Genomic DNA, 144179 nt, shown 5'->3' with positions numbered 1-144179 from the left:
TTAATAACTGCCCAACAGGTGATTTGCCATGGTTAAATGACCTACACAAAGGCCCTGTCATGGCACTCTACCTGTACACACACAGTGGTGCTCAGTAAGCATGACGGTGATTGTTATCAAGTCCAAGCTCATACTGCTTGCCCTACAACAGGAAAATAAATCAAGATTCAAGTCACTGGGGCAAGGAATGGTGAATTTATTTGGAAAGCCAGCAGACCAAGAAGATGACGGACTCGTGTCCCAAAGAACCATCTTGACTAAGTTAGAATTCAGGTTTGTTTTATACTAAAAGGGGAGGGAGTAAAGTCAAACATTTCCTGGTTCTGGTCAGTCTCCAGAGGGGATGTGTTTCTTCTTTCCTGCAGTCATTCACAGGTGGACCTGGTTGGAATGTTTTCTGTGAGCTAAATAAAGATATTTTAGATTAACACGCATTACCTGGGAGGCAGGTTTCCCGGAGATGGGCCATTATGTGTAATTGAAGCTTATAGGCCACACCCCTTTAGTGATTAACTTGTGATAGAATACAATGATTCTTTTTAAAAAAAAATAAATTTATTTATTTATTTATTTAATATTTGGCTGTGCTGGGTCTTTGTTTCTGCATGCGGGCTTTCTCTAGTTGCAGCTAGCGGGGGGCTACTCTTTGTTGTGGTGCATGTGCTTCTCCTTGCGGTGGCTTCTCTTGTTGCGGAACACGGGCTCTAGGCGTGTGGGCTTCAGTAGTTGTGGCACGCAGGCTCAGTAGTTGCAGCTCGCGGGCTCTAGAGTGCAGGCTCAGTAGTTGTGGCACATGGGCTTAGTTGCTCCGCGGCATGTGGGATCTTCTCGGACCAGGGCTTGGACTCATGTCCCCTGCACTGGCAGGCGGATTTTTAACCACTGTGCCTCCAGGGAAGCCCCCGATTCTTCCCTATTACATGATGACTGGGAAACCTTGCATGCAAAGCCCTCACACTACTGCAGTCTGCACCATGGATGTGCAGGCAGCTTGAGATACAGATTCTCCAGTGGCCATGAACCCCTAAGCTTATATTGGCTGAAGCTTTCAACGTTGCTCTAGAAAGTGAAGCTTTCCAGGAAACACTGTTCAAAATCTACCTTCAAGGAAATGATCTGCAGGTGCAGCTGCTCTGTCCACGCATTAAGCTCATTGCTGGTAATGGCTGTGACAAGACCATCGTGCCAAACACAGTGACCTTAGAAAATGTAAGCTAATGGCAGTTTTATGTTTTATGGAAGCTTTTCCTGTCTATTCACTGCCAACAAGAGCCAATCCTGGCCTCTCTGGCCTGCATCTCAGCCTGGACATTTTAGGAAACTCAGCAGGAAATTACATCAGGGCAGATTAAAATGGCTCTTGGATATCCTGTGAAACTTAGGAGTAAAGTCATCCAACTAAAGCCTGTGGAAATATGATATGTATTAACACGCACAAGGACTTCCCTGGTGGTCCAGTGGTTAGGACTCCGTGCTGCCACTGTAGGGGCGCGGGTTCAATCCCTGGTCAGGGAACTAAGATCCCACATGCCACAGGCTGCGGCCAAAAAATAAATAAACATTTGGAAAAAAGAAAAACATGCACAGTGTTAATTGCCACCACTTACTCAGGCCCCGCTATGCGACACATGATGGTAGACACGTCCACACATCACTCCCGTAACAGCAATTTCCAGGATTTACTTAACCACCAAGGTGAGGAGTAGTCTCATCTCCTACAGCCCCTATGCTCTCCCATGTCACTTTGGCCTTACAATGACTAAAAGGCCATACATCATCGTGTTCTAGGTATACGAGGTCCACATTATACTCTCATAGTATCTGTACATCAAAGATCAAGAATGAGTGGATGGGATGGGCTTCCCTGGTGGCGCAGTGGTTGAGAATCCACCTGCCGATGCAGGGGACACGGGTTCGAGCCCCGGTCCGGGAAGATCCCACATGCCGCGGAGCAACAAAGCCCGTGCGCCACAACTACTGAACATTGTGCTCTAGAGCTCACGAGCCACGACTACTGAGCCCATGTGCTGCAACTACTGAAGCCCGTGTGCCTAGAGCCCGTGCTCTGCAACAAGAGAAGCCAGCGCAATAAGAAGCCTGTGCACCTCAACGAAGAGTAGCCCCGGCTCGCCACAACTAGAGAAAGCCCACGTGCAGCAACGAAGACCCAACGCAGCCATAAGTAAGTAAATAAATAAATAAATTTATTAAAAAAAAAAAAGAATGAGTAGATGGGGCTTCCCTGGTGACACAGTGGTTAAGAATCCACCTGCCAATGCAGGGGACACGGGTTTGATCCCTGGCCCAGGAAGATCCCAGAAACCAAGGAGCAACTAAGCCCATGCACCACAACTACTGACCCTGTACTCTAGAGCCCAAGAACCACAACTACTGAAGCCCGTGCACTCTAGTTCCCGTATACTGTAACTACTGAAGCCCGTGTGTCTAGAGCCCGTGCTCGCAACAAGAGAAGACACCGCAATGAGTAGGCCCCAGTCATCATGACTAGAGAAGGCCCGCGCGCAGCAACAAAGACTCAACGTAGCCAAAAATTAAAAAAAAATCTATTAAAAAAAAAAAAAGAATGAGTAGATGTGTCTAAGGCCAAGAGCCAGACAATTGTGCTGCGGAGGGAGTGTCATCTGAGTGCTGCCCATGGGCGCCTGCATTCTGTCTTTGCAGACCTGCTCTTTCAAAGGAGTGGGGCCTGTGGACTGGTGACCTGAGCAGATAGAGGGAAAGAAAGGTTCTCAGAAGGCGTGTCATCTTGCTGCTGTGCAAATGGGAAATTCAGAAAAAATGTTCCTGAATGTTCTGGGGGAAAAGACTTGTTTGGTTAACTTTAAGGCCCATGTTAACGTGCATGAATGTTTCATACCCAGGCATAAGAGAACTTAGTGTAAAAAAAGAGGGCAGGGCTTCCCTGGTGGCGCAGTGGTTGAGAGTCCGCCTGCCGATGCGGGGCACACGGGTTCGTGCCCCAGTCCGGGAAGATCCCACATGCCGCGGAGCAGCTGGGCCCGTGAGCCATGGCCGCTGAGCCTGCGCGTCCGGAGCCTGTGCTCCGCAACGGGAGAGGCCACAACAGTGAGAGGCCCGCGTACCGCAAAAAAAAAAAAGAGGGCAAATGAGGAGCTTAGCTTTTGTTTGTTTTGTTTTTTCTTGAAATGAGATGGTAACATCAAGGCACAATTATAGACTAATCACAAATTAATAAGAAAAAGATACACACACACACAACCCTCCCCCCCAAAATTGGCCATAATATGAATAGGCAATGAATAACATAAACAATGCAAATGGCTAATAAACATAAGTAAAAATGATTGATCCTCCTGGCAGTTAGGAAAATGTAAATTCGAATATTTTCCCACCGTCGACTGGTACAATGTAATACTACCGACACTTGCCAGCGTAAGGGAGTGTGGACAAGTGGGGAGTGGTGATGCAGCCCCGTGGGAAAGTGACTTGGCGGTGATCTCGGCGAGAGGGGGGGGTGGGTGGGAGGAAGGCCTCGGTCCTTGTCTTCTTTGAGGAAAGAATTCAGCCGAGAGACAGAGATTGTGAAACAGATCATAATCTGAGTACATGTGGAAGAGCACGACGGCGAACTCAAGAGTGAGTTGCACCCAGTAGGCGTGCTTAGATCTCTTACATGGGGGCAGTTTTCCTGGTTGTCTCTGGCCAATCTTCTTGCGTGTGCCCATATTTGGCCTGACTCAGGGTCCTTCCTGGCAGGTGCACGCATCTCTCAGCCACGATGGATTCCAGCACGAAGGTTTCTAGGGGTTGGCAGGACATATTATGGGCTGGTGGCTCCTCCCTCCTTTGGCCCCTCCCTAGACTAGAGGACATCCTCTGTGCATGTGTTGGGCTGGGAAATCCCCTTGACCACGAGAATGAGGAAAACGCGGTTGCTTTGTCTTCCACTCAGTCAGGGCCCAAGGCTCCTGCTAGTATCTTATCTTGAAGCGTCAGCAGGAGACTGGTTGCAGTCGCTCAGCCTGGGGCCCATCGATCTCCTACCTCAGCAGCACCTACCAAAATCCAACCTTAGTCCTGTTTTCATTAGGCTACAGACACTGTGATATATTTCTATACATACATGTATTTCTCTGTATGCATATATATTTGCATGCCACAGATTGGAAAAAAAAGACTAGAAGGATGTGTAGCAACTGTTAGCAGTTTCCTCCGCAGAACTACGTTTTGTCACCACTCCATTTCTAGGTGTCACGCACATGTGCACAAAAACGTGAATACAAGGTGGTGCAGCATTGTTGACGATGCAAAAAAAGAATTTTTTACCACCTAATTTCATCACCAGAGAAACTGAGTCCAGAGTGCACTATGGTGGATTCATATAAGGAAAACCACGTGGTTGGGAAAGAGAGCCTGGTGGAACTCCACACCAGCAAAGATTACTCTCTAAGAAACTGTGAAGGGAAAAAGCCAGCGACCTACTTGGTCTCATTTCATCACTGTCAAATCGCTGTGATGTGTCTCTGTACATGTTTATCTATCTGCATGTGACTCTATGGTAAAAAAGACAGGAGGGTTTTTCAGCCATCTTGGATGCTGTGGAGGCCTGCTGGGAACAGGACTTCTAAAACGACAAATATGTCTGGAAGGCTGTGGTCCAAGGCCATTTTTGCTGGCTATAAGCGGGGTCTACGGAACCAGAGGGAGCACACAGCTCTCCTGAAAATTGAAGGTGTATATGCTCGAGATGAAACTGAATTCTATCTAGGCAAGAGATGTGCTTACGTGTACAAAGCAAAGAACAATACAGTAACTCCTGGTGGAAAACCTAACAAAACCAGAGTAATCTGGGGAAAGATAACTCGTGCTCATGGAAACAGTGGCATGGTTCGTGCCAAATTCCGAAGCAACCTTCCTGCTAAGGCCATTGGACACAGAATCCGTGTGATGCTGTACCCTTCAAGGATTTAAACTTACTGAAAAGTAAATAAATAAAAGTGTGGATTTGTTCCCTTGAAAAAAAAAAAAAAAAAGACAGGAGGTATAGACACAACTGTTAACAGTGGTTCCCCTGGAGAGGAAAGGCAGATGTGGAAGGGCAGGGGGAGAAGTGAACGGGCTCTTGTTTTCTTTCCTTTCTGTGACTCTGCCCGTAAGCAGAGGGGACGAACGAACCAACGTGGATTTCTCACATCAGTGGGGGGGGGGCCCACTCTCACCAGACCTGCTAGCCAACGCCGCATTGAAAGTTTTTACCCCCTTAACAAGGATAAAGTATTACTACTATAAATTAACACGTCACAGTTTAATAAAATGTCTGGAATGGATGTTAATTTTTATTAAAATAAGGAAATAGAAATATTTCTAAAAGGAGAGAAGGAAATGCAAAGTTTGAATATTGGTCTTGTTAGCTGTAACCACACATAGCTGTATCTGTTAGAGAAAGGAAATGTAACCCAAGGGTTAGAAATGATCGAGTCCAAATATTTCATTTTACAGATAAGGAAATTGAGGCCCCAAAGGGTAAAGTGACATGTCCCTGCCACAACGGAGTTGCCAGTCCCATCAGAGCACCATCAAAGTCTCCAAACCGCCAGGCCAGCGCTATTCCAAGGTATGAGAAGCTGTCTTTCTGTGATTTGTTACATTGCAGGGGCCTTGCTGCATGTTGAGATTAGACCCTCCAGCAAGAGGCCCGGAGGGTAGGGAGGAAGGAGCCCTGGAGGGCGTGTGCCCCTCCCACGGTGTCCGGAAACTTTAGGTCCCTGGCGCCAGTGGACAGGGCGTTTGAGGTCATTCCTGTCCCCAAACCCTGGACACGATCCTAGGCCAACATGCTTAGGCCTTTGGAAAATGCTTCTGTGAAGAGGAGAGACCTAGGGGGACGGGAGTGAAGCACTGAATAAATTTAACAGGATTTAGGTCCTAATCTGTTATTCCCCAAGGCAGAATTTAACCACCTCTCCATGGCAAGAGACTGATCTCTTTTCTTCCTACACAATCACTTTCAAAAGCTGAAAATGAGAATAACAAACTTGTTTGAACCTTAAAAAAATATGTGAGCAAAATAGCTGTTTTAGGTGTACTTTTTAAAAATGACAGTTTTAAAGAGATCTAATTCATAGACCACAAAACTGACTTTTTTACAGGGTACGATTCCGTGCTTATTAGTGTATTCAGAATTGCACAACCATCACAATTTACTTTAGGATATTTTCATCACCCGAATGGAACCCCACACCCTTTCCAGCCACTTCCCATCCTTCCTCTCCCCAGGCCCTGGTAACCACTGAGTGCCTTCCTTTCTCTATGGATTTGTCTCTTCTGGACAGGACCCTTCAAATGAATGGAATTATACAGTCTGTGGTCTTTGTGATCAGCTTCTTTCACGTCACCTAATGTTTTCAAGGTCTCTCCATGTGTCAGTACTTCGTTCCTTCGATGGTTGAATACGAATCCATTATATGGATATACTGCATTCTGTTTATCCACTCATGAGTTGATGAACATTTGAATAATTTCCACTCTCCCCCCCCCTTTTTTTTAAAGGTAGAGATTTTTTAAAAAATTAATGAATTATATTTATGTTTGGCTGCATTGGGTCTTCGTTGCTGCGCGTGCACTTTCTCTAGTTGCAGCGATGGGGGGCTACTCTTCCTTGCGGTGCGCAGGTTTCTCATTGCGGTGGCTTCTCTTGTTATGGAGCACGAGGTCTAGGTGCACGGGCTTCACTAGTTGTGGCTCATGGGCTCAGCAGTTGTGGCTCTTGGGCTCTAGAGCGCAGGCATAGTAGTTGTGGCGCACGGGCTTAGTTGCTCCGCGGCCTGTGGGATCTTCCCGGACCAGGGCTTGAACCCGTGTCCCCTTCATTGGCAGGTGGATTCTTAACCACTGCACCACCAGGGAAGCCCTAATTTCCCCTTTTGGGCTATTATGAATAATGCTGCTGTGAACATTTGTGTACACGGATCTTTGTGGGCATGTGTTTTCATCCCACTTCACCTAGAGTGGAACTGCTGTTTCATACGGTAACCCTAGGTTTAGCATTTTGAGGAACTGCCAGACTGTTTTCCAGAATGGCTGCATCATTTTACATTCTCACCAACAATGTATGAGCCCTCAATTACTCCATATCCTCAACAATACTTGCTACTGTCCGTCTTTTTATTTATTTTTTAAACAGATTTTTTTTAATTAAAAAAAATTTTTGGCTGTGTTGGGTCTTTGTTGCTGCACGCAGGCTTTCCGTAGTTGCGGTGAGCAGGGGCTACTCTTTGTTAAGGTGCGCGGGCTTCCCACTGCAGTGGCTTCTCTTGTTGCGGAGCATGGGCTCTAGGAGCGCGGGCTTTAGCAGTTGCAGTGCGTGGATTCAGTAGTTGTGGTGCACGGGCTTAGTTGCTCCACGGCACGTGGGGTCTTCCCAGACCAGGGCTCGAACCCGTGTTCCCTGTACTGGCAGGCAGATTCTTAACCACTGCACCACCACGGAAGTCCCTATTGTCCGTCTTTTTATTTTCTTATTTATTTTTTATTTATTTATTTTTTTTGCGGTACGCGGGCCTCTCACCGTTGCGGCCTCTCCCGTTGCGGAGCATAGGCTCCGGACGCACAGCCTCAGTGGCCATGGCTCACGGGCCCAGCCGCTCCGCGGCATGTGGGATCCTCCTGGACCGGGGCACGAACCTGCATCCCCTGCATCGGCAGGCGGACTCTCAACCACTGCGCCACCAGGGAAGCCCTTGTCCGTCTTTTTAAATGACAGCCATCCTACAGGGCATGAAGTGGTATCTCATTGTGGTTTTGATTTGCATTCCCCTAATATCTTTTAATGTATATATTTTTGATTTGCAGATTTTTTTTTGGAGAAATGTCTGTACAAATCCTTTGCCCATGTTTTAATTGGGTTGTCTTTTTATTGAGTTGTAAGTATTCTTTATATATTCTGGATACAAGTCAGATAAGTGATTTGCAAATATTCTCTCCCAGTCTGTGGGCTGTAGATGCTCTTTTTGTAGCTGGAAACGGCACGGCGCCTCACTTTCCTTCACAAAATCATTTGGCAGTTAGCTGCAGTTTAGTACTTGAGAAATTATTCCTCTCAGCCTGAAGTGCTGGCAGAGCTACAGGTAGTGTTCAATTACTGATGGAAGAAACGCCTAAAGTCCTCAGTTTTGAGAAAGAAATGGGGCATGTGTGGAAGCGCCCTTGCATATTTGAAAGAATGCATTATTTCTTTTCTTCTTGTCCTTAAAGGAAACATAGGTCTCGGAAAAGCGAAACTATCAAGGGTAATCCTGGTAGGAGCCCCGTTTGGGGACTGGGGGTAAAATCTTTAATGCCCAGCCCACAAATTTGGCTTTTCTATCATGAGACTTATTCATTCGGCACGGAACAAGTTAATGAGAAATGGGCATTTTCCCAGCCATCTAACTGCCGTATACGTAACAGTACCCTGCCAGTAAGGGTTCTCTATCTCAAATGACAAAAATCCACCCAGGCTGCTTTGAGAAGGCGAAGAATTTGTGGAAAGACATGGACATCTTTGGGAAGAATCAACTGGGTTCCAAGGCCGTGCAAGGAGAACCACAGTCAAGACTATCTTCGCACAGGACCTGCAAGGACAGTAAGGCTGCCGCTGACCGGTACGAGACCCCAAAGCTCACCCAGGGACAGGGCTGTGGGCACTGGCGCCCCAGGAAAGGGGAAGCCTTTCAAAACCACTAGGGGTGAGGAGTTTCTGCTACTCCTGACCCTCTGTATCTTAGTGATGTATTCCAGGCCACGGATGACACTCCTAGAGCTTCCCGTATCCAGTCTTTCCCTCTCTGCCAGGGACAGCTGAAGTTATGCTCTCCTATTCCCTTGCCGTTAAGACAGGGCAATGGGCTGGGAGTCAAAGTGACAGGTGTCACTTCTGTTTTTGTTTGTGTTTTTCTTTTTTTTTTTTTTTTGCGTTACGCAGGCCTCTCACCGTTGTGGCCTCTCCCGTTGCGGAGCACAGGCTCCGGACGCGCAGGCTCAGCGGCCGTGGCTCACGGGCCCAGCCGCTCCGCGGCATGTGGGATCTTCCCGGACCGGGGCACGAACCCATGTCCCCTGCATCGGCAGGCGAACTCTCAACCACTGCGCCACCAGGGAAGCCATGTTTGTGTTTTTCTTTTCTCTTTTTTGGCCGTGCAGCGTGGCATGGGGGATCTTAGCTCCCTGACCAGGGATTGAACCCGCACCCCGTGCAGTGGAAGTGAAGCATCCTAATCACTGGACCGCCAGGGAATTCCCAACTTCTGGGCTAAAGCATTTTATTGCCTGTGTGAACCCCGCTCAGCTGGTTATTCCCTGGGGTGTTGACAGTGAGGGCCAGGTGTTCCCAGCCTTGCAGCTACAGGACAGTGACCCTATGTTGATCCGGGTCTCCAGGTGACAGCGTGGAGTGGAGCCCCGGACAACCAGCGTTGGGTGTGGAACGTAGACACAGAACACCGGCACCGCTGAGCCACTGAGATGACACAGCTGTTTGTTCCTGGGGGACAAAAAGCAGTCTAACCTCTGCTCACCACCTGAAAAATACATACAAACAAGTCAAAAGGCAGCAGGAGGGGAACTAGAAGGAAGTTTAACATTTTTCTCCTCATCTTTAAAAGACAGGAGTCAATGATCCTCCTTTGTTTATAATATTTATGAGACAGGCTTGGACCTGGGACCCTTTGCTGCAGTGCTTGCACCTGAACAGAAGGTCTCCTGGAGCAACAAAATACAAAGGAAATATAAGGGACTAAAAGTAAGTGCGTGCCTTCAAGTGCGGTTGGGGCAAATTCTGGACAAGATACAAACAGACCAGAAATCCCAACTGCCACTTCTGAGGACCCGGGAGCAAAAGCAGGGGGTCGGGAGCAAAAGCAGGGCACTGCACATGCCCGCTGCACACACCACCACCAAAGGGGTGGGCAAACCACCTAAGCTACCCCTCCCACCGACCCCTGGACCCACCCCTACCCTCACCCCATATAAGGAACAAGCTTGCCCCTGCAGAGTGAGTGAACAAGCAAGGGAACCTGTTGTTGGTTCTCGCTCCCGAGGCCTTGCCTGAATTCCTTGTCTGGCCTCTGATCAATTTCTATTGATTAATTAAGGAGGCCAAGAACCCTGGTCAGTAACATTTACATTTTATTTCAAATGATATTTCCCCCACTGTTTAATCATGGTTCTAAGTTTAACTTGATTCCATTTTCACCTTCAGTCCTTTTACCTTGACTCCTCTGCTGTTGAATTCTTTCATTTGAATCTTTCTTATTTAGCTAGATTTCATTTTGGGTAGCTTTTTCAGCAGTCCGTCTGTTCCTCTTGTATTTAAAGAGATATCTTCACGGTATATAAGATTCTTAGGTCAATCTTTCCCTTAGAATTTTGTAGGCATTGCTCTATAGTTTTCTGTTATTGCATTTGGCATGGAGAAGTCTAATGTTTGACCCCTTGAAGAAACTTGCTTTTTTTAGAAAAAAAAAAACAGCTTTATTGAGATATAAATACATACCATAAAATTCATCTGTTTAAAGTGTACAATTTGATGGATTTTAGTATATGTACAGTTTTGCAACAATCACCCTAGTCTAATTTTGTAAGATGCTCGTTGCTCAAAGAGAAACCTCCTCTCCCGTAGCGTCACCCATTCCCTCCTCTCTCCGGCCCCGGGCAACCATTGCTCTATGATGGATTTGCCTAATCTGGACATTTCATATGTATACGGACTCATGCAATATTTGGTCTTTTCTGTCTGGCTTCTTTCACTTAGCATAATGTTTTCGGTCAAATAATATTCCACTGTATGGATGACGGATGGACATATCACATTTTGTTTATCCATTCATCAGTTGATGGATATGTGGGTTGTTTCTACTTTTAGGCTATTATGAATACTGGTGTTATGAACATTCATATACAAGTTTTTGTGTGGACATATGTTTCAATTCTTTTGACTGTGTACCTAGAAGTGGAGTTGCTGGATCACATGATAATACTATGTTTAACATTTTGATACATTGCCAGAACATTTTCCATAGTGGCTGTACCATTTTACATTCCAAATATATGAGGGTTCCAGTTTCTCCCCATTGTGGACAAAACGTGTGATTGTCATCTTATTTATTATAGTAATCCTAAAGGGGGTGCATTTGTATCTTAATCTGGTGTTGATTTGCAAAACTAATGATGTTAGGTATTTTTTTCATGTGCTTACTGGCCATTTATGTATCTTCTTTGAATACATGTTTATTTAAATCCTTTGCCCATTTAAAAATTTGCGTTATTTATCTTATTATTGAGTTGTAAGAGTTCTTTAAATACTCTAGATACAAGTCGCGTAGCAGAGACAATATTTACAAACATATTCTCCCATTCTGAGGATTTCCTTTTCACTTTCTTGATGGTGTTACGTGAAGCACAAAAGTTTTAAATTTTGATAAAGTTCAAATATTTTTTTTTTCATTTATCACTTGTACAGTTGGTATTGTTTCTAAGCAGTTATTGCCTAACTCAGTGTGTTGCAGGAAGGGGGACCCCTCCAGGGCCTGAGAGTGGGCTCTTGTCTAATACTCGGAAATGAATTGTCCATGGAGACACACGTGCTGACACAGCAAGAGACTTTACTTGGAAGGAGGGCCCAGGTGGAGAGCAGCAGGGTGAGGGAACCCAGGAGAGCTGCTCTGCCACGTGGCTCGCAGTCTCGGGTTTTATGGTGATGGGGTTAGTTTCCGGGTTGTCCCTGGCCGAGCATCTTCCTTGGTCCACATTTGGTCTGACTCAGGGTCCTTCCTGGTGTCACGCACATCCCTCAGCCAAGGTGGATTCCAGTGAGAAGATTCTGGGAGGTTGGTAGGATGTATGGACTGGCGTCTCCTCTCTCTTTTGACATTTCCCGAATTCTTCCAGTTGGTGGTAGATTGTGAGTTCCATGTTCCTTACCAGGACCTCCTGTTGTAAGAGAACTCTTGCAGGTGGTTACTATCCGGGCTGGCCAGGATGGGCAGTTTTGGTTAGCGGTTCCCCTAACAACTGTACTATGTTTTCTTCTCAGACAAAGCAAGAGACTTCATTGGGAAGGGGCGCCTGGGCAGAGAGCAGCAGGGTAAGGGAACCCAGGAGGACTGCTCTGCCACGTGCTCTATACCTTAAGTTCTTACATATAGGTTTTGGAAGCATTTTGATCCAATTTTTGCATATAGTATGAGGTGAGGATCCCAAATCATTTTCTTGCATGTAGATACCCAGTTGGCCTAGTATCTTTTGTTGACAAGTCTATTCTTTCCCCATTGAATGGTCTTCAGTGGAGCCTTCCTCTTTATGTCTGGATGTCTGAAGAACTGTTTATCCTTAAAGTTCAGAAACTTAACCAGGAAGGGTTTTTATGGCAATTGCTCTATATCACTTTTTCCTTATGCCTGTTCCTTTGTTTTTTTTTTTTTTGAGGTACGCGGGCCTCTCACTGCTGCGGCCTCTCCCGTTGCGGAGCACAGGCTCCGGACGCGCAGGCTCAGCGGCCATGGCTCTCGGGCCCAGCCGCTCTGCGGCACATAGGATCCTCCCGGACCGGGGCACGAACCCGGGTACCCTGCATCGGCGGGCGGACTCTCAACCACTGCGCCACCAGGGAAGCCCATGACTGGTTTTTTGACGTGCAATAGATGTAGGTTCATTTCAGGGAAAACTATATTGTATACTGGGAGAGGGAAATTTAAAAAAGGAATTAACATCTCATACTAAAATTCAGTAAGATTTTTGGTCTTTAAATGAATAAAATTTAACGTTATTTATATTTTAAAAACAGTGGTGTGGTACAATACATTCAATGAAATGATTTCTGCCCTTCATCCCAATTATCTACCCCTCGTCACAGAGTAACGTCCAAAGCTATGATCACCATAAGTTAACACTGCTTTTTTGTCTAAGTGGTGGAACTTCAGGAGATTCACTAATTTCTTCTTTGTACCTCTCTGAGTAGATTAATATTTTTTAAATAACGGGGATATATAATTTTATATCAAAGTCATCATTACTTTAAAAAGTCACCACCTTCAGTTTTTCAAATACCTTTAAGCACATTTCAAAGTGATTTTATTCCTTAATATTGGAAGGGAACAGTTGACTGAAACCACCCGCCTTGGCCAGGCCCACTTGCCTGAGCTGTCTCACAACAGGAGGTCCCAGTAAGGAACATGGTGCTGCCACTGAAAACTAACCGGGAGAATCCGGGAGGGGCCGCAAGAGGGGGGAGACACCAGCCTCCAGAGCCCTTCTCGCTGGAATCCATTTCAGCTGAGAGATGCACATGCCACCAGGAAGGACCCCGAGTCAGACCAAATGTGGGCCAAGCAAGACGACTGGCCAGAGACCACCCGGAAACTATAAAACCTGAGACTTCGAGCCACGTGGCAGAGCAGTTCTCCCGGGTCCCCTCACCCTGCTGCTCTCCGCCCGGGGCCCCTTTCCAGTAAAGTCTCTTGCTCTGTCAGCATGTGTGTCTCCTCGGACAGTTCATTTCTGAGTGTTAGACAAGGGCCCATCCCGGGCCCTGGAAGGGGTCCCCTGTCCTGCAACAACATCACTGCAATGTTACACTTTACTAATTTCTTTTATTTTCTCCAGTTTTGTTGAAATATAGTTGACACATAACATTGTATTAGTTTCAGGTGTACAATATAATTATTTGATATATTGTATATAGTGCAAAGTGGTCACCGCAACAAGCCTAGTTAACTCGCGTCGCCATACATAGTTACATGTTTTTTCTTTGTGATGAGAATTTTAAAAATCTACTCTCTTAGCAACTTTCAGATACACTAAAGAGTATTGCTACCTATAGTCGCCATGCTGTACATTACGTCCCCATGACTTATTTATCTTAACTGGAAGTTTGTACCTTTTAACCCCCTTCACCCAATTCCCCCTCCCCCATCACTTTACTAATTTCTTACCTAGAGATTCTTCAACTCTGACCAAAGTAGCTAATATTCATCACTGTCTAAACATTGGCCCTTCGGAACTATCTTAAAGGCTCTGCACAGAATATTCCATTTCATCGTCTCGTCAACACCTCGGAAATAGAAATTATTATGATCTCAGTTTAACTGATGTGACAATTGAGGCTTAGAGATGTTAATTAGCTTTCCCAGGGGTAATTGAAGAAATGCAGGAAACAAAATCCTACTTGGTGCCTTTATTGCCCCCCACTTCCCTCTCCAAGTCCCTTGAAGAATTCCCGTGACTCTTTTCTAAAATAATTAATTAATTAATTTATTAATTTTTGGCTGTGTTGGGTCTTTGTTGCTGTGTGCGGGCTTTCTCTAGTTGTGGCGAGCGGGGGCTACTCTTTGTTGCTGTGTGCGGGCTTCTCATTGCGGTGGCTTCTCTTGTTGCGCAGCACGGGCTCTAGGTGCACGGGCTTCAGGAGTTGTGGCTCGCGGGCTCAGTTATTGTGGCTCGTGGGCTCTACAGCGCAGGCTCAGTAGTTGTGGCACATGGGCTTAGTTGCTCTGTGGCACGTGGGATCTTCCTGGACCGGGGATCAAACCTGTGTTCCGCGCATTGGTAGGCGGATTCTTAACTACTGCGCCACCAGGGAAATCCAGAATTCCCATGACTCTTACGGATAAGTGAAAATTATGTAGCAGGGCGTACAAGACCCTGAGCCATGGGCTCTGGCACATTTGTGGTTTTCTCTCTCGTTATTACTTCCCCTTGCATCCTGCCCTTCCGCTTTGCCATTTGTTGCTTTTTCCTTTTTCTGAAGACTATTTATCCTTTATGATTTATGGGATTTCTTCCCTACGTATTCTATGTCTAATCTACCAACTTTTTAACCTGCCCACATTCATTGGTTCAATGATGTCTCTCCCTCCAGACTATACGTTCCTGGAAGGCAGAGACTGTCTGATTCATCTTTCTGCCCCAATAGAGTCACTCAGGGCTTAATAAATATTTGTTCAATTCAATTTCAAGATCTAGTTCAATTGCTATCCTCATTCTGTCACTCCTATCCTGTGATGATTTCCTTCTCTAAACCCTGAAAGCACTTTTATTTTGTGTACCTGATTTACCGCTTAGCACATGCTGCTGTCTATTGCCGCGTTTCTTTTTGATGTAAACAGTCTGCAATAAAACAGCCAGAAAGTACAAACATGCTTTGCTCTATCCGTCCTCAGACTTAACCCTAGACCTTGTTCACATTAGAAACTCAAGACAAAAGAGAGCAGCATGTTTTCCAAAATGCAATTGTTACACACTTAAAAAATTAAAAAAAAAACAACTTGTGTTAGGTAAAAGTCTTGGATGGCCCCCAAGTTCCCTTCCCCTTGGCGTAAACGACCTTCTTCTTGCCTTGAGTGTGAGTGGGACTTGTGTATATGATGGGATCTTACGTTCATAATTTGATTTCATCATATGGCAAAACTGAAGGGATTTTGCTGATGTGATTAAGGTCCCTAATCAATCAACTTTAGGTTAATTAAAAGGGAGATCATCCTGGGTGTCCTGACCTAATCAGGGAGCCCTTTAAGAGAGGCTTAAGACACTCCTTTGGGCCTTGAAGAAGCAAGCCACCAGGAGTTCCACAGGAATGAATTCTGCCAAAAAGCATGTGAGCCTGGAAGAGGACTCAGATGAGATGCCAGCCCTGGATGATACCATAATTGTTGCCTTTCAGACCCTGATCAGGCTCCTGATTATGCGTCCTGAGCTCCCGAATCATGGAAACCATATGTATCAGGGTTCTCCAGAGAAACAGAACCAATAGGATATATAGATATATATACATAAGAGGAAATTTATTACAGCAATTTGCTCACATGGTTATGGAGGCTAAGTTTCCCACAATCTCCTGTGTGCAAACTGGAGAAACAAGAAAGCTGGTGGTATAATTCAGGTTGGTATAATAAGGAGGATATACTCATGACAATTCGAGTCCTCATTTCTGTAAGGGGTTGTGTGGCTGTAGATGGTATTTATACCTCCCTTCTTCTACTATCCATTCTGTATTCACTATGCCTTCAGCAAGCACCTCAGCTGGTCATAGTTCTTTACCTGGTAGGGTGACTCAAACCTTCATTCTTGAAGGGTCTGGGCCATAAGTAGTCCTGCCTGGATTGAGCTGCTGTGGTTTTCCATTGACCTTAATCACAGGGCATGGAAATACTAAGAGATGCCCTAAGGTATCTTCTGTATTCCAGATACACTCTTCTTTACCTCCATCGTGGAGTCCAATTTCCCCATGGTCATCTAGATCAATCACCAGAGAAACTCCCTCCCTTGCCTGTTGATTCAGAGGCATGAGGAATGCAAAGTGGCCTGGTGGCAGTCTTCACTTTCAGTTCAGTGGAATCGTTGTTGTGTCTCCTGGTGGAAGCATTCCTCCTGTTGGAAGCAAGACCTCTAAGCCAGCAGAACAAAGTCACAGGAATTGGAAGCAAAAATTTTGTTAGGGGGTCACTAAGGGTAACAGTGAGTGGTACCACTACCATTTCTACCCCTTGATTCCTAGACCTGTGAGTCCTGGCTATCAGAGAAACAGCACCATATATTGGACACTGATTCAGAGAATATACAGTCTTCTGGAGAACCTTGACCCAGCCCTGAAAGGTATTGCCACCTAGCTGGTGCTGTAACTGAGTCTTCAAAAGGCCATTCCAGATACAAGTAGAGATTATCATACTAAGCGAAATGTCAGAAAGAGAAAGACAAATACCACATGATATCACTTATATGTGGAATCTAAAATATGACACAAATGAACCCATCTATGAAACAGAAACAGAATCACAGACATAGAGAACAGATTTGTGGTTGCCAAGGTGGAGGGGTTTGGGGGAGGAATAAAGTGGGAGGTTGGGGTTAGCAGGTGTAAGGTTCTATATGTAGAATGGATAAAAAACAGGGTCCTATTGTATAGCACAGGGAACTATATTCAATATCCTATGATAAACCATACTGGAAAAGAATATTAAAAAAAGATGTATATATATGTATAACTGAATCATTTTGCTGTACAGTGTAATTAACACATTATAAATCAACTATACTTATTATTAAATCAAGTATACAACTATACTTATTATTATTAAAAAAATAATAATAATAAAAGAAAAGATAAAAAGGCCATTCCACCATTCTATCAAGTCCGCTGCTTCAGGCTAGTGGAAGGTATGGTAAGACCAGTGACTTCTGTGAGCATGGGCCCACTGCCACACTTATTTTGCCGTGAAGTGCATTCCTCGATCTGAAGCAATGCTGTGTAGAATACGATAACAGTGGATAAGGCATTCTGTAAGTCCACGGATGGTAGTTTTGGCAGAAGCATTGCAGGTAGGGAAGGCAAATCCATAGCCAGAGTGTCTATTACAGTAAGAACAAAATGTTGCCCTTCCCATGATGGAAGCAGTCCAATGTACTCAACCTGCCACCAGGTGGCTGGCAGATCACCCCAGGGGATGGTGTCACATGGGGGCTCAGTGTTGATCCCTGCTGCTGGTAGCAGAGCGAGGCTGGCCTCGATGAGTGGAAGCCCATGTGTAAGCTCCATCCCTGCCACCATGGCCACTTTGTTCATGAGCTCGCTGGGAGATGATAGAGGTGGCTGGGGAGAGGCTGACTGGTATCCATAGGACAGGTTATCCTATCCCCTTGATTATTCAAATCCTCCTCTGCTGTGGTCATCTTTTGGTGAACATTCACATAGGACACAAATATAGTCTTATCCAGAGAGGTCTATTCACATACATCTTCCCCAAGTTTCTTTGTCACCAAAGAAATTCATATTCCTTCCAAGTCCCTGACCATCCAACCAAAGCATTGGCCACAGCCATGAATGGGTATATGATCACATCTGGCCATTTATCCCGCCAAGAAAGTGAACAGCCAGGTGCACTGTCTGAAGTTCTGCTCGCTGGGAAGATTTACCATCACCACTGTCCTTCAGGGATGTCCCAGAAAGGGACTAGTGTGCAGCTAGTGTGTCCCAGAAAGGGACTAGTGTGCAGCTGTCCACTACGGTGCCTGCATATCACGTAGAACCATTTGTAAACCAGACCTGAGTCTTTTTTCCTCTGTCAACTGATTGTAGGAAACTCCTCATGAGGCCAAGAGTACAGGCTGGGAGAGAGAAGGCAATGTAAGAGGAATGGGGATCATTGGCATTTGGGCCACTTCTTCATGTAACTGACCTGTGCCCTCAGGACCTGCCCAGACTCAATCACATATATATTCCACCATCACGTGACGATGGAGCATTGCCATGCACACCCAACTTTATGGCTCGGTGGGTCAGATAACACTCAGTTCACGATGCGTAGCTCAGGTCGTACGGTAATCTGGTGGCCCACGGTCAAGCATACAGTCTCTACTAAGGCCCAGTAGCAGGCCAAGAGCTATTTCTCAAAAGGAGAGTAGTTATCCATGGAGGATGGCAGGGTCTCGCTCCAAAATCCTAAAGGCCCGTGACACGATTCACACACAGGAGCCTGCCAAAGGCTGCAGACAGCATCCTTATCCACCACCGACACTCGAGCACCACTGGATGTGGTGGATCATAGGGCCCATAGCAGAGCAGCTTGCACAGCAGCTGGACCTGGTGTAGAACCTCCTCTTGTTCTGGGCCCCAGTCGAAACCAGCAGCTTTGGGGTCACGCAGCAAATGGGCTGAAGTAACACCCTCAAATGAGGACTACGTTGCCTCCGACATACAGAGGCTCACTAGGCATTGCCTCTTTCTCGGTTATAGGAGAGGCCTTATCCTTCAACACAGAAGGCCTATCTCGACATGCTGCACACAACTGTGTGCAATGTCACTGAGGTAGGAGGCCCCTGAATTTTACTTGGCTTTCCTTCTCATCCTCTGACACGTGTCTTACCAATAAGTCTGAAGTAGTGCCTACTTCCTGCTTACAAGGTCTCATCAGCATAGGGTCACCAACGTGATGGACCAATGTGACATCCTGTGAAAGGGAAAGGTGATCCAGATCCCTGTGCACTAAACTGTAACGTAGCGTGGAGAGTTGATATACCCCTCCGGTAGGGCAGTGAAGGCTGCAAGCAAGCTGCTCTGGGAGCTTTATGGACAGGTGAGGAGGAAAAGGCCAGGTCAATAGCTGCATACCAGGAACCAGGGGACGTGTAAATTTGCTCAAGCCGTGCAACCACATCCACCACAGCAGCTTCAGTTGGAGTCACCACTTCGTTGTTCATGTTAGTCCACTCTCATTCTCCAAGATCCATCAGTCTGCACAGGCCACATAGGAGCTGAATGGGGATGTGATGGGAATCACAACCCCTTCAACTTTCAAGTCCTTGGTAGTGCTGCTAATCTCTGCAGTCCCTGCAGGAATGGGGTATTGCTTTGACTGATTATTTTCCTAGGAAGAGGCAGTTTTAATGACTTCCATTGGCCTTTCCCACTACAATAGCCCTCACTCTGAAGGTCAGGGAACCAATGTGGGGATTCTGCCAGCTGCTAAGTATGCCTATTCCAATTCTGCATTCTGGAACTGGGGAAATAACCACAGGATGGGCTTGGGGACCTACTGGGCCCACTGTGAGATGGACCTGAGCTAAAACTCCATTTCTGACCAGAACCCCATAAGCTCCTACTCTGACTGGAGGGCACCTGACATTTTTGGGTCTCTTGAAATCAATGCCTAGTCACAGCCAGTGTCCCTGAAAGGTCTGGTTATTCCCTGTTCCCCAGTGCATAGATATTCTGGTAAAAGTGGTAAAAGGCTGTAGGTCCCTTTGGGGAAGGCTGGGAGAAAGATTAACAGTATACATTTTTGGTAGTGTACTGGGGTCCTTCCTCAAGGGGACCCAGACTCTCCTTCATTCAAAAGGTTCTGGATCTGTCAACGGGCTCAAGTTTGGGAACTGAGGGGGTGTGACTCTCTAGTTTTATAATTTGAGCTAGACTTTTGTTCACTTGACCTAGAACTTTTCTGCGTATACAGATGAAGAATCTAGTAGGCTTCCTATCTATTTCATGTCTAGTAACCCCATGATTAACTAGCCAACACCATAGGTCTGAGTCCTACGGCAAGTCAAAATATTCAGATTGCTGCTTTGACTCTGCTGTCCGCTGCGGTAACTATGCCTGCCTGGCCTCTGGTGCTATGAAGCCAGAAAAGCACTCCTTTGGGCCTTGCAGAGGCAAGCCATCATGTGTTCAATAGGAAATTATGCTGAAAAACCACGTGAGACTGGAAGAGGACTCAGATGCTATCCCAGCCCTGGGGGATACCATGATTGCAGCCTCGTGAAACCCTGCCCAGGGCTGCAGCTATGCTCTGCTGGGTTCCTGAAGCATGGACACTGAAATAATAAATACTGTTGTTTTGTATTTGTGGTAACTTATTACATAGCATGGAAAACTATGAGAATATGGATAAATGTAATGAGAAGAAAAAGCAGGGATGATTCACACCCTGAATGCAATAATTGTAGCAACCTGATAGCCATAAATCCCTGAGAGTGCTTTAAAAATACCAATCACAGGAATTCTCTGGTGGTGCAGTGGTTAGGACTCTGCACTTTCACTGCTGAGAGTGCAGGTTCAGACCCTGGTCGGGGAACTAAGATCCCTCAAGCTTCAAGGCCAAAAAAAAAAAAAAAAAAGGTAAATAAAGTGAAATAAAATAAAAATACCAATCACATGCTATTAAAATGGTAGAAGTTAACTTATAAGTGAGCATTTTATTTTTTTTTTGCGGTACGTGGGCCTCTCACTGTTGTGAAGCACAGGCTCAGACACGCAGGCTCAGCGGCCATGGCTCACGGGCCCAGCCGCTCCGCGGCATGTGGGATCTTCCTGGACCGGGGCACGAACCCGTGTCCCCTGCATTGGCAGGCGGACTCTCAACCACTGCGCCACCAGGGAAGCCCATAAGTGAGCATTTTAAAACACTGGTATGCTAGTTTGAATGAAAAGATTATACACACTTTCTTTGTAAAGATTCCACTTCGTCTTTGTAAAACAAAAAGGTAAACTATATGTGAATCAAGAATTTTATTAAGAGAATTTTATTAAAGTCAGTCAAACTGACATTCAATTATAAAAGGTGTTGACAAACAATTACTGATACACCAGAACTGAAGGAATATTGTACCTTTGAGGCCTTCTTGAGGAACTCACTGGAGAACAAGTTTTAAACAACAAAATGGAGACTTTGACATAAGGACTGGTGGTAGGCACTAAATATATAGTTATTTCTAGAACTAATACTAATTGAAGATTACAGGGGAGAGTAGTGTGCTCCCTACTGTTGACGTGCTCTGATATTGTAGTATAGTATAACAATTTAAAAACTGAGGGAGGGACTTCCCTGGTGGTCCAGTGGTTAAGACTCCGTGCTTCCAATGCAGGGGGTGCGGGTTCGATCCCTGGTTGGGGAGCTAAGATCCCACATGCCACATAGCCAAAAAAATAAATTTTAAAAATAAAAAATAGAGCTTCCCTGGTGGCGCGGTGGTTGAGAGTCCGCCTGCCGGTGCAGGGGACACGGGTTCGCGCCCCGGTCCGGGAGGATCCCACATGCCGTGGAGCGGCTGGGCCCGTGAGCCATGGCCGCTGAGCCTGTGCGTCCGGAGCCTGTGCTCTGCAACGGGAGAGGTCACACCAGTGAGAGGCCCGCGTACCGCAAAAAAAAAAAAAAAAAAAAAAAAAAAAAAAAAAAAAGGGGAGGGCTTCCCTGGTGGCACAGTGGTTAAGAATCCACCTGCCAATGCAGGGGACACGGGTTGGAGCCCTGGCCCAGGAAGATCCCACACACCGCGGAGCAACTAAGCCCGTGTGCCACAGCTCTTGAGCCTGTGCTCTAGAGCCCGTGAGCCACAACTACTGAAGCCTGCATGCCACAACTACTGAAGCCTGTGTGCCTAGAGCCCGTGCTCCACAACAATAGAAGCCACTGCAGTGAGAAGCCTGCGTATTGCAATGAAGAGTAGCCCCCGCTCACCACAACTAGAGAAACCCTGCGCTCAGCAATGAAGACTCAATGCAGCCAAAAATAAATAAATAAAAAAATAAAATAAAATAATGAGGGGAGAGGCTTCAAGGAGGTGGAGCTTAATTTTTCATCACTTGAACACGGGCTATACTTAGTGACTTGCTTCCAAAGAGTAGTTTATGGAAAGGAGGTGCGGCGTAAGTTTACAGTTAATCACTACACTTAAATATGCATTTGTATATCTATTAAAAAGTCCTAGAAAGAATTACATACCCAATAGCAATAATCATGCCCCACTGCCTAGACTGTGATGTTTAAACACCACTTCCTAGTAATTGAAACCAGAGATTCTTAGAGAAATGACCAATTTGTGAAGCAGGAAATATACAAGATATGTTTAGAACATCTTGCCACACCAAAGAGCAACATCGTAACAAAAGGAATCAGGAGTAAACCTGAAGATGCTCCTACTGGCTGCTAACATTATAAAATTAGGCAGCAAGCAACTCCTGTTGAAAGAATACAACATCACACACAGTCCTACCAAAATAAAAAATCAAAAATGAACAGATCAAGACTCTGGATCCAGAGGACAGAGAATCATGTTTAACCATACTATTAAGTACAGTTGGCAAAAATCAGACTGTGGGGAAAGGACTGAGTTCCTTAACAAACAAATTCTAAGAAAAAAAGGACAGGAAGGCCACCTTTGATTAAAGATTTAAAAGGCATATCAACAATGGAATATTACTCAGCCATAAAAAGATATGGAGTTATTTGTAGTGAGGTGGATGGACCTAGAATCTGTCATAGAGTGAAGTAAGTCAGAAAGAGAAAACAAATACCATATGCTATCACATATATAAGGAATCTAAAACAAAACAAAAAAAGTTTCTGATAACCTAGGGGCAGGACAGGAATAAAGATGCAGATGTAGATAATGGACTTGAGGACGGGGCGGGGGGAAGGGTAAGCTGGGACGAAGTAAGAGAGTAGCACGGACATATATACACTACCAAATGTAAAATAGATAGCTAGTGGGAAGCAGCTGTATCGCATGGGGAGAGCAGCTTGGTACTCTGTGACCACCTAGAGGGGTGGGATAGGGAGGGTGGGAGGGAGACACAAGAGGGAGGGGATATGCGGATATATGTGTACATATAGCTGATTCACTTTGTTATACAGCAGAGACTAACACAACACTGCAAAGCGATTATACTCCAATAAAGTTGTTAAAAATAAATAAAAGGCATATCAAAGACAATAAGAAAACAGGCAAGATGAACTGTAATGTTTAGATAGACATAATTGGTTATTAAAATCATAGAGAAATGCAAAACTATGATTACAGTAAATGTCAAGATAGAGGAGTCCATTAATGCCAGAGTTGATTTAGTAAGATAAATCACATTTTGGGCCATAAAACATGTGTTAGCAAATTTAATAGAATAGAAATCATACGACGAATGTTTTCAGACCACAGTGAAATTAAACTAGAAACCAGTAACAGGAAGATAACTGGAAAATTCCAAAATATTTGGAAATTAAACAACATACTTCTAATTAACACATGGGCCAAAGAAGTTTCAAGAGAAATTAAATATTTTTTGAACTAAATGAAATTGAAAATACAAATTTTCAAAATTTGTAGGATGAAGTGAAAGCAGTTTTTTGTCTGTTTGTTTTGATGTGGACCATTAAAAATATATATAATATTTATATTTTTTTGGCTGCGCCAGGTCTTAGCTGCAGCACACAGGATCTTCATTGGTTGGGGAACTAGATCCCACATGCTGCAACTGGGAGTCTGCATGCTGCAACTAAGAAAACAGTGTTTAGAAGTAACTTTCTGGCTCTAAATACATAAATTAAAAAATGAAGAAAGATTGAAGATCAATAATCTAAGCTTCAGGCTTCCCTGGTGGCGCAGTGGTTGAGAGTCCGCCTGCTGATGCAGGGGACACGGGTTCGTGTCCCAGTCCGGGAAGATCCCACATGCTGTGGAGTGGATGGGCCCGTGAGCCATGGCTGCTGAGCCTGCGCGTCCAGAGCCTGTGCTCCGCAACGGGAGAGGCCATAACAGTGAGAGGTCTGCGTACCGCAAAAAAAAAAAAAAAAAAAAAAAAATTAAAAAAAATCTAAGCTTCCACTTTAGGGAACCAGAGAAAGAATGGCTATTTAAACCTAAAACAAGCATAGAAGTTATAAAAATCACAACAGAAATCAATGAAATTGAAAACAGGAAATCAACAGACAAAATCAACAAAACCCAAAAGTTGGTTCTTTACAACTATTGACAAAACTCTAGCTAGACTAACAAGGAAAAACAGAAGTCACAAATTACTACTACCAGACATTGAAGAGGGAACTTTACTATTGACATTACAGGAATAAAAAGAAGCATAGGGGAATACTAGAAACAACTGTATGCCAACAAATTAGATAACTTAGATGAAATGAACAAATTCTTAGAAAGACACAAACTACCAAACTGACTCATGAAGAAACAGAAAATCCAAATAGATCTATAAGAAATAAACAAATTGAATTAGCAATCAAAAAACTTCCCACAAAGAAAATCCCAGGACCAAGTGACTTCACTGGTGAATTCTAAAAAACGTTAAGGAAGAATTAATACAAACCCTTCACAAATTCTTCCAAAAGAAAGGACAGCAGGGAATATTTCCCATCTCATTCTGAGGCCTATATAACTCTAATAAAAAATAGACAAAGACATCACACACAAAAAGAAATGCACAGAATATCTTTAATGAATATATACTAAAAACCTTTAAAAAATTAGCAAATCAAGTCCATTAATAAAAAGGATTATACATCATGACCAAATGGGATATATCCAAAGAAACACAAAGTTGATTTAATACCTGAAAATCAATTAATGTAATACACTACACATCAATAGGATAAAGGACAAAAACCACATGATCATCTCAATAGATGTGGAAAAAGAATTTGACACAATGCAACACTGTTTCATGATTAAAAAACACTCAACAAAGTAGGAATAGAAGGGAACTTAATCTCGTAAAGGGCATCTATGAAAAACTCATATTTAACACCATACTTAATGGTGAAAGACTAAATGCTTTTCCCCTAAGATCAGGAACAAGACAAGGATGTTTTCTCACCACATATGTTCAATATTTACTGAAAGAGGGAAGGAAGGGAGGGAGGGAGGGAGGGAGGAAGGGAGGAAGGAAGGAAGGGAAGGAGGGAGGAATGAATAAAAGGTGTGGAAGGAAGGAATAAAAGATGTACAGACTGGAAAGAAAGAAGGAAAACTATCTCTCTTTGCATATGACAGGATCTTGATCTTGTATATATAAAATTCTAAGGAATACAGGAAAAAACTGTCAGAAGAAATAAACAAGTTTAGCAAGTTTGTGGGAACACACAAAATCCAAACTGTATATACATAACTTCAAACTGTACTGTAGTGACATCAGGAAAGATGGCAGAGTAGAAAGCTCCAGGAATCTATCCCTCCGCTGACCCAACCATCAGATTGCCAGGAACTGTCTGAAGCAACTACATGGTACAGCCAGTAGAGCAGAAGAATACTTGCACCATCCAAGAGACAGCTGGATGGAAGAGGCTGGTAAACTTTTGTCTATTTCGGCTTCAGTGAGATGGTGGCTGTTATTCCTTAGTCTTAAGCCCTGGAGCAGGCAGCTATGGAAACAGCAGCCTACACACACTCCTGATGTGGCTTGCTGGACCCAGAGTGGGTCATAAGGACTTTGTCCTCCAAAAGATGGGGTTGTGGGTTCTGATTTGATAAATGAGCAGCAGCCATGGAGGTGGGCCATTGTTTCAACCCATGGGCTAATGGGCCTCCCAGACATGAGTTTAAAGAGATAGGTTTTTTTCTCTCTTTTGAGAGCCATTTAAGGAAATCTCTGTCAGTACACTGGCTGACTGTAGAGACAACAGAAGAGAAACTTCAGTGAACATACACAACAAAGAATATATACTTTGCAAAAAATAGTACGGAAAAGCTACAGAAGGATGGCTCCAGACATCAACAAAGAAAACTCAGCAATCCCTGATGAGTGAAGTATTAGATTTCCAGAGAGTTACCACAACATGATGCCCAGAGCATCCACTTCTCAACAAAAAATACAAAACATAAAAAGAAATAGAGAAGTATGGTCCAGTCACAGGAAGTAAAGAGTCTAAGGAAACTATCCCTGGGGAAGGCCAGATACTAGAATTATTAGTCAAAGGTGTTACAGCGACTATTTTAAATGTTAATCAGCTAAAGGAAACCATAAACAAAGAACTAAAGGAAATTAGTAAGGTCACATCTGAACAAAATGAGAATATCAATAAAGGGATGGAAACTATAAAGGGCAATGAAAAAGAAATTCTGGAGCTGAAAAGTACAATAACTGAAATGAAAACCAGAGGGATTCAAAAGTAGATCAGAACAAGTAGAAGAAAGAATCAATGAATTTGAAGATTAGATATTAAGAAATTAACCAATCTGAGGATAAAAATAATGAGGAAAAAATAACGAAGAAAAGTGAACGGAGTCTAAGGGACCTGTGGGATACCATCAAGCAGAACAACATATACATTATAGGAATCCCAGAAAGAGAAGACAGAAAGGGGCAGAAGAAATACTTGAAGAAATAATGGCCAAAACTTCCCAAATCTGATGAAATATATGAATACACACCTCCAAGAAGCTCAACAAACCCCAAACAGGGTAAACTTAAAGAGATCCACATCTTTTCAAGGAACACATTATAGTCAAATTGCTAAAACTCAAAGACAAAGAGAGAATCTTGAAAGCAGCAAGACAGAAGTGACTCCTCACGTACAAAGGATCTTCAGTAGGGTTAACAGCAGATTTCTCATCTGAAGCCATGAAGATCAAAAGGCAATGGGATGACATTCTTAAAATACTGAAATAAAAAAGCTGTCACCTAAAAATTCTATATCTGGCAAAACTATCTTTCAAGAATGAAGAAGAAATTAAGACATTTCCAGATAAACAAAAGCTGAGGACGCTCATTACCAGTATATATGCCTTATAAGAAATCCTAAAATGGGGACTTCCCTGGTGGTCCAGTGGTTAAGACTCCACTATCCCAATGCAGGGGGCCCGGGTTTGATCCTTGGTGAGGGAACTAGATCCCACATGCTGCAATGAAAAGACGCGGTGCAGCCAAATAAATAAATAAATATTAAAAAAAAAAAAAGAAATCCTAAAATGAGTTATTCAGACTGAAATGAAAGAACACTAGACAGTAACTCAAAGACATAAGAAAATATTAAAAAACAGTAGTGAAGGTAACTTCATAGGTAAATAAAAAGCCAGTATTACTGTACTTTGGGTTTAGTTTATATTTATAATATCTCCCTTTTCTTCTACATACATACATATATATATATATATATATGTGAGTGTATGTATGTGTGTGTGTGTGTGTGTGTGTGTGTGTGTGTGTGTGTGTGTGTGTGGCTGTGTTGGGTCTTTGTTGCTGCGTGCAGACTTTCTCTAGTTGCAGTGAGCAGGGGCTACGCTTCACCGTGGTGTGTGGGCTTCTCCCTGAGGTGGCTCCTCTTATTGCGGCACGCAGGCTTCAGTAGTTGTGGCAAGCGGGCTCAGTAGTTGTGGCTCACAGGCTCTAGAGTGCAGGCTCAGTAGTTGGGGTTCACAGGCTCAGCTGTTCCTCGGCATGTGGGATCTTCCTGGACTAGTGATCGAACCTGTGTCCCTTGCACTGGCAGGCAGATTCTTAACCACTGCGCCACCAGGGAAGTCCCAATGTCTCCCTTTTCATATATGATTTAAAAGAAACATGCATAAAATAATTATAAATCTATGATAATGGGTATATAATGTATAAAAATGTAATCTGTGACAATAATAACATAAAGAGGGAGAGGCAATATACAGGAGCAAAGCGTTTGTATACTATTAGAACTATTATTCAAAGCATATTATCATAATTTTATGATGTTAATTGTAACCCCCGTGGTAACTCCCAAGAAAATAACTTTTAAAATATACAGAAAAAGAAAGAAGGGAATCAAAATGGTACACTGCAAAACTAACTTACTACAAAAATGGCAGTAATGGAGGAAATGAGGAATAAAAAACATGGAAGATACACAGAAAACAAATAGCTAAATGACAGAAGTAAACCCTTCTTTATCAGTAATCACATTAAATGTAAGTCCTTTGGACTGGACATTTGTGTCCTCCCAAAGTTCATCTGTTGAAATCCTAACCTCTAATGTATTAGGAGGCGGGGCTTTTGGGAGGTAGTTAGGTCATGAGGTGGAATCCTCATGAATGGGATCAGTGTCCTTATAAGATGAGACACGACAGAGCTTGCTTCCTCTCTGCTCTCCCCCATGTGAGGATACAACAAGAAGACACTCACTGCAAATCAGGAAGAGTGGTCTCACCAGTCATCAGGCATGCCGGCACCCTGATCTTGGACTTCCCAGCCTCCAGAACTGTGAGAAATAAGTTTGTTGTTTAAGCCACCCAGTCTATGGTATTCTGTTACAGCAGCATGAATTAGGATAACATGTAAGTGGTAAGGAGATTGAATTAGTAATGAAAAACCTCACAACAAAGCAAATCCCAGAACCAGATGGCTTCACTGGTGAATTATACCAAATGTTTAAAACAGAATCAATACCAATTATTCACAAATTCTTCCAACAAACTGAAGAAGAGGAAAACACTTTCTAACTCACTCTATGAAGTCAGAATTACTTTGATACCAAAACTACACAAAGGCACTACAAGAAAAGAAACAACAGATGAAAATCTTTATGAAGATAGATGCAAACACCCAACAGAATACTAGCAAGCCAAATTCAGCAGCATATGAAAAGGACCATCCCATGACCAAGTGGGATTTATTCCTGGAACGCAAGTATGGTTTGACATATTAAAATTAACCAATGTAGTAAATCACATTATTAGAAAGAAGGAATAAAACCACATGATCATTCCAATTGTTGCAGGAAAAGCATTTAATAAAACTCAATATAAAAACACTCAATAAACCAGGTATAGCAGGGAAATTCCTGAACACAATAAAAGTCATATGTGGAAAACCCACAGCTAACATCATACTCAATTGTGAAAGACTGAGAGCTCTTCCTCTAAGATCAGGAACAAGGCAACAGTGTCACCTTTCACCACTTCCATTCATCATAGTTCTGGAATTTCAAACCAGAGCAATTAGGCAAGAAAAACAAATAAAAGGCATCCAAATTGGAAAGGAAGAAGTAAGGTTCTCTCTGTATGCATATGTTATGATTTGACATGTAAAAAAACCTGATGATTCCACAAAAAACTGTTAGAGCTAATAAATTCAGCAAACCTGAAGGATACATACAAAATCAACACACAAAAATCAGTTGTATTTCTATATACTTGCAATGAACAAGACAAAAGCAAATTGTAAAAGCAATTCAATTCACAATAGCATCAAAAAGAATAACGTACTTCGCAATGTAAAATGATGCAGCCACTATGGAAAGTAGTTTGGTGGTTCCTCAGAAAGCTAAACACAGAATTATCATATGATTCAGAAATTGCACTCCTAGGTACATATCCAGAGGAACTGAAACCAGGCACTTGAACAGAGACTTATATGCCAATTTTCGTTATAGCATTATTTATAATAGGCAAAATTTATAAACAATCCAAGTGTTCACCAGTAGATAAATGGATAGAATAAAATGTGCTATGTACATATAACAGAATATTATTCAGACATAAAAAGGAAAGAAGTTCTGATGCCTGCTACAACCTGGATGAATCTTGAAAAGCTCATGTTGAGCAAAATAATGCAGACACAAAAGGACAAATATCGTATGATTCCATTTACACGAGGTACCTAAAAATAGGCAAATCCACAGAGACAGAAAATAGTTTCGAGAATACCAGTGGTTGGGGAAGGGGGAATGAGGAGTTACTGCTTAATGGTTACAAAGAGGTAATGAAAACATTTTGGAAATAGTTGTGGTAAAGTTTGCATAACATTGTGAATGTAATTAATGCCACTGAACTGTATAGTTAAAATGGCAAATTTTATGTTATGTATTTACTACAATTAAAAAGTTAATAATGTAATATATCAAAAACCAATGAATTATATACTTTAAATGGGTGAGCTGTATGGTATGTGAATTATATTTGTCAAGCTGTTTTAAAATAAATAAATAATAAGTACAATATTTAAAAAATCAATTGTATCTATATAGTAGCTATAAGCAAACAAAAAATGAAACCAAGAAAGCTGTTCCAACTACTCAGCCATAAAGAAGAATAAAATTTTGCCATTTGCAACAACATGGATGGACTTGGAAAGTATTATGCTTAGTGAAATAAGCCAGACAAAGACAAATACTGTATGATATCACTTACGTGTTAAATCTAAAAAATAAAACGAACTAGTGAATCTAGCAAAAAACGAAAAGAGACTCACAGACACAGAGAACAAACTAATGGTTACCAGTGGGGAGAGGGAAAAGGGGGGCAAGACAGGAGTAGGGGGTTAAGAGATAGAAACTATTATGTATAAAATAAATAAGCTACAAGGATATATTATACAACACAGTGAATATAGCCAATATTTTATAAGTGTATGAAGAATAGCCTTTAAAAATTGTAAACCATTATGCTGTACACCTGAATACTGTAAATCAATTATACCTCAATAAAAAATTATAAAATAAAAAAATAAAGCTAATCAAAGGGGCCTGCCACAAATATTTTTGCTACATAGACCAGACCGCAACATTTTTCCTACACTTACTAATGCCAGTAATTATGTGTCAATGGCAGGAAGCTGTAATGACATGAAGAATCTACTACAATAAGGATTATGTCTTATTGAAATCTGTAATAACCAAGGGGCACAGAAAAAAACTGTCTTCCTCTGGGCCTGACTGTATTTCTGCTTGAATGTGTTAAGTGAGTTGTATAATAAATTAACAATAGTTAATATTAAAAAAATAAAGTTATTCCATTTACAGTAGCATAAAAATAATAAAATTTAGGAGTGAGTTTGACAAATGAAAAACTTTTACTCTGAATATTATAGAACAATTGAAAGAATTTAAGTTAGAAGTAAATAAATTCTAAAATCAGTCCAGGTACACAGATCAGAAGACTTCATATTAAGGGGGGCAAATTTTTCCCAATTTATCTATAGATTCAACACAATACCTATAAAAATCCCAGATGACTTATTTGCAGAAATTGACAGGCTGTTCATAAACTCACCTGGAAATTCAAGGGGCCCAGGACAGCCAGAACAATATGGAAAAAGAGTTCCAAAATGTAGAACTCACAATTTCAAAACTTATGGCAAAGTTTTAGTAAACAAAACAGTGTGGTAGTGGCCTAAGGCTAGACCAAGGAATAGAACTGAGAATCCAGAAATAAGCCTTCACAGATACAACTCACTTATCTTTGACAGATGCCAGGACAATTCAATGGTGAAAGAATAGTCTTTTCAACAAATGGTGGTGGAAACACTGGCTAGGCATGTGCAAAAGAATGAAGTTGGATAAAAGTCCTAGAAGAGAACATAGGCAAAACATTCTCTGACATAAATCACAGCAATGTTTTCTTAGGTCAGTCTCCCAAGGTAATAGAAATAAAAGTAAAAATAAACAAATGAGACCTTACAAATCAAACTTACAAGCCTTTGTACAGCAAAGGAAACCATAAACAAAACAAAAAGACAACCTATGGACTAGGAGAAAATATTTGCAAACAATGTGACCAACAAGGGCTTAATTTCCAAAACATACAAACAGCTAATACAATTCAATAACAAAAAAAACAAATAACTCCATCAAAAAATGGGCAGAAGACCTAAATAGGCATTTCTCCAAAGAAGACATACAGATGGCCAACAGGCATATGAAAAGATGCTCAACATTGCTAATTATTAGATAAATGCATATCAAAACTACAATGAGGTATCAACTCACACTAGTAGGAATGGTCATCATTAAAAAGTTTACAAATAACAAATGCTGAACAGGGTGTGGAGGATGTGGGTGTGTACACTGCCAGTGGGAATGTAAATTAGTGCAGCCGCTATGGAAAACTGTATGGAAGTTCCTCAAAAAACTAAAAATAGAATTGCCATATGATCCTGCAATCCCACTGCTGGGTATATACCTGGAGAAAACTATAATTCAAAAGGATACATGCATCACAATGTTTACAGCAGCACTATTTACAAAAGCCAAGACATGGAAACAACCTAAATGTCCAGGAGCAGATGAATGGATAAAGAAAATGTGGTATATACCATAATTCCACAATGGAATATTACTCAGCCATTAAAAAAGAATGAAATAATGCCATTTGCAGCAACATGGATGGACCTAGAGATTTTCATACTAAGTGAAGTCAGACAGAGAAAGACAAATAGCATATGGTATCACTTTTATGTGGAATCTAAAATATGACACAAATGAACTTATCTACAAAAGAGAAACAGACTCAGACGAAGAGAACACACTTGTGGTTGTTGTGAAGGGGGAGGGATGGATTGGGAGTTTGGGATTAGCAGATGCAAACTATTATATATAGAATGGATAAACAACAAGGTCCTACTGTAGAGCACAGGGAACTATATTCAATATCCTATGGTAAACCATAATGGAAAAAAATCTGAAAAAGAATATATGTATGTATAATTGAATCTCTTTGCTCTACAGTAGAAATTAACATAACAGTGTAAATCAACTATACTTCAATTAAAAAAAAAGAATGAAGTTGGACTCCCTACATCACATCAGATGCAAAAATTAACTCAAAACAGATTAAACTCCTAAACAGGAGTAATGGTTATAGGGCGCAGGGCTTGTTTTGGGGGCAATGAAAATACCCTAAAATTGACTGTGGTGACGGATGCACAACTCTGTGAATATAGCAAAAGTCACTGAATTTCACACTTAAAGTAGGTGAATCGTATGTTATGCGAGTTATAGCTCAGTAAATATTTAAAAAAATGAGATGAAAGATTATCACTACTGTACCTACAGACATGGAAAGAATAATACAGGAACACTAGGAACAGCTCCATGCCCACAAATAACTTAGACAAAATGTTCCAATTCCTTGAAAGACAGAAACTACCAACACTGACACAAGGAGAGAGACAATCTGAATAGGCCTATGTCTATTTAAAGAATTGGATCAATAATTAATCATTTCCCAAAAAGAAAAGTACCAGGTCCAGATGTTTTTACTGCTGAATTTGACCAAACATTTGATGAAGAAATTGTACCAATTCTCTACAATCCCCTCCCAAAAAGAGAACAGAGAGAACATTCCCTAACTCATTCTATTACCAAGACACTGAAACCAGACTTAAGGCATGTACGAAAAAGAAAGCACAGACCAGTATCTCTCATGAACACAGATGCAACTAAGTGTTGGCAAACTGAATCTAACTATGTGTAAAAAGAATTATACACCATAATGAAGTGGGATTTATTTCAAGTGTGCTGGTTTGACTGGCTGGTTCAATAGTAAAAAAATTAATTAATGTAATCTATCATACCAACATGCTAAAGAAGGAAACTCGTATGATCATATTAGTGATGCAGAAGAGCATATGACAAAATCCACCATTCATTCTATGATTGAAAACTCTCAGCAAACTAGGAAGAGGGGAGAACTTCAACTTGATAACGAACATCTACAAAAAAACCCTGCCGCTAATGTCATACTTAATGACGAGAAACTGAACACTTTACCCTTATGACTGGGAACAAGGCAAGGATATTCCCTCTTACCACTCCTACTCAACACCTTACTGGAAGGCCTATCTAGTGCAATAGATAGGAAAAGGAAATAAACAGATTAATAAATAAACCTAAACAGATTGAGAAAGAAGAAATAAAACTGTATTTGTTCACAGATAGAATTACTGTTTACATAGAAAGTCCTGAAGAATCAACAAAAAAACTTCTGTGAATACAACAACATCACAGCACACAGGGTTAACAATATATAAATGTGGACTGCTTTCCCATATAACACCAGAAAACAATCAGAATTTGAAATAGAGAATTCCCTGGCGGTCCAGTGGTTAGGTCTCCAAGCTTTTACTGCTGAGGGCCCAGGTTCAATCCCTGGGGTTGGGAAACTAACGTGCCGCAAGCAATGCGGTGTGGCAAAAAAAAAAAAAAAAAAAAAAAAAAAACCGGTTAGAAAAAAAAAAAAAAAAAAAAAAAAAAAGTACCATTTACAATAGCACACACACAAAAATGAAATAATTAGGTATAAATCTAATGATGTACAGGCTCTACATGAGGAAAACTACAAGACTGATGAAAGAAATCAAAGATCTAAATAAAAGAGGAGACAGCCCATGTTCACAGACTGGAACACTCAACATTATTAAGATGTCAATTCCTTCCCAACTTGATCTTAGATTTATGTAATCCTAGTCAAAATTCCAGCAAGCTGTTTTATAGATATTAAGATTCTAAGATTTATATGAAAAGACAAAAGACCTAGAATAGCCAACACAATACTGAAGAACAAAGTTGGGGAACTCATACTCTCAACTTAAAAACTTACTGTAAAGCTACAGTAATCAAAACAGAGTGGTAAAAAAAACAAAAAAAACCCCCCCAAAAACAGAGTGGTACTGGCAAAAGAATAGGCAAGTAGATCAATGGGACAGAATACAGAGCTCAGAAATAGACTTCCACAAATACAGTCAACTGATCTCTGGCAAAGGAGCAAAGGCAATTTAATTAAGAATAGTCTTTTCAACAAATGATTATGGAACAATTGGACATCCATGTTCAAAAAAACCCCGAAAACCAAAACCCAAAAGACTTTACACAGACCTTACAACTTTCAAAATAATTATCTCAAAATTGATAATTATAGCCTAAAAGTAAAACACAAAACTATAAAACCACTATGACAAAACATAGGAGAAAACCTAGGTGACCTTGGGTTTGGTGATGAGTCTTTAGCTATTATCCAAAAGCACAATTCATGAAAGAAAAAACTGATGTTGTACTTTATTAAAATTAAAGCCTGCTCTTCAAAAGGTACCATTTATTAAGTAAATGGCAACATAAGCTACAGACAGGGAGAAAATATTTGCAAAACACACATCTGAAAGAGGACTGGTATCAAAAATATATAAGGAACTCTTAAAACTCAATCAGAAAACAAGCTAATTAAAATATGGGCAAAGATCTGAACAAATACTTCATCAAAAATGATATGAAGATGGCAAGTGAGCATTTGAAAAAATGCTCAACACCATATCGTTAGGGAACTGCAAATGAAAATAACGAGAAACCACTACACACCTGTTTGAATGGCTAAAATCTAAACACTGACAACACTAAATATTGACGAGGATGTGAAGCAACAGGAACCCTCACTCATTGCTGGTGGGACTGTAAAATGGTACAGCTGCTTTGGAATATAGTTTGGAAGTTTCTTACAAAACTAAACATGGTTTTACCTTATGACTCAGCAATCACACTCCTAGGTTTTTACTCGACTGATTTAAACCTGAGATTCCACACGAGAAGCTGCATTCAAATGTTCACAGCAGCTTTACTCGTAATAGTCAAGAGCTGGAAGCACCAAGATGTCCTTCAGTGGGGAAATGGGTAAACAGACTGTGGCATAGTCACAGGGCAGTAAAAAGAAACAACTTAGGATACATTTAACACATGGAAGAACCTCAAATTATGTTGAGCAAAAGAGCCAGACACAAATAAGTACATACTGTGTGATTCCATTCACACGAAATTCAAGAACAGACAAAACTAATGGGTGTGGGTGGGAGGACACAGGTGTACTTGACTACAAAGGAGCTCCTTCTGAGGTTACAGTAATGTCATGTATCTTTATCTGGATGTTAGCCATGGTTGTACATGTGTGTCAAAATGCACAAAACTGTAAATTTAAGATTTGGGTATTTTACTCTCTGTAATTACATCACAATAAAACTGATTATTTGGGAGGGAAAAGTCAAGATAGTGGTTATTTTAGGGAGAGGTAGAGCGCTGTGATTGGGATAGAGCATTCTGTGGCTAGCAAAGTTCTATTTCTTACTCTGGGGGACCATTTCAAAGTTGTTCTTCGTCTAAGAACTTATAAAGCTATACATTTGTTTCATGTACTTTTCTTTACCTGTGCTGTATTTTACTATAAAAAAGTACAAAAACTTAACATCCTTTCAAAGGTGTCCATTTCATCACAGGTTGGGCTGGCCTATATATAAATAACTTCTAAACTCTAAATAACTTCTAAACTCTAAAACTGTGTGATTCTATATTATTACTATGATAAAAATCAATGAAAATATTCTAAAGCATTTTCTATTTAATGATCTTTTGAAATACCTAGGTTTAAGAAAATAATATGAAAGATTTTCTAGACCAAGCAGATGGATTAAAACTTTTTCCCCAGGGACTTCCCTGGTGGTCCAGTGGCTAAGACTCCCCGCTCCCAATGCAGGGGGGCCTGGGTTCAATCCCTGGTCAGGGAACTAGATCCCCACGCTGCAACTAAGAGTTTGCATGCCGCAACTAAGACATGACTCAGCCAAATAAATAAATAAATATTAAAAAGAAAAACAAAACAGAAAAACTTTTTCCCCCAGATTTATGTTTAATTTTCTACTGTAAAGAACGGAAACCATATCAACGTCCTACCTCAAATATATTTCTAATTCTTTCTCATTTTTAAGTATGTGAATGATAGTTTTCTGGACCAAGAGCCACTGGGTGTCTGGACTTCTCAGCACTATCTCCTGGTCATAAATCCCTGGAAAGTACAACCAACATAAAATCACCGATTAAGGTGTGTACTGACATTTATCCATACAAAGGACAGAAACGTACAAAGTAGCTGTGTCTGTAATAACCAAAACCTAACAACCTGAATGTCTTTCTACAGGTGAATGCAGAAACAACTTGTGGAAGGAATATCCATATCCATACGATGGAATGCTTGCTACTCAGCAATAAAAGCAATGAACTATTGAAACAAGCCACATGAGCAAATCTCAGCATAAATTTCCATTATGCTGAGTAAGAGAAGCCAGACTCCCTCCCTCAAAAAAGAATATACTGTGTGATTTCGTTCAAATGAAATTCCAGAAAATGCAATCTGGAGTGACAGAAAGCAGATTAATCTTTGCCTGGAGATGGGGGGTGGTGAGGCAGGGAGGGGGGAGAGGCAAGAAATCACAAAGAGGCACAAGGAAAATCTGGGGTCTGATATCTTCACTCTCTTGATCGTAGTGATGTGAAGTTTCATGGGCATATATGTATGTAAGATCTTATCAGACTGTATACTTTAAGGTGCTTTGTTTTTAAATAATGCTGTACACACATATAATTCATCTCCCCCTCCACCCTCTTCTATCTTCTGATCACATTGTCCTCATAAGGCGAGGGAAAACAGAAAACACCACCGTTCTAACCTGCACTGACAGCAAAGTTTGTACTGACAATCTTCCTTTGACCAGGGTTATCGAAGTTTTGTTTAAACAGAGGTAACAATTCTTTGAGGCAGAACAGGTCTATAAAGCAGGATCCAAAGTACCTGGGTCCTGTCCTTCAGAGCCAGCACAACACATATACCTGGGCAATATGCACAGATGAGGAATGGAGGCAAGGAGCCCTGTGCTAGCACAGGCACTATACTGCACACAACACTAAACCGGCATCGTCTCGTACACAGTCAGTAATATCTTCAGGGTGAAACACTCTAGTGAAGCAGCCTTGACTGTTCCGAGGACCTCTTCAGCTTATGCTATGCAGGCCATGTGGCCTAACCGGGGCAAGGCTGGAAGCCTGCTTTGCTCCTCTCTTCCCCAATCCTACAACAGATGAGAGTTTACCATTCCAGTTCGATGAAGGCTGTCCCAGGAGGGCCATCTCTGGTCCCAAAGACTGGATCACTCGGCACAGACTCCTGTCTCAGATCTGTGCAGGTCAAGGCAAAAAGCAAGGCTGGGCTTCCCACTTGAGCTAGTTCACAGGAAGCAACCTTGTAAAGAAACTCCACTCTCCAGGAAGCTCTACCCCTAATTGTCCTATAACATGACCAATTTCTATCTGCAGTGGGATACAACGTAGTCTCGTATTTAAGATAACCAAAAGCCAACAGGCTTCACCATCTGTGACATCTTCAAGATACGAGGGTAAGTGGAACTCTATGTGGAACAACAAAACTTTAACAGAGTAGACTCAACAACGTGAGAGAAACTACAGTAGGGTAAACACTCGAGCGATGTGCAGTACAGCACTGATTAACTTATAAAAAGATGTAAACTGCTTCTGTACAAAAACCTCTTTGAGTCCTTTATTAACGTTTGGAGATGTGTGGTACATACAATCAACAGCATCACACCAGCTACAGAAGTACAGGTAACCAAGAATGTACTTCAGAACAAAGATCTCAGAGCAACTTACGGTGTTGCCTGCTCCGAACCTCCACAAAAACCCAACTCTGACACACGCAGGACAGACAATATAACAATTCCACTTTGAAATGGTTCTTTAAAAAAATGACAAGAATCGATAGTTCAAACCCTTTCAAGTGAGATGTGGCAGGTCTCTCGGTGCCATGGCACTGCTTTAGAAGGCCAGCGTGGGCATCTGAAGGTCAGAGTAAGGACCGACTGGGGTGAAGGGAAGAGGTTCGATTTTCAGCGTAGAGAGAGAACAGATGGTCTGAGTGGATACTTTCAGTCCAGGCTCAGTATGGGTCCTGCAGGAATCCAGCAGATAAATACAGTTTATCAACTGGAAGGCCGAAAAACGCCAGCCAGTCACTTGTGTCACTGATTCCAACTGGGAGACACTGATGCATCAGGAATCATGGACGACATGGTAAGTCTAAGAGGGAGACGCCTGAAAGAAAGACTGGAGTCCACTGTGTCAGATCAGCTCCGATCCTTCCGTGTCACTGGATGCTATGGGCCTGTCTGCTTTCGAGCGTGAGTTAAGGAACGCTGTCTTAATTTCAATGTTCTGCTTTGAAAATAACCAAAGCCCTCCCCCACCCCCAACACCATTCTTCATAAATTCTGTTTCCAAAGTCCTGATTCGGGGTCTAGACTTTTTCCTTTCGCTTCAATTTTGACACCTTCTTGACAGTCCCATTCTTATTTAGAAGCTTCAGGACACGATCTTTGTGATCTAAAACCTTAAGCATGGAGTCTCTGGCCTCACTGATTTGATCCATCACAAGTTTACACCTCTGCATATTCCCCTGAAACAAAAGACATCACATCGTCAGTAAGTAATCTTCGAAACAATGTGGCTTTTAAAGAACTCCTCACCTTTGGATTGAGCCATTTTGAGGCTTTCACACAGAAAAAATGTTTCAGTGTTTCTTGATAATGCAGCCTGAAGTAACAGGTTTTTACTAAAGACATCAGTGGACGAGAGAGGGAAAGGGAGAAGTAAGGAGAGGGAAAGGACTCCTTCAAACCTGTATTAGTTCATTTATTCGGTGTAAATCATCATCAGTTGCTGCTTTTTTCTTTGGGATGATCCCTTCTTGTAGGTTGGTGAGTCTTTCATAAACATCGTGTTCTAGATTTGTCTGCAACAAACAAGAGGGAGGGCGTCATGACCTCGGAGATACTTTTGTCAAACTCAGGCAAACAACCCACCCTGAATCACCTGTGTAAACTGGTATCGGATCTGTTTGGGTGATAAAATCATTTCTCCCAATGACTAAGATGCAGTAAAGAAAACTGATCAACAATTTACATTACAATTTGCCATAATTCAGAGTCCATCTTCCAGGATAACTTTTGTTTTTCAATTAGTTTATTTATTTTTGGCTGCATTGGGTCTTCGTTGCTGCACACGGGCTTTCTCTAGTTGCAGTGAGTGGGGGCTACTCTTTGCTGGGTGCGTGGGCTCTAGGCACTCAGGCTTCAGTAGTTGTGGCTCACTGGCTCTAGAGCGCAGGCTCAGGAGTTGTGGCGCACAGGCTGAGCTGCTCCGCGGCACGTGGGATCTTCCCGGCCCAGGGCTCGAACCCGTGTCCCCTGCACTGGCAGGCGGATTCCCACCCACTGCGCCACCGGGGGAGCCCCCAGGATAACTGATTTATTTATTTGTTTGTTTGTTTGGTCGCACCACACGGCATGTAGGATCTTAGCTCCTCGACCAGGGATCAAACCCGTGCCCCCTGCAGTGGAAGTGCAGAGTCTTAACCACTGGACCGCCAGGGAAGTCCAAGGATAACTTTTAAATTCTGCCAGAAATTCACAATCCCTCTGAAAAACAAGTCTGTAAGTTTCAGAGAAATATGCTTTTATGCTACATAAAAAAACTAGCCATGGCACTACTTTAAAAACAATACTCATAAAAGACAATGTTCTTCAGATCATTGCTACTCCAAAGATGGAAAGACTTTGTGAGGTTTTTTTTTTTATTTTTATATTTTGCGGTACGTGGGCCTCTCACTGTTGTGGCCTCTCCCGTTGCGGAGCACAGGCTCCGGACGCGCAGGCTCAGCGGCCATGGCTCACGGGCCCAGCCGCTCCGCGGCATGTGGGATCTTCCCGGACCGGGGCATGAACCCGTGTCCCCTGCATCGGCAGGCGGGCTCTCAACCACTGCGCCACCAGGGAAGCCCGAAGTTATTATTTTGATCACCTTCTCTTTACCTTGTTGAAGGAAGGATTCCCGCCTAGGGTTATGGAAAGGGCTGAACACCTAACACATTGGACAGAAGAGATCAACAGCAGTTTACTAGTCAGTATACTCACAGCCCAGGGGAAGAGGACACCGCACACCACGCACGGCCACATGGGGGCTGCACTCCATGACAAGCAGGGAACGGAGTGAAGGAGTAGGGGCTGTAGGAGGCAGGCACTGCAGTATCAAGAGGGAGCGGTGCCCCCTGGTGCTCCCGGGAGGATGTCACCGGCTTATCTGAGTATCGCAAGCTGGCAGAGAACTGAAGCCCACTATTCAGGAAGAAGTGGGAACTGTGCCTGGTCCCCACGACAAGGAGCAGTGTGAGGAGGAGGAGCTTACACAGCTGGGTCATCTGACGCCCCCTCTTTTTCAGATGTCACGGCAACAGGTAACACTGAACCTTAACTGTACATCTTACAAACTTAAGTTGTTCAGTATATTTCACTTATGAGGACCAAAACTAAGATATATTTAGATTACAATTACATCCATCCACAGAATAGGTAACAGTAATTATAATATCACACAGCACACATAAAAATTCTACCATGACCCACGTTAACTGGGAACGCTTCGGAATCACTCTAAAGAAAATGTTCTATGAACTCAGACGTCTCCAGCATCCATCCTTCTTTTCAGCAGGGTGTAACAACTGCTAGAGCGCCACCTACCAGCTGCAGCAACTGGGCAGCACAGAGGTGAACCTTCCAGCCTTGGGCACGACAGGATACTCCTTTCTGATTAGCTATTTCCTGCAGCATAGCTTTCTTCTCCTCTGGAACCATAAAAAAAAAAAAAAAAAAAGTATATTTCAATTTTTATAGAGCTAAAGTCATTTGTGTTCAAGCCACTACTTTATGAAGAACTTTACTTAAATATCTTTAAGTCACTGAAAATACAAGTCACAACATGAATAAAAGCTCTTTTTGTCCACACCAGAAGAATTCTTTAAAGACCTACTTGTGCTAATCTAGTGAGTTCAAAAGAGAGTAAGTTAGTACTCTAAACTCTTAAATGAAGGAAATGGTCTTTAGTGGGTTGGAGCCTTGCTCATGTGTGAAGCTTGCCAGCATGTGGAGAGTTTGGGCATGAAGCTTAGAAGCTCCGTGGTGTTATCTAGATCTTGGAGAAGTCACAGGGCTCCAACCTGAGTCACATTTAAATGTAGGTAGAAAAGTCCAGTAACCAGCACTGTAGTAAAATAAATAGGAATTGTATCATTTGGACTGGGGAAAGAAACTAGGATTGAGGGGTACCTGTCAAAGGTGAGTTTAGCTGTATCTGTGAAGTTTTAATATCACTGTTTAACTAGGACTTAAAATGTAATTACATAGTACATGGATAATTAAAAAACATTTTTTTAATTAAAAAACTTATTTTGTTATTTTAAAAATTAATCTTGAAAAAACCCTACCTATATGTTTGTCAAAACTGATACAGTATACAATGCCAAGACCAGACTGGACCGTAAATGATGAACTTTGGGTGATACTTGTATGTCAGTTTAGGTTCAGCAGATGCAACAAATGCACCACTTTGTGGTGGTGTTGACGGTAGGGGAGGCTGTGCATGTTTGGGAGGGGGTGGGGGTGGGACATGGAATATCTCTTTTGATATGGTTGTGAACCTAAAACTGACGAACTTTACTTCTCAGAGCAATTAAAAAAAACCTCTGTCTACTAGACAAATATTAGCATGAATGGGATGAAAGAATTTTAACCTTTTTGAGAGAACTGTAGATTCACATACAATTGTAAGGAATAATACAGGGAGATCCCGTGTACTTTTTTTTTTCACATCTTTATTGGATTATAATTGCTTTACAATGTTGTGGATCCTGTGTACTCTTTATCCACTTTCCCCCAGTGGTAAGATCTTGCAAAACTACAGTCAATATCACAACCATGACACTGACAGAGTCCACTGACCCTATTCAGATTTCACCAGTTTTAGATGGATGTGTATATTTCATCACGAGCATTAAAAAAAACTTTTTAGTTTCACAGAAGTTGCAAAGATAGTCTAGAGATATATCTGGTAAGGGACCTGTATCTAAAACATAGGAAGAATTCTTACCACTCAATGATAAAAAGACAAAACAATTAAAAAGGGCAAAGGATCCAAAAAGACATTTCTTCCAAAAAACATATACAAATGGCCAACATCACATGAAGATATTCAACATCATTAGGCATTAGGGAAATGTAAGTCAAAACCACAGTGAAGTACCACTTCCGACCCATTAGGATGCTGTAATAAAAAAAAGAGTAAGTGCTGGTGAGGATATGGAGAAATCCGAAGTATCCTCATGCCCTGCCGGTGGGAAAAAGGTATTTACTTTGGAAAACGGTCTGGGAGTTGCTAGAATGTTAACTATAGCTAGCAAATAACCCAGAAATTCTATTCCTACGTATATGTCCAAGAGAAATGAAAACAGATGTTCCCACAAAAATGTAGACACATGGGGCTTCCCTGGTGGTGCAGTGGTTAAGAATCCACCTGCCAATGCAGGGGACACAGGTTTGAGCCCTGGTCCGGGAAGATCCCACATGCTGCGAAGCAACTAAGCCTGTGCGCCACAACTGCTGAGCCTGCGCTCTAGAGCCCATGAGCCACAACCACTGAAGCCTGCACGCCTAGAGCCCGTGCTCCACAACGAGAGGAGCCACCACAATGAGAAGCCCGCGCATCGCAACAAAGAGTAGCCCCTGCTCGCTGCAACTAGAGGAAGCCCACGCGCAGCAATGAAGACCCCACGCAGCCAAAAATAAATAAAATAAATTTATAAAAACAATGCAGACACAAATGATCACAGCACCATTATTCATAACAATCAAAAAGTGGAAACAACCGAAATGCCCATCAAGTGATGAATGGATAAATAAAATGTGGTATATATCCATAAAATAGAAGATTATTCGGCAGGAAAATGGAATGAAGTACTCATACATGCTACATGGATGAACCTTGAAAACATTATACACTAAGTGGAATAAGCCTGTCACAGAAGACTGTATAATATATGATTCCGTTCATAGGAAATGTCCAGCACTGGAAATCTACAGAGATGGAAAGCAGATCAGAGGTTGCCTAGGGCTGGGGGTATAGGGAGGAGTGAAGATGGCAGGACTGGGGAGGATGGCTAAGGGTCGTGGAGTCTCTTATTGGGGTAATGAAAATGTTTTAAAACTCACCGTAGTGATGGACATGCAACTGTGAACATACTAAAAATCACTGAATTGTACATGTTAATAGATGAATTGTATGCTACATGTATTATAGTGCAATAAAGCTATTACTGGGGAAAAAAGACAGTAAAGAGAGGTCAGGTATTTCTCCTTCACCACTGTCTACATCTTAATAACTGTAGTACAGTATCGCACCCAGGAAACCGCCACTGATGTAAAGTGAGTATATGCCATTACATCATTTTACTGACGTGACTGCCACCGCAATCGAGATTCAGAACTATTGCATCACCACAGACATCTCTCCTGTGCCACACCTTTATGGTCACACCACCCCTGCCCCATGATTATCCCCCAAATCCACTCATTTGTTCTCTATCTCTATAATTTTGTCACTTAGAGATTGCTATATAGATAGAATCACGTGATATGTCTTCTTTTTTTTCTTTTTGGTATGTGTCCTCCTAAGATTAGCTGTTTCCACTAAGCATAAGCACAATGCCCCTGAGATCCATCTAGGCTATTACATGATCAATAGTTCTTTCCTTTCCATTCCTGAGTAGTATTCAATGGCACTATAGTTTGTTTAACCGTTTGATGTCATTTGTGTTGTTTCCAGATTTTGGCTATTACCAAAAAGTTGCTATGAACACCTGTGTACGGATTTTTGTGTGAACACAGGTTTTCATTTTTCTGGGATAAACGCCCAGGAGTGCAACTGTTGGGTCATATGGTAAGTGTATGTTTGGTTTTTATAAAACTGTTAAACTTTTTTTTTTCCAGAGTAGCTCAGCAATGTGTAAGAGACAACTGACTTGTGACATGACAGTGTTCTTCTAAGCTGCTTCCCCAGTGAAACTGGGGAAAATTTTTAAATAACACTTTAAACCTCTGGGGAAGGTCCTAAGGGCAAAGAGCAAAGCAGAAACATCTACTCAAGCAAATCTACGAAAATGTGGAAAGAACAGGAAGTCTGTGGTATTTAAACCAAGACCGCTCCCTCTCTCCTCCCTCCAGTTGAGAGGCGGTGACTCCATCTCAGATTGCTGCATCCCAGCCCACAGAGCCCCCTCTCCGCCCGCCGCTAGGGAGATGGCTGTCCTCCAAGGAGAAGCGAGACATTTCTCATCCTGCTCCATGCTCCCTGCTGCTGAGGCCAAGTCCCGGGCGAGTCGAACTGACGTGGGGGCTCCCTTCTTTTGCTCAACCCCACTTGTGGGATGGAGACTGTACCTTAGGCAAGGCGTGCTGAGAACACTGGGGCCCCAGGAGCCCTTCTCCTGGCTTGTTAAATGGTGGCGTCACATTAGGAGAGGCAAACCAAGCGGACATACCCCAGGCTACTCACTCCTCTTCCCCTACCCTGAGTGCTCACCTCCTAGAGCAAGGTGTTACTCGGAGAAAAGGCTGTCACTGTCCCACTCCCACCTCCAGAGCCCTAGGCTCAGAGATTCTGCCTGGAGGGAGAAACAGGCCATAGCACAGGAAGCTTCCAATCTCTTCCCAAAGGAGGTGGCTCCATTTTCAACAGAGTACGCAAGTTCATGTGCTCCCCAAAGCAGCGGAGAGTGCAGTCAAAGTGGGAGGAAACGGACAGACCCAGTGAAAGGCGCGGCCTAGGCTGTGGGCTGACCAGTTTTCAGGAGAGAACAAAGAGTAAGACAGCTGGCAGGAGCTCTCCTGGGGGCAGAACAAACATCAAACACTGACCTCAAAACCATTCTGGCAAGGAGCTACAATACGACTGGATTAGTTTGCAGAGGAATTTGTGTTTAAGGTCAAATTCCAGTACTGTGTTCTAGGAAATCAAATGGCAAGCAAGTAGTGGCGTTTATCAGCTGGATGTAGTCAGGGAAACAGTGGGGGAGAACCGTACTAATGCCACTGTCTTCCCAGGTGACTGTGGGCACCCAAAGCTGTGCCTCCCCAAGGAGTAATGTCAGAGGCTTATTAACACTTGGTGGTGTTGGCGGGGTGCAGGTGATTAGACTTCACTAAAAGAATCCAGCCAGTCGCTAAACAGATAAACAAGCAAACAGCAAATAACTATAGTGGGTCTTGGAAGAGATGGGGAGATCAGTGCCAGGAGTTACTACAATATAGTATCTAAAATGTCCAGTTTCTAACAAAAATTATGAGGCATGCAAAGAAACAGGAAAGTATGACCCATACACAGGGAAAAAGAAACAGGCACCAGAAACTGCTTGAGAGAGTGACCAGATGTCAGATTTATCAGAAAAAGATTTCAAAGTAGCTGTTATGAATAAATTCACAGAATGAAAAGCATGAGTGAAGAAGTAAAAGAAGGTATGATGATCATGTCACATTAAATAGAGAAAATCAGTAGAGAGATAGAAATTACTTTTTAAGAAAAGAACCAAATGGAAATTCTGGAGTTAAAAAGTACAGTAAACAAAATGTTAAAAATCTACTAGAGGGGCTCAACAGTAGATCTGAACTGGTACAAGAGAATTAGTAGAGTTGAAGACAGACCAACAGCACTGAAGAACTGAAGGGAGAAAGAAATGAAGAATGAACAGGGCCTCAAAGAAACATGAAACACCATTAAGAGCACCAAAACATGTATAAAGGAGTACCAAAAGGAAAAGAGAGAAAGGAGGAGAAATATTCAAAGAAAAAATGGCTGAAGACTTCTCACATTTACTGAAAACCAATAAACTATATATCCAGGAAGCTCAAGGAACCCTAAGTATGATAAATGCAAAGATACAAATAGACATATTATAGTATTATAAAAATGTTGAAAGTCAAAGTTGAGAAAATCTTCAAAGGAGCAAGACAAAACATGATGCATCATTTACAAGATAACCCCAATAAAATCAACAGCTGACTTCTCTAGAGAAACAATGGAGGCTAGAAAGCAGTGGGATAACATTCAAAATGCTCAAAGGAATGTATGAGAGATCTAGTTTCTCTACATCCCCACTTGGCATTATCAGTATTTTTAACTTCAGTTATTTTGGCTGTGCTGCGTGGCTTGTGGGATCTTAGTTCCCTGACCAGGGATTGAACCCTGGTCCCCGGCAGTGAAAGCGCCAAGCCCTAACCACTGGACTGCCAGGGAATTCCCTAATTTCAGTTATTTTGGTAGGCATCTCAATTTAAGTTCCTCTAATGGCTAGGGATAAACGCTTTTTAAAAATTAAATTTTACTGCTTTCTGTTCCAGAATCCAGTCAAGATACCACAGTACATTTACTTGTCGTGTCTCCTGAGACTCCTTCTGGCTTGATGGCTTCTCAGACTTCCCTTGCTTCTGATGACGTTGACAGTTTTAAAGAGTACTCGTTAACTATTTTGTAGGATGACCTTCCAGTTAGATTTGTCTGATGTTTTTGTTAGGATTAGATAGTAGTTATAGATTTTTGAGAGGAGACATAGAGAAGTACCATTGTCATCACTGCCTGAGAAGGGTACGTATTATTACATGATTCATTACTATTGAAATTGACTTTGATCACCTGGCTGAGGTGATGTTTGTCACATGTCTCCACTGTAAAGAGAGAGAGACACCCTCTTCCACACTGCACACTTTGGAACAACGTCTCTACAGAGCCCACACTTAAGGACTAGGATTTATACTCCCTTGGACATCTTCTCAGGTGCTTGCCATCCATGTATCTTCTTTGGTGAAATGTTTCTTTATGCCTTTGTCCATTTTCTAACTGGATTATTGTTTTTATTTACTGTTAAGTACTGAGAGTTCCTAATATATAATCCTAGACATGAGCCCTTTATTAGAGATGTAGTTTGCTAATATTCCCTCCCAGGCTATAGCTTGTCTTTTCATCCTCCTAATAGGGTCTTTCACAGATAAAAAAAAGGTTTTATGAAGTCCAATTTATTGTTTTTCTTTTAGAGATGGTGTTTTTGGTGTTATGTCTAAGAATTGTTCACCACGCCCTAGGTTTTGAAGACCTTCTCCTAGGTTTTTTTCCTAAAAGTTTTATAGTTTTACATTTAAATCTATTATCCATTTTGAGTTAATTTTTGCATGAAGTGTGAGGATTAGGTTGAGGTCCCCCCTGCCCCCACCAAACATATGGATGTCCAGCATTATCTGTTAAAGAGACTCTCCTTCCTCCACTGAATTCCTTTTGCACTTTGGTCAAAAATCAGTTGGCCATATTTGTGTGAGTCTATTTCTGCATTTTTTTATTCCATTCCTGTCATCAATACGTCTATCCTTCTGCAAACACCATGCTGTTTTGAGTACTGAAGCTAAAGAAGATTTGGTAAGAAGATTTCTGTTGTTTTTCAAGATTATTTTACCTATTCTAGTCCCTGTGCCTCTCCACATAATGTTTAGAACAAGCTTTACTAAGTTTACAAAAACCTCTGTGATTTTGGTAGAAATTGCAGTAAATGTATTGGTCAATCTAGGGAGAAATGACATCTTTGAGTTTTTCTAATCATGAGTGCTGTATGTCTCTTCATTTAGATCTTCTTTCATCAGCATTTTTCAGCTTTCAGCAAACACGTCCTGTACATGTTTTGCTAGATTTGTACCTGAGTATATCACTTTGGGGGGAATAATTGTAAATGGCATTACGCTTTCAATATGTTTCCACAACATTCCAGGTATCTAAAATTATAATTGATTTTTTTCATGTTGATATTGTAGCCTGTGACCTTGCTGAACTTATTTACTAGTTTCAGGGTTTTTTTTGAGATTTTCTATGTAGACAATGACGTCATTTGCAAATAGTTTTATTTATTCCTTTCCAACCTGTATAGGCTTCTATCTCTTTTTTCCTTACTTTATGGTGTGGCTAGAACTTCCAGTTCTATCCTAAGTTAAGAGTGGTGACAGAAGACAGTCTTATCCTTTTGCTAATCTCAGGTAGAAAGCATTCAGTCTTTAGCATTAAGTATAATGTTAGCTCTAGTTTTTTTGTAGACTTTTTATCAAGTTGAGGAAGTCTTCCTCCTTCTCTATTTTTGAGTTTTTATCATGAAAACGTTTTGAATTTTGTCAAACAAATTTTCTGCATTAATTTATATGATCGTGTGATTTTTCTTTAGCTTCTGTGGTGGGTTGAACTGTGTCCCTCCAAAAGATGTTTAAGTTCTAACCCTTGGTACTTGTGAATGTGATCTTATTTGGAAGAGGGTCTTTGCAGATGTAATCAAGTTAAGAAGTCATACTGAATTAGGGTGGTCCTAAATCCAAAGAGTCAAGAAACACAGAGAGGAATGCTCTGTTGGAGATGGGGGCAGAAACTGGAGTAATGCAGTAGCAGGCCGAAGAATAACTAGGGTAGCTGGCAACCATCAGAAGCTAAAAAGAGGCAAGGAAGGATTCTTTTCTACAGCCTTCAGAGAGGGCATGATCCGGCTGATACCTTGATTTTGGACTTCTGGCCTCCAGAACTATGAGAGAATATATTTGTTATTTTAGGCTATCCACCTTGTAGTACTTTGTTATGGCAGCCCTAGGAAATTAATATAGCCTGTTAAAAACAGTGAATGACACTGGTTTTCAAATGCTGAACTAACCTTGCAGAGCTGTAACAAATCCTACTTGATCAAGGTGTAAAATTCTACTTAGATATTGCTGGATTGAATTTGCTAACATTTTGTTAAGAATTTTTACAACTATATTCATTAAGGAATATTGATACGTAGTTTTCTATATTTGTACTCTGTCTTGTTTCTGTAACAGGAAAATATTGGCTCCATAAAATGAAGTGTTCCCTCCTATATTTGAAAGAGATTGTGGGAAATTGGTGTTGATTCTTCTTTAAACGTTTGGTAGGGCTTCCCTGGTGGCGCAGTGGTTGAGAGTCCGCCTGCCGATGCAGAGGACACAGGTTCGTGCCCCAGTCCAGGAAGATCCCACATGCCGCAGAGCGGCTAGGCCCATGAGCCATGGCCGATGAGCCTGCGCGTCCAGAGCCTGTGCTCCGCAACAGGAGAGGCCACAACAGTGAGAGGCCTGCGTACCGCAAAAAAAACAACAACAAAAAACGTTTGGTAGAATTTCCCAGTAAAAGTATCTGAGCCTATAGAGTCCTCTTTGGAAGCTTTTAAATTATGGATTCAACTTATTTAATGGTTATAAGACTATTCAGATTGCCTGTTTCTGACTGAGTTTTGCTAGTATGTGGCTTTTAAGGAATTGGTCTACTTCATCTAAGCAGCTGACTTTATGGGCATAAAGTTGTTTGTAGTATTTCCTTATGCTTTTAACGGCTGCACAGTCTTAGTAATATCCTGTTTCCTTCTTTTTAAAAAATTTTTATTTCATATTGGAGTACAGTTGACCAACAACGTTGTGTTGGTTTCGGGAGTACAGGAATGTGATTCAGTTATACATACACATGTATCTATTCTTTTTCAAATTCTTTTCCCATTTAGGTTATTACAGCATACTGAGCAGACTTGCCTGTGCTACACAGTAGGTACTTGTTGGTTATCTATTTTAAATACAGCAGTCTGTACATGTCAATTCCAAACTCCCAATCTATCCCTCCCCACCACTCTTCCCTCCTGGTAACAATAAGTTCGTTCTCTAAGTCTTTGAGTCTGTTTCTGTTTTGTAAAGAAGTTCATTCGTATGTTTCCCCCCCCCCACATATAAGCGAAATCATACGATATTTGTCTTTTTCTGTATGATATACTTCACTTAGTATGATAATCTCCACCCATGTTGCTGCAAATGGCATTATTTCATTCTGTGTAATGGCTGGGTAATATTCTATTGTATATATGTACCACACCTTCTTAATCCATTCCTCTGTTGATGGGCACTATGGTTGCTTCCATGTCTTGGCTATTGTAAATACTGCTACAATGAACATCAGGGTGCATGTATCCTTTCGAACCATGTTTTTCTCCAATATATACCCAGGAGTGGGACTGCTAGATCATATGGTACTTCTATTTTCAGTTGTTTAAGGAACCTCCATGCTGTTCTCCGTAGTGGCTGTACTAATTTACATTCCCACTAATAGTGTAGGAAGATTCCCTTTTCTCCACACCCTTTCCAGCATTTATTGTTTGTAGATTTTTTGACAATAGCCATTCTGACTGGTGTGAGGTGGTATCTCATTGTAGTTTTGATATGCATTCCTCTAATAATTAGTGAGGTTGAACATCTTTTCATGTGCCTCTTGACCATCTGTATGTCTTCTTTGGAGAAATGTCTATTTAGGTCTTCCGCCCATTTTTTGATTGGGTTGTTTGTTTTGATGACACTGAGCTAGCTGCATGAGCTGTTGGTAAATTTTGGAGACTAATCCCTAGTGAGCTGCATCACTTGCAAATATTTTCTTCCATTCTGTGGGTTGTCTTCTTGTTTTGTTTATGGTCTCCTTTGCTGTACAAAGCTTTTTAGTTTAATCAGGTCCCATTTGTTTATTTTTGTTTTTATTTCCATTACTCTGGGAGACAGATCAAAAAAGATACTGCTGCAATTTATGTCAGAGAGTGTTCTGCCTGTTTTCCTCTAAGAGTTTTATAATGTCTCATCTTACATTTAGGTCTTTAATCCATTTTGAGTTTATTTTTGTGTATGGTGTTAAAGAATGTTCTAACTTCATTTTCTGACATGTAGCTGTCCAGTTTTCCAGCACCATTTATTGAAGACTGTCCCCCCTCCACTGTATTGTACTATCTCTCCTCCATTGCCTCCTCTGTCATAGATTAATTGACCACAGGTGCATGGGTTTACTTCTGGTCTTCCTATCCTGTTCCATTGATGTGTATTTCTGTTTTTGTGCCAGTAACATACTGTTGTGATGACTATAGCTTTGTAGTATAGTCTGAAGTCAGGGAGCGTGATCCCTCCAGCTCCATTTTTCTCTCTCAAGATTGCTTTGGCTAATACGGGGTCTTTCATGTCTCCATACAAATTTTAAGACTGTAGATTGCCTTGGGTGGTATAGTCATTTTGAGAATATTGATTCTTCCAATCCAAGAACACAGTATATCTTTCCATGTGGTTGGGTCATCTTTGATTTCTTTCATCAGCATCTTAGAGTTTTTGGAGTACAGGTCTTTTGCCTCCTTAGGTAGGTTCATTCCTAGGTACTTTATTCTTTATGATGTGGTGGTAAATGGGATTGTTTCTTTAATTTCTCTTTCTGATCTTTTGCTGTTAGTGTATAGAAATGCAACAGATTTCTGTGTATTAATTTTATATGCTGTAACTTTACTCAATTCACTGATGAGCTCTAGTAGTTTTCTGGTAGCATCTTTAGGATTTTCTATGTATAATGACATGTCATCTGCAAAAAGTGAGTTTTACTTCTTCTTTTCCAATTTGGATGACTTTTTTTTTTTCCTTCTCCGATTGCTGTGGTTAGGACTTCCAAAACTATGTTGAATAAAAGTAGCGAGAGTGGCCATCCTTGTCTTGCTCCTGACCTTCCAGGAAATGCTTTCAGCTTTTCACCGTTGAGTATGATGTTAGCTGTAGGATTGTCATATATGGTCTTTATTATGTTGAGGTATGTTCCCTCTATGTCCACTTTCTGGAGAGTTTTTATCATAAATGGGTATTGAATTTTGTCAAAAGCTTTTTCTGCACCTATTGAGATGATCATATAGGTTTTATTCTTCAATTATTTGTTAATATGGTGTATCACATGGATTGATTTGCAGATATTGAAAAATCCTTGCACCCTGGGATAAATCCCACTTGATCATGGTGTATGACCCTTTTAATGTGTTATTGGATTCGGTTTGCTAGTATTTTGTTGAGATTTTTGCGTCTATGTTCATCAGTGATATTGGCCTGTAACTTTCTTTTTTTGTGGTATCTTTGTCTAGCTTTGGTATCAGGGTGATGGTGGTCTCATAGAATGAGCCTGGGAGTATTCCTTCCTCTGCAATTTTCTGAAACAGTTTCAGAAGGATAGGTGTTAGTGCTTCTCTAAATGTTTGATAGAATTCAACTGTGAAGCCATCTGGTCCTGGGCTTTTGTTGTTGGGAGTTTCTTAATCACAGTTTCAATTTCAGTACTTGTGATTGGTCTGTTCATATAGGTGCATGTAGTAGTCTCTTACGATCCTTTGTATTTCTGTGGTGTCAGTTGTAACTTCTCCTTTTTCATTTCTAATCTTACTGATTTGAGCCCTCTTTTTTTTCTTGATGAGCCTAGCTAAAGGTTTATCAATTTTGTTTCTTTTCAAAGAACTAGCTTTTAGTTTTATCCATTTTTGCTATTGTTTTCTTCATCTCTATTTCATTTATTTCTGCTCTGATCTTTATGATTTCTTCTAACTTTGGGTTTTGTTTGTTCTTCTTTCTCTAGTTGCTTTAGGTATAAGGTTAGATTGTTTATTTGAGATTTTTCTTGTTTCCTGAGCTAAGATTGTATTGCTATAAACTTCCCTCTTAGAACTTTTTTTTGCTGCATCCCGTAGGTTTTGGATCATTGTGTTTTCATTTTCATTTGTCTCTAGGTATTTTCTGATTGCCTCTTTGATTTCTTCAGTGACCCATTGGTTGTTTAGTAGCATATTGTTTAGTCTCCACGTGCTTGCGGTTTTTGCAGTTTTTTCTTGTAGTTGATTTCTCATCTCATAGCGTTGTGGTTGGAAAATATGCTTGATATGATTTCAGTTTCTAAAATTTACTGAGGATTGATTTGTGACCCAAGATGTAATCTATCCTGGAGAATGTTCCACGTGCACTTGAGAAGAATATGTATTCTGCTGCTTTTGTATGGAATGCTCTAAAAATATCAATTAAGTCCATCTGGTCTAATGTGTCATTTAAGGCCTGTGTTTCCTTACTGATTTTCTGTCTGGATGATCTGTTCATTTTTGAAAGCAGGGTGTTAAAGTCCTCCAGTATTACTGTGTTACTGTCAATTTTTCCCTTTATAGCTGTTAATATTTGCCTTATATATTGAGGTGCTCCTATGTTGAGTGAATATCTATTTACAACTATTATATCTTCTTAGATTGATCCCTTGATCATTATGTAGTGTCCTTGTCTCTTGTAATAGTCTTTATTTTAAAGTCTATTTTGTCTTTTATGAGTATTGCTACTCCAGCTTTCTTCTGATCTCCATTTGCATGGAATACCTTTTCCCATCTCTTCACTTTCATTCTGTATGTGTCTCTAGATCTGAAGTGGGTCTCTTGTAGACAGCATATATACAGGGTCTTGTTTTTGTATCCATTCAGCCAGTCTACGTCTTTCAGTTAGAGTATTTAATCTGTTTACATTTAAGGTAATTATCAATATGTGTTCTTATTGCCATTTTGTTAACTATTTTGGATTTGTTATTGCAGGTGGTTTTTCTTCCCTTCCTCTTTGTTCTCTTCCCTTGTGATTTGATGCTGTGTTTGGATTCCTTTTTTGTGTATCTACTGTAGATTTTCAGTTTGCGGTTACCATGAGGTTTTGATATAGCAGTCTATATATAAATAAGATTGTTTTAAGTTGCTGGTCTTTTAATTTCAAATCCATTTCCAACATCCTGCATTTGTGCTCTCCTCTTCTCACAATTTTGCTGGTTTTGATATCATATTGTGTGCCGATGATTTCCTACCTTTACTGTATGTTTGCCTTTTACTGGTGAGCTTTTCCAATTGTAATTTTCTTGTTTCTATAGTAGTTTTGGTCTCTTCTTTTTCACTTAGAGAAGTTCTTTTAGAATTTGTTGCAAAGCTGGTCTGGTGGTGCTGAATTTTCCTAGCTTCTGCTTGTCTGTAAAGCTTTTGATTTCTCTGTCGAATCTGAATGAGAGCCTTGCTGGGTAGAGTAATCTTGGTTGTGGTTCTTCCCTTTCCTCACTGTAAATATATCTTACCACTCCCTTCTGGCCTGCAAAGTTTCTGCTAAGAAATCAGCCGATAACTTCATGGAAGTTCCTTTGTATGTTATTTGTTGCTTTTCCGTTGTTGCTTTTAATATTTTTTTCTGTCTTTAATTTTTGTCAGTTTGATTACTACGTGTCTCAGCGTGTTCCTCCTTGGAATTATTCTGCCTGGGACGCTCTGCGCTTCCTGGACTTGGTTGACTGTTTCCTTTCCCATGTTAGAGAAGTTGTCAGCTATTATCTCTTCACATATTTTCTTAGGTTCTTTCTCTCTCCTCCTTCTGGGACCCCTATAATGCGAATGTTGGTGCATTTAATGTTGTCCCAGAGGTCTCAGACTGTCTTCATTTCTTTTCATTCTTTTTTCTTTATTCTGTTCCGTGGCAGTGATTTATACCACTCTGTCTTGTAGGTCACTTAGCCATTTTTCTGCCTCAGTTATTGTGCTATCGATTCCTTCTAGTGTAATTTTCATTTTAGTTATAGTGTTGTTCACCTCTGTTTGTTTGTTCTTTAGCTCTTCTGGGTCTTTGTTAAACATTTCTTGCATCTTCTCGATCTCTGCCTCCATTCTTTTTCCGAGGTCTTGGATCACCTCCGCTATCATTATTTTGAATTCTTTTTCTGGTAGGTTGCCTATCTCTACTTCACTTAGTTGTTCTGTGGTTTTTACCTTGTTCTTTCATCTGGGACGTATTCCTCTGCCCTTTCATTTTGTCTAACTTTCTGTGATTGTGGTTTCCATTCCGCTGGCTGCAGGATTGTAGTTCTTGCTTCTGCTGTCTGCCCTCAGGTGGATGAGGCTAGATTAGGCTTGTGCAGGCTTCCTGATGTGAGGGACTGGTTCCTGCCCAGTGGTGGGTGGAGCTGTGTCTTGTTCCTCTGGTGGGCAGGGCCATGCTCAGGAAGACTTTAAGCTGCATGTCTGCTGAGGGGTGGGGCTGTGTTCTGCCCTGTTGGTCATTTGGCCTGAGGTGTTACAGCATGGAGCCTACAGGCTGTTGGGTGGGGCTAATGGTGGCCTCTGGGAGGGCTCACTCCAACGAGTACTCCCCAGAACTGCTGCTGCTGGTGTTATTGTCCCTGTAGTGAGCCACGGCCATCCCCCACCTTGGCAGGAGACCATCCAATACTAGCAGGTAGGTCTGCCTGTCTCTTATGGGGTCACTGCTTTTTACCCCTGGGTCCTGGTGTACATGGGACCTTGTGTGCGCCCCCCAAGACTGGAGTTTCTTTTCCTCCCAGTCCTGTGGAATTTCTGCAATCAAACCCTGTTGGCCTTCAAAGCCAGATTCTCTGGGGGCTCATCCTTCTCTTGTCAGACTGCCAGGCTGGGAAGCCTGATGTGGGGCTCAGAACTTTCACTCCTGTGGGAGAACATCTGTGGTATAACAGTTTTCCAGTTTGTGAGTTGCCCACCTGGCGGGTATGGGATCTGATTTTATAGTGACTGCGCCCCTCTGACCATCTCATTGTGGCTTCTTCATCTTTGGATGTAGGCTATCTTTTTCAGTAGGTTCTAGTGCTTTTTTTTTGTTGATGGTTGTTCAGCAGTTAGTTGTGGTTTTGGTGTTTTTTTAAGAAGGGCTGAGCTCACATCCTTCTACTCTGCCGTCTTGAGCTAATCTCTGACACAGAATATCATGTGTCAAGCACTGTTTGTTGCCATGCTTGCATATGCAGTAAGTGTACGGCTGTTGTCTGCAGATGTTTGCAGTGCTGCCTCTCCTGTTTCCTTCTTCATATTCATGATTTATGTCCTCTCTCTTCTACCTTCTTCAGTCTTGCTAGAGATTTATTTTATTGATTTTTCTTTTAAAGAATTAGCTTTTTCATTTTATTATTTTCTGTTTTCAATTTCACTGATTTCTGCTTTTTTCACTATTTTCTTCCTTGTACCTGCTTTGAGTTTATGTTGTTCTTCTTTTTCTCGTTTTTTGATGTAGAAACTGTGACTGAGGTATTTCCTCTTTTTTTTTCGTGGTATCCAGGCCTCTCACTGCTGTGGCCTCTCCCGTTGCGGAGCACAGGCTCCGGACGCGCAGGCTCAGCGGCCGTGGCTCACGGGCCCAACCGCTCCGCGGCATGTGGGATCTTCCCGGACCGGGGCACGAACCCGTGTCCCCTGCATTGGCAGGCGGACTCTCAACCACTGCGCCACCAGGGAAGCCCTCCTCCTCTGTTTTGATATAAACATTTAGTGCTATAGATTTTCCTGTTGGCACTGCTTTAGCTGCCTTCCACATATTTTGGTATGTTGTTCTTTTATCTTCATTCAGTTTTAAGTATTTTTAAAAACTTCCCTTTAGACTTCCTCTCTGACCCATTATTTAGAAGTGTGTTGCTTAATCCATGGCTTGGAGGTTTTATCTGTCACTGGTTTCTAGTTTGATTCCATTATGGTCAATGAAGATAGTTTATATTTTTGTATATGATTTCAATTCTCCCTAATTTGTTGAGGTTTATGATCCTAAATATGGTCTGTCTTTACATGTTCTGTGTGCACTTGAGAGAATATGTATTCTGCTGCAATTCTAGTGTCCTATAACGTCTACTAGATGTTGGTTCGTGGTGTTCACTTCTTGTATATCCTTCTGATTTTCTGTCAAGTACTTCTATCAACTGCCGAGAAGAGGGTGTCGAAGGTCTAACTATGACTGCACATTTGCCTATACTCCTTTCAGCTGTTTTTGCTTCATATATTCTGAAGCTCATGATTTTTGTTGCCTATATAATCAGTATGTAATGCCTTTTTTCATTTTTAGTAATTTTCTTTCCTCTGAAGTCTACTTTTATTTGATATTATTATAACTGCTCTTGTTTTTTGATTAGTTTTTGCATTGTACATATTTTTCCACCCTTTTACTGTCACTCTACTGACACACTGTATCTGAAGTTTCTTACAGACATAATATAGTTGGATCTTTTTTTTTATCCTCTCTGCCCATCTGTGTTTTAATTGGTACTTCCAGACTATTTACATTTAAGGTAATTACTGATATGTAAGGCTAAGCCTGCCATGTTATTATTTGTTTTCTGTGCTTCTTATTCCCCTATTTCTCTTTTCTTTCCTCCCTGTGAATTACCTGTTTTTAGTACTCCACCTTTATTTCTTTGTATGAATATGACTTTAAAGCTTAGGCAAAATAGTTCAATTAAAGTTTAATAGTCAAGAGACTTGGCACAAGGTGATTAATATGTACATATCCAAACAGAAGATTTAGGAATCATCAGTATTTTCAGCTGTCAAATAACCTTTCCTGAGATAGCTTTTGAAGAGTGAGTTCCAATAAGCAATAAGAATCTTTTATGGCTTAAAATGTTACCAGGGAAAACTGTAAATATTTTCCTGCTACGATATGGAATTCCTGTGGTGTGAAGAAATGTCTGGTGGCTCATATCCTGCTTCCACCAAAGGCCAACATTCTCTGATTTCTCTTTCGAAATCTCACCCTCTTTTCAATCCTCAGGGTGTACTTGTGAGGAAGAAAAGCTGGGCAGTGCAGCCACCTCTGTACTTCCATTCAGATAGTGAACTGTCAGGACCTTCACTCCTGCTGATAGGCATTAATTAGTCAGTACCATCCAAATCAGACTCATCTTGAGGCTTCAAGGAAGCTTCCAAGTAAAGTTTATTTGAGGGAATGGGAAATATGACCAATTCTCTGAAAACTTACACTTCTCTGTGCAATGATTATATTTGAGATTAATGACACAAAGTCTATCCATAGAAATATTTGCAGATATTCGCAAAGTACTATCAGCCATTTTTATTATAAGTGGGTTAATGAATGAGAATGTTATTCTCAAGTTCAAAACCACAAAGACATTCACTGAGTGCTTGTACTAGACCATTCCAAGAGCTTCACATATGTTGAACAAAAGGTCTTTTGGAAAATATACTTCCTGGGGCTTATCACACATGTATATCTGAGCATCCTGGAACTACTGTGGACCATGTCCAGTAACAGTCTAGTATAGCTCTTCCTCAACCACTTTGAGGGCTAAAGAGGTCATCTGTGACCACTTGGGGAGCTGGCAACACATGTTGTCATTTATTCATTAGACTGTGTTTCCAGTAAAGTACACAAAGCTTTCTGAGGCAAAGGATAATTTTCCAAATTTTATGCTCAACTGTGTATTCTATCTAAGTTAAACAATAAAGTCTTGAGATTTTATAACAAAAACTTACGGTTCTTTTTGAAACTGGGAAACTGTGATTCTGTTTTTCTATTCTACTGTGATTTCAATATAGCTGAGTGAAAGACCCATTGCAAGTGTTAACACCGAACATTTCTGGGGAAACTGACCTTTGACCCGGACGTCACTGTACCGCTGAAAGTGGTGGTATGCAGCTTTCCAGGGGTTCCGATAGTGACGGAGCAAGGTAATGGGAGGTCTTGGACGCACTGGGACATACCTCACACCTTCTTCATCTATTCAAGAGAAGAAAAAGAAGACATTAAATAGCTTACTATCTATTTGCAACAATCTTCCTGGTATAATTCCTGCAGGTAAGCCGTAAGTGAAACCTGGCTATGTAAACAGCCTCAGGGATGGACCCCTGACTTAAGTGGGAAGCTTCTCGTGACAAAATTTAGCTCAAGTGAGCATTACCGATATACTCCTTGGGAGGAGACTTGCGCTTCTCTGCCTTCACCAGAAGACTCTTGGCAGTGGACTTCTCATCATCAGTGCTGTTTGTCTCCATCATGTCCCCTTCTTCTGTTGAAATCACGTGCTGCTGCTTCCGAGGCTTTTTCCTTGGCGAAGCACCGGGTGGTAGGTCACTTGTAGGCATGGACAGGTTGTTAGCCAGCAATGCAAGAGACGGAGACACACTGTTGGTAGCCAGGGGGGGAACTGCTGTCATAGGAAAAAGGGTGCACACATGCATGAGAGCCCAAACACAGTGGAAAGTGTCACTTGATTTCCATCAATGAGAAAGATGAGGAAGACAGGAAAAAGAGCTAACATTTATGGAGTCTTCCGACATGCCCAGCACTATGCTAAGCACTCCAACTGTGGCAGAGGCTGCCCACTGCTTTCTAATACCTCACATCTTCACCTCCCTTAGCACAAGCACCCCTCACTTTGAAATGGGCACACTGTCACTTGGCTGGAAGACCATATTTACTAGTCTCCCTTACAGTTCATTGTGGCCTTTTGAAATGAAAATACAAGTGCTCTGTAGCACTCTTAAGAAGTTTCCTTAAAAGAAAGAAGGCATGACCCACTCCTCGTCTTTTCCTGTGACCCTGGAACTCAGATGGCATAGCTGGAGTTCCAGCAGCTATCTTAAATCAAGAGCATGAGGGTCAAATGCTAGGGGTGATAGGAGCCTGGATCCCTAATGATTTTATGGAGTCCACATACCATGCCTGGACTGTCTGCCTCAGGATTCGCTTCAAGGGAGACAATAAAACTTTACATGTTCAAGCCACTGTTTTTCAAGCCTTTGAGCATGGATTTCTAGGAGATAACCCATTAACTGATATAATCTTAAAAGTAATCTGAGCAAGTAGGCATTATATTATGCCCCAATTTAAAGATGAGAAAACGTGGCACAAATCACGCAAGTAGAAGTGGGACAGCTGGGAGCTGACGGGGGCAGTCTGGCTTTGGAGCCTGGACTACTTAACTGCCACAGTCCCCTGCCCCCAGATGAGCAGCATTCTCAGTACAATGTTAACATCATTTGTTTGGGCCTGTATGGATCATGTGTCTGGGGACACGCAAACCACGAGAAAACTTCACCTCAACTCTTCTATACCATATATCCTTGGCCTATCCTTTCCCTCCGCCCTTCCTCAGTCACCCACTCCCAACAGTCATACCCTTCACTCTGTCATCACACCTCAATTTCTAGCATCTGACTTTCCAGCCCAAAGATAGCCCAGCTATCTTTCTAGGTCACTTCTCCTAGTAACTTGCCTCCAATAATTCCTAGACCCCATTAGGAACTATTATCCGTTAATCATACCACTTATTTGCTGTCACTCATCCCTCAAATGTCCACTCTCTCCTATCACTGGGTTTTAATTCTCCCATTAATTTTATTCACTTTATTCGTTTATTGTCCTTTCTTTTGCTTCACTGTACTCACTGAGCAAAAAGCACAACAGGCTAAATCCAGCTCTCCAACTAGTTTGCACCTGTGCAGCTGAGTGTAGCCAGAGAAAAACACACAGCAACGGGCACAGGTGTCCTGTTAGCATGCTTGCTGACCTCGAGCAGGCCCTTGCTGCTGGACGATCCTCCCGCATCTGCCAAGTCCATTCACCCTCAACACCTCCTATATCACCCCTACCCTCAGCTATGACCCTGCTTTCTATCTTACTGGAAAATATAGAAATAATCAGAAGGAAATGTCCATAAATTCCCACCAGCTATACGTACTTACATGCATCGTGACCAGGCACTTCCTTTCTCTCTGTGATTTCAGCAGACACAGATTCCTTCACATACACAATAGGTCCCACCCACTCTCACCTCCTCAGACATCGCTTCAGGAATTCATCTCTTTTTCCTGCATCATCACTTCTTTCCCCTCTACTGGATCACTCCCATTAACATACAAAACTCATTTGTCCTGTCTTAAAAATAACTTCCTCTTGGCATCATTTCCCTTCAGATATTGCCCTTCCTTTTTCTAGCGCTTTATAACAAACTCCTCAAGTGCTGTTTATACTCCCTGTCTCTAAGTTGTTTCCCAGCTTTCTCTTGAACCCACTCCCCATCATGCTGTGGCCAATATCATTACGTGGAAACTGCTCTTCTCGAGATCTGCATGACCTTCATACTGCTAAATCCAATGGTCCTGCTCAGTTCTTACCTTACTTGATCTCTCACCAGTCATGACCCTTGTCCTGGCTTTCTAGGACATCATACTCTACGCTTTCTCCCTCTCACTCTGGCCCCTCCACTTAGTCTCCTGTGCTAGCTTCGGCCTCCTCTCCCTCCTCAAAATGGTGCAGTGCCGCAGGGCTCAGTTCACAGCTGCTTCTGTTTTTTATCCTGCGCTCATTCCTCAGATGATCTTATCCATTAAGATCTAACTTAATGGATAAGATTAAAAACTAACTCCTGATCTCTCCCTACACAATGGAGCCCCCCCGCCGCACCCTCCCCTACCTCAACTGCCAGCAACTCTATGCTTCCATACACTAAGGCCAAAAACTTTATAGTTGCCTCTGATGCCATTCCTCACACACAACATTCCATCTTAATAAAGAAATCCTCTCAGTTCTACTTCAATAATATATCTAGACTCTCACCACTTCATACTACTGGTACTGCTACTACCCTGGCTGAAACCTTCACTAGTCCCTGCAATTAATGCAGCAGGCTCTAAACACATCTCCCTAATTCCACCCTTGTTCCCAGTCTTTTTCCCACAGAGCAGCCAAAGTGGTCTGTTAAAAATGGAAGTGAGCTCAAGTCTCTCTTCTGCTCGGAACCCTCTGATAGCTCCCACCTCCCTCAGCAAAGCCGAAGGCCTTACAGTGGCCCACAGGCTCTCACAGTCTTGACCCTGTTTCTCTGACCTTGTCCAACCCGCTCCCCTCATTTACTGAGCTCCATCTGCTGTTGCCTCTGCTATTCTTTGAGCACATCAGGCTTTTACATTTACTGCTCTCCCGGTCTGAAATGACCTTCTTCCAGATATCCTCGTGGCCAGCATTTCATCTCTTTAATGTCTCTGCTCAAAGATCATTTCCTCAGTAAGGCCTTTCCTTTAAAGCATTCTTAAAAATCACAGCTCCAGCCCTAACTTTTCCTTATATTTTGTCTCTACTTCATTTTACCGTCTGTTGCCCTTGCGAGAAGGTAAGTTCCAAGAGGATGGAGTTGTGCTTGTTTTGTACAAGGTTGTATCATCAGTGCCTGGCGCAGAGCCCTACAGGACAAAGGCCGGTGCAGAGCCCTACAGTTTGAGGAAGGACTACTGCCAACTTCCTAGTACCGAGAGGTTAACAGGAAGTATCCAGTACGTTGAAAGAGCAGATGAACAGCAAAAGTGAGACCATTTCCTTTCCCCTCCAGGGTTATCCACAGTACCTTTCAACGGAAGTGCTGAGGCTAAATATGGGTGCCATAGAAGGATATTTCCTGGCATAATAAAATGAAAATAAATAAGCAAATAAATACACAGCAGGTTTAAAAACTGTAGACATAGCATGACCACACCTCATAACTGAACAGACGGCATGGGAGATGGGGGCCTTCATGCCGAATGGTTAAGAGGGTAATACTGGGTAACTATGGGACAAACTGACTTGTTTTCCACTTTGGCTTTCTCTGTATTTTATAAATTTCATACACTGAATGTTACTTTTGTAGTCAGGAAAATAAGATTACACGTAAGTTATTAAAATAACAGAAAACCAACCAAACAAAAAGAAAACCTTTAAAGTGACCTGCCTTTTACAAACTAGAAGTTTAGAGTTGAGAAGAGGGAGGGGGTGATGGTAGTTTTGGGATTTTACTAATCACAAATAAATTTATCAAGACACTACTTTCTACAACACAAATCTTACTTTACTGCATACACAAGGCAACAAAAATTGGCAGGGAACACACTGTAAACTAATCAGCACTTAGCTATGATTGTACTGTGAACCCCTTTTCCATGGCAATATTTTCTTAATGAATACAAGAAGCTATGTTCAAAGATATTCTTGGGGAAATAATAATCTTTTTCAAGATTTTGGTGAGAAAATTAACTAGAAAAGGGTAGCAATATGGTTTTAGTTTTCAAAAGAAGCGCAATGCTTTCTTCTATTTATTAAAAACTAATGAAATACAAATTTCAAATGGGCATCAAGGCATCAGACTTCCTGGCTGAGGGTCACACGAGAGTTTGGACTCTGAGGAGAGTTAGGAAAAGGGGAAGAAGCAACTGCCAGCAAAGAGCATACTGTGAATGAACTTACCAGAAACTGGCCTCATGATGTCCACTGGTTCCACTTCTTCTTTAACTTTTATCTCAGGTACAGGAGGGCCCAAAACGGAGGAGAGACTGCTGCCCACAGCCACTGGCGGTGGAGGGGCAGTGGCAATGGTGGTGATGGGTGGAGTGACGGGAACTGCTCCAGGAATGGTCGGAAGGGCAACCGCTGGTTGTGACGGGGGGCTAGCTGCTGCAATCATAGTTGGAATGGCTGGTGGAGGCTGCTGAGCGGTGGGTGGGACTGCAACGGTGGGCTGATCATTATTTTGATTGGATATGGTCTCCATAGACACAGTGACTGGAGTGGCCATCGATACGTGGATCTCTGACTTGGGTTTGGCACTGAAACACAAAAGCAAACACAGAAAGTTGCCTTAACCTGCATCATCTCAGAAGGTGAATATTTGTCCAATTCTTTTTGTACAACACACAGCACAACTAAAACTCTATTCCTTGATTTTAAAAGTTGAACTTTAGGGTAACTTTTAAAGGGAATTCAAGTTTCAGAACCATCCCCATCGTTATTATAGGCAGTAAAAAAATTAATTTAGAAAACGAAGAACACTTTAAAGAAATCAAAGTCACATCACTGAAAGACAACCAATTTTCATTACATTAGTGTATTTTTCCCTCCAAGAATTCATTATTGCGTATGTTGCCTTAGGAGGTTTTTTTTTTAATAACAACTACACTCACACTTCATATGTCATTTGTAAACCTACTTCTTATAAAACAGGAAACTCATGCACATGGAAAAGATCGAAAAGAATACAAATTGAGAATAACTTCCCTCCACTTCGAACACCCAGCCCTCTGCCCAGGGTCACCACAACATTCCGGTATGTTTTACCAGAAATACTTCAGACATCTAAAGTAACTACAAATACAGTCTTCAAAAATGTATATTCTATTTTTTTTCAGTTTTATAAGAAGTCATTTGTCATTACAAATTCTTCTCAAACATTTTTTTAAGTAAAGTATTTCATTTGATAGCTGTAAAGCTTTACTGATTTATATTACTGCTGCTGAAAATTTATATACTACTGCTGCAAATTCAGAATATCAAAAGTAACACAAGACAATACCCCTCAAGTTCAAGGCCCCAAGCAACAGGACTTATATAGGCAAAAAATTCAATATTGACCAAAACCTCACATCATATACAAAAATGAACTTAACAAGGATCATAAATCTAAACGTAAAAATGTAAAACTATAAAACTTTTATGACTGGAGTTCTTAGACATGATACCAAAAGCACAAAAAACTGATAAATCGGGCTTCATCAAAATTAAAAACTTTTGGGCTTCCCTGGTGGTGCAGTGGTTGAGAGTCCGCCTGCTGATGCAGGGGACATGGGTTCGTGCCCCGGTCTGGGAGGATCCCACATGTCGCGGAGCGGCTGGGCCCATGAGCCATGGCCGCTGAGCCTGCGCGTCTGGAGCCTCTGCTCCGCAACGGGAGAGGCCACAACAGTGAGAGGTCCGTGTATCACAAAAATAAAAAAATAAAAACTTTTGCTTTGCTAAAGACCATTTTGGGAGATTGAAAAGACAAGGCAGAGACTGAAAAATATATCTGCAAAGCACATACTGCATATATCTGAGAATATTATGCTAAGTAAAATAAGCCAATCACAAAAATACAGTCGGCCCTCTACACCCACAGGCTCCACATCTGCAGATTCAACGAGCAGTGAATGGAAAATATTTAGGGACAAAAAATTCCAGAAAGTTCCAAAAAGCAAAACGTGAACTTGGTGCATGCTGGCTACTATTTACACAGCATTTACACTGTATTAGGTATTATAAGTAATCTGGAGATGCGTAGGTTACATGAAAATACTATGCCATTTTATATAAGGGACTTGAACTTCCATGGATTTTGATATATGCAGGGGCGCAGGTCATGGAACCAATGCCCCGAGAGGGTACCGAGGGGTGACCATACTGTAGGACTCCATTTATGTGTGCTACCTAGAGTAGTCAAATTCACTGAAAAAGAAAGCAGAACGGTGGTTTCCAGGGGTTGAAATGAGAGACAATGGGGAGTTGCTGTAAAACGGGTATACAGCTGCAGTTTTGCAAGATGAAAAATATCTGGAGATTGGTTGCACAGCACTGGGAATATGCTTACTACCGCTGAAATATACACTTAAGATGGTTAAAAAAACAAAAACAAAACACATATCTAATAAAGGAGTTACATGTAAAAAATATAAAGAAGTCTGTAAACTCAACACTAAGAAAACAAATAATCCCATTAAAAATGGGCACAACACATGAATAATGAACAATTTGCTAAAGAAAATATTCAGAAGGCTAATAAGCACACAAGAAAATGTTCAACACTATTAGCCATTAGAGACATGCAAAGAAAGCTTCGATGATACACGACCACACACATATCAGAATGGTGAAAATATAATACCCTATGATACCAAGTGCAGGAAAGAATGTGGAGCAACTATTTCTACAAAAAACCTTCTAGGGCTTCCCTGGTGGCGCAGTGGGTGAGAATCCGCCTGCCAGTGCAGGGGACACAGGCTCGAGCCCTGGGCCGGGAAGATCCCACATGCCATAGAGTAACTAAGCCCGTGCACCACAACTACTGAGCCTGCGCTCTAGAGCCTACAAACCACAGCGACTGAGCCCACATGCCACAACTACTGAAGCCCACGTGCCTAGAGCCTGGCTCCACAACAAGAGAAGCCACCGCAATGAGAAGCCCACACACCGCAATGAAGAGCTGCCCCCGCTCGCCGCAGCTAGAGAAAGCCTGCGTGCAGCAACGAAGACCCAACACAGCCAAAAATAAATAAATAAAATTAAAAAACAAACAAAACCTTCTAACACTAATAAATGAGTTTAGCAGGGTTGTATAATAAAAGGATCTCCTATGTTGCAGGTATGAATTTTAAATGGTCCAGTTACCCTGTAAAACAGTTTGGAGGTTTCTTATAAAACTAAAAATATACATGTACAATGCAACTCAGCAACTGCACTCTTGGGATTTTTATCCTACAGAAATGAAAATGGGTGGAAAATGTGGTCTACCCAGAGCACTGTACATGAATGTTTACAGCAGCTTTATTTGTAATAGCCCCAAACTAGAAACAACCCCAATGTACTTCATTGAGTGAACAGATAAACAGATTGTGCTACATCCATATGATAGAACAGTGCTCAACCAAAACAGTACTACAGTGCTACCACTTGGCATAGACTCTCAAAAGTACTATGCCAAGTGAAAATAAGCTATATAATTATATATATAATTATGCGATTCCATTTACATAAAACTCTCAATATGACAAAATTATAGTGATGAAGAACAGCTGAATGGCAAGGCGTTAGGGTTGGGGGAAGGGTGTGACTGTAAATGAGGGAATGTCTCTGTTGTAATGAAACAATTCCATAGTCTGATTGTAACAGTGGTTATACAAATCTATTCATGTGATAAAATTTCAAAGTAGTATATACCAAAGGAAAAAAAAAGGACATTATAAAAATTGGTGATATTCTAATGAGGTCTGTAGTTAAGTCAACAGTATTGTACCAATGCCAGTCTTTTCATTTCAAAAATGTACTAGAGTCATGTAAGATGTAATGATTTGGGGAAGCTGGAAAAAGGGTACACGGGAAATTTCTGTACTACTTTTCCAACTTCTTGTGAGTCTTAAATTATTTCAAGATAAGCATTTTAAAAAATAAGGGTGGTGTAGAGGTAAGGATTATTCTGGAATTAAAGACAATTAAAAGATAAAATAGGGCTTCCCTGGTGGCACAGTAAGAATCCGCCTGCCAATGCAGGGGACACGGGTTCGAGCCCTGGTCTGGAAGATCCCACATGTTGCAGAGCAACTAAGCCTGTGCACCACAACTATTGAGCCTGCGCTCTAGAGCCCGTGAGCCCCAACTACTGAAGCCCACGTGCCTAGAGCCCGTGATCCGCAACAAGAGAAGCCTGTACACTGCAACAAAGAGTAGCCCTCACTCGCTGCAACTAGAGAAAGCCCATGCACAGCAACGAAGACCCAACACGACCGAAAAAAAAAAAAAAGAGAGATAAAATAACCAGAGACATCAGCAAAAATATATGAAACTTCGGATCTCTGAAAATCCCCTTTCATAAAAGCAACAAAAAACTGGCAAAAAAAAAAAGAAGAAAGTCAGAAACAACTTTTTCAGAACTCCTAGAAATTAACCAAAGGCTTTCAACAATCTGGCAAAACTATTCAAGAAAATAGGCTGAATCTTGGTAAGAACAGTAAACTTTGTGGCGTTTTAACTTGCACTGTTTCCATTCTTCCATTTCCAGCTCCACAGTAGACTTATCAGCCAACAGCCCACACTGACAGTGAAAACCAGCAGCCTTGCAGCTACCAGAGGGGTCAGAGCCACTACAAACCCTCTTTACCAAAGAATTACCATTATATGACCTGTCTGCTTGTTCCCATTTGCAAGGCTGTCTTATTTGACTTGACTTGGAGCTTGTCAGTGCAAACGACCTTTTCCCAAGGTGTGTTTTTGGAAAATATTAGAGGCAATCGATCAGTTTCCCAGCTGACTGAGAGGATGATAACAGTTGAAGCAAACAATAAGCTACCCAAAAAGCGTGAAAGGAAAAACTGGAGAATGAAATCTCCATAGGAGATTTGAACAGCTCTGACATATTTCTGGCAGTCTAGGAAGCAACACGCACATGTAGGGCTGTGTGCATACCCAGGGCTAAGCACACGCCCAGGGAAGAACTGAGAAGGCCCTAAGTCTCCCCTCTGGCTGACTGTGAGGCTCTGCGCAAGCAGGAAGAGAGGGCTTAGGCAGAGCTGTCAACTGCCTGCCTAAGTGTTGACAGGGTACCCAAGACACACACAGAGCTCTCTGGCAAACACATGGAGACTTATTGGTTCCAGGCATTGAAGAAAATCTGTTCTTTCATTAGCTGACTACAAAGTTAACCAAGTAGATTTCAGTGGCTGCATTAGACAAAGATATAGATTTTAAAGAATTAGTTCAGAAAAGTCACGAAACAACTACAACTACAAGGAACAGCAACAAACCTGGGGAGGGGTGGGAGTCTGATGTTCAGAGTTGCCACATTATATTGGTTGCCTAGAGAGCAACCAATGCGGACTGGAGGGATGTTACCAAGAACAAATGACACAGAGGTCTATAGGTCCACCTTTATTCAGAGCTTTTCTATAGGTTTGGTGGAGAGTTTGAAATGAACTCGTGGCTGGCAGGGAAAACCTAAGCAAACATGAATAGTAGCCTTGTAGTATTGTATTATGTGACTTCTTTTAAAATTCAATTTTTATATCTATTTTGTTAGCGTCTGGATTTACTTTCTAAATCTACTGTTTTCTAAGATTTCAACTTTTCTTAATGTTTTGTTTTGAATTAGTATTCACGTTTCGAAAGATGTATCGAGAAGTCTCCTTCCTCTAACCTACCCACTACCATCTCTACACAACACCCATCTATTTCAGTATTTCAGTGAATCTAAGTTGCCAACACTATACAATACACCAATATTTTGTGAACAACTTAAAAATACACTATTTAATGACAGGATATTAACATGCAGTCAATTTAAAGTTATATATTGATTTCAGAGATGTTGACATGTATATGTTTGATCTTACTTGTATCACAGCATGTTCTGTATGGTTTTTGTTTTGTTTCTTTTAAAATTTTTGTTCACTTTTTTCATTTCCACCCTCTATGCCTACACTGTTTTTTAACTGTACTTCATTCTGTGATGGTTTCTTCTAGATCTTTACTGAATTCTGTCCACTCACGTATCATCTCTTTATGTTTTCTCATTTATTCTTGGGAGTCTTTGTATTTCATCCTTGTGTTCTGTTTCATAAAAGTGGTGGCTATTTTGTTAAGTAATTTCTATTCACAGTCAAATATTCTGTTATAAATTTCATCTGTTCCCTGTAAATGTTTTTCTGGTGAGTGTTCTCAGTGAACAAACTAGTATATTTTGTTGCTTTTTTCCTACTTTTTAAACTTATTTTCCCATCAATCCTTCTGTTATTACTCGTCGGTAAATGAGTTGGGCTATTCCAAGAAACAGCCATTTACGTGAGACTCCTTGGGCGTGGGAGGGTAGGAAAACTGCTCTTTCAGCTGGTTGCTTTTCACAATCCAAATACTCTCTTCTTTCAGGTGCCACAGAAACAGACTGCCAACTGCAAAAAAAGGCCAGCCTGGGTGCCTGTATGGGGCCCACCCCACAGCTTCTCTGAACCATACTAAGCCCAGGAAAGAGTCTACAACAGCCCCTCCTCACCCAAGTTTCTGCACGTTTTTCTCACAAGGGATAAACTTTTGTATTGATACATCACAGTGTGCTCTTCACCTTCATGAACTACTTTTTTTCTACCACTTTAAAAATAACTCCATATGCTACTTTGTTTAAAAAAAAAATCTTAAACAACTGAAAATAAGTGTATTACGTTTGCAAATTTAATATCTGGTGTTGGCAAGAATGTGCAGGAAATGGGAACACATAGCTTGTAAGCATGTAAAAAGGTAGAGTGATTGGAAATCAGAATTTAAACTGCACGTTTACTTTGACCCATCAATGCTACTTCCAGAAATCTATCCCTGAGAAATGTCTGCAACGAGGCTCAATGATAGATAATGAGATTCACTGTAGTAATGTTTATTACAGTGATAAATGGAAATAACTTAAATGTTCATTAATTGAGGACTTAATTATGGCACCAGCCTATCTGGGAACAGCACACAGTACAGGAATACAGTCTCCTTTTCTGGTTTTGTACTTTCCTGACCTCTAAAGATGGTTATGTCCTAAGGTGTGGTCCTTGTACCACTTCTCTATTTATACTCACTGTCAATGGGAGCTTTTCCACTCTCAAGGTGTTAAAGCATACATACAACATACCTTAGAGATAATGCAGGCTTGGCTCCAGATCACTGCAATAAAATGAATATCGCAATAAAGAGAATCACACAAATTTTTTGGTTGTTCAGTGCATGTAAAAGTTATGTTTACACTACACTGTAGTCTATTAAGTGTGTAACAGCATTATGCCTGAAAAAACACAATATACATGCCTTAATTGTAAAAAATACTTTTTTGCTATAAAAAGCTAACCATCATCTGAGCCTTCAGGGAATCACAGCAGTGACATCAGAAATCACTGATTACAGATCACTATAGCGGATATAACAATAATGAAAAAGTTTGAAATACGGTGAAAATTACCAAAATGTGACATAGACACACAAAGTGGGCAAATGCTGGAAAAAAAAAAAAAAGGCACTGATAGAGTTGCTTGATGTAGGCCTGCCATAAACCTGCAATTTGTAAAAAATGCCGTATCTGTGAAGCACCATAAAACAAGGTATGCCAGTATCTGCTTTAATTCCCAAATCTTAATCAGCAGCATGGACCTCCATCTTCAATTCCAGAATTGTATATACTTCAGAAATATATACCCAGCTACGCACGTGACATCTCCACTTGGGTGTGTTTAACCACTTGGATATCTCAAAATAAAATATCTAAAAGTAACTCCTGATTTCCCCCTTGCTATTTCTCACTTCAGAAAGGCTAATTCCTTATCTGTAGTTGCTCAGGCAAAAATTGGTAGCTATCATTGCCTCCTTCCCTTTCTCTCCACTCAGAAAATTCTGACAGCTGTACCTTCAATACATATTGAGAATCTGAACTCTTCTGAAGACTTTTACTACCTCCATGCTGGTCCAAGCCATTAAGAGAGTCTAAGGTTTTATCATCTCCTACTTGGTCTCACTGCTTCCACTCTTGTCTTCTTTCAGTTGATTCTCAGCACAGCAGCCAGAGCAATCCTTTTAGAAGTAAGTCAAATCATGTCACTCCTATGCCTTAGCCCTCGGATGGCACTCCCGTCTCACTCAAAATAAAATCCAAAGGATTTTGAATGGCCCACAAAGCCCTGTATATGTAATCTGGCTCTCATTGTTATCTCTGAACCATTTTGTACAACCCTGCCCCTCATTCTAGGCTGCTCTCCCTTGCTGCTCCTTGGTTATTCCTCATATACAGACAGTGCTTACTTCGCACAACACTGATATGTGTGACTTTCACATACATACGTGTAACTGTATTCCCCCAGTCCCCCACCAACACTGTTCGAATTTCAGTTACTACAGTATAATTATTAACTGTGAGTAACTTCATAAAGTGCAAACTTTGCTACTAGCTCTTTGGTCCACAAATCACTCTGTAACTTACAGACATGCACATCGCACATCACTTCTTTCGAAGTATGTCGTTGACTGGTTGATTACTGCACATCTACTTCTCAGTTCATGCAGACAGCGAAGTGTGTAGTTGTGCTGTCTAGTTTCCTAGTGATAAATCCAGGTGAAATTTTACAAAAATGAACGACTGAAAGAGAACTGGCCAACAGCGATGAAAATGCAGAAAAAAATGTGATAAATCTAGAAGTAAAATGGGATGTGATTAGAAGATCTGAAAATGCCAACAGCAAAGATAATTTAGGATGAGACCTAGGCTTGTATGAAGCTATGGCTTGGACCACACTGAGAAAGTCCAATGAATATAAAAAAGGTGGTAAAGTCATTTTACTGTAAGCCACTATAGTGAAATGGAGTATTTACCTCCATTCTGGATTGAAGACTAAAAAAACCCCACAACAACCCAATCACTCAGACCAAAGTGTTGAATTAACTGCCACATTGAAAGAAGATGGAAATTACAGGGAGGATTAAAAAAACCAAAAAACCAAAGCCTTTTACAGCCAATAAAGGCTGGATTCATTTTTTCAATAGTCAGCATTAATTTGATTAATGTAAGCTATCTGGTGAAACTGCTAGCACAGATAAAGATGCTGCTGTGGAATGTGCACCCAGATTCCAAGGATTAGTTAAGGAAGATGGTTTGATAAAAGGATAAAGATGTCCCTGGAAGTGATGCTGGCAACAACCTCACATTAAAGGAACTTCTGGAAATAATTTACAACACTGAAAAGACAAAGGACAGGGACTTCACTGGTGGCACAGTGGTTAAGAATCCGCCTGCCGGACTTCCCTGATGGAGTAGTGGTTAAGAATCCATCTGCCAATGCAGGGGACAAGGGTTTGAGCCCTGGTCCGGCAAGACCTCACAGGCCGTGGAGCAACTAAGCCCATGCGCCACAACTACTGAGTCCCGTGTGTCACAGCTACTGAAGCCCACGCACCTAGAGCCCGTGCTCCGCAACGAGAGAAGCCACCGTAATGAGAAACCTGCGCACCACAACGAAGAGTAGCCCCCACTCGCCGCAACTAGAGAAAGCCTGCGCACAGCAACGAAGACCCAACACAGCCAAAAAATAATAAATAAATAAATAAATTCTTAAAAAAAAAAATCCGCCTGCCAATGCGGGGGACACGGGTTTGATCCCTGGTCTGGGAAGACCCCACACGTCGTGGAGCAACTAAGCCCATGTGCCACAACTACTGAAGCCCACACTCACAGTAATGAAGACCCAATGCAGCCAAAAGAAAAAAAAGATAGGATAAAATGTCAGGGCAGACCCAAACTTAGAAAGGAGTATGACAATTCACCGAAGCACAGAAGGACTCTTGCGCTGTATCATAAGTTATTCAATGTGAATAAGGGAAACATTGTTCCAACTACAGTCGTCGCTCAATACCCACCCCCGCAGATACCAAAATCCATGGATACCTGTGGATGCTCGAGATGTGGAACCCTTAGATACGGAGGGCCAACTGTACTCTTGATTAGCTTTTATTTATTTATTCTTTTTTGGCTATGCTGCGCAGCTTGTGGGATCTTTGTTCCCAACCAGGGTTTGAACCTGGGCCCTCAGCAGTGAAAGCGTGGAGCCCCAACCCCTGGACTGCCAGGGAATTCCCACTTGATTAGCTTTTAGAAAGAAATAAAACACTTTAATTCTCAGCGTTTCTGATGTTCAAATTACAGTGTACTAAGTAAATTTTAGTTTTACTATGTTTTTCATTTCCCTATATATTTTAACTGACAGTTAAGAGAGTTTTTGATATGTTCACAAATGTTTTTAAGGTCACAGAACAATTATAAATAACCATGCACAGTTTCCGTTTATGTGGTTATTTGCACATTCCTGCACTAATGTACAAAGTGGTGACTGCAAATACTCCTACCTCAAAGTCTTAGTCCCTGCTCTTTCCTCTGCCTGACACAGTCTGACATCAGGGAGCATGTGGCTTATTCCTCCATGCTCTTAAAGCCTCTGCTCAGAGAGGCCTTTCTATAAGTCATCACCCCTTCCTCCCATCACTTATATTCCATTTACACTGTTTTCTTTTTCTTCACATATTTATTATTTCTCTACACTCACTAGATAGTACGCTTAAGGAGAATGGACACTTTCAGTCACTCTTATATCCCCAGATTCTAAAATGATACTTGGCACACACATGGCATTCATACATTTTTTTTTGAAGTTTTATGAAGAAGTAGATATAAATATATTAACACGGTAAGCTATTACAGATATAAGTATAAAATGCAGTATATAAAACAATCAACAAAATCCTGTTTTTAAGAATCTATCAATCTATCTACACGTGTATGTAGAAAAAGATGTGGAAAGATGCTTAACAAAACTTTAACCAATCAATGTTACTCTGGGGGAGTGCGACTGGAGGGGGGGTGGAGAATAGGACGATTTTCTCTTTATACCTTAAATATTTTTATATTGTCTCATTTTCTTTTCCAAAATATTACTTTTAGAATCAAGGAGATAAAGAGTAAAGAAAACGGAATGCATTAAGTATTGTCACGATGCCATTTTCGATAGCAACAATAACTGGGTGTTTACTGTCAGGCAGGCTCTGTTCTAAGTGGTTTCAATACACAAGGAGCCTATGAGGCAGGTGCTGTAAGCATGCCCACTTCATAAATGAGGTAAATAATGGTCAGAGAGGCTGAGAAGCGTGTCCAGATCTCATAGCTAGAAAACGGTTCTTTCAGATGCACACACTAGTGGTTCTTTGTAGAGGCAAATGATGTGAAGTCTGAGACATGTATTAGACTTTTCTGTCCTCAATGATGTGCTCACCCTGCAGGCCTAGGCGACCCAGACGTACTCCGCATAGAGCTCTCCACTCGAGGGCTAGCCACTTCAGGAGGCTGAGGAGGAATGAGGGTTTTCCGAACTGCCATTCTGAAAGAGTAAAGAGACAAACCCAGACGGCATTAAAGGATAAGAACGACACATTTGCTAAGTGTACCTATGGCTGGGTATTTTTTAATGGATTTTCAAATTTTACCAAAATAATGAAGGCAGATTATTTAAAAAACCAAATAGTACTAAAACGCTTTTAATAACGTACAGCAGATCCCTTCCCCCTGCCTCCCCACTTCCTGCCTGTCTCTCTTCAGGAAGCAACCATTGCGACTCTTTTACCTGCTTCTTCTACCTTCTACCTACATATCTCCTTTGTACTTAATATTAAAATTTAGGGACTTCCCTGGTGGTGCAGTGGTTAAGGATCCGCCTGCCAATGCAGGGGACACGGGTTCAATCCCCGATGCCGCAGAGCAACTAAGCCCATGTGCCACAAGTACTGAGTCTGCTCTAGAGCCCACGAGCCACAACTACTGAGCCCACACGCCACAACTACTGACGCCCTCATACCTAGAGCCTGTGCTCTGCAACGAGAAGTCACCACGATGAGAGGGCCGCACACCGCAATGAAGAGTAGCCCCCCCTCACCACTAGAGAAAGTCCACACGCAGCAATGAAGACCCAACACAGCCCAAAAAAATAAATACATAAAACATAAATAAATAATAAAAAAATTTAAAAATAAAATAACATTTAAATCTGTTTAGCAGTTACAATCATTATTGTACCTATGTATTTATATTGACCTGAGGAACTGAGTGAAAACAGTTGATCAAGGTAGCTAGTGATCAACTGTGTCACGCAGTAGAGAGGCCACACGTGGCTCCGACTGACCACTAACTACTGGAGCTTAGCAATGTGGAAGTCATAAGTGATCTTGACACGTTTAGTTTTGGCGGAGTGGTGCAAGCTAATGCTAGAAGAGTCCGTCTGAGACGAAACGGCTAGAACATACCACTTTGCAATGCCTAACTGTGAATGGATCCAGACACTGATCGTAAGACTGCTAACATCTCAAAAAGGTTGACTTCCACACAGCATACTTCTCCTGATAAAAAGACTAAACCACCAACTTAGGAAGGAGTCTTGCCAAAAGGGGAGAAAAAGTGAAGTTCACCAAGCCTTTAGATTCAAGTAACAACTCAGAGAAAATGTGGAGGAGAGAATAACAAGTGAAACCAGGCAATGGGGGCAGGGGGTTGGATTGTGTTCCCTAATATGACCCATCCGAGTCCTAACCCCTGCTACTCGCGAATGTAAAAAAAATAGGGTCTTTGCCAACGTAATTAAGTAGATAAGATCATTCTAGACTTAGGGCAGGTCCTAAATCCAATGATCGGTATCTTTTCAACAGAAAGGAGAGGGAGATTTGAGACACACAGACACAGAGGGAAGGCCATGTGGATATGGAAGTAGAGATTGGAGTGGTGCATCCGCAGGCCAAGCAACACAAAGGACCGCCAAGAGCCACCAGAAGCTGGAAGAAGGGCACGGCGTGGATCCTCCCTCAGAGTGTTCAGAAGGAACCAACCCTGCCGACATGTTGATTTCAGACTTCCAGTCATCAGAGCTGCGAGAATAAACTTTTGTTGTTTTAAGCCACCAAACTTGTGGTAATTTGTTATAGCAGCCCTAGGGAACTAACAGAATGGGGATGCAATCGACAAATTCAGGGAGAGAGTTGGGAAGGGAGAGGAAAACTCTACAGGACAAAAGACCAAGTTTCTTCAACAGACAAACTGCAAGGAAAAAAGAAATGGAGGTAACATATATTAGAAGAGTCTTAATAGACATACCGACCAATCGTAATGTGTGTACCTTATCAGAATACAGACTCAAATAAATAATATAACAAAACAAAATTTGTGACATTTGAGATCACTGGAAGTTTGAACAATGACTAAATATTTGATAACATTATGGGGTTATAACATTTTTTTAAAGTATGTATTTCAATAAACACATGCTGAAATATATACAAGTATATACAAACAAAATGATGTGTTCCCTATGATTTGCTTCAAAATAATATGGTGGAAAGTGGTGGAAAGGCATACAGATAAAACATGAACTGATAAGTTAATAACTGAAGTTGAATGATGGGTATAAATTCAGATGTTCAAATCTGTATTATGTTTAAACCTTCCACAATAAAAAGTAAGAAATAAACAAAAAAGCAAGACCACTCAATCCCCCATCCCTCAGTACAAACAAGCCCTCCAAACCCCTAAAGAGATACACTACTATAAACCCACAGAATGACCAAACTTAAAAAAGAGAGTGCCAAATAACAAGCGTCGATGATGAGGAAGGCAAGGACCCCACTGCTGGTGAGAGTGTAAATGGGTACAAACACCTGGACAAACTGCTGGCGTTACCTGCTGGAGCTGAAAATGAGCACAGCCCACAGCCCAGCAAATCCCCTCCGAGGTACATAACAGCACTGCATTTATGGATGCATCAAAGGTGATGCACAGAGATGTTCGGGGTAACATTATGGCCCTAAACTGGAAATAACCCAAATATCCATGGTTAAACTATGGTATTCTCAGACAAGGCCATTTTATATAACCATAAAAAAAGTTACAATTATATGCAGTAACATGGATCACTCTCCCAAAATCAAGTGAAAGAAGATGGACTCACACAAAAAATGTATATGATTCTATGGGAGCTCAGAAAGAGGCAAAACAAATCCATAGGGTAAAAAGAAAAACTGAAAAAAAAAAAAAAAGAAAAACTGGTTAGTAATCTTTGGGAGAAAGTGCTGGTAATGTCCTGTTTCTTAACCGATACAGCAGTTATACGTTTGTGCTGACTCATTACACTGTACATACATTATCTGTGCAGTTTTCTATACTTCAGTGAAAGTGCTGAGAGAAAGAGAGACTGGAAGAAGTGGGGCTAGCAAACAGAGACAACACCTTCATTTTCATTGCAAACAGGAGCAAAAAAATGGGGCAGAGAGTGGAGCAAAGTGGAAGAAATGATAACAAGTTTATACTTGTTTATGTGAAGGATCCACTAACAAGAAAAAACTGACGGAGGAGAGAGGCACAAGAGCTGGAGCAGTTCTCACGGAGGTGAGACGGGCGGCAGTCAGGCGCTCTGGAGAGACGCCCTGAGAGCTCAGCTCTGAGTGATGAGCCCACCACTGAGAGATGGAGGCGGAGCTGGAGACAGAGGCAGGCAGGCAAGCATGTGACAGCTAGCTTGTGAACTTCTCTTCTGTGTGTTTCCATTTTCTCAAGAACGTAGCAGAAAGAGAAAAGTAGGTGGGCACATTCATTAGCTACAAGTGAACGTAGGAGAGGAGGCGTGGAAGTCTGGAAAGGAGCAGAGGTACACGGGTGTCTGGAGGAATGGCCGAGGAAAGCAGACTGTGCTGGTCCGCTGGGAGATCCCAGGGGAGGTGTGTGAGGTTAAGGCGGACGAGGCAACACTCTGCTGCACACAGGCAAGCGGCACAACACAAATTAAGCAGAATGCTGGATTTTAACTCTGACTTTGACAAAGTGAAGAGGACGACAGGGAAGCTGAGGCTGCACGCAAGGAAATGACTGCAACGCACCAGACTCTGAACCAGGGAGGGCAGACAAAGAGGCCAGGAAAGGCAGTGAGGAAAAGTGAAAGGGTGGTAAGGACCAATAGACTGAAGGCTCCCAACTGGGTCTTGCTGGGAGTCGCTGCCAGGGACGTGGAAAGAGAGGCGGGCTGTGGGACCCTAGGGTACAGAAAAAGCTGCTGAACTTTTGTGCCGTGGAGTGCTAGCGCTCATGCGTGTGCCCTGCTGAGGGAGGGCGGATGCAGAGGATGCATTCAAGCAACTGAGAGGCCAGAGAGCTGGGAAATCATTTCTGTTTACATTAAAGTTGAAGATGGTATGACACGGCCAGACACTATGTACCTTCTGAAGGACAAACACAGACCCCAAATCAAACCTGAATCTGTCCCACAAGGTAGCCACCAGCCACATGGGGCTACTAAGCACTTGAAAGGTGACAAGTGCAACTGATGAGCATGATTTTTAACAATATTTCATTTAAACTAATTTGAATTTAAAAACTGGTACTTGATTCAGTTACTGGAAAACTTTTCAGTGTGTCTGGATTAACCTGGCTATGTGAAACTACTTTTTCAATTGCAAATTTTATGAAATCTAAATACAGGCCAGGAAGCATGTCCACTGTTGAGAAGGATGAGCCTGAAAGTGGCAGTGAGGCCCAAAGAGGACAGCCACCCCACCTCCAGGCCCAGTGACAGGATGGAATGGGGAGGGAGAGACAGCCACCACCCTGGGGAGAGTCGAGGAAGTCGAGACCCCGAAGAAGAGCCAGGTTCCAATTAAAGCAAGAAGCCATGCTCAGAGAAGAGGTCAGGCCACGGGGGACTGAGATGATGACGGACGATCTCAGAGGGCACAGCAGAAGGGACTTTGGAGGTGACGAAGCATGGGAGAAGGGCCAGATCTCATTTTGTCCAGTGCTGTGAAATTTCAAAATATTTTACCGTGGTGCCAGTTTGTATCCATTGCCATCTACTGTACCAAGCATTTCATGGTTCGTTAAAATAGGAAACTCCTACCCTTCGGTTTTGGTGATTTTCTATGAATTATTTTTAAGTCGTCCTCTTCTCTTCTCTGATCTGTCTTGCTGAAACCCCATCACTTGGAGGCAGGATCTCCTGAACTGGTTCTTTAAATTTTGGGTCTTTTCTCTCCTATTCTCTATCTCTTTGTCTTTTTGCTCTACTTCTGAGAGATTTCCTCAATTTTACTTTTCAAGTTTTCTACTGAGTTTTTGATTTCTGGATACATTCTTGTTCTCGGAATGTTCCTTTTGTGGAGCACGGCCTTCCTGTTTCATGGATGCAGTTTTCATTTGTCCTTTGAAGATGGTACTGACAGTGTCTGTCTCTGTTCATGTGTTCTTATGTTTTGTTTTTAGTTTTATTCCCCTTGCCTAGCCTCTGCATCTTCCGAGCTGCTTTTTTCAGTGTGTTTGCTGGGGCTTCTATCTTGCATTGTTAGAAGAACCCTCAGATACCTGACATGCTTGGCTGCACGCTCATGAGGAGGAGTGGGGGGACTAAAAAGCCGGTTGGAAGCTCTGAGCTTGTGGCGGGGCTTGTTTACTTCAAGGGCAATCGGAGCCCTGTCCTTAGTGTCCTTAAACCCCTACTGTTGGTATCCTAGCTCTTTCCCCTCGGGCTGGAACGGACCCTAGAAGCAGGGTACAGTCGTCTTCTCACTTTCTGTCAACAGAGTTAAATTCAGCTGCCAGGGTCGTGTCAGCCACGAGGGAGAAGTCTCAGCACTCCACACAGGCTTGGTCCCCTAATCCGTTTTTGGTACAGCACCATGCCCTTCACTGTGCTGGCTAATCCAGGTGGATACCCCCAGTTCTTCCCGCTCCTGGTCCTTTTGAAGATTCACAATTTAAACAAGGATGGTTCTCAGCGCTCTTCTCTGCAGACTTACCGTTCACCTTTTTCACGGCTAAGGGAGCGAGTGAGCACTTGCCTATTTGCTTTCCAGCTTCAAAGACTTGTTGCTGTTGTGTCTTCTCCTATTCTCGCCACCTCTGTGTGTTTATAATCTTTTTTTAAAAAAATATTTATTTATTTACTTACCCACTTACTTATTTTTGGCCATACTGTGTGGCTTGTGGGATCTTAGTTCCCCAACCAGAGATGGAACGTGCGCCCTTGGCAGTGAAAGCGCGGCGTCCTAACCACTGGACCACCAGGAAATTCCCTACAGTCTTTTTTTTTTTTTTTTTTTTTTTGTGGTACGCAGGCCTCTTACTGTTGTGGCCTCTCCCGTCACGGAGCACAGGCTCTGGACGCACAGGCTCACGGGCCCAGCCACTCCAAGGCATGTGGGACCTTCCCGGACCGGGGCACGAACCCGTGTCCCCTGCATTGGCAGGCGGACTCTCAACCACTGCGCCACCAGGGAAGCCCCCCTACAGTCTTTTTAAAAAGCCTCTTACTATAAGTTCTGTAGGGTTTTGAGAGGAAGAGAAATTTAGAAGTGCATATTCAATCTGCCATCTTAACTACAAGCTCTGCCTTGTGTTTTCATTAATATGGTTACTGTGTCATGGACTGACTTAGTATTAAGACAGAGACTCTGGTCTCTGTTATGGCAGAGCACATACCTTCCCACCTATGACCCACCAACTCAGAAGCTTATATGACAACACAGAACACTATTTGCTACTAAATATGACCCTTAATACACTTGGGAGACTGCCTGCCCCGAGCAACAATTCATTTAGGACGATGAGGAAAAAATACACAGCACACATTACTGTGCCTAGCTAGACAAGCCTGAAGAGTTCACTTCAAGCTAATTTAGGGGTTCTAGGGTTAAACTCTCAGAACCAGAGAGAACTCCTAAAAGTACGTAATATGCAACACATGCTTACAAATTCACACCCAGCTGACTCCTGGATTCTTACCATCCTGCAGTCTGAGCTTGGCCAGGCTCTACTGAATAACCCGGCGGTCAAGTTATTTTGGAGGAAATTGAGTTTGCTATCAGCACTGGATTACTGCCTACTGTTTACACCAATTACCTCCAGAATTAGCGGTGTCCTTTGGCACTTCTGGATCTACTCACCCATCTGTGGCAGGTTTCTTCCGGAGTATACTTGGCCGTGGGGACGAGCCCTGGGCTGGAGCGTTGGTGCTCGCACTCTGGCTGTGAGTCTGCACCACAGTTGTTGCTGCTGGAGCAGCACTGAATGGGTTGCTAAGAGGGTTGGCTACAATTGTGGCTCCATCTGCCAACACCACTGCTGGAGGACAGGAAAGAGCAATGAAGAGAAGGAAACGGAAGTAACATCACTAAAATGTCACGTAAGACAAAAAACAACGATCAGACCACCACAATCAAGAGTATCCATGTTAGGACTGTCCAATTTCAAGAAGATGAGGGATAAGGACAAAAGCAGATGGCAAACTGGGGAGGTTACAAAGTCTACTGATGCACGATTAAGAACGTCTTTTCTTTGCTCTACAATCATAATTACTAATAAGTGAGATAAGATACATAAAGTATATAGTATGCTGCAAGAAATGTTCTGCTACAGTTTTTTGGTGAAATACCACCACCTCTCAATTCCTAATAATGGTACCAACATTCCAGTCTATCTTTACAGCTTTACAAACAACTCCAAAAAAAATCTTAGGGAATTTCCTGGGGGTCCAGTGCTTAGGACTCCGCACTTCCACTGCCAGGGCCCAGGTTCAATCCCTGGTCGGGGAACTAAGATCCCGCAAGCCACGCAGCACGACCAAAAGGTAAAAAAGAAAAAGAAAATCTTGAAATGGAATGAGAACACTAGTCTTATAAGGTGAATGTACTCCCTCAACTAAGAGCTCTTCTAGAACGCTTCTCCCCATGTGCAAGCGCACGTTAGGCTGTTTACGTATGTAGTTTCTAATGCTTACAAAGACCCTGACAGGTAAGTTCTAAGCAACTCATGTTACAGAGAGAAAATTAAGGCCTAGCGAGCTTACCTGAGACCACAAAGCCAGCAAGTGGCAGAACCATGATTCAAACCCTGTGTACCTTTTCCCTCCACACCAACTTCCATGTAAAAAATTAAAATTACCTGAAGTCTTTCCTTCAGGCTGAGGCTGCTGGGTCCCTATTGGTGCAGGCTGAAGTCCTTGGGTGCTGATTGGGGTTGCTGAGTGAATGCCCTGTGTGCCTATGGGGGCTGGCTGGATCCCTGGGGTCCCAATGGGAGCTGGCTGGATGCCCTGTGTACTGATGGGGGCTGGCTGGATCCCTTGGATATGTCGAGCGTGGGATGCATCCACTGTCATCAACTGCATGGGGTTCAGGTGGACTGTGGACGCCACCCCGACTCCAGTCTGAGCCGTGATGGCAGAGTTTGGAGCCTGAGCTGAAACTAAAAATGAGGCAAAAAGTGACAAAAATGTTAGCTTTGATTGGCACAGTCCACCTAAGGAGAAAAACACTCAAATCAAAACAATTTTTCCACTGTTCAAGATCTAAACTCTCAGTTAAAAAAAAAAAGTGCTACGTAAACTCTATACGTTGAGGCTTCCCCCCCACTACTTGCACCAATTTGATACGATCTCTGCAGATTGCTAGAAATAGCATTAAAATGAGAAAAAAGCAATCATTTATTAAAAGCCAAATGTGAGCCAGGCAACTATGTAAGTAAGTAATATAAAACTTCTGAGATACATCCATGCCTCCAGGTCAAGAATGTTTGCTTTAATTGATAGAACCACTATCACAGGCACTTCCGAAATACATAGTTGCGGATTTTAAATTCCAAAATATGCACTGAAGGGAGAAGTAACTTGTCCTTTTATCTATCAGGGAAACATATCATCTGTGTATATTAAAAACAAACAAACAAACAAAACTGAAAACAAAAACATTCCCAGGAAGCGACAAAAAAAAGAAGGGATTTCTCACTGTTTGTGGAAAGAAAACAAACAAACAAAAGACTTTTCTTCTCCGTCATCAAAACAATCTGGAAAAAGATATACGTATCCCCATGTCCACTGCAGCATTATTTAGAATAGCCAAGATATGGAAACAATCTGTGTCCATTAGTGGATGAATGGATAAAAAAGATATGGTATATATATCCATACACACATAATGGAATATTACTCAGCCATTAAAAAAGAAAAACCCGAAATACTGCCATTTGTGACAACACGGATGGACCTAAAGGGTATTATGCTTAGTGAAGTAAGTCACAAAGAGAATGACAAATACCATATGATCTCACTTATATATGGAATCTAAAATGCAGAAAACAAAATAAACCAAGCTCTTGGACACAAAGAACAGACTGGTGGGTGCCACAGGCAGGGGGGGAGAGTGGGCGAAATGGGTAAAGGTGGCCAAAAGGTACAAACTTCCAGTTATAAGATAAATAAGTCATGGGGACGTAATGTACAGCATGATGACTATAGTTAGCAATACTGTATTGTATATTTGGAAGTCGCTAAGAGAGTAGATCTTAAAAGTTCTCATCACAAGAAAAACAATCTTTAACTGGATGGTGACAGATGTGAACTAGACCTGTGGTGATTATTTTGCAATATATATAAACATTGAATCGTTAGGCTGTACATGTGAAACTAATATATGTCAATTACACCTCAATTTTTAAAAAATAATCTAACTGAAAATGTTTTTTAACCATAGAGATAAAGGTTTAAATTATTATTATGCATAAGAAAAGTATAGTGAAAAGTTACTACGTGTAAATTTATAGTCATGGCTATATTGTAATTCTTCCTTTGTAAAATATATACATACACAATTTCCAGAGCATTATAGCTTCTTCCTGAGAAGTGTATCTGTGCTATTTCTGTTAAATAACAGTTTTTGGTCATTTGCCTGCTGTTGAACCTGCAGTCTAGTCACCACTCCAAGCCTTTTTAAGATCCAATCTTATTTCACACTTTGTGTTCTCACTCACACTATGTTCCTGCCCAAACCAAGCCACTCTGCTCTGACCACATACTCTAGCTAATACTTTATTCACAGACAGAAATGTGCTTTTCTCCAAACCCACTACAGCTCTGCCCTATACTTTCTGAAAGATGCTTTCCAAATGTCACTTCCTTCAGGAAATCACTCCTGACCTCCAACCCTACCTTCTCAAGTAGACATAACCTCTTACCTCAGAAGCAGCATGGCTTTGCTCAAGCCCCTCTTTTAAGATTTAGCATATTATAATATCTCTTCATGTCTAATCTTCCTACTAGACTCTAAGCTTGTTGAAAGCTGTTTAAAAGTCAACTTTAAAAATGGAGCCTAGCATAGGAGCCTTACACAGGACCTTACAAAAAAGTAGGGTTTCAATAAATATTCAATAGGATACTGTAAGCTGGTTACTAAATCATTTTTTCATTTGTGTCCATCCATGTTTAGATTCACATGTCTGAGAAATAATATATTACCTCTCATCTGCACCAACAATGACAGTTTGATCCTGGAAGAAATAAAGTATTGAACGTACTATTCATTTTTCTGTGTTAGTATCTATCAGGGCTACAGCAGTGATGAAAGAAGAATAATGTAGAGAAACAGACGACTGGCAGGATCCCCAACACTTCAGACAGTGCTCTTATGATGGATTTTTACAATAAAGGTTTATATAGAATGATAGTGTCTGCAATAGTTGATTCTAGGTCAAGAGAGACTCTGCGTGCCCTTTTCAGCTGGCTAGCATTCAGAGAAATACACAGTGGTCATGAATGACCTTCTCCATAAAAGCAAAATGACTGCACTGTTATAGAAGTTCTGTTATAGAATCATGTTATAGAGTTCTGTTATAGAACTTCACTGTTATAGAATTCAAGGTAGTAGATGAAGGAGAGAACCTGAAGGCAAGTGCTGTTACTGATAAAGAGACTTAAGAATTTTCAGCAGTTAGTGTAACACACACACACGTGAAATTTACTTCCTAACTGTCAACATGCTTCTATGATACTTTTTGCATCCTACTTTTGGCAACAATCAATTAAACATTATTCTACTTTATAAGATTGTTAATAAAAAAACACTGTTATGAAGTTCCTTTAAAAAGAAAGTTTTGAAAAACACCCCCCACCCCACAAAAAAAAAAAAAAAAAGTCAAAACACACACATAGAACAATGTAGAGATGGAGGAACCTATTTTCAAAGCTATTTAAACCTCAGTATTGGGACTTGCCTGGTGGCGCAGCGGTTAAGAATCTGCCAATGCAGGGGACATGGGTTCAAGCCCTGTGCCGGGAAGATCCTACATGCCGCGGAGCAACTAGGCCCGTGCGCCACAACTACTAAGCTTGCGCTCTAGAGCCCAAGAGCCACAACTACTGAAGCCCGAGCACCTAGAGCCTGTGCTCCACAACGAGAAGCTGCTGCAAGGAAAAGCCTGCGCAGCTCAATGAAGAGTAGCCCTGCTCACCACAACTAGAGAAAGCCTGCACACAGCAACGAAGACCCAACACAGCCAAAAATAAATAAATAAAATAAATAAATTTATATATATATTAAAAAAAACCCTCAGTGTTTGAAAGTTTTAGACTAGCACTGTCCTAATGAAAATATAAGTCATACATGCAATTTTAGATTTTCCAGTAGCCACATTAATAAACTAAAACGCAGGCCAGGGCTTCCCTGGTGACGCAGTGACGACGCAGGGGACGCGGGTTCGTGCCCTGGTCTGGGAAGATCCCACAGGCCACGGAGCGGCTGGGCCCGTGAGCCATGGCCGCTGAGCCTGCGCGTCCGGAGCCTGTGCTCCACAACGGGAGAGGCCACAACAGTGAGAGGCCCGCGTACCACACACACACACAAAAAAACGCAGGCCAAATTAATTTTAATGACATATCTTGTTTAACTCAATATATCCAAAAATTATCATTTCAAAATATAATCACTATAAAAGTTATTAATAACATAATTTACATTCTCTTTTCCATATTATGTCTTCAAAATTCAGGGTACATTTTACTCTTAAAACACATCTCAATTCAGAGACTAAATTTCAGAAATATTCGATTTGTATTTTGATTTCATAAAATCTACAATTTTGAAAAAAGTAGTTGCATATCACTAAGTTGCACCAAACATATTTGAAATTTCTCTCATTTTAATTAAGTAAAACAAAAAATTCAGTTCTTCATTTGTGCCGGATCCCCTTTAAATGCTCAATGGCCACATGTGGGCGCAGCTGCAGTCCTGGACGGCACAGCAGACAGGCAATGGCCACAATCTGACAACCTGGCTTTCTTATGCCTGAAGTGAGCTGAGGGTCTCACAGGAAAAGACTATACAAACCCTGAGGTTTAAGTAGCATTGTTTAGTCTGGATTGGCAAAAAGAACACTATTTACCGGACTGGATAGTGAATTTTGAGCACAACTGGACGAACATTAAAAATACAACAAATATCCCACAAAACAATAGAAGCCCCGTAAGAGTACAGCTTTATTCGTTTTTAACTGCACTTCCATTTTAAGGGATAACAAAAACTGTTAACATAATTATCCTCAGGGTGGGATAAAATCATGCCACTATCACTGAAAGTAACAACTTTTTAGATTTCAGGGGTGGTGATTTACAACCGTAAAGCTTCAGATTTCAGCCTGATCTGAATCTGAAAATAAAAGCTAGAGTAATTAAATCCATACTAGAAATATTCACTGATCGATTTCTATCTCATTGCATGCAAAAATTAAAATGTTAAAAGTCATCTTAACAGTGGGGCTCATACCTGGATACTGTCGAATGGTGGACACAGAGCTGGTGATCGGGGTGTAGGTGTGAGCAGCCAGTGGGTATGCAGAAGGTGGGTACGTTGGCAGAAAGTACTGGAACTGAACAGGAACAGATGGTCTATAGATGGAACACAGATAATATGAACCAAAATGGTTTTTCTTCTTTCCCTTCAAATGATCCTATCCCCTACAAACTCTTTTTACTTTTAACTGCCATACTAACATTTCCCAAATTGCATCCCAAACAATTATATCAACGGATACAGACCTAGAGAGAGTAATATTTTAACACAGATGGACCTAGAGATGATCATACTAAGTAAAGTAAGTCAGAGAGAGAAAGACAAATACCATATGATGTCACTTACAGGTGGAACTGAAAATATGACACAAATGAACTTATTTACAAAACAGAAACAGACTCACGGACATAGAAAACAAACTTGTGGTTACCAAAGAGGAAAGAGGCGGGAAGGGATAAATTAGGAGTCTGCGATTAGCAGACACAAACTACTATACATAGAATAGATAAACAACAAGATCCTACTGTATCGCATATATATATATAAAAAACTGAATCACTTTGATGTATACCGGAAACTAACAACAACATTGTAAATCAACTGTACTTTGGTAAAAAAAGAAAAGAAAAAAACTAATAAGCATTTCTACACGCCACAATAATCAAACAAGAATATTTAAAAATGATCCAATTCTGAAATTACTTCATGTGCACTCCACCAGGTTCTCACTGTGGGGTGGGAGAAGGGAGATACAAATACGGAATGGGGGAGGTAATGGAGCTAGACCAGAGATACCAGAATGTACTTAGTTTTTAAAATGTTATATACTTCCTACCTCTCTGCCTGCTGAAAGGGCCTAGAAGTAGTGACAATCCGGTAACAACAAACAGAGCTAATGGCTAGATCTTAGTTTCTAAATGATGCAAAGGAACCAGGGCTCCTTGGAGAAATGGCAGATTCCAGGGCTCAGAGGGACCAAGTTCACGAAGAGTTTCAAGTATCTTAATGTGGTGAGAAGTAAGGAAGGGCTAGAATGACCAGGACATAGCAAAACCCAGGAACTAGTCTGAAGGGGCTCCCAAGGACGAACCTGGAGACAATCTGAGCCTCGAAATAGATGACAGTAATGGATTATAATTATGAATGAATAAAACCAAATCCACGAGCCCATGCAGATGTTCAAAAATAAAATACACAGAAAAATAAATAAATGGGGATAGATGAACTTTCTTTACATCAGAATGTCAACTGATAAATATCAACGAAATGATCGAACAAGTCACTATCTTGCAACCATCATATTGCAACCATCAACTGATTCAGCCAGGAATCATCAATAGAAGCAAAACTACAGAGTGAAAGCTTATAAGGACACTTATAGTCTCAAGGTATTTCCACACAAATTAGTTATTTACAAAAAAGAAAAGTACACCTTTACAGTAGAAAAATCTGGCATCACCTTCATTAAGTAATTAATATTGAGATAACTATTAATGGGACAAAGGGTGAGCATGAGCTCTCTGATGTAGTAACAGTGAGAACATATCACCTAATGGTACTCACTTCAAAAATGCACAGCCTGAATCTAACTCCGAGGAACAATCCGACAAGCCCAAATTGAAGAATATTCTGCAAAAACAATGGCCTATCTATACTCTTCAAAAATTTCAATGTATGAAAGAGAATGGAAAGCTAAAGGATCGTTTCAGTTCCCCATACTGTGGTTAAGTAAGAACAGCTTTGTTCTCTAGAGATGAAAATGGAAATACTTAGGGGATAAGAGGTCATGATGCTGCCACCCTTACACTCAAAATGGCTCAAAATAAATTAAAAAGAGAAGTACACAAGTCAAAAAAAAGATACTAGAACATTCATCAAAAGGAGAACGAATAAATACAGCACAGTTTCATACAATTAAAGAAATTACACAATGTATTAGATTTTCAGGGGGAAAAACTGAAAATAAAGAAATACATGCCATATTCGTGGGACAACTGGTTTCACTGAAAAATCAAAACAATTCGTGACACGATGGGGCACATTCTCTCCTACCTATTGTCACTTCGGGTTTCCATAGCCACAGGATTTGGAGAGGCTCGATGTCCTGAAATGGGAATCAGGCTACTCCTCTCTGCAGGGTAATCGGGTTGGATCCGAGGAGAAGTATGTGTGATTTGCTGAGGCACCACCTTAGCTACAAAAAGTATAATCCAATTACATTACTGCTCATATGCTTTCACTGGCATGCCAAAACATTCTTGGCCAGCAACAATCTTAAGAATGCAAACAGTAATAAGAAGCCTGGATTTTTAGTTTTAATCAAAATAAAAAATGAAAAGATGAGTACCTATGGTGCAACTGAATTATTTCAATCCAATAATACACTGATATATTTACACTGCTATCTGTCAAAGCAGGGTTCAACATTAATACTTTCAGCAACTACATCCTTTTCCCCTGACCTGGCTTCTTGGAGACCTTTTTTTTAAAAGGAGAAAACTTAAAAAAAAAAAAAAAAAAAAATCAACAAAAATTTGAATACAGAAATGGCAAACACCTTAGATTCTTTTCAGGGGCCCATAACTAATCAGTAATAATGTAGCTAATAAGTAATGAGAAGGTCATTTTAATTTCCAAGTCTTAGGTTCCTCATCTATGAGGAGGCCTTCTCTAGAAAATCACTTAATTTCTAAAGTCTTTTGGGTTTCCTGTGACTTTGCATAATATTTTATGGCAAAATCAAAATGATCATACAGTTTTCAAATTTAATTCTATCTGTAAAGACCCAAGTCATACCAATGACAGGCACGCAAACACTAGAGACTGGGATGATGCCATCACGTTACCCAAGGTGCAGCACGCTGAACACCAAAGGTAAGCAGCAACCCCCCTGGGTCCAGATATTTTCTGAGGGAGGCAGCTGGAGAAGTTTCTGCAGGATGATGGGTGAGATGCCCAGTTTGACCAGCGAGGATGGCCTCTGCTGGCTAACGCAGAGAGAAGCTGGCATGATGTATTTTCCATCAGTAGTCAGTCGAGAGGGTGCTGAGGGAAAAGTGAGTAAGCCTGTGTTTTCACTGTGCCCATAAAAGGTAGGAGAAAATTATGCTTCCAATAAAAAAGCAGCTGTGTTTGGCACAGTAGCTAACATCAGATGGTAACCACACACACACACACACGAATCATACCTTTACTTTTTCCTAATTAAAAGGGCCATACATCCTCAATTATTTAGAAAAAAAAAAACTTCAGGAAAAACATAATGCAGAAATGGTAAGTTGGGGCTATTTTCAAAGATAATCCCTGTTTTCTATAGGCTGGCATCATCTGATTCTTTTTATAGTTCTGAGACCACTGTCATGTGTGGAGAAAATAAGGGTGGCATTCTATTGGAAATGGGCATTCACTGCAGGTGAAAACCCTATGCTTGGGGTTATCAGGCTCTTCCCCTGATCCAACACATTCCTATTAATAACAATGGCTGAATTCAATATCTAATCTCACCTGGAGAAAGCAAGTGACACTTAGAAAAAGCCACTTAGGTGACTTTAATATAGCTCTTATGCCCTCAACTTGAAAATCAATGCTCTAGGGTTAATATCAGTTTTCCCTTCTCAACTGAGGCCCTTTCTGTACAGGGATCCCATTATGATGTAACAAATATCTGAGTTACTACACAAGAAGAAAACAAAACTAGAGCATAAACCTGACGGAACTTCGACAAAAGCAATCACACTAAGTAGCAGATGTTTAAATCTGTTTGGACACTTCTGTGAAATGATTTTCAGATCTAGAATTTAATAAATGGTAAAAATTCAAAGGTAAGTGAGCTGGGGAGTTAGAGAACACAGCAATACCGTAACTTAGGACAGGTAAGAAGTTGGTAGTTTTAGCCAAATGAATGAACATTATTTGTCTCCTGCTACTTTCAGTGAGTTTACTTGCACAGTGTTTACTCTTAGGAAGACACAGTGACATTAACAAGAACTGATCTCTAAATAATTCTCCACAGAGAGGGTTCAAGACACAACCAGACAGCCCCCTAGGGTACGTTGCCCCTCTTTACTGGTCTGATTTTCTTCATAGCAACACATTCCCTAGTGAGACTCTCGACTATAAAAATGAAAAGAAGGGGCTTGGCTCTGACTTGACAGTGCTGCAGATAACTGATGACACTGTTAGGTATAGCCAGAAAACAGCCTGAAATGACAACATGGAACAATCAACGATCTTTTTCAATGAAAGTGCTGTAATGCTGAACCTCTAACCCCACTGCCAGACTTCACAGAAGTGAGATTAAATTCAGAGGGTGTGACAGAAGTTTGGTTTCCCCAATGCCAAGCTGGAGTGAGCAGTAACGTGAGAAAGACCGCAGTTATTTTCTCTGCTAAAAGCTGTCTGTGGGGCTGAGTACCAATTTAAGGGCTGGAATGGCTCAGTTATTTAAAAGAGGAGCAAGGGTTTCCTGGGTCCTACCGTTACTCTGGAAAAGTGCCTTCAAAGTTTGCTAGGAGGGCTGTGGAAGCTGCAGCCTGTCACACATGCAAAGGAAGGAAGCAGGGAGGGAGGGACCACCCCAGTGCTGGGACACAGCAGGTAGGGGAGACACTTCTGTGTCTGGTCACCAGATTTCTGACCGTCGAGTATGTCAGTGCGTCCTCTCACAAAAGGCAGCCTTACTTCTAAAAGTACAGCAGATTAAAAATATGGCAGCTGTCCCACATCTCTGGGAGTGAAGGAGAGTGAGATGGCACACTCACTGTTACAGAACCAAGGCACAGGTAACACTAGAAACTAAAACCTGTCACTTGTGGGTGAAAGGAGTGTTCTGCCTCATAGGCCACGGCCTCTGCTTTGGAAGCTGTGACAGTAAGCTATCAACTCTGACGACAGGCATCGACAACTTGCCGGCCAAACCTTGCTGATGCCTGTTTTGGCCCATGAGCTAACAATGGGTTCACACTTTTAAACGGCAGCGGGAGGGAAAAATCAAAAGAAGACTATTTTGTGACACCTGAAAATGACATGAAATTCAAATTTCTGTGTCCATAAAAAAATCTAACGGAAACACAGCCACACCCATTTGTTTACATATTGCCCACAGCTAGGTAGCTGCACACACCCATGAGGCCTGCAGAACCTAAAGCATTTACGAGCCGGCTCTATGGAAAAAGCTTGCCAATCCCTGCTGTTGATCACTAAAGTTTGGCTGCCAGAAATTTTTCAAAGATGTTTTAATACTGTAAATATACACATATTTAAAAGGGGAATAAGCAAAGCCTGGAAGGAATTTTAGGATGGTCATGAAGTACCTTGGGTGGCACCCAGATAAGAACCTCGGGGAAGTGACTTGAGGGTTAGCATTCTTCCCACTGTTGCATCACCCAGAGATTTTTCCTGAACAATCTGTCAGTGTACAAGGTCTCTTCACTCCAGATCTTTGCTTCTTTCTTGCTTTTCCTGTTGTTCTTGTCAAACTTTTATCAGTAAAGTTAACTTACTTTTTAAAAAGGTAAACATAGAAAAGGTAAAGGTTGATGAATAAGTCAAAAGTGGAGTTAAAGTAGTTTACTTTGGGCTCTCAGAGATGGTTATCTTCTTTTCTCTCCCCCTACCATCAAAATGCCAAATCTGTATATGAAATAATACTCAAAGTTAAAGTCAGTGTTGCTTTGAAAATTAACAATTAAAAAAAAATCAACACTAGCCAGCTATATGAAGACCTGGTCAGCGGGGCTGAAAATTCCTTGTAAGCTTCCGTCTGCAGGCTGCACACCACTTACCAACCGGGATGTTTGAGGTGGTCACTGCCGTAGCATGGGATGAATGTGAGGGCATTGTCATGGTAACAATTGTACTCGTGGGAGCTTGTGTGTGTGACACCGATCCTGGACAGGAGAAAAAGGGAAATTCTTCAACAATGGCCTCTCTGCACACATTACAGATTCTCAAAAACCCAAGAAAAGCTCTTGGGAAAAAGAAAGAGAATTTTTCTAACCTAATTCTTGTTCTCTGCCTGAAGCTGAGAAATAAAGAATGAACCCACGCCTTATGCCTCCTTCCTCCCTGGCAGGAAGAGCAGGGCTGCCGACTTACCAGCTGTGGTTGCGGAAGGAATGGTGTTGGTTGCCAAAATAGGTGCTACCGTTGCTGCAGCCACTGGTGTGCCAGTACTGAAGATCGTTTTCTGTGGGGGGGGGGAACACCCCACAACACAATTAGAAACAGGAACATCTCCCACCCAATCCCGTTTAAACGCAATCACTGCCTTCGATATTGCCAGGCTTTTAGCAAGTTTTGCACAATTCTGGTTTTAACCCACAGAGTATACAGATGGCTCTTCATCTCTGGTTTTACCTGAGCCATGGTATGGAGCTGCTGTTTTGGCGTCCCTAGCGCAGGGTGAGATGGCAGTGTGATTCTTGTTGTCACATCCCGTGACTGGGCAGGACGCTGAATACTAATTGCTGCAGACGGTGGATGCTGGAGAGACAGAGTTGGCCGACTGGGAAGACAGAAAAGACATCACGATCTATGACTTGTCTCCAGACGCAATGCAGGCAGCCAAGGCCACTTACTGTCTCGTGCTGGATCACAGTCAGAGTTTTATTTTTCACAGGTCTGTGAAGTCCACATGTGAACCAATGAAGTTAACTGCCCATTGAGTTTCTCTCCTGAAACTGCCATAAGCCTCATTCTAAAAGGTATCAACATGGACCATGAACCAAATAAATTAATCCTTAGTCATACTGAGTATCCTCGATATAATTAATCAACACTCTCTGACCATCTCGAGTAAGCATTACTGTAACGAACACGTTTCACTCTGTGGACAAATCTGAAGATACACACTAAGGTTCTGACTGTTGAGGTAACGTTACAGAAAACCTTGATTAACGGAAGCTTAACCTGTGACCTTGAAGCGCTGACTTTCTTCCCCCAATTTTATATCATCCCTTACCAAAAGATAAAGTTATAGTTATGACTGCCTCATAATTGAAAGGGATATCAACATAGACAGCATGTCAAATTAACTGGCAAGCATGCTACTGAAATTGCAAAAATGGTAAGAAAACTTGATGGTATATCAAAGTTGACATCTCAAACAGAGGGGAGAGAATGGGCTACTTAATAAATGATGCTAGGAAGACTACATAGCCATTTGGAAAAAATCAAATGAGATCCATACTTCACACAGTACACCAGGATAAATATGAAAATGATGAAAGGTTTAACGGAAAATAAGAAAGTACATGAAGAAAAGATAGAATTCTTTAATAGCCTTGGAGTGGCGGAGAGCTTTCTAACAATTAAAAGCTCTAAAAATCCAAAAGCTATAAAAAAAAATCAAGAAATTTGACTCTGTAAACCAATAAGCAAGCCTCCTAACACAGTAAAACACACTACAAGCAAAGTAAAAAGACTCATAGGTGAAAGTGTAATCTTAATATATGAAGAGCTCCTAGAAATCCATGAGAAAAATAACAGCCCAATAGAAAAACAGGCCAAGGATATGAATAGTCAGTTTGCTAAAAAGAAAACACAAATGGCCCCTTAACAAAGGGAAAAGACTAAGTCTTAATCAGAGGAAGAGAAATGTAATTTAAAAGACACTGATATATCATTGTTCACCTATCAGATTGGCAAAAATCCAAAAAATTGACAGGGTACTCTGTTGTTCAAGCTGTAAGGGAACAGGCACTTTTAAATATTCTGGAGGGAGTATAAACTGGTACAAACCCTATGGAAGGCAATAAGACATAGGTATCAAAATTACAATCACATATACCCTCCCCTCTGATCACTTTTGGGAATTTATCCTATAGATATTCTTGCACACATGCATAATGACAAGAGTATAAAGTTATTCACTGCAATATTATTTATGATAGTAAAGTAAAGAAAAGAACCTCAAATCCACATACACGATGGGTCATCATACTGCTGCTAAAAGAACAATGAAACTCCACGTACTGAAATGGAAAGCTTTCAACATACGTTGTTATATGAAAAAACCCAAAGAGGAACATATAAATCTTGAGACTGACACACTGCCGGCTGCAGTAAGACGGCAGCTTAGGAATCTATGAATTAAACAATTTGGGGGGTAAAAAGGATAAAAGTTAAGAATTACATGTGAATTCGACTGTATTTAAGAAACACTGGAAGGACACCCCGAAAGCTATAAACATGTTACTTTACAAAGGCAAAGGGAAAGGAACATAGGAACTTGGTAGACGTGCGACAGAGGAGTGATACTCCCTACTGAATACCTTTTTATGTTTTTGTATCTTGGAACCATGTGATTATAAATGAGGAAGAAGAAAACATGAAAAGTTGAGCCGTAAGGGTGAAATGTGATTGGGACCTCACGTATCCAAACTAACCAATGGTTTCATAACAGGGATCCTCTCTCAAAATGCTTTAAGATCAGAGCTGGTGGGATATTAGTGCATAAAACTTACAAACTGAATAAAGGATGGCTTTCTCCCTATAGGAAGAGAACTAAATGGCATATTATTCAAGTTCAAAGGAAAGCTGAAAGCCTGGTCATAGGTGCAACTATGACACCTGGTGGAACTTACTGAGGAGAAAGCCTACTACTGAAGACTGGATTTTTAACAGTTGATGACTTAGGTCATCAGAGTACAGTGAAAGCTGCCCACTCCCAGCATTTACAATGAAATGCATTCAGAGAGATACATGTACACATAACTAAAATAATCACAAATTTTAGGATGGAGGAATCTAATTATGGGAACAATTCTGAAGATACCTGTAACAAAGAAGAATGCCAACAGAATCACCCGGAAAGGATCTCCTAAATTCAAACTTAAACGTGCTCATATTTTAAGAGGTCCAGCTCATACAAAAATATACCCCCAAAAGAGTATTTCTATTAAGTATTTAGATATGTGAAGTGTTTCTGAAAGCACAGACTATAGTCTTTGATTTTCATTTACTCTAATGAAAAATAACAAGTGTTAACACATAAAAAGTGTTAATGACCATTACATGTCAGGCATGTATTAAGTGCTTTATATATTAGTATTAATATATACATATTCACACATTAATATTTATACATTAACTTCCACATCAAGGAAGGTAATATTACCGCCATTTTCTAGGTGAGGAAATTGAGACATTTACTCTTTCACCTAGCACTCCCACTTCCAGGAATACACCTTGAAGGCACACCATCACAAACATGCAACATATGCCAAAATGCCCATCAGTACATCCATTAGCTAGGAAGTCAGACATTAGGAATTTATCACAGTTATAGATAATTTAAGTAGAAAAACCATCTGATCATTAGGGTTTTTGTCCGTTTAATTCCCTAGTGTATTTCCAGTGCCTAGAGCAGTGACTGGCACAGACGAGGCACACAATAATATTTGTTACAGGAGCGAAAACGTAGTTATATGCTAAAAATCTATCTGACAAAATTCAATATCCATTTTTTAGTAAAAACAATACACTGGAAAAGATAGATAATTCAACAACATGGTTTAAAAAAAAACTACCCCTAGTTTTCACTGTATACACATTTATACCTTTTGAATTTCATCATACCATCTGAATATATTAATTTTTTGAAGGTACTATAAAGTTAACATGAATAACAGTCTATTTTATGTTGGGCTGTTGTGTCTCTTTGTACCTCAGGCAATATATTCAATTACCGAGAAGTAAAGTGTCTTCATTTTATTGAAGAGGGGACTAAGGATCAGGGAAGTTAAAAACACTTATAATGACACACAGCTAGTAAATGACAGAGCTAGTGGTTAAAGTTACGCCCTAGGCACTACTCTGCATGTAAGTGTTATTTTCTTCAGAGCTCTGTTCTGGGCCCTCTTCTCATTATATTTATTCCCGCTGGGTAGACTCAGATACCTAGAGCATTAACTGTAGCCCACGTTAATGACTTCTCAAGCACAGACATCTCTTCAACTACCTGTTGCCACAGATACACTCAGTATCACAAAACTTAACCTTCTCTTTAAAATCTGCTTTCGGGGCTTCCCTGGTGGCGCAGTGGTTAAGAATCCACCTGCCAATGCAGGGGACACGGGTTCGATCCTTGGTCCGGGAAGATCCCACATGCCGCGGAGCAACTGCGCCCATGCGCCACAACTACTGAGCCTGTGCTCTAGAGCCTGCGTGCCGTAACTACTGAGCCCGCGTGCCACAACTACTGAACCCACGTGCCTGGAGCCCTTGCTCTGCAACAACAGAAGCCACCACAACAAGAAGCCCGCGCAATGCAACCAAGAGTAGCCCGCACTCGCTGCAACTAGAGAAAAGCCCATGCACAGCGACGAAGACCCAATGCAGCCATAAATAAATAAATAAATAAATAAATAAATCTGCTTTCTTTCCCTTGTTTCCTTTTCATTTACTTGGTCAAGCAAGGAAGAAACCAAGGAGGCATCTCAGACTGCTTCCAACTGGTAGACAAGTCTTCCGGATGGTCTCTAGTTCCCGACAGCTCTGTTCTCCATGCCCTATCCCTCCTTCGGTCCAGTGAATCACTTCTTGTCCATATTGCCGAAGGCTCTTTCCCTGGCACCCATGTAATCGATGGCAAGAATCAAGCAAGACCACTGGAACACTGCATGCTCCTGGCAAGACTCTCATGCCACTGCCTTCCCCAACTTTCATAGCTTCACCAGCACAATATGCCTGCAGGTCGTGAGGACAAATACCTTGATGTCTTCATCCCTGTGTCACTCACAAGCATCATCAGAGACCACCCCTCATTGACCAGATTCTCTCCCTGTATGGCTCTGTAAATCTCCTAATTGTACTGGCTTCACTTCTCAAACACCCAACCTTTTTACTATACCCTCTGGACTCACAATCCATCTTTAGCAAAATCTCCTGTATCCTCAACCTCTTCTGTGAATATATCCACTATCTTCCTGCCCTAATGAATCTTGGTTCTCCCTTGAGAACGCTGCTTCCCTCGACAGCCCTCTCAACTGGGAGCCATTTTCTCTCATAAACCTCCTCCCCATCTATATTGCCCTCCTAAATCATCTCCTCCCGAACTCTTCTGTGGACTCCAGACTCATATATTAAGCTTTCTCAACATCTCCACTTGGGTGCTCAGAAGTCTGCACAACCTTAAAAGTGTCCCAAACCAGAGTCTGGAATTCCTCCCCAAACCTACTCCTCCCATTCTTCCCCATCTCAAGTTTAGGCAACTCCACTCTCCCAGCTGCACAGCCAACCAGCGCTGGCGTAAGCCTGACTGTTCTCATTCTCTAATAACCTCGTACGTGCTTCCTCAGAAATCCCCTCCGCTACCTTCAAAGTTCTATTCAGAATCTAACCACATCTTTCCACCTCCAATGACCATCTCTCCTGGATTCCTGCCATACTCTTTGAAACATCCTGCTTCCAACTTTGCCTCCCCACAGCCAACTCTCTCCAGCAACCAGGCTGATGCAGCTACTTCAGATCATGGCACCGCTCTGTTCCAAACTCTGCTAAGGCTTCCCATTGCCCCCCAGTGCAGGCCAAATCCTCAGAGTGGTTCCTAAGGCTCGGCATGACCTGGGGACCTTGCTACCCCCCAAAATTATCTCTGGCCACTCTCCTACCATTAGCCTCTTGCTGCCCCTTTATGCGGCAAACATACTCCTGTATCAGGGCCTTTGCACTTACTGTTCCCACTGCCTAGAACACTCTTATCCCAGACAACCATATGGCTCATTTCATATCTTTCCATTTTCTGTTCAACTGCATTCTTATCAACAAAACCCTTCCTGATCACCTTACATGACAAAGTAAGCTCCCCGCACTGCCTACCCTGTCACTACAAATCCCATTCGCCCTGATTTTTCCCCAAAGCACTCTCTGCCACCTAAAAAACTACACATTTTTTAATGGTATGTCTCCAGCCACAGTTTCCACAAACAGAAACTCTATGAGGGCAAGAATTTCTTTTTATTTGTTCACTGCTTTATCCTCAGTGTCTAGAACACAACATAGCTCATTAAAAAAAAGAAAAAAGCACTCAATAAATATTTGTTGAGTTGAATGAAAGAAGGAAAAGAAAAGGGGAGAGAAGAAGGGAGGGTGACAGGATGGCTGATCTTCAAACCCCCAAATATACCTAAGTGCGGAATCAGTGGCATGGGCTGCTGTTGTAGTAATCACTGGAGACTGAGCTCTGGTGGCCGACACAGTTGCTACCACAGCAGGAGGGATGGTATTAGAGGTGGTCACAGGTGGACGAGACTACCAAGAGAAGAGAAAAACATATTTCATTGAAAGCAAAATACAGTATGCCCAAAACACTGCAAGTATAATTTGAAAACTGGGCCTCGAAATAAGGGTGTTTATGTCCAAATGAAAATAAATTCTCACCATTCTGATTACCGAGTTCTCTTTTCAGATAGGTTGTTAGAAGGCCAAGAGCCAGAATTATCCCAAAAAATCCAATGCTGGTTGGAGAGTACACAAGCCCCTTCTTTTCGAATATGACCAGACTCAAAATTCTGTCCTACGATTAGTACAGACTGGAATCTAGCCCTTCAGCTCTAGTTCCCACAGAGCTGTCGCTGGTCCTGGAGCAGACACTTTTCATTACAACACAACCTAGGGCTTTCCACAGAGGGCCTACTCAGAACTGGATGCTGGCTCTCATGCCATCTGAGGGCAAAAAAGGCAAACACGTGGTAACAGCATTCTTTACCAGCGGAAGGTGCAGGGTGCCCAGATGCTTTCTAGATGTTTCCATATGGATATACTTCCCTTACCCCTACATCTGTGTGTAAAATCTTCATCTGACTAACGAGTTCCACACTGGGCTTCACCCGCTTGCCCACTGTCAGATTCTCCAGTCATCTGAGCTCTCCTGAGTAGTCCTTCTTTCCTGCTCCTGCCACGTGCAGGTTAACTCAGCAAACGCTGCCCATTCTTGATCTGTTTCTCACCTGCAGACCTCGTCCCCATGGCGCTGCTCTCACAGCCTGTCCTCTCACACTAGGACTGCTGTGCCGTCTTCCTCACTACTGAGCTCTTGACCTTGGTTCTCCTCTTTCTCCAACCCTTCCTACCATTATACTCCTGGGGCCCTAATCAGTCTCCAAACGTGTTTTATTACCAGCAAGGTCTTTTATTTTGTTTAATGTGAAAGCTCTAGGCTAGACATATCTTACCCTGCGTCCCAGTCAGCACTCTTCCGTAGTATCTTAAACCCAGCTATTTCATACATGCTACCAGTCTGGCCCCAAAGGCACTGAACTTCTACCTTCTGTACGCAATTCAGCTAGATTAATCTTTCAAAGATATTTCTTTGACCATATATCAGTGTATTCCAAAGACGCAGTAGCTCTCTGCTGTGTACAAAATCAAGTTTACAGTCTTCATCTTAGAGCCCCGAATTTAGAGACAGACATGGTATCACGCAGTAACACGTTATACTTCAGTAGTACTGAGGCCACAGGTTTCCTTGAAAAAAGTTGAAAGGCATGGACCATCTTCCTCAAAAAGCATACATGTGTGCATAAAATGTTTAGGGGTTCACACACCCCTATCCAAATTAGAATCCCTCAGTTCTAACTGGGCTTTCCTCCACATTGTGTACAACCACCACTATCCTCCTCGCCTTGTTCACAGTGCTGCCCCCCTTCACGTCTCTGAATCCCCACTGCCACACCCATCCCAACCAAAAGCCTTCCCTTACTACCTCTCTCCTAAATTCCTACAGTGGATCACATGACACTGTATGTAATTCAGCCTTCTCTACATCTTGGCAGCTAGATCCAAAGTCGCTTGAGGTTCAAGGACTCGCACAGTGCCAAGCAGAGTGAATAACTCAGAGTAGGCGCTGAACGCTTGCTGGCTGACTACCCGCAACCCTGGCGTGCCTGGATTGGCTGGTGAATGATGTGCTGTACTGCCGGCTGAGCTGCAGCAGCATTTGGCAACTGGGAAGTCGGCCTCAGGACCGTGGTTACTTTAGAACTGGACATCACAGCAGCAGCTGCTGCACCTGGAAAAACAGTATTTTTTTCATTAGTATGGCTTCCGGGCTGGTGATTTAAATAGCTACAATTATATTCCCTATAAGCTCAGTATGTCAGTATTCAGCTTAAGTGCTTTATGTATACTTCCCATTTCATCATACAGAAAATTAAGAGAACGTGCGCTCAAGGGCTGAGATTTCATAAGATCGATAATCTGTATTGCTTCTTCAAGGGTGTTCTTAAATGAAACTGGCTTGTTTTTTTTTTTTTTTAAACTGCAAGTATGTAGCAGTGAAGCACAGCACGGTGCTGTTATCACCCTGATTCAAGCCAAGGCTGCAGCAGTTTAACCACCAGTGAGAGTTCACTTGAACCACCACTGCCTTTGTACCATCAGTGCCAATATCAGCACTGACAAAAGGGCACACGTCTTAGTTTCGACCTCACACAGATCCCCCTGCAGTCTGTGAACCTCACTCTGAGAACAACCACTAAGTTACACTGAGAGAGAGTATTTGTTAGCCTGATTCTGCCGACAATAATTTTATCCTCTCCAACAGAAGGTAACAATTTCTGATCAAGTAACTGAAAAAACTCATTAAATTTAATACCTTACAACCTATCAGCACTTAATTGTAACAATAAATTCATCTTATTGCCATGTGAATAAAAAGATTTGACTAAGCATTTTCACTAAACTTCAAAAATACTCAGTATTAACATTTGTGACTTATTTATTGAAAATGAAGCCCATATTTACACAACCATAGCTTTCAGGAGTTCCTCAGTATAAAGGACAATTTTTAGACCATACAGAGAATTTGAATTGCTCTGAGTTTACACACATAGGTGTTGCAATACAACTATAATAAGCACCTATTAGGCCACACTAAAAATGTGCATTAATCTAAGTTTATTTCTGCTGTCCTGCAACTCTAAAAAGCTCATTCTGGATATGCTTTGTGTTACTGTATCTTCTACCAAACGTACACCTGTCACTGCATTTCAGGAGTCTGAAGAAAACACGCAGCCTTTATTTACCTCGAGGCAAATGAGAAGCTCCAATGTGAAGAGGGGGCCCAGGTGCGTTGCTCCGGATGATAGACATCTGTACGTTTGTGGTCATGATGTGATGCAGGTTACTGGGATGCCCCTGCAAGAAACAGGATGCAACGTTATTTCCAAGTGCCTGGTCTTAGCCACGGGTGCTTAGCCATTGCTTCTAGGAAGTCAGCTGCCTCCAAATGTGGGTCATGTTGTTCCTCTTAAGATAGTGAGCACCCCAAGGGAAAGGACACTTAGTTTCCTTTTCACAGCATACTGCACGATGCCCTGTGCCAGCAGGCATGTGGTAAGGGGCAGGGAGGACCCATCAACTGCCTTGAATCTAGCTAGCTGTTAGATTCCTATCACTGATGACACATCTGACTGTCCACTTTCAGACACTCTCATCTTCAATAGTAGTCTTTTACCCTTGTTTTCTTTGTCTTGGCCTATAGCTTATTTTTTCTTATTATCACTATTTCCTTTACACGCCACTGCACTCACGTATGCTTTATGCTAGCCAAGATCTCTAAGTAAATTCAGTCAGCATCCAACGGGCACTCGCCCATCAGTTCTGCAGCTCACCCCTACGTGTCCCTTCCTCACACCTGCCCGATCCTGATGCCAGTGCTTCTCAGGTGGGCATTCCAGCACTTCTGGGAGGACTCAGCAATATGACAAAATGAAAAACACCACAGTGCACCTTTCTGGAATACCATTTTTCTCCTGAAAACTTGAAGGGAGTGAGTTGTGAGATTCAGTTTTCATTGGTAAGTGATTTAAAATATTTAAATAAATCAAATACATATTATGGAGGAGGACTGCAATTTCAAAAAAAAAATTAAGTTAAAACATGAGACTTTAAAATAAAGGTTCACAACTGGTAGGCTGCTGAGGGAACCCGCCAGTCGCCCAAGAGACACACATCACCGTCCTCAGAGAACAGCCTTAGAGAAGCACTGCTGCTGTGAGGCTGTCCTCAGCCCACTGGAGTTCTGCGCCTGTAACCAAGCACAGCCGGACTCCTGTGCTCCTCAAGGTCACGGGCTGTCTTATCTAGATTTGCTTCTCACACTGCAGGGGGTGCCTCGTACACAGCAGATACCCACTACGTACGGGCCGAATGACAAGACCACTGTGCATACTGGTCTCACTCCCGAGGCCATCCTTCTCTGTCCACTCTCCTCTTGTCCCCTTGCAGATACCGGTGACCAGTTAATTTTTGATTTAGTCCAGTGCCTAATGTACTGCTGGCATTCAGTAAATAATGATCAACAGTTTGGCATCTCAGTTTGAAAATCAGCAAATTAAGAGGAAAAAAACCTGTTGTCCACTGATTGTTGCCACAGGAATGGCTGCAGCTTGAGGGATGCTACTCTCCATGGTAACGGTAACCTGCCCTGGAAGCTTGGGGGGAAGTGACAAGGTGGAAGGTGGAGCAGGAGCAATGGGACGGCTAGGCACGGTGGGCTTCGGGGGCGGCTGCGAACAGAAAACCACACGACACAGATCAACAGCGTTTCCAGCGATGCCCTTCATTCCACACACGCGCACAAATCAAACCTGGAGAGCGCCAGGAAGGATGCCCGAAGCCTCACATGTTCTATCTCTTAGCATCACAGCCTCTCCATTGAGGTGCTGGCATTGCCATGTTACAGATGTGGAAACATACAAAGCAAGGCTAAGTCCCCTGCTTAGAGCCACACAGACAGTAAAAACTAGAACTGGGAATAAAGCCCAGATCTGTATGGCTCACAGCCCACATTCTTTCTTCTATACCGTGCCGCCTCCCAAGTTTGGCTGGAAGTAAACAAAACTCCCAGTAACTGACACATATCCATATGGTTAATACACAAGGCGATATTCTGATACACCCAAATTAGCAAGCTATCAAAACAAAACCTTGGAGAAGAGTGCCACTCCAAGATAAAAGCTACACTAGCATGCCCATAACTTGAAATAAAATCCACGTCAAAACGGGTACGAGAAAAGATCCTGTGATGCCAACTGCCCAGCGGCACGAGACTAGGCACTGCAGAACAGCGCAACTCTGAGTTACAGAGAGGAGCTGAACTGATAGGTCAAAAAGAAAAAGCTATGATCCTAGGATACAGCCTAAGACTCTGTGAGCACTGTCAGAAATACTAGCCAGTCTTTAGCTGTCGTTCAATGTGAAATTTTAAACCTCTCCATTACCTTCATAAGTCCCTCCGAAAATGAGAGTGGCACTGCTGGCGTCAGATGTGCTGGCGGGGCTGTCACTGTGACAGGTGTGCCCGATGCAACAGCATGGTGTGTAGACAACATCTGCACCTGTGGATAGGGCCTTACCACAACAGGCTCTTGCTTCTCTTCACGGGACTGTAGGGAGCTGCTGGAACCCACGTGCTCCCTGGCAGTGACTTCAGCATCTCGACTAGATTCATCGTTGACTAGTGAAGACATGAAGGGTGAAACAGCGTGTCATGCCCTTCCAATATCAAATAATATAACAGCACATGTAAGAGTGGCGCTTGCAGCTAAGTTGCAGGGTTGATAAACTGACCGCTTCCTTCTGAGATTTTCTTAACAAGGAAAATTTGGGCATCAAATTCCCCTGATGGAGAGCAAACTCGAAAGTCACACCTTTGGAACACGGGACTTGTTTTAAAGATTGTAATTTCCTACTCCTATGAACAAAGGGCCTGAAAACTATCTAGAATGACCTCAAATACTTGAAATTGTAATATAAGATAAAAGACAATTTCATTTAAAATATTTGTTTAAAAAGTTATAAAAACCTAATATTAAAAAGGTGACTTGGGGACTTCCCAGGCGGTCCAGTGGTTAAGAATCCATGCTTCCACTGCAGGGGGCACAGGTCTGACCCCTGGTCGGGGAGCTAAGATCCTGCATGCTGTGTGGTGCGGCATCCACCCCCCCCAAAAAAAGGTAACCAATTTCTCAGTCCAAATCCCTACAGAGTGAACAAGTAAAGCTCTATCATTATTACAATGCATGCACCCTTTGAGACTCAACAATTCCACTTGCGTGACTGTACCCTATAGATACACAGCATGTGTGTAAAATGACTCAGGTACAAGTTATCTGTTTCAGTATTTTTATACTAGCAAAGGAACCGAAAAACCTACATGTCCATCAATAGGGGACTGGTTAAATAAATTATGGTATACTCACACAACAGACTACCATGCAACTATAAAAATAAAACAAGAAAGCTTTTTAGGTACTCTTATGGGAAAATGTATAATATATATATATATATATAGTGAAAAAGATATATGAAAATACCAAGGTACAGAATAGAGAAAAAGTAAATAAAATACACACAAATATAAATACATTTGTATTTGAATATGGATAACATATCTCCAAAGCATCTTGTTTGCCTGAAAGGAAAGAAAGTGGATGAGTGGAGGACAGGAAGGAGAGATATTTTTCAGTGTATATTCTTTTTTCTTTTGGAATTTTGGACCATGAGAACACGTAACGTATTTAAAAATTAAGTTAAAAAAATCAAGGAACTGGGACTTCCCTGGTGGCGCGGTGGTTAAGAATCCGCCTGCCAATGCTGGGAACACGGGTTCGATCCCTGGTCCGGGAAGATACCACATGCCACGGAGCAACTAAGTCTGTGCGCCACAACTACTGAGCCTGTGCTCTAGAGCCCGTGCACCTAGGGCCCATGCTCCGCAACAAGAGAAGCCACCGCAATGAGAAGCCTGCGCACTGCAACGAAGAGTAGCCCCCACTCGTCACAACTACAGAAAGCCTGCGTGCAGCAACAAAGACCCAACGCAGCCAAAAATAAATAAAACTAAAAATAAATTTTAAAATGCTGTGAATTCAGAACACAATGATAAAAAATTTATTAAAATCAAGGAACTAATGTAATGAAAGAGGAGAGTCTGTGAAAATATTAATTTGCACTATCAGTTTCCCAAAACAACACTGACATTATTTTTCTGAACATAAAGATTATACTTACATAAAAAATTTTAATTACTTGGAAAACTATAAAGAAAGTAAAACTGCTCCCAAAGTCTATCCCCTAAAGGCACCAAGTTACTATTTTGGTAAAACGTCAGACACTTCTCAGCTCTTTAATCTTAGGTGGGTTTTTATTTACTTAACTTTTTATTTAACTATAACCTTCATAAAGACAAGTGTATAGCTCAATGAACTTTTACAAACGGAATACACCCGAGTTACCAGCCCCGAGATCAACAAGCAGAATGCTACTGCTTCCCCATAAACCCTCTGTTCAGCCTGATTCCAGTCACTGTACCGCCCAATGATACTCACTATGCTAACTTCTAAAACTATAGGTTACTGTTGTCTATTTTTGAACTTAAATATATATATATATATATATATATACTCGTAACAAATGTACCTGGTTCTTGTCTCTCTCACTTATAGGTATAAGATTTGTGCATATTATTACACGTAGCCATAGCTCCTTCATTCTCAGTACAGTATGCCATTGCTTGAATAAATCACAAATTACCCATTTTACTCACAGTTAGTTTTCAGGTTTTTTTTTACTATTATGAATAGGAATGCTAGTAATTATTCACGTGTATGACTTTTGGTGAACATTACCATTGCTATTGGATTCCACCTAAGAGTGGAATCGCTAAGTAATACAGAATATACACCGCATCATTTCAAAAGTGCTAAATGAAATTCTATTGAATAGATGTACTATACCTTTTTAAACCATTATATCATCGATGAGCAAAAATTTCCAAATTTTTGCTATTGTCAACAACTCTAGAATAAATATCCATATGTACTCTGAGTCCTTGTTCAATGATCTCCTCAGGAAAAAAAATCAGAAATTTTCTCTTGGAGGAAAAAAGTGCTGGGAGAAAAGATGAACATATTTTATATTCTGCTATACATTGACCCTTCTCCTAGGTCATTCAGATTTTTAAAAATTTTTGATTTTTAAAACCGCTTTATTGAGGTATAACTTGCATACAATAAAATGGCTATTCTAAAGAGAGTTCAATGATTTTTTTTTTTTTACATTCTCACCAACAAGTTAGGAGCAGAATGGCTGGGTCAAATGGTAAACTTCATATGAAACTGCCGAAGTACTTTCCAAAGTGGTTGTATTATCTCATGTTCCCACCGGCAGTGTATTAGCGGTCCAGTTGTTCCTCATCCTCACGGATTCTTGACACACAGATATTCTAGTGGGTGTGTACTGGGTATCTCATTGTGGTTTTAATTAACATTTCCATGCTGACTGGTAATGTTGAACTTCTTTTTATGTGACCATAGGCCATTCATATACATCTTCCTTTGTGAAGTATATGTTCGTATCTTGTCCATTTTTAATCAATCAGGTTTATTAACTGAGGTACAATTTACATATAAAATCTAATTTTTTGTATAAAACTAAATTTTCACAAATGTATTCAGTACTGTTATCACAACACAATCATGACATAGAACATTTCCCTTACTCTAACAAGTTCATTCATGCCCCTTTGCAGACAATTCCCTCCCTCCCACCCCTACTCCTTAGAAACCACTGATCTATTGATGGTTCTATCACCACTGCTTTATCTTTTCTGGAATTTCATAGAAATAGAACCACACAGTATGTGGTCCTTTGGGTCTGGCTTCTTTCTCTCAGTAAAATGCTTTGGACGTTCATCCACGTTACTGTTTATAATGCTAGTTTGCTTCTTTTTACCACTGAGTAGTATTCCACTGTATGGATTAAACCAAACTTTGCTTATCCAGTCACCAGTTGATAAAATCTGGGTTCTTTCCAGGGTTTGGCTATTATGAATAACGCTTCTATGAACACTGAAGGAGAAGTCACTGTATGTGTGACACACATTTTCATTTATCTTGGGTAAACACCTAGGAATGAGACTGCTGGGTTGTATGGTAAGCTTATGTTAAATTTTTTAACACACTGTGCCAAACTGCTTACCAAAGTGGCTGGATTACTTTGCATTCCCACCAACGCATGGGTTCTGCTTGCTCGAGAAACACGTCAAAACTTGGTATTGTCAGTCTTTTTGTTTTAGTCATTCTAGTGGGTAGATAGTAGTTTCTCACTGTGGTTTTAATTTGCATTGCCCTGAGGAGTTAATACAGTTGAATATCTTTTGCGTTTATCTGGCCTTTATATAGCATCTTTGGTAAAGTGTCTATTCACATATTTCATCCCTTAAAAACAAACAAACAACAAAAAAACACAAGCTGTTTGCCTTTTTTGCTATTGAGTTACAAGTTTTTTATATATTCCAGATGTAAGTCCTTTGCTGACACATTTATCACAAATGTCTTCTCTCATTTGGTAGCTTGCCTTTTTATTTTACTAACAGTGTCTTTTGCAGAGCAGTCATTTTTAATGTTGATGAAGTACAGTGTATTAGTTGCCTCCTTTATAATCAATGCTTTTCGTGCCCTAAGCAATTTTTACTTACTCTAAGGTAACAAACAGTTTCTCCTATATTTTCTTTTAGAAATTTTAAGTTTTATACTTAGGTCCATAATTATACATTTCGAGTTAATTTACGTGCACAGTGGAAGTAAAGGTCAAGGTTTACTTTTTTTCATATGGATATTCTGGTGTTCTGGCATTATTTTGTTAAAAAGACTATCATTCCCCTATTGAATTATCTATGTACTTTTATCAAAAATCAATTGACCATTATGTGTGGGTCTATTTCTGGATCCTCTAGTTTGTACCAATCATCCAGTGATTTATGCTAATATCACATTGTCTTGAGTAGTGCAGCTTTATACCAAGTCTTTAAGTAAGGCAGTGGAGTCCCCCAACTTTCTTCTTTTTTGTCTAAATTGCTTTGGCTATTCTAGGTCCTTTGGTTTTCACATAAATTTTAGATTTAATTTTAGATTCAACTTTTAGAAAAGTACCTGATGTGAATTTGATTAGGATTCATTTGAATCTACAGATCCCTTTGGGTAAAGGAAAGGGTCTTTAACTTCTCTCAGCAATGTTTTACATCATTTTCTAAGCCCGGGTCATACACATGTTTTGTTAACTTATTCCTAAGTATTTTATGGGTTGTTTTTTTTTAATGATACTGTAAATGACATTTTTAAAATTTCACTATTCATTACTAGTATTTAGAAATATAATTGATTTCTGTACACTGAACTTTTATCCTGCAACCTTTAGTAATTTCACTTATTAGTTCCAACAGCTTTTAAAAAACATTTAGTATTTTCTGTATACGTGATGCTTGTGAATAAAGAGTTTTACTTCTGTCTTTCCCTTATCAACAGATTTTTTACCTTCCCCACTGCCCAGATTTTCCCCTAATTAAAATTTTAAAGGAAATGGACAATTTCATAACTTTCCTCCAAACCTATCTGTCCAGGAAGACTTTGATTTTTGACACTTTCATTTAAGATATAAGGCACTGACCATTTTCCACTAAGCTCTTTTTGCAACTATGTATCGTTTCCTTCTAGGTATTTGAAGTTGTTTATTTTTATCAGAAAAGAACCTTGAAGCAGTAGTTAAGAGAATGGTTGTAATCTATACTTCTGTACTGTGAACATGTACTTGAAATCCTGACATGCGTAGGATCCCAAATTACTTCTTCCAATAAGAGCACCAGGAAATATAGAAAAACATCTAACTACTTAAGGAAAACTTTTATTTTCTTTTTAAGAGCAACTGAAGGAAAACAACATACACATTTCAGAAGTAAAATTATAGACAATTTGGGTCTAAGTCAATGATTTCCTTCTCAACAAAGTCTGAGGGCAATTATTGCTAATTGATACCCTTTTTAATGAGCAGTATAATTCTCGCAAATAGATGTTCAAAAATATTCTCTTTTGGGGTTTCCCTGGTGGCGCAGTGGTTGGGAGTCTGCCTGCCGATGCAGGGGACGCGGGTTCGTGCCCCGGTCCGGGAAGATCCCACATGCCGCAGAGCAACTAAGCCTGTGTGCCACAATGACTGAGCCTGCGCTCTAGAGCCTTCAAGCCACAACTACTGAGCCTGCGAGCCACAACTACTGAAGCTGATGCGCCTAGAGCCCACGCTCCGCAACAAGAGAAGCCGCTGCAGTGAGAAGCCCGTGCACCACAATGAAGAATATCCCCCGCTCGACACAACCAGAGAAAGCCCGCGTGCAGCAACGAAGATCCAACGCAGCCAAAAATAAATAAATAAAATAAATAAATTAAAAATGGATTTCTATTAAAAAAAATTCTCTTTAGCTATGCTCCTTTAAATTATTCGGTTGTGGGGATTCCCTGGCACGCCAGTGGTTAGGACTTGGCGCTTTCACTGCTGTGTCCTGGGTTCAATCCCTGGTCAGGGAACTAAGATCCCGCAAGCCATGCAGCTTGGCCAAAAAAAAAAAAAAATTCTGCTGTGAATTCATACAAAAGATAAAACACTGTCAAAAATCTGTGGCGCTATAAGAATTTGTTAACCTCTACCCTGTAGCAAGGATAGCACATATAAAGAAGCATGGACAGATAGGTCCTGGCCTTCATTCTAGGAGGAGGCCCGACCTTGCGTTGCTGTGGATGATGGAGTCAGTAAAGACTTCCCAGAGAAAGTGACATCTGAGAGGAAACCTCAAGGAAGAACAAAGAATTAGCCAGATAAATAAGTGTGCAAAGGAAGAAGAAAGATTGTGGCAAGCAAACAAACAAAACAAAACTGGACTGTGTAAAGTCCCAAGGTCAAGAAGGCTGAGAACTTATCATCTGTTCAGAAAATATGAGCAGCTACTATTAAGGAGGAGGAATAAAGTAGCTTCAAGTTACTTTAAGTCTAAAGAGAACTAAAATAAGTTTGTAACAAAAACTAAGTTGCCAGGAAGGAGGCGAAGCAATAGGAAGGAGGCCACAGCTCACAGGTGACAGACAAAGAACAATTAAACACCATGCCTGAGTTTCTGGTTTGAGCAATAAGTAGATGGTAAGTACCGTTTACCATGATGAGGAACATAGAAATCAGGCTGTAAAGAAAGAGGAATAAAAAAAGAAGTACCTTACTTCACTTCGCAATGCCACCTTTCCACTCGATACACAGAATACAGAATTATTTGAAGGAGTAACTCAACTTCAGCACTGCTGATGGACTAGATACTTCGCTGTGGGGGTGGGGGCTGTCCTGCTTAACGTCGTGTATTTAGCAGCATCCCGGGCCTCTAAATATCCAAGAGCACCCCCTACTTGTGACACCTCAAAGTGTGCCGAGACGTCGCCAAATATTCCCTGGGGGGCAAAATCATCACCAGCTGAGGCCACTGATCTTCAGCATTCAAAGAGTATACGACTAAAAACCAAGTTGCATACATGTGCGTATACACATCTTTTAAAAATCTCTTTTCCTATACAGTAAGCTCCTGAAAGGCAAGACCTACGCCTTACACACCTTTGCATTCCTCATGGCATTATTATTACACCTCTGGGCCTTAATTAAATAAAAACACATTAATACATTAAAAAAAATGTTCTTGTAGGCGTGCTTCACTGTAAGTTTCATGTACACTCTGTACCTGTGAATCAAGTGGTTAAAACAGGAAGAAAGAAAGCCCTATTTAAATTAGAACTGTAATATATCCATTTTTCAAATTTGATAACCTAGTATTTACTAAAATCCCACAAAGAATTTGCTAATTTTTAAATTAGAAAACTGGCAATATTTTTAAAGCAGGAAGCAATATAGAAAAATATCACACATCTCACCTGTTGCAGCTGGGTTTATCAATCCTGCAGAACCACTGTTGGCTATCTGTGAAGGAGCCTGGCTTAGCCCGGTGGAGGGGGTTCCTAACCGAGGAAACTGTTGAGAACTCATTTCCACCTGCAGTGCATAGGCATATGGTTATTACTGGATTCTGATATTAGAATCAATGAGAAAGTAAAGCATTTTTAGTACCTACATCTCCCCTTAGAAAAGCAAATGTAGCATCATCTATCTAAAATGATACTTGTTTTCAATATACAGTGCAGAAATGGTGTAAACTGTTTAAGCTTTTGATGTACATAGGTTCAATTAATGGTAAAATCGTTTATGTGGTGCTGGGGGATATTATGACACCGCCCCCCAATACCTGTGGATTGCCACAAAAGTCGGCACTGCATTGTGTATAACATCCACGTGACAGATCTTAACACAATATATATACTTCTGTGTAAAGTTTCAAGGCAAATGGCATGTGCCTTTGAAAGACTTAAGCCTCACACCAAGGTGAACAGAACTGTCATCAGTGTGTCACAGGAGGAATCGGAGGCAGATGCCCTGTCCTAAGAAGGGATCAGATACCTTCCATCAAGACCTGATCCGAAAGGAATTCTCAAACGCTTTCCTGCACAGGCCTCCATTGACGGATTTCTCCCCCGCCCCTTTCACAGAGCCCCACTGAGCCAAAGGGAACCGAGACCTTCACCACTTTCCCTAAAATCGACCCCCACTCCTCCTTCAGGAGCCGATATCCCCGATACGCCCGCAATCCTGCCCCCACCCTGAAGTCCCCCGCTGAGATCAGAGAACACAGGTCTCCAGACACTCCGGGTCTCTGAGACTCCATCCCTGGGGAAGGGGCAGGCGTTCTGAGGAGCCCCGGGACCAGTGTGCCCTTTACCTGCCGCCGCCCGCCGCCCGCCCCTCCCGATTCCACATCGCCGGGCTGGGGGTGCCGCGGAGGACCCATCTCGGTGGCAGCGCTGGGCTCCGAGGTCGCGGGGACGACTCGTGCCGCAGCGCGCCTTGGGCCCGCCGCTGTCCAGCCCCGCCGGCCCCGCTCACCCCCGCTGCCCGGCTGCCGCTGCGCTCCAGTCCTCTTCCCCCGAACCTGCCCCTACCTCCTCCGCCCGCCCATTGGCCCCACGCCGGGCGCGTCAGTCCGGGGCCCGCACCAATCCAACGCTGCCTGCGCGCTGAGATCCCGCCCCACCCTCCCGCCGACTGCCAGCCAATCAGGCGCGAGCCTCGCCGGGGCAGCCCAAACCTCTCGAGGCTGAGCCAATGGCAGAGGCAGACAAGCGCCGCAGGCGAAAGGGGCGGGGAGCTCGGAGGCCCCGCCTCGGTCAGGGTCTGAAAGCGGCGGGCGCAGGGCCCGGATGTGGAGAGTCACTTTAAACTGCTCCAGGAGCCAAACTCCCTGGGCCGCCCGCCCGCCCGCGCTCCCCCGGCCTCTCAGCTTCCCCGCCAAGGCCCACGCCCGCCACGCCCCCACGCCCGAATCAGCCCAGCCCTCCCGACGCCTCTCCCTTCCTTGCCACAGGACACCCGGCCTCTGCCGCCGGCCCAAAAGCCGTGCTCAGCTCGCGAAAGAGCTCAGGTTTGCGCCGCAGGAGACGAGGGACCGCTGCCCTTCCCCGGGGACGCGCAGCGGGAAGGACGCTGCAGCCCGGCTCGGCCGCCCCGCCCCCTCGTCTCCTCCCCTCTCCTCCCCTCCGCTCCCAGGCGCCCGTCCCGCCATTACCTGAGTGCTGCGCCGAGTGGCCGCCGCGCCGCCTCGAGCTCGCTCTCGTGCGCTCTCCGCCTGTGGAGCCGGCGTCCTCGGGCTCCCGGACCCGCCGCTGCCGCCGAGGCGCTAGCACTCTGCCCCCCACCCCTCAGCCCAGCGCCGCTGCTTCCGCCGCCGTAACGAGCCTCTGACCCATTGGCTGGGGTAGGCCCCGCCCTCCTCCGGAGAAGCCAGTCACTGCTCAGTGTGAGCGGAGAGCGGACGGGCCTGCCCCTCGGGGGCCGCTGAGGCCTCTGGGAAATGTAGTCCCAGATGCCGAGAGGGCGGGCCTGGGCGGGGCGTCCGGGCGACCGGGCTGGGGCAACACACCCCTTTGCTGTGTAAAGTCGGTTCTGCATTTTCTCTTTGCCTAGTAAAAAGCTCATACCCTTTTGCCTCAGCTGACGCCACAAGGTTTCATTTTCCCGAGGGCGGTGCGGCGCGGGAAAAGGTAATGGAGGCTGACTGCAGCGGGCCGAAGGGGCTGCAGGCAGGGCCGAGGGCTTTCCTGACTGTTCTTGATGTCCCCACAGAGGCCACGGCCCGCAAAGCCTGAGCATCGTGGGAAGATCGGGTGGGCGGAACTGAAGCGACTCTATCGGGTTTGCGCCCGGCGCGCTGCGTCGGGAGCTGCACACCAGGCCGGACCCGCTCAGGAGCCGAGCACCTTCGGGTTAAAGCCGGCTCGGAGAGGGGCCTTTGGCGCAGGACTCCGGCACGGTGCACCTGCTCGGTTTTTCCAGATTACGAAGAAGCGGAGGGAGGCGGTGGTGTTTTGTTGTTTTGTTTGGGGTGGAGGGATGGAGTTTATACAGCTGCAGCAGACTTAGCCAAAGCTGCCGGAGCAAAATCTGAATCTGACAATAGAGTTAATGTCCCCCTCCTCCCTTCCCAGATGGTAATTTAGATCTGGAGTTTTGTGTTAAGAAATAAATGGGGCTCGCATCCCTTCTTCCTGTCGTGCACAGCTGTGTTCTTGCGAGGAAAAGAGTAGCGGGTGGCTACAAGAATGTCTCAAATACCCGCTCTCCTTCCTCAAGGCACTTTCCTTTCTCACACTCTTCCCTTCTCAAATTTCTCCTAAAAGTAACTGATGTGATATACCTTAGCCTCCTCTCTCCTTAGGCAGTCCATTCTGCTTCTGCCACTCTTCTCAGACTGCTCCCCAAAGTTGCCAGTGACCTACTCACCTCGCCCAATGGTCCTGGCTTAGTTCTCATCTTGTCTAGTTTACCAACAGTAATTCTTCCTTAAAATGTGCTTCCCTATGGGAAAAGAATCTGAAAAACAATAGATATATGTATATCTATAACTGAAGCACTTTGCTGTACACCTGAAACTAACACAACATCGTAAATCGGCTATGCTCAGAAAAAAAAATTACTCCCTTGGTCACCAGAACCACACTCTCTCCTGATTCTACTTCTGTCCCTATTAAGTTGCTTTCTACTTCTTCTTTCTCACATATACAGCACTCTCCAGCCCTCTCTCAATGCTCTACTATCTTTCTAACTAGTTTAGTGCACTCTCACAGTTTCAAATACTGTTCTCGAAAATGACTCCATATTTTGTCTGCGTGGTGATAAAGGTAACTCAAGATAACTCTCTCTTGAACTGTATACCTACAGTCCCACAAATATGTCTTACAAGCCCCTGAGACTTAACATAGCGTACACCTTCATTGATTTGCCTCACCTGTGTACTCCTCCCCCTTGTTTCTGGGTTTGGTTAATGGCATCACCATCTTCTCTGCCTTTGGTTTAATTCTTGTTGGTTTCCACTCTTCCATCTCCCAGGGTCACCCTATGGACCTCTGCACCTCCTTTCCAGTTGCTTCCGTAGCCTCGGCTCAACCTGTCATTAATTCCTGTCTGGATTATACGAACACTGCCTCACTCAAATCTCTTCCTACCCTCAACCTGTCCTCCGCAGGGTTCTTTTTCTAAAGCATTCCTCTGAATCTGTTCTTTCCATCCATGATGTTCCAATGACTTCAAAATCTATTCCAAACCCGTAAACCCAGTTCAAAGGCCTTAATAATTCAGTCCCTCCTACCTCTCAAGTATGGTTGAGCACTCTCTCAACCATAGTTTCCACCAGTTCTCCACACAGCTTGGCTTCCAGAGTTTTGCTCAAGCCTTGCCTTATATAGGCCTCACTCCTCAGCAGCTATGTAGCAGAGTGCTGCCATTTCTACAATGCCTAACTGCAAAGGAAATGATTTATCTTCTCCAAGAAGCCTTCCGTGAAATTCCTCTCTTTCCCCCCGCCCTACAGGATACTTCCGTGGACACTTCTTCGGTCCCTCTATTATAGTACTAATCTATCTACGATGTATTCTTCCTGGATTAGGCGGAGAGAGAAATTATTCATCTTTATATCTCCCATCAACAGGAAGGATTCAATAAATGTTTGCTGGGTATAATCACAAACACATCCGTAGTACATGAATGAAATCCGAATTTTCCTTAGTTACTAGAGACAGTCTCTGCTTTATTCACTTATGTCTCTAGTCCCTCACGTAGTGGATACTTGAAGGGAAATAGATGTTTCACCTATGGTTGTGTTGCTAGGATTTAGGATTCCCATCCCCTGAGCTTGGCATGCTGAAGACAGCCTTCTTGTACCCCAACCAGGCTGAACCTTCCACACTTCTGAGGTCTTCAAGCCCCCCTGCCAGTTGCAGGGGCTTATTAGTATCTTGGGTTCTTGGAGATAGTGTGCACAGAAGAGAGTTTGGATGGATTGAACAAAGACACCATCAGGCATAACATCTCCTGAGTGGTTACCAAGAGAACAAATAACTACCGCCCTCTGCCAACAAAGAGAGTAAGTTCTCAATGGAAGTGTCCTGTGGTGGTCAGTCAAATGTCAGTGGATGGTCTGCAGGTGTTGGTGAAGCTCTGTTTGGTCTCTGCTGCTGAACCCAGATGGTTCTCAACCTGAGCCTGGGTCGTCTAATGATACTGACTCTTTGGTTCCTCTAAGTCCAGATACTCCCCTTGGCCCAACTCCCCAGCCAGGGAAATATAGTCCCCTCCAGGTAACTCATCTGTAAAATGAAAGTACCGTTACTTATCTCAATCTTATTGTGTAGTTGTTAAAAGCTACACACGTAAAGGACGTGAAGCTTTTGAGCTCACTCACATTCATTGTTTTTATTATCTCCTTCTGGTTTATTACCTAGGCCAAACTCAGACTCTGTCTCCTCCAGAGTGTGTATGGTGGACAGACTCTAGGATGACCCCTCATGGTCCCCCTCCTGGGGTTCATGACCTTGTGTAATCTCTTTCCTTTGAATGTGGCAGGATCTGTGACATTCTTCTAATCAATAGAATATGGCAAAGGTGAGGAGATGTCACTTCCTTGACTGTATTATGTTATGTTTAGTTTTTAGCTAAATTTGAAACAATAGAGAAACATGATTTTGACACATTCAGGATATTTAACGAGCCAAGTTTTTTAAACTTGTTACAGCGAGTTTAAAAAGATAGTGATTGTCATACGACCCAGCAATCCCACTACTGGGCATATACCCTGAGAAAACCATAATTCAAAAAGAGTCATGTACCACAATGTTCATTGCAGCTCTATTTACAATAGCCAGGACATGGAAACAACCTAAATGTCCATCAACAGATGAATGGATAAAGAAGGTGTGGCACATATATACAATGGAATATTACTCAGCCATAAAAGGAAATGAAATTGAGTCATTTGTAGTGAGGTGGATGGACCTAGAGTCTGTCATACAGAGTGAAGTAAGTCAGAAAGAGAAAAACAAATACCATATGCTAACACATATATATGGAATCTAAAAAACAACAACAACAAGATGGTCATGAAGAACCCAGGGGCAAGATGGGAATAAAGATGCAGACCTACTAGAGAATAGACTTGAGGATATGGGGAGGGGGAAGGGTAAGCTAACCTGCCGACATTTTGATCTTGGACTTCCATTCTCCAGAACCGTGAGAAAATAAATTTCCACTGCTTAAGCCCTACAGTCTGTGATATTTTGTTATGGCAGCCCTAGCAAACTATGTACTGTACGTATACTACATATAGTAGAGTATTGTTTTGTGAAATTTTAGTTTCAGTTGTATGTATGTGCACTGGGTCTCAATGCAAGATGCATTTCTTATTATGGGTTGTAGGTCAAAATGTTTGAAAAACATTGAGCTGGAAGAAATGAAGGATTTTGCCTCCTAGTTCTGATATAAGCCAATTGAACTAAAACCGTATACTAGGCAAACCTGGAGAAACCTTAGCTCCACTTTTCCTGGGTAGGGCGCTAAGGAGAAGAAATGGGTTCCTTACGAAAATGACTCTAGAACAGTGTTCTGGAGTGGAGTCTGTGGACAGAATTTACAGGGGTGTGAACTTGGATAGGAAGAAGGTACATGTTTATTTTCACTAATGTCTACCTGAAAATTACCATTTCCTTCCACTGTAAATAGAAGTAACAGATTTTGGTAATATTCGCAGTACTTGTAACTTTGTCACCAATTAAAATCACGTATATTTTCATATCACATTACACAAACTCTATCTCAAAACGCAAATTGCAACCATTCCTATATTGAAAGTATATTAGTTTGTTATTTAATATATTAATAAAGGAGCACATGTATTACGATGCACAATTTTTTTTTTTTTTTTTTGCATTACACGGGCCTCTCACTGTTGTGGCCTCTCCTGCTGCGGAGCACAGGCTCCGGACGCGCAGGTTCAGCGGCCATGGCTCACGGGCCCAGCCGCTCCGCGGCATGTGGGATCTTCCCGGATTGGGGCGCGAACCCGCGTCCCGTGCATCGGCAGGCGTACTCTCAACCACTGCGCCACCAGGGAAGCCCACAAATTTGTTTTTTAAATATATTTTGATAATAACCTTGTTAGTATATAATTTCTTTCCCCAGGATCCCTAGGTATTTATGCATTTAAGAACATTTTTCTAAGAAGGATCCATAGGCTTCACAAGACTGTCAAAGGGGGTCTGTGACAGATAACGGGTTAAGAAAATCTCTACAGGTATATTTTTATAGACTCAGGTCCTGCCTCTGTTACATTTCATCTGAGTCCTTTCTTATCTGTTTCTTTCCACTTCCACTGTTTTGGTTATGACCAAGACTCTCCTAATGACCAGTTTCTTTTAACTGAGGACTTCTTTGGTTCTAACTTTGACTTGACTGACATCTTCCCAAAGGCTGCCTCTGTGTTTACACCTCTGCTCTTGCAGTGCAGCCCAAGGACAGTGGCCCTACCCTGACCCTCGGCCCAGGAAGCTGACCCACAGGGTTACAACTTCTGGACTGCTGAGGACCAGTGGGAAGGTGTCTTGGCCACCCAAGGCCACCCAAGGAGCTTGTGGCCATTAGAAATCCAGCTAATAACATCAGCAGCACAGAATGGGAAACCTTCAGTCCCAGGCCCTGTGGACCTGTTCCTGCCTCCTGAGGGTGTTTGACTTACTTTTGTGACCTCCCTCACTGCTTCATTTCTTATTTAGACTTCCAGCCCATGACCTGAATTTGTAGCCCCATACAAGGCCCTCCAGACCCAAGAGGTCCACATTTCCATTGCCCACCATCAGTGGCCATATGGAGCACGTCCATTCCCCACAGCGTGGAGTCTGCCAATTCACAGTAATTGGGATCTTCACTCCCTTTGTCTTCCACAAGCACACAGCACTCCCATTTTGGTTCACCCACCTGACCAACACTGGGGGGAATTCCACACTCCCACAAATAAAAGAATGATACCTTCCAGGGGTGGGCAAGGACCATACTAAATCTCCTTCCCTCCACCCCCTTTATGGGAGAGATCATCCACCTTGTGCTGCGGGGCCCTACTTGGCCATCATGTCAGTAGCACCCTCTGACCTCTAGAGGGAGCCCCGTGAATGACGAAGAGGAGCAGCTGTGAGCCTTCAGGGAATGGGGGGCTGGAACCTTGAATCACCAGCTGTCCTGGGGAATGGGGCTCATGTCTGGGCCACATATCCTAAGTTCACTGATGACCTTTAGTGTCCTTTGGGCAGGAATGCCCTACTTAATTTACTTTGTCTGTTCTGGCTCCCCACCCATCTCTGCCCACTGCCAACATTTATCTATTTGGGGGTCACGATTCTTTTTTTTTTTAAATCACTTTCATTTTTATTTATAATCGGAAAACAATTAGAAGTTAAAGGGGGAAGGTATCTACAAACAACAAGTGCTGGAGAGGGTGTGGAGAAAAGGGAACACTCCTACACTGTCAGTGGGAATGTAAATTGATACAGCCACTATGGAGAACACTATGGAGGTTCCTTAAAAAACTAAAAATAGAACTACCATATGAATCAGCAATCCCACTCCTGGGCATATATTCCAATAAAAACATGGTTTGAAAGGATACACGCACCCCAATGTTCATAGCAGCACTATATACAATAGCTAAGACACGTAAGCAACCTAAACGTCCATCGACAGAGGAACGGATAAAGAAGACGTACATATACACAATGGAATATTACTCAACCATTAAAAAGAATGAAATAATGCCACTTGCAGCAAGATGGGTGGACCTGGAGATTATCATACTGAGTAAAGTAAGTCAGACAAAGACAAATATCATATGATATTGCTTATATGTGGAATCTTAAAAAAAATGATACAGATGAACTTATTGACAAAACAGAAACAGACTTACAGACTTAGAGAATGAACTTATGGTTACTGGGGGTGGGGGGAGGGATAGATTGGGAGTTTGGGACTGACATGTACACACTGCTATATTTAAAATAGATAGCGGCCGGGCGCGGCCCGGCGCTTCACTCGCGCTGCAGACCCCGCCTTGAGTGCGCAGCTCTCCGGCCCGCGTGAACGCTTCCCCCAGACACCACCACCCTTTGGAATGGCCAGCAGGGGACCTGCCTACGGCCTGAGCCGGGAGGTGCAGCAGAAGATTGAGAAACAATACGATGCAGACCTGGAGCAGATCCTGATCCAATGGACCACCGCCCAGTGCCGCAAGGATGTGGGCCGGCCCCAGCCTGGGCGCGAGAACTTCCAGAACTGACTGAAGGATGGCACGGTGCTGTGTGAGCTCATTAATGGGCTGTACCCCGAGGGGCAGGCCCCAGTGAGGAAGACCCAGTCCTCCGCCATGGCCTTCAAGCAGATGGAGCAGATCTCCCAGTTCCTGCAAGCAGCCGAGCGCTACGGCATCAACACCACTAACATCTTCCAGACTGTGGACCTCTGGGAAGGAAAGAACATGGCCTGTGTGCAGCGGACACTGCTGAACCTGGGTGGGCTGGCGGTAGCCCAGAGCAATGGGCTCTTCTCTGGAGATCCCAACTGGTTTCCCAAGAAATCCAAGGAGAACCCTCGGAACTTCTCAGACGACCAGCTGCAGGAGGGCAAGAATGTGATTGGGTTACAGATGGGGACCAACCGCGGGGCATCTCAGGCAGGCATAACCGGCTACGGGATGCCACGCCAGATCCTCTGATCCCACCCACAGCCCTGCCCCCGCCTGCCATGAATGGTTAATATATATATATGTGTGTGTATATATATATATTTTAGCAGTGACATTCCCTGAGAGCCCCTGGAGCTCTCACACTCCCCTCTGCCAGGGTTGGGGCCTGGCCTGTCTCCTCTGAGGGTGCCTGACAGTGGCCTCCCCACTGTGCTTACTAATACATTCCCTTCTCCAAATCCACCAAAATTGGACCAACTGGCCTCTTTTCCCCAGGACCAAAATTAGGGGGGCATCACCCCCTCTCCCCACCATACCTCTTCTCTTTCTCTCTGGCCTCTCTTCCCCTGAGCCCTGTGCCCTAATCCATTCGTTGGCTGGGAGTCAGGGATGCTGCCTAACGGCCTTCTCCCCACAAGTACGCCTCGCCTACAGCTGTGGCTGCAGGGACTTAATTTATAGGGAGGGGTCTGTGGCGGCTGCTCCCCCAGCCCCAACTGGACTGCACTCACCACGCTTCTGAGGCAGCCTGCCCTGGCAGAGGCCTTCAGGCCTCTCATTTTACATTCCCCTCTCTGTGGCTAAGGGGTGGGGGTGAGGGGACCAGGGAGGGAAGGCTGCCCACCATGGGCTGGGGCTTGAAGAATCTGAGTTTGATGATTTAAATAAAGAATCTGTCTTTTTTTTTTAACAAAAATTAAATTAAAAAATAAAATAAAATAGATAACCAACAAGGACCTATTGTAAAATAAATAAATAAATCATAAAAAAGGAAGAAAATAAAATAAGGTATCATGTTTTACAACAACATTTTAAAATCAAATATGATTAGATGGCAAGATTTATACTCCAAATATTATAATAGGACGTTGAGAGAAATTAAGGAAGGCTTAAAGGAGGTACATGCCATCTCCATGGACTGGAAGACTCAACTTGAAAACCTCTTATTCTCTCCAAAGTGATAGAGACTCACTACCATCCTGGTCAAAATCCCAGCAGGTTTTTATCCCCGCTGTGTGTGTGACTGTTATAACAAGCTTGTTATAACAAGCTGATTCTAAAAATTTTTTTTGTTGTGGTAAAATATATATAACAAAATTTACCATTTTAACTGTTTTAAAGTATACAATTCAGTGGCATTAAGTACACTCGCAATGGTGTTTGGATAGATTCTTGACTGCTCAGGCTAGCCTGACCTCACCATCAGGACCCAAGCACTCCCTTAAAGGAGACTCTGGATTTTAGCAAAGGGGTGCAGTGGGTGTATCTAGAAAGCAACCAGTCTGGGACAAATGTATCTATCTAATCTCATCCAGGCTTCTGTCTAGGAATAAACAATGCTCTGCATCATGGTTAGCTTTAGTTTTTCCCTTTAAGCTGACTGTTGGAAGCACTTCACCACTATGTTCTTTTTTTTCTCACTTTTTTATTTAGGAATATTTCAAACACATCGAAGAGTTGACAGTATTGCATAATGAACATCTAGATTCCACCCACCTAGATTTAACAATTTGCAACATTTTGCACAACAATTTTTAACATCAGCTTTCTTTATGCTCTCACCCATCCTCTCATGTGTGATTGTGTTTGTCGACACCCGCTTTTTTCCTCCTAGACCATTGGAAAATAAGTTCAGGCATCAAGACGCTTCACCTTAAAATGCTTCAGTATGAATTTCCTAAGAATAAGAACTTTCTCCTACAAAACTTTAATACCCCAAGTGAGAAAAAATATTTTTTATATAGTAGTGTATATATGTCGATCCCATTCTCCCAATTCTTCACACACACCCCTTTCCCCCTTGGTGTCCGTATGTTCGTTCTCTATGTCTGTGTCGCTATTTCTGCTTTGCTAATAGGTTCATCTGTACTATTTTTCTAGATTCCACATATGAGCGTTAATATACGTTATTCGTTTTTCTCTTCCTGACTTACTTCACTCTGTATGACAGTCTCTAGGTCCATCCACGTCTCTGCAAATGATGGAGCCTCAGTTCTTACAAAGGGGTTTCCCTGGAGACTCCTGACAAGTACCATCAATTCTGTCTAATATGAACGACAATCCTTTCTAGTACCAAACATATTCCTAACAATACAGTATTGACACTGTCTCTACCCAGCACAATGTGTATCATATTGAAAAGTACCCCTCCTGATATTAGAAGTAATTGGCAGCCCCTATAACCCAGAGCCTGCTGAAATTATTCACACTTGCGATCCTAAAGGTGTTTAGCCTGCCTGCTGACCCTGCCTCGCCCATTCCTTCCCCCAGGAACCACAATAAAAACTCTTGCCCATATTATACCCTTGTTCTGTCTGCCTCCTGGCTAACCCTCCTGCTTCCCATGTGGCCCTGCATGGTGAGGCACGTCCCCTCCTCTGGGAATTGTGAGAAACCGTCTTTTCAATGGCAATTGTTTTCTGATCTGTTGGCCTCACCATACCTGAATAATAGTTAAACCTACATTTGAAAACAATTATGCAGTTTACAGTTAAGGGAAGGTATGGTAACATCTCAAATGAATGTTAAACGTAGAAGTTGCAGATCTGTGTAGGTGAATCAAGGGAGAATTGCAATGGCCTGTCCAGTACTAGATTAAATTAAGTTAAATTCCTCCCAAGACTAAATGGTAAAATGAGATTCAAAGTCAATGACTATAATACATGCCGATTTATCAGGTAAAGAGATCATTTAAAAGAGAAAAAGCAGAACTAATCACTTGATTTCCTTACTTGTAAAAGGGCAATTTAACTACTTCCCCAGCAGTCTTCAGATTTTCCTTATTTTAAGAGCAGTATAGGGACTTCCCTGGTGGTGCAGTGGTTAAGAATCTGCCTGCCAATGCAGGGGACACAGGTTCGAGCCCTGGTCCGGGAAGATCCTACATGCCGCAGGGCAACTAAGCCCATGTGTCACAACTAGTGAGCTTGCGCTGTAGAGCCTATAAGCCAAAACTACTGAGCCTGTGTGTCACAACTACTGAAGCCCGCGTGCCTAGAGCCCGTGCTCCACTACAAGAGAAGCCACTGCAGTGAGAAGTCCACGCACGGCAAGGAAGAGTAGCCCTGGCTTACCGCAGCTAGAGAAAGACTGCGTGCAGCAGCAAATACCCAGAGCAGCCAAAAATAATTAATTAAAAAAAAAAAAAAAGAGCAGTACAGAGCATGGCATCTATTTCCATCCAGATATGTGTGTCACTTACAGATTCAACATAATCTGTTTCAAAATCTCAGCTGCCCCCCCGAAATTGACAAACTAAAATTTATACGGAAATGAAAGGGACTCAGAATAGCCAAAGCTATCTTAAAAAGAAAGAAGTAGGAGGACTTGCACTTCCTGATCTCAAAACTTGCTACAAAGCTACAGTAATCAAATAGTGTGGTACTGGCATAAAAATATACATATTGGTCAATGAAAAAGAATTGAGAATCTAAAAATAAACCCTCACATTGATGATCAACTGATTTTCAAAAAGGGTGCCAAGATAATTCAATGGGGGAAAGAATAATCTTTTCAATGAATGGTGCTACAACACTGGATAACCTCATGCTAAAGAATAAAGTTGGACCCTTTGCTTACATCATACACAAAAATTAACTCCAAATGGATTATATACCTAAAAATAGAGCTAAAACTATAAAACTTTTAGAAGAAGGAGTCTAAGAAACATAGGAGTAGGTCTTCATAACATTGCATTAGGCAAAGTCTTCTTAGGTGTCCATCAAAAAAGTGAAAAGACAAATCCACAGAAAGGGAGAAAATATTTTCAAATCATGTAGCTGTTAAGCAACTTATATCCAAAATATACAAAGTATCTTATAACTCAATGACAAAAAGGCAAATAACAATTTAAAAATAGGCAAAGAACATAGAAACGAAACTGAGTTATTTGTAGTGAGGTGGATGGACCTAGAGTCTGTCATACAGAGTGAAGTAAGTCAGAAAGAGAAAAACAAATATCATATGCTAACGCATATATATGGAATCTAGCAAAATGGTACTGATTAACCTAGTGGTGGGGCAGGAATAAAGATGCAGACGTTGAGAAAGGACTTGAGGACACGGGGAAGGGGAAGGGGTGGCTGGGATGCAGTGAGAGAGTGGCATGGACATATATACACTACCAGATGTAAAATAGATAGCTAGTGGGAAGCAGCCACATAGAACAGGGAAATCAGCTCTGTGCTTTGTGACCACCTAGAGGGGTGGGTTAGGGAGGGTGGGAGGGAGACGCAAGAGGGAGGGGATATGGGGATATATGTATGCATATAGCTGATTCACTTTGTTGTATAGCAGAAACTAACACAACATTGTAAAGCAATTATACTACAATAAAGATGTATAAAAAATAAAATAAAATAAAAATAGGCAAAGGATATGAACAGATATTTCTCTGAAGATATACAAATGGCCAATAAGCATTTGAAAAGATGCTCAGTTTCATTTGTCGTTAGAGAAATACAAATCAAAAGCACAATGAGATACCAATTCACACCCAGTAGGATGGCTATAGTAAAAGGGACAATAACAAATGCTGGTGAGCAGTTAGTGTAATTGGAAACCTCATGCACTGCTGGTGAGAATGTAAAATGGTGCACTTTGTGAAAAGTCTGTCAGTTCCTGAAACAGAGTTATCCTATGGACAGAAATTCCACTCCTAGATATACAAGAGGGATGAAAACATATGTCCACACAAAAACTTGTACATGAATGTTCACAGCAGTATTATTCATAGTAGCCAAAAAAATAGCAACAACTTAAATGTCCATCAACTGATAAATGGGTACATCAAATGTGGTACAACCATATAATGGAATATTTACTCAGTCATAAAAAGGAAGGAAGTATTGATACATACTACAAATGGATGAATCTTAAAGACATTATTATAAGTGAAAGAAGCCAGTCACAGAAGGCCACATGTTGTATGATTCCATTTATATGAAATGTCAAAAAGAGGCAAATCCATAGGGACAGAAAGTAGATTAGTGGCAGCTGAGGGATGGTGCGGGGTGGGGGGTTGGTGGGAAATAGGAAGTGACTGCTCACGGGTACAGAGTTGTTTTGGGGATGATGAAAATGTTCAAAAATTGATTGTGGGTGATGGTTGCACAACTCTGCAATGATTCTAAAAAACAATGAATTGTACACTTAGTGAATTGTATGTTATAGGAATTGTGTCACAATAAAGCTATTTTAAAAGTGTGTAACTGACTTAACTTAGATGCATGAATGGTGTATTCACAGCAAGGTGCACCATTTCCATTGCATGATGGAAGGAATGTTTCAAATTCAAGGTAGCCTTTAGGCTTCCATATTATTTTGCGTTATGTTTTATGACATAATAGATTATTACATGTAACATACTGTTTTACTTTACTATCCTGTAGTTGAGAAAATAAAAATTATAGTTGCTTGAAAAAAGTTATTTCCAGTAGCCATTTAGTTTTTTCCAGAGAAATTGAACCTCATAGAGCTTAGAGTCTACCTAGTCCAAATCCATCAGAACGAATCATTAAAACACAGAGGCAACAAAAGCACAGGTACCATCTCCCAAGCCTCAGGCAGGCCTCTTCACTTAGAATATTATGGGTGTTTGTTTCCCCCGTATCATCACTGGCTTGGTGTTTTCCCATTTTTGTCTGTATTAACTGTCTTACTCTATTACAGTCTTCTATGCTAAATTTAAACCATCTTCTGAGAGGTATAGGAGGAGGAAGTTCTGGAGAAGGAAAGTCTAAGACAGGAATATGTCCTTGAGGGACTTCACTGTGGTCCAATGGTTAAGAATCCGCCTTCCAGTGCAGGGGACTTGGGTTCGATCCCTGGTTGGGGAACTAAGATCCCACATGCTGCAGGGCAACTAAGCCCACGCCACAACTACTGAGCCCGTGCGCTCTAGAACCTGTGCGCTGCAACTAGAGAAGCCTGTCTGCCACAACAAAGAGCCTGCAAGCCACAACAAAAGACACTGCATGCTGCAACTAAGACCCGATGCAGCCAAATAAATAAATAAATAAATAAAAATTAAAAAGTAGAATGTCCTTGAATTTCTCTACGTTTGCTGCAGACTTCTTCCAGGGAACTTGATATACCTCTTTAAATTTGTGATCTTGGTTGCCTGCTCTTCTTTATTTTTTTCATTTCTCAGGGTTTGCCTTCAGTGTGTGGTGTTGGTGCTCATTCTTTTTACGAAGCAAATATAGTAGTGAGTCTCAAGTCCCTTTCAAAGAGTCTAAGACTCTTTTGGCAGGTATTTATGTATAAAAAGGATGTACGGGCTTCCCTGGTGGCGCAGTGGTTGAGAGTCCGCCTGCCGATGCAGGGGACATGGGTTCGTGCCCCGGTCCGGGAGGATCCCGCATGCCGCAGAGCGGCTGGGCCCGTGAGCCATGGCCGCTGAGCCTGCGTGTTCGGAGCCTGTGCTCCGCAACGGGAGAGGCCACAACAGTGAGAGGCCCGCGTACCGCAAAAAAAAAAAAAAAAAAAAAAAAAAGGCACCAACAGCTTTGTCCTTGACCACATTCTTCTGGGCTTTCTTCTGTGGCTCTATGTTGCCCTTTTCCTGTACCTTCCGGGCTCTGAGATTTCATTTCATTCTCTCTCCAAGCTAGTATGTTGGCCTGTTCCTATTTCATGGGTGCTGGCAGAAGTTACCAGACTCCTGGATCAAATTTCACTGCATGGACTTTATTACCCACAGCACAGGAAGCAGCATCAGCATTACACATACATGATTTTTTTCTCACCACTGTCTCCACAATCCCACGGTGGTGACGCAATGTGGGCCTGATAGTTTTTGTGCACACAGTGAGTTTGCATCACAGCTGGGAAACACTGAGCTTGGGGAACCTCCTATTTTATGGCAAGCAGTATGCAAGTCTGCTCTTTGCCCCAGGAAAAAACATTACCACATCTCTCAAGGCTGCTTGTTGCAAACACAATCCTGGGAAATGGCCAGGGGAAAGGGTGGTCAGGGACTTGCATTCTTGGCATACCCAGCAAGAAATGAGAGACCCATGGAGAACTGTCTCTCCCAACACATCTCTCCTATTTCACGTGTGTTGACCTCCCCAAAGGGCTCCCCTGGGCGATCCACCACCTAAGAGCTTCCTGTATGCTGTGCTAATGACAACCAGCAACAAGTATAAAAGATAAAACTTCATTAATGCTCACACAGCGGGGACTCTCAAAGTAGATGGGACTTCATCAGCTGGACGTAGGTGATGACAGGGTAATGGGAGAAGTGGCCAGATTACAGAAACAAAAGTATTTATGCATTAATTAAGGGTGGGTTAAATTTTGTATGAGGTGTTATCTGATTGGTTGGATTTGGATCCAAGGAAGATTTCACAGATGCTGCCGAAAAGGGAACATGTTAGCTCAATACATGTGAGGTACTGGGGTGTCAATGAAAGAGTGAGGGTGTTGGGGCCATGCAGATGGGAGGACATTGGTGGGACATCCCAGGGTTAAGTGGGACTTATACCAAGCTGTTGTCACTCAGAACAAACTGATGGGCCTTCCTCACCACAGCATGGCCAGTGGAAAATGTTACACAGATAATCTAAGCTCTCACTCGAGTTATAAATCCTTCTGAACAGTCTGCTTTAGTCTCCTGTCTTTGGAATAATACACATCTGCCTTTATTGACACCTCTGTAAATGACAAGAAATTGACTCTTCCGATTTCCCTGCAGCTCACAGTTGGTCTGCTCTAGTGCTCTGTTGATAAAGGTGGAGGGATGCGGTGCTTCTGTCATTTTTGGAGATCTTAGGCATCACTCCCTCCCCTCTCCAGAAAGGCATTAAGACATCAGGACATATTCACAGAGTCATGATTAATTTCTAAGATTTTGCAACGCCATTGATTGTCTGACTATGTAGTGCCACATCAGGCACTTGGCTTATATCCTGGTCAATCAGGAATTTCCTCCAAGCCTGCCTGTCTATCATTGTAGTAGGCGTGTCAGAAATTCCTTTTATAGTGATAACGTGGCCCAATGATTACTGCTACGTAAGCAGGCTAAAGGCACTGAGGGGGCAATTCTGGGTTCCTCCAGCCTCATGTGTCCGTCATCCCATGCAGTTTGCTGAGACCACTGACATTGCGGAGGACTCTCAGAGGAACCAGGTGGGCATGGGAAGTGGTGTAGCTTACACTGCTGTGTCCAGGCGGCACTGCTTTACAGTTGAAGTGAGAAGAACACAAGTGAGAAAAACTTCAGCCAAGCCTGGGTCAGCCTTTGTAAACTGGCTGGGGCTCAACCGCGTGGCACCCAGGATCCCGAGCTGAACAGAAAGAGCAAAAGAGATATCGGGAGTGCTCCGACGCTCACCCCTCACATAGAAAGATGACGGAGACACGTGGCTTGTGACCACTCTTCTTCTCGCGACTGTCTGCGCTCACAAACCAGAATTACCTTTTTTCTCTTTCTTCGGCTGCGCGGCTTGCCGCATTGGAAGCGTGGAGTCCCAAGCACTGGATCGCCAAGGAATTCCCTAAAATTACCTTTTTTAATGGCAACTGTGGTTCTCCCTGCTGCTAGTTTCCAAGGGGGCAGAGGCCAAGTACAGGCCAAGGACCATTAGAAATGGAATCATAATTACATGGTGCAAAGCAAGCATGAATGGAGTAGCAATCAGAATGGTTTCACTCAAGATATCCTTGCTGATGGCTTAGGGAACATGATAAGAAGGAATAAAATATGTGAGAACTCCACTAAAGTTTTACTCGATATTAAGAAGTAAAAGTGTTCTAGTTGTGGCGTCCACAGACCTGATCTGAGCTATACATTGTAGGGTCATTGTCCGTCACCTGATTCTCACATCTGAGCCAGTTTACAGCCCTAGGGCCCCTTAAATCGAAGGGGAGGGAAAACTCCCTAGGAAAGACCCTGCAACTTGGCCACTCTTCTTCCTCATCTCCCACACGGGATCTGTGGCCATTTACCAGAGTGATTGTGTATTGTGGGAAGGAAAATACCCAGACTTTTCAAGGATTACTGGATGGGCTGAAGTAGTTCACTTCTTAAGCCCCAGAATGGAACCTGTGAAGAGGTGACTTCGCAGATGTCCTGAAAGATCTTAAGATGGGAAATTATCCTGAATTATCCAGATGGGGCCAATGGCATCTTAAAGGTCCTTATAAGACGGAGTCAGGAGGGTCAGAGAGAGAGGAGATGTGATAAGAAAAGTGGAGGTCAGAGTGTGCTGAGCCATGATCGAAGCAAAGTCGGAGGCCTCCAGGGGCCAAGAAAGGCAGAGAAACTGATTCTTCCTTAGAGCCCGCAGAAGGAATGCAGCCCTGCTCACCCACCTTAAATTTTGACCCTTAAAACTGTAATACTTTTCATTTTACTAGTCAAATGGGTGACTTACGGAGTCATACGGTACGTGGAGTTTTCGTCCAAGTCTGTCTCACAGTAGGAGTCATACGGTACGTGGAGTTTTCGTCCAAGTCTGTCTCACAGTAGGAGTCATACGGTGCGTGGAGTTTTCGTCCAAGTCTGTCTCACAGTAGGAGTCATACGGTACGTGGAGCTTTCGTCCAAGTCTGTCTCACAGTAGGAGTCATACGGTACGTGGAGTTTTCGTCCAAGTCTGTCTCACAGTAGGTCTAGTGGTCAGTGAACTCACTCTGTGTATTTTTCTCTATACACACTAATTGGTAAAACCCCACAGTGGCTCTCCGACTCATAGAACGAAGGCTGCTGTCATGGTAGGAAGGGCCAAGTGGAAGCCCAGGAATTACCCCACACATCACAAAAGAAATATAACATTCCCTGGGAAATTTCAGAGATCAACATCACCAGTAAAGAAAACAAAGACGTAGGGATTCCCCATTTATCCTGCCTATTAGTTTTGTGCAAAAGACTGATTTCAGAGAGCAAAGGATTATCGTAAATTTAATCTCAGTTGCATCTGATTTCATGTCTCTTTAGAGCAAATTGACCTTCCTGGTAACTGGTTTGCAGCAATCAGATCAACTGGTAATTGATCTGGACAATTTATTTTTTCTAAATACCAATTCTAAAAAAAACCTACCAGAATTTGTTTTCCCCTGGCAGCAATAGCAGTAGTATACCTTCATCATCTTTCCTCAAAGATGTTGAATCTTTGGCTCTATGTCATAATCCGGTCTACAGGAAACAGTCTTTCATCAGGTCATCATCCTGGTCTATTACACTGACGCTGTTTGGATCTGATAAGGAAGCTGCTTCAAATACCCTAGATTTCTTTTTAATACACTTGCATGACTGAGAATGGGAGATAAACCTCATAAAAATCCAAAAGTTTGTCGCTTAGTTGATGCTCCTAGAGGTTCTTTGGTCTGGGGTATTTTGAGATGCCCCCTCCCGAATGAAATGAGTTCCTGCAGCTTGTGCCCCTACCACTAATAAAGAGGCATAGCGTTTGGTGGGTCACTTCGGATTCTGGAGGCAACATATACGTTTGACGCACTTACTGAGTAATTCGTAATGTTTCAGTTTTGAGTGAAAGCCTGAGCAAGAGAAGGTGCTGCGGTAGATTCAATGGTTCCAAAGCATCTCTAATATTTTGATGGCTATGATGGGACTTTTGGAAAACCCCAACAGAGAATCTCAGCTCAGACTTCTAGGATTTTGGAGCAAAGTAATGCCATTTTCTGAAGACAGATATTCCCTTTTTGAGAAACAGCTCCTGATTTACTCCTCAGTGCTAGCAGACACCAAAGGGAAACTAAGTTATTATTTGACCTCTGTTGGTTATCATGATCTAGGTGTTTGTCATTGGATCTATGAAGCTATAAAGTTGGTCATGCATACCAGTAATTCTACATCAAGCAGAAACAGTACGTATAAGATTGTGCATGAACTTGTCCTGAAAACACAAGTGATTTGTGTGAGCAAATGGCTTAGATCGCATGGTAGTCCTTCCTGCTGCACTGACTCTGTTCTCTCACACCATGGCCTCGTGGGGAGTTCCCTATGACCAATCCACTGAGAAAGACGAGTTTTTCCCTCAGGCTTGGTTTATACATGGTTCTGCATGATATGCTAGTACTGACCTTATTTGTTTATATTAACCGTATAATTTAGACTTCAGATTACAATGTATCAAAACTGGACTGTAATTGATCTAGAAAAGGAATGAACATCTACTAGAGAGAGACTTTTAGGTCTCAGGGTCTCACCTTCTTGGGGAGAGCACAAGAGCATCTTTGATGATGTGAGGGCCAGTATTAGGATGCTAGGCAGAACCGGGATGATGGAATTCTTGTCATTTGTTGGCATTTTACATATGAGTAGGAGATTATGTATGCATGCCAAGTTTTTTGTTTTGAAAAAATGTAGACTCAGAAATTTGTGAAAATAGTATAAAGAGTTCACATGTTCCTCACCCAACTTCCCCTAGTATTAACAACTTGTAGGATCATATAAGTGTATGATTATCAAAATCAGGAAAAGAATAATTGTGCAATACTATTAACTAAACCACAAACTGTCTTGAAATTTCACCAGTTTTTCTCTAATGTCCTTTTTTCTAAAATAAAGTTTTTTATTGAAGTAAAGTTGATTTACCATATTATATAAGTTTTAGGCATAGAGCACAGCGATTCAGTTATATATGTACATATATATATATATATTCTTTTTCAGTTTCTTTTCCCTCATAGGTTATTACATAATATTAAGTATAGTTCCGTGTGCTATAGAGTACATCCTTGTTGGTTATCTATTTTATTCTAATGTCCTTTTAATATTCCAGGAACCAATCCAGAATCATACACTACATGTAGTTTTTGTACATCCTTGTCTCCTCCAACTTGTGTTTCCTTATTCTACTCCAGTTCATTTCCTTGCCTTTCATGACCTGGACATTTTTGATGAGTATCAGTGAGGTATTTTGTGGAATATCTCTTAGTGTGAGTTTGATATTTTCTCATGATTAGACTGAAGCTATGCGTGGGATGCTGTGTACTTTGTGCATCATATCAGAAGGTGAATCTTGATCACTTGGCTAAGGTGTTATTTGCTGGGTTTCTCCAATGTAAAATTACTAATTTTTCCCCTTTGTAATTTATAAATATCTTACATTTACTCTGAGATTATGCTAATATCCTATTTTGCCCACTGATTTTAGCATCCCTTGGTGAATCTTGCCTCCAACAATTGTTGCTATGGTGTTTGCCTGGTGGTTATTTTACATTTCTCGTATTCCTTCTGTAAGACGTTATGGAAACATGAACGAACGTTTTTGGCCAACCCAAATACTTATTTATTTAATTTATTTAATTTAGTTGCACCGGGTCTTAGTTGTGGCTCGTGGGCTCCTTAGTTGCAACTTGCGGGCTCCTTAGTTGTGGCATGTGAACTCTTAGTTGCGGCATGCATGTGGGATCTAGTTCCCTGACCAGGGATCAAACCAGGGACCCCTGCATTGGGAGTGCAGATTCTTAATCACTGTGCCACCAGGAAGTCCCCCAAATACTTTTGTAACTAGTTTTCTTCCATAAGGAAGGGTTGTCCCTTCTCTCCAATTAATTAATTAATTAATATCAGCAAGGAATCATGGATATTTATTTTATTCTATGAATTATTGTCCATTACTATTATCATTTAGCTTATTTCCCAAATTACTTGAGCTTTGGCCATTGAGAACTTCTGGTTGGCTCTGTGTCCTTTCGACATTCCCCCATATTTATTAAAGCACTTCCTTATTTTATGGCATCCAAGATATTCCAGACTCATATTTTCCTTTGCACAAGATTTTCTAAAAACATTTATTTATTTATTTATTTAACTGCGTCGAGTCTTAGTTGTGGCACCCGGGATCTTCTCTGGGGCTTGTGGGATCTTCGCTGTGGTGTGTAGGTTTCTCTAGTTGTGGCGCATGGGCTTTTTTCTAGTTGTGGCACAGGGGCTCTAGAGCATGTGGGCTCAGTAGTTGCAGTGCCTAGTTGTCCCACGTCATATGGGATCTTAGTTCCCCCACCAGGAATCGAACTCGTGTCCCCTGCATTGGAAGGTGGACTCTTAACCACTGGACTTAACCACTAGTCCCCTTGCTCAAGATTTTGAAGGCAGAAGAGAATCTATGGTGGCAATTTCAGATGCAGGGTAGAAGTTAAGTTCTTTGCCATGTGCTGTAGACAGCTGAGACAGTAACAGCCTCCAGTCATTCCTTGAGCCTTCCAATAGTTATTGCATAAGCTATCTATTATTACAAAACAAATTACTACGAACTCACAGCTTAAAACATATCACATGTATTACTTAGTTTCTTTGAGCCAGGAGTCTGCTCATGGCCTAGCTGGGTCCTCTGCTTCAGAGTTTCTCACAAGGCTGAAATCAAGGTGTTGGTCAGGGCAGGAGCTTAATCTGAAGGCTTGAGTGGGAAAAGATCCATTTCCAGGTTCAAGTGATTGTTGGCAAAATTCAGCTCCTTGTGGTCTGTTGTTGTGAAGGTTCCCAACTGGATGCTGCCTGAAGGCCACCCTCAGTTCTGTGCCATGTGAACCTTTCCAACAAGGCTGCTTGTGTCATCAACACAAATATAAAAGGCAGTAGAAAGAGTCCACTAGCAAGATGATGTCACAAGCTCTTGTAACCTACTCACCAAGGCGACTTCCTTTGATGTCCTTAGAGTACAATGTCTTTGTTGCATTCTGCTGGTTAGGAGCAAGTTGCTAGGTCATCCACACTTATGGGAATGGGATTACATGAGTGTGTGCACAGCCAGCAGGAGAGAGGAATCACTGTGGCCATCTTAGTGTCTTCCCAGCACAGTTGGGTAAACCTCTAATTTTTTCTGGACTGTCTAGAGTGGCTTCTGTTTTTGTGATGAAATCATGATCGACCCAGCCATCCTCCCGGGACTGCACCTGTATCCCTTCTGTGACTTAGGTGACTGCTCTCTGGTCGAATCAAAACCACGGAGACTGTAAAATCCTGTGGCCCCCATCTTTATGCACCCAAATAATCTTCGCCAACAGACCAGGCTGTTTGGACATGCTCTCCACTCTGATATTATTCAACTCTCAGTGGTGCTAGAAGATTAGACTCAGGCGTTTGCTGAAGCCAGTTTCAATACGAGACACTACGAGCAGAGTGCAGATTAAAGGAACTCTTCCGCTATATCTTCATGTATAAGGATTTGTGAGAGATTGGTTAAATAGTGAAAAATGCTTAATTGCTTGAAAATGGTTAGCATGGTAAACTTTATGTTATGTGTATTTTACCACAATAAAAAAATTGGAAAGGAAAAGTAGTGACTGCAAAGGAAGGGACAAAGTTTTTTTTTTTTTTTTGGCGGTACGCGGGCCTCTCACTGTCGTGGCCTCTCCCGTTGCAGAGCACAGGGTCCGGACGCGCAGGCTCAGCAGCCATGGCTCACCCGCCCAGCCGCTCCATGGCAGGTGGGATCTTCCTGGACCGGGGCACAAACCCGTGTCCCCTGCATCGGCAGGCGGACTCTCAACCACTGCGCCACCAGGGAAGCCCACAAAGATTTTTAAAAATTTATTTTATTGAAGTATATTTGATTTACAATGTTGTGTTAATTTCTGCCATATAGCAAAGGGATTCAGTTATACATATATATACATTCTTTTTCATATTCTTTTCCATTATGATTTATCACAGTATATTGAATATAGTTCCCTGTGCTATACAGTAGGACTTTGCTGTTTATCCATTCTCTATATACTAGTTTGCATCTGCTAATCCCAAACTCCCAATCCATCCCTCCCCCACCCCTTACACCTTGGCAGCCACAAGTCTGTTGCCTATGTCTGTGAGTCAGTTTCTGTTTTGTAGATAAGTTCATTTGTATCATATTTTAGATTCCACATATAAATGATATCTTATGGTATTTGTCTTTCTCTTTCTGACCTACTTCACTTAGTATGATAGTTGATAATCTCTTGGTCCATCCATGTTGCTGCAAATGGCATTATTTCATTCTTTTTTATGGCTGAGTAATATGTAAATATTTATTATTTTAGACTTTTTAATGACGGCCATTCTGACTGGTGTGAGGTGGTAGCTCATTGTGGTTTTGATTTGCATTTCTCTAATAATTAGAGATGCTGAGCATCTTTTTATGTGCCATTTGGCTGTCTGTAAGGAAGGGACAAAGATATTTTTATTCCTGGTGAAACCTACAAGTATTTTGCATGGGAGACTGGGGTCGCAGAGCTATGAGATGCCAGCACACATCTGCTTAACAATTTACACAGCTGCCTGTGGGTGCCCCAGGACCTGTGGGACATGCACACGAGTGCAGGCCAGCTGCTGAGGTCTGGCTGGTACCTTTATGGGGGCACTCCCACAGTTTCAGCTTTTGCTCTGGAAGAAGTGCAGTAGAGAGATGGGCTGCTCAGAGACAGAGTCTGACAACTGCATACAATGACCACTGAATTAAAAGGTAAGAGTCTACAGCCCATGCAGCTCTATGTAAAAAACAAAAAAAAACCCAAAACAAAACAACAAAAAAACCACAAACAGCCCAATCAAAAAATGGGCATAAGATCTAAACAGACACTTCCCAAAAGAATACAGATGGCCAAAAAAACACATAAAAAGATGCTCAACATCACTGATTATCAGAGAAATGCTATTCAAAACTACAATGAGGTATCACCTCACACCTGTCAGAATGGTCATCATCAAAAAGCCTGCAAACAATAAACGCTAGAGAGGATGTGGAGAAAATGGACTCCTCCTACACCGTTGGTGGGAATGTAAATTGGTGCAGCCACTATAGAAAACAGTATGGAGGTTCCTTAAAAAATTAAAAATAGAGCTACCATGTGATCCAGCAATCCCACTCCTGAGGATATATCCAGAGAAAACCGTACTTCGAAAAGATACATGCACCTCAATATTCACTGCAGCATTATCTACGATAGCAAGGACATGGAAGCAACCTAAATGTCCATCGACACCAGAATGGATAAAGAAGATGTGGTACATATATATACTATGGAATATTACTCACCATAAAAAGAACAAAATAATGCCATTGGCAGCAACATGGATGGACCTAGAGATTATCATCCTAAGTGAAGTAAATCAGACAGAGAGAGACAAATATCATATGATATCACTCATATGTGGAATCTAATTTTAAAAAATGATACAAAATGAACTTATTTACCAAACAGAAACAAACTCACAGATTTTGAAAACAAACTTATTACCAAAGGGGAAACATGGGGGAAGGGATAAATTAGGAGTTTGGGATTAACCTACACACTTCACTGTATGTAATGTAGATAACCAACAAGTACCTACTGTATAGCACAGGGAACTCTACTCAATACACTGTAATAACTTACATGGTTAAAATCTAAAAAAGAATGAATATATGTATGTATATATCTGAATCATTTTGCTGTACACCTGAAACTAACACAACATTGTAAATCAACGATACTCCAGTAAAATTTAAAAAATACTTACCACCCTCCTATATTCTATTTATTTACATCTTTACTGATTTATTATCAGTTTTTACACTCCAGGAGGGTAAATACATTACCTGTTTCATTCACTGCTGTGTCCCAAGTGTCTAGCCCAGGGCCTCCAAATAGTAGGTGCTCAATAAATGCCTTTGGAATTCAAAAAATAAAAAGTTAATAGAGTCTAATGTTAATGAAATTTATTCATATTGAAAATACCGTGTATTTGCCTTCTATTGGGCAAATCTTGGGAAACCCTCACCTTTTCTTTTTTAATGTTCAAATAAAATTTTTATAGGTAAGGATTCTTATTTACATTGAAGTACAATAAAATATACTGTGACCACAAAACATTCAAGGAGAGGGAAATAAAAGTCAGGGAAATTCATTTGAACTAAACAATCATCACTTTGAAAGGCGAAAAGACAAAGATTCAGTTGGCGAGTTACTCTCATAAGAAAAGAACAGAGGGAAAAAAAAAGACTAAGTAAATGAAGACATTACATTTTTCAAATCGGAAAGAAAAATGAGGACTCTCAACATGAATACCAGAGGAATGATAAGAAGAACAATATCATGCCTTTAAATGAAGAAATCTTTCTAGTAATGTATATTTAAACTGGATGTTCATTCAATAAAAATTTTATATCTGCTTCAGGCCAAACAGTTTTCTGGGCACAGGGAATATAGCTATAAAAAAAAAAACCAAAATCCTTGTGCTCAGGGAATTTAAATTCTTAGAGAGAGCAGGTGGAGACAAATATATGCTGTCTAGAGGAAACCCAATTACTTTATTTATAGCATTACATTTCCAGGACTTATTTTATTTATTTATTTAAATTAATTTTTATTGGAGTACAGCTACTTTACAATGTCGTGTTGGTTTCTACTGTATAGCAAAATGAATCCCCTCTTTTTAAAAAGGTTATTTATTTAGGCTGCACCGGGTCTTAGTTGTGGCATGTGGGATCTTTTAGTTGTGGCGTGCAAAGTCTTAGTTGTGGCATGCATGTGGGATCTAGTTCCCCGACCAGGGATCGAACAAGGCCCCCTGCATTGGGGGCATGGAGTCTTACCCGCTGGACCACCAGGGAAGTCTCAGCCCCTCTTTTTTGTATTTCCTTCCCATTTAGGTCACCACAGTGCATTAAGCAGAGTTCCCTGTGCTATGCAGTATGTTCTCATGAGTTGTCTTTTTTATACATAGTATCAATAGTGTATATGTGTCAGTCCCGGTCTCCCAATTCCTCCCACTCCACCCCTCCTTTTCCCCTTGGTATACATATATTTGTTCTCTAGGACTTATTTATTTTATAACTGGATTTTGTACCTTTTGACCACCTTCCCCCATTTTGCCCATCCCTTACCCCTGCCTCTGGCATCCACCAATCTGTTCTCTTGTACCTATCAGTTAGTTTTTTGTTTTTTGTTTTTTTAATTTATATCCATATATAAGTGAGATCACATGGTAATTTTTTGCTCTGTCTGCCTTATTTCACTTAGCATAATGCCCTCAAGGTCCATCCATGTTGTTGCATGTGTCAGGATTTCACTCTTTCCTTTTTTTTTTGGCAGAATACTAGTCCTTGAAATATATCTCTACCTCTATCTCCATCACATTTTCTTTATCCATTCATCCATTGATGGACACTTAGGTTGTTCCCATGTCTTGGTTATTGTAAATAATGCTGCAATGAACATGAGGGTGCAGATATCTACCTGAGTTAGTGTTTTCATTTCCTTCAGATGAATACCTGGAAGTGGATTGCTAGATCATAGGGTAGTTCTATTAGTTTTTTGAGGAATGTCCATATCATTTTCTATAGAAGCTGCACCAATTTACATTCCCACCAACCATTCCCTTTATTCTACAGCTTTTTTTTACATCTTTTACCATGTCCTGTCTTTTTCATAATAGCCATTCTAATAGGTGTGAGGTCATATGTCATTGTGGGTTGATTTGCATTTCCCTGATAGTGATACTGAGTACTTTTTCACGTACCTGTTGGCCATCTATATATCATCTTTGGAAAAATGTCTGTTCAGATCCCCTGCCTGTTATTTTTTTAAAATTGAAGTATAGTTGATTTACAATGTTGTGTTAGTTTCTGGTGTACAGCAAAGTGATTCACATACATATATATACACATGCATACATATACATATATGTACACACACATATGTGTATTCTTTTTCATGTTCTATTCCATTATAGATTATTACAAGATATTGAATAGTCCCCTGTGCTATAGAGTAGGACCTTGTTGTTTATCTATTTTATCTATAGTAGTTTGTATCTGCTAATCCCAAACTCCTAATTTAACCCTCCTCCACCCCTTTCTCTTTGGTAAGCATATATTTGTTTTCTGTGTCTGTGAGTCTGTTTCTGTTTTGTAAATAAGTTCATTTGTATCATATTTTAGATTACACATATAAGTGTAAATATCATATAAATATCATATAATATCATATGATATTTCTCTTTCTCTGTCTGACTTACTTCACTTATGATAATCTCTAGGTCCATCCATGTTGCTGCAAATGTCATTATTTCATTGTTTTTTAGTTTTTTGAGGAACCTCCATGCTGTTTTCCATAGTGGCTGCACCAATTCACATTCCCACCAACAGTGTAGGAGGTTTCCCTTTTCTCCACACCCTCTCCAGCATTTATTGTGCGTAGATTTTTTTAATGATTGCCATTCTGACCGCCTTGAGGTGGTACCTCACTGTAGTTTTGATTTGCATTTCTCTAAAAATTAGCGATGATGAGCATCTTTTCATGTGCCTATTGACCATCTGTATGTCTTCTTTGGAGAAATATCTGTTTAGATCTTCTGTCCATTTTTTGATTGGGTTGTTCATTGTTTTGATATTGAATTATATGAACAGTTTGTATATTTTGGAAATTAAGCCCTTGTTGGTTGCATCACTTGCAAATATCTTCTCCCATTCTGTAGGTTGTCTTTTCGTTTTTTTTTTTTTTAATGCTTTCTTTTGCTGTGCAAAAGCTTATACGTTTGATTAGGTCCCATTTGTTTATTTTTGCTTTTATTTCTATTGCCTTGGGAGACTGACCTAAGAAAACATTGCCACGATTTATGTCAGAGAATGCTTTGCCTATGTTCTCTTCTAGGAGTTTTATGGTGTGTTATATTTAAGTCTTTATGCCATTTTGAATTTATTTATGTCTATGGTGTGAGGAATGTTCTAACTTCATTGATTTACATGTGGCTGTCCAGATTTCCCAGCACCACTTGCTGAAGAGACTGTCTTTTCTCCATTGTATATTCTTACCTCCTTTGTCAAAAGTTAGTTGACCATAGGTGTGTGGGTTTACTTCTGGGTTCTCTATTCTGCTGCATTGATCCATATGTCTGTTTTTGTGCCAGTACCACATTATTTTGTTTATTGTAGCTTTGCAGTTTTGTCTGGGAGGGTTAGGCCTCCAGCTTTGTTTTTTTTGCTCAGGATTGTTTTGGCAATGCTGGGTCTTTTATGGTTCCACATAAATTTTAGCATTATTTGTTCTAGTTCTGTGAAAAATGTCATGGGTAATTAGATAGGGATCACATTAAATCTGTAGATTTCTTTGGGTAGTATGGCTATTTTTTTAAAATTTAATTTAATTTATTTTTTTATACAGCAGGTTCTTATTGTTTATCCATTTAATACATATTAGTGTATATATGTCAATCCCAATTTCCCAATTCATCACACACACCCCTGTCCCTTTCCCCCCTTGGTGTCCATACATTTGTTCTCTACATCTGTGTCTCTATTTCTACCCTGCAAACTGGTTCATCTGTTCCATTTTTCTAGGTTCCACGTATATGCATTAATATACGATATTTGTTTTTCTCTTTCTGACTTATTTCACTCTGTATGACAGTCTCTAGATCCATCCACGTCACTACAAATGACCCAGTTTTGTTCCTTTTTATGGCTGAGTAATATTCCATTGTATATATGTACCACATCTTCTTTATCCATTTGTCTGTTGATGGGCATTTAGGCTGCTTTCATGACCTGGCTATTGTAAATAGTGCTGCAATGAACATTGGGGTGCATGTGTCTTTTTGAATTATGGTTTTCTCTGGGTATATGGCTAGTACTGGGATTGCTGGGTCATATGGTAATTCTATTTTTAGTTTTTTAAGGAACCTCCATACTGTTCTCCATAGTGGCTGTATCAATTTACATTCACACCAACAGTACAAGAGGGTTCCCTTCTCTCCACACCCTCTCCAGCATTTGTTGTTTGTAGATTTTCTGCTGATGCCCATTCTAACTGGTGTGAGGTGATACCTCACTGTAGTTTTGATTTGCATTTCTCTAATAATTAGTGATGTTGAGCAGCTTTTCATCTGCCTCATGGCCATCTGTATGTCTTCTTTGAAAAAATGTCTATTTAGGTCTTCTGCCCATTTTTGGATTGGGTTGTTTGTTTTTCTAATATTGAGCTGCCTGAGCTGTTTATATATTTTGGAGATTAATCCTTTGTCTGTTGATTTGTTTGCAAATATTTTCTCCCATCCTGAGGGTTGTCTTTTTGTCTTGTTTACGGTTCCTTTGCTTTACAAAAGCTTTTAAGTTTCATTAGGTCCCATTTGTTTATTTTTGTTTTTATTTCCATTATTCTAGGAGGTGGATCAAAAAAGATCTTGCTGTGATTTATGTCAAAGAGTGTTCTTCCTATGTTTTCCTCTAAATGTTTTATAGTGTCCAGTCTTACATTTAGGTCTGTAATCCATTTTGAGTTTATTTTTGTGTATGGTGTTAAGGAATGTTCTAATATTATTCTTTTACATGTAGCTGTCCAGTTTTCCCAGCACCACTTATTGAAGAGGCTGTCTTTTCTCCATTGTATATCCTTGCCTCCTTTGTCATAGATTAGTTGACCACAGGCGTGTGGGTTTATCTCTGGGCTTTCTATCCTGTTCCATTGATCTATACATATTTTTTGTGCCAGTACCATATTGTCTTGATTACTGTAGCTTTGAAGTATAGTCTGAAGTCAGGGAGTCTGATTCCTCCAGCTCCGTTTTTTTCCCTCAAGACTGCTTTGGCTATTTGGGGTCTTTTGTGTCTCCAATATGGCCATTTTAACAAATATTAATTATTCCAATCCAAGAGTGTGGTATATCTCTCCATTTCTTTAAATCATCTTTGTAAATCAGATTTTTTTTTGCTATTATATTGTATGAGTTCTTTATATATTTTAGATATTAACCCCTTATCAGATTTATGGTTTGCAAATATTTTCTCCCATTCCAGAGATTGCCTTTTTTGAAATCTTTCTTTCTTTCTTTTTCCTTTTTTGTTGAGGTATAATTGATTTACAATATTACGTAAATTTCAGGTATACAACATAATGATTCACAGTTTTTAAAGATTATACTTCATTTATAGTTATTATAAAATATTCACTATATTTTGTGTGCTGTACACTATATCCTTGTAGCTTATTTATTTTATACATAGTAATTTGTACCTCTTTATCCCTTACTCCTATCTTGCCCCTCCTTACTTGTAACCACTAGTTTGTTTTCTGTATCTGTGAGTCTGTCTCTGTTTTGTTATATTCATTAGGTTGTTTTATTTTTTAGATTCCACATATAAGTGATAACATAGAGTATTTGTATTTCTCTGTCTGACTTATTTCAGTAAGGATAATACCCTCCAGGTCCATCCACATTGTTTCAAATGGCAAAATTTCATTCTTTTTATGGCTGAGTAATGTTCCATTGTATGTACACATCATATCTTCTTTATCCGTTCAGCTATCGATAGTCACTTAGGTTGCTTCCATATATTGGCAACTGTAAATAATGCTGCCATGAACATTGGGGTGCATGCATCTTTTCAAATTAGTGTTTTTGTGTTTTTTTCAGATGTATACTCAGGAGTTAAATTGCTGGATCATACTGTAGTTCTATTTTTAGTTTTTTGAGGAACCTCCATACTGGTTTTCCAGTGTGGCTGCACCCATTTACGTTCCCACCAACAGTATTCAAAGGTTCCCTTTTCTCCACACCCCCACCAACATTTGTTATCTGTGGTCTTTTTGATGATAGTTATTCTGACAGATGTGAGGTGTTATCTCATTGTGGTTTTGATTTGCATTTCTCTGATGATTAGCAATGTTAAGCACATTTTTTCATGTGCTTGTTGGCCATTTATATGTTTTCTTTGGAAAAATGTCTATTCAGGTCTTCTGCCCATTTTTTAACCAGGTTGTTTGTTTCTTTGATATTGAATTGTATGAGCTGGATGTTAACCTGATATCAGTCATTTCATTTGCAAATATTTTCTCTCATTTGTTAGGTTGTCTGTTCGTTTTGTCCATGGTTTCCTTTGCTGTGCAAAACCTTTTAAGTTTAATTAGGTCTCATTTATTTATTTTTGCTTTTGTTTCCTTTGCCTTAGGAGACAGAGCCAAAAAAATACTGCTACGTTTATCTCAAAGAGTGTTACACTTATGTTCTCTTCTAGGAATTTTATGGTTTTTGGTCTTGTATTTAGGTCTCTAAACTATTCTGAGTTTATTTTTTTTGTATATGGTGTTAGAAAATGTTCTAATTTCATTTTTTTACATGTAGCTGTCCAGCTTTCCCAGAGCCACTTGCTGAAGAGACTGTCTTTTCTCTATTGTATATTCTTGCCT

At 41.7% G+C, this 144179-nt stretch overlaps 1 protein-coding gene, 1 long non-coding RNA gene and 2 pseudogenes across 9 annotated transcripts; 3 read left to right on the top strand and 1 right to left on the bottom strand.

Annotated features, from left to right (window-relative positions):
* The first annotated feature begins 4565 nt into the window (after window positions 1-4565).
* On the top strand, window positions 4566-4998 carry LOC113607284 (60S ribosomal protein L35a pseudogene; annotated as a pseudogene). The gene has a single exon (XR_003427863.1). The product of XR_003427863.1 is annotated as a 60S ribosomal protein L35a pseudogene (transcript).
* A 33312-nt stretch (window positions 4999-38310) lies between these two features.
* SAP130 (Sin3A associated protein 130) lies at window positions 38311-113747 on the bottom strand. Of its 6 annotated transcripts, none has more exons than XM_027082494.1 (21): window positions 113580-113747; window positions 111838-111955; window positions 104320-104555; window positions 103447-103605; window positions 102121-102232; window positions 100981-101105; window positions 99222-99346; window positions 93452-93599; window positions 93191-93281; window positions 92878-92982; window positions 89147-89288; window positions 87068-87189; window positions 82419-82721; window positions 81422-81599; window positions 74728-74832; window positions 63620-63978; window positions 59301-59549; window positions 58994-59119; window positions 41369-41472; window positions 39472-39585; window positions 38311-39249 (listed from the first exon to the last, which is right to left on the bottom strand). In XM_027082494.1, the coding sequence occupies exons 2-21, from the start codon at window positions 111947-111949 to the stop codon at window positions 39091-39093; spliced, it is 3174 nt and encodes a 1057-aa protein (XP_026938295.1). In that variant the 5' UTR covers window positions 111950-111955; window positions 113580-113747; the 3' UTR covers window positions 38311-39090. The 6 variants fall into 6 exon arrangements, with proteins under 6 accessions (XP_026938295.1, XP_026938296.1, XP_026938297.1 ...); XM_027082495.1 differs by having other exon boundaries at window positions 81422-81596; XM_027082496.1 differs by having other exon boundaries at window positions 104455-104555; window positions 113580-113688.
* A 122-nt stretch (window positions 113748-113869) lies between these two features.
* LOC113607283 (uncharacterized) lies at window positions 113870-114563 on the top strand. The gene is made up of 2 exons (XR_003427862.1): window positions 113870-114054; window positions 114137-114563. It is a non-coding gene; the product is annotated as an uncharacterized LOC113607283 (long non-coding RNA).
* A 5861-nt stretch (window positions 114564-120424) lies between these two features.
* LOC113607281 (transgelin-2 pseudogene) lies at window positions 120425-121578 on the top strand (annotated as a pseudogene). Its single transcript, XR_003427861.1, has one exon. The product of XR_003427861.1 is annotated as a transgelin-2 pseudogene (transcript).
* Window positions 121579-144179: the final 22601 nt, after the last annotated feature.

This window comes from Aethalodelphis obliquidens, unplaced genomic scaffold (genome assembly GCF_003676395.1).
Source record: "Aethalodelphis obliquidens isolate GAN/ISIS:26980383/991018 unplaced genomic scaffold, ASM367639v1 scaffold47, whole genome shotgun sequence".
Taxonomy (NCBI): Eukaryota; Metazoa; Chordata; class Mammalia; order Artiodactyla; family Delphinidae; genus Aethalodelphis; species Aethalodelphis obliquidens.
The sequence above is the reverse complement of the archived record's forward strand: the minus strand, read 5'-3'. Positions and strand labels throughout refer to the sequence as shown.

Excerpts from the sequence above, each read along its gene's own strand:
- SAP130 (XM_027082499.1), bottom strand. The coding sequence starts at position 112,805 with ATGGGTCCTCCGCGGCACCCCCAGCCCGGCGATGTGGAATCGGGAGGG. Across the intron at positions 101,106-102,120 it reads AGCTTCTCATTTGCCTCGAG|GTGCAGCAGCTGCTGCTGTG; the intron begins GTAAATAAAGGC and ends CTGTTTTTCCAG. Across the intron at positions 74,833-81,421 it reads AAGAAACCTGCCACAGATGG|AATGGCAGTTCGGAAAACCC; the intron begins GTGAGTAGATCC and ends TTACTCTTTCAG.